At 53.4% G+C, this 124,288-nt stretch overlaps 6 protein-coding genes across 35 annotated transcripts; 3 read left to right on the top strand and 3 right to left on the bottom strand.

Moving 5' to 3' along the window:
• Nucleotides 1-15,769: 15,769 nt before the first annotated feature.
• Nucleotides 15,770-24,240, top strand: LOC125177150 (pepsin A). Its single transcript, XM_047879236.1, has 9 exons — nucleotides 15,770-15,825; nucleotides 16,248-16,407; nucleotides 18,194-18,311; nucleotides 18,851-18,969; nucleotides 19,750-19,949; nucleotides 21,409-21,525; nucleotides 22,578-22,722; nucleotides 22,821-22,919; nucleotides 24,011-24,240. The coding sequence occupies exons 1-9, from the start codon at nucleotides 15,770-15,772 to the stop codon at nucleotides 24,158-24,160; spliced, it is 1,164 nt and encodes a 387-aa protein (XP_047735192.1). The 3' UTR covers nucleotides 24,161-24,240.
• A 6,224-nt stretch (nucleotides 24,241-30,464) lies between these two features.
• On the bottom strand, nucleotides 30,465-57,020 carry VWCE (von Willebrand factor C and EGF domains). The gene is made up of 20 exons (XM_047824056.1): nucleotides 56,894-57,020; nucleotides 54,319-54,413; nucleotides 54,106-54,195; nucleotides 53,672-53,800; nucleotides 51,061-51,177; nucleotides 48,465-48,581; nucleotides 47,440-47,568; nucleotides 46,041-46,453; nucleotides 45,865-45,958; nucleotides 44,552-44,634; nucleotides 42,773-42,860; nucleotides 40,740-40,825; nucleotides 39,392-39,509; nucleotides 38,812-38,897; nucleotides 37,349-37,445; nucleotides 35,887-35,969; nucleotides 34,715-34,805; nucleotides 34,552-34,634; nucleotides 34,160-34,250; nucleotides 30,465-31,457 (listed from the first exon to the last, which is right to left on the bottom strand). The coding sequence occupies exons 1-20, from the start codon at nucleotides 57,001-57,003 to the stop codon at nucleotides 30,862-30,864; spliced, it is 2,796 nt and encodes a 931-aa protein (XP_047680012.1). The 5' UTR covers nucleotides 57,004-57,020; the 3' UTR covers nucleotides 30,465-30,861.
• Nucleotides 57,021-60,830: 3,810 nt separating this feature from the next.
• DDB1 (damage specific DNA binding protein 1) lies at nucleotides 60,831-90,368 on the bottom strand. 2 transcript variants are annotated; one of them, XM_047823682.1, is made up of 27 exons: nucleotides 90,153-90,368; nucleotides 88,755-88,903; nucleotides 87,344-87,460; nucleotides 86,568-86,789; nucleotides 84,418-84,532; nucleotides 83,387-83,484; nucleotides 82,188-82,346; nucleotides 81,521-81,604; nucleotides 80,821-80,937; nucleotides 80,135-80,237; nucleotides 76,549-76,624; nucleotides 76,344-76,452; nucleotides 74,241-74,419; nucleotides 73,980-74,143; nucleotides 73,789-73,896; nucleotides 73,430-73,637; nucleotides 72,360-72,455; nucleotides 72,147-72,258; nucleotides 71,071-71,194; nucleotides 70,548-70,712; nucleotides 69,732-69,826; nucleotides 65,034-65,204; nucleotides 64,568-64,677; nucleotides 64,122-64,291; nucleotides 63,820-63,922; nucleotides 62,261-62,384; nucleotides 60,831-61,670 (listed from the first exon to the last, which is right to left on the bottom strand). In XM_047823682.1, the coding sequence occupies exons 1-27, from the start codon at nucleotides 90,211-90,213 to the stop codon at nucleotides 61,587-61,589; spliced, it is 3,423 nt and encodes a 1,140-aa protein (XP_047679638.1). In that variant the 5' UTR covers nucleotides 90,214-90,368; the 3' UTR covers nucleotides 60,831-61,586. The 2 variants fall into 2 exon arrangements, with proteins under 2 accessions (XP_047679638.1, XP_047679639.1); XM_047823683.1 differs by lacking the exon at nucleotides 90,153-90,368 and adding an exon at nucleotides 89,867-90,052.
• A 71-nt stretch (nucleotides 90,369-90,439) lies between these two features.
• On the top strand, nucleotides 90,440-104,147 carry TKFC (triokinase and FMN cyclase). 8 transcript variants are annotated; one of them, XM_047823690.1, is made up of 19 exons: nucleotides 90,447-90,541; nucleotides 90,925-91,019; nucleotides 91,923-92,038; nucleotides 94,859-95,048; nucleotides 96,168-96,278; nucleotides 96,353-96,534; nucleotides 97,288-97,366; nucleotides 97,697-97,786; nucleotides 98,536-98,570; nucleotides 98,651-98,735; nucleotides 98,827-98,916; nucleotides 99,448-99,564; nucleotides 99,881-100,000; nucleotides 100,141-100,278; nucleotides 102,360-102,466; nucleotides 102,571-102,674; nucleotides 102,812-102,845; nucleotides 102,950-103,039; nucleotides 103,410-104,147. In XM_047823690.1, the coding sequence occupies exons 3-19, from the start codon at nucleotides 92,036-92,038 to the stop codon at nucleotides 103,569-103,571; spliced, it is 1,737 nt and encodes a 578-aa protein (XP_047679646.1). In that variant the 5' UTR covers nucleotides 90,447-90,541; nucleotides 90,925-91,019; nucleotides 91,923-92,035; the 3' UTR covers nucleotides 103,572-104,147. The 8 variants fall into 8 exon arrangements, with proteins under 8 accessions (XP_047679643.1, XP_047679646.1, XP_047679644.1 ...); XM_047823688.1 differs by having other exon boundaries at nucleotides 90,463-90,776; XM_047823687.1 differs by lacking the exon at nucleotides 90,925-91,019 and having other exon boundaries at nucleotides 90,440-90,541.
• A 1,278-nt stretch (nucleotides 104,148-105,425) lies between these two features.
• LOC125146816 (lysosomal membrane ascorbate-dependent ferrireductase CYB561A3) lies at nucleotides 105,426-115,257 on the bottom strand. 21 transcript variants are annotated; one of them, XM_047823706.1, is made up of 9 exons: nucleotides 115,124-115,257; nucleotides 114,596-114,673; nucleotides 112,330-113,164; nucleotides 111,841-111,948; nucleotides 110,549-110,750; nucleotides 109,184-109,392; nucleotides 108,435-108,589; nucleotides 107,548-107,704; nucleotides 105,426-105,654 (listed from the first exon to the last, which is right to left on the bottom strand). In XM_047823706.1, the coding sequence occupies exons 5-9, from the start codon at nucleotides 110,733-110,735 to the stop codon at nucleotides 105,550-105,552; spliced, it is 813 nt and encodes a 270-aa protein (XP_047679662.1). In that variant the 5' UTR covers nucleotides 110,736-110,750; nucleotides 111,841-111,948; nucleotides 112,330-113,164; nucleotides 114,596-114,673; nucleotides 115,124-115,257; the 3' UTR covers nucleotides 105,426-105,549. The 21 variants fall into 21 exon arrangements, with proteins under 21 accessions (XP_047679662.1, XP_047679652.1, XP_047679654.1 ...); XM_047823696.1 differs by lacking the exon at nucleotides 115,124-115,257 and adding an exon at nucleotides 114,824-114,963 and having other exon boundaries at nucleotides 113,451-114,673; XM_047823698.1 differs by lacking the exon at nucleotides 115,124-115,257 and adding an exon at nucleotides 114,824-114,963 and having other exon boundaries at nucleotides 113,073-113,164; nucleotides 113,451-114,673.
• A 30-nt stretch (nucleotides 115,258-115,287) lies between these two features.
• TMEM138 (transmembrane protein 138) lies at nucleotides 115,288-121,333 on the top strand. 2 transcript variants are annotated; one of them, XM_047823714.1, is made up of 5 exons: nucleotides 115,288-115,426; nucleotides 117,683-117,949; nucleotides 119,049-119,220; nucleotides 120,382-120,457; nucleotides 120,730-121,333. In XM_047823714.1, exons 2-5 carry the CDS (start codon nucleotides 117,822-117,824, stop codon nucleotides 120,840-120,842), a joined length of 489 nt encoding a protein of 162 aa, XP_047679670.1. In that variant the 5' UTR covers nucleotides 115,288-115,426; nucleotides 117,683-117,821; the 3' UTR covers nucleotides 120,843-121,333. The 2 variants fall into 2 exon arrangements, with proteins under 2 accessions (XP_047679670.1, XP_047679671.1); XM_047823715.1 differs by lacking the exon at nucleotides 120,382-120,457 and having other exon boundaries at nucleotides 119,122-119,220.
• The last annotated feature ends 2,955 nt before the right edge of the window (nucleotides 121,334-124,288 follow it).

The following is a 124,288-nucleotide window of genomic DNA, read 5'->3' as shown; positions in this document are numbered from 1 at the left end:
AACTTCTCGGTGGGTCAGAAACCACCATTAAGAGTAAGAATATGCTGTCTCGCCGTCTCCCCATGACCCCCTGCAAGGCAGGGAATGTACAGGAAAGGGGGGGGGGGGTCTCTGAGCTTCTGGCTCCAGCTCCCGGTGACAGGCACATAGTAGGCCCTCAAGAAATACACGCTGATGAAATGAAGAGTTGAATTAGTAAGTGCTCCCCACGAGTGCCCACCGCTGCCTCCACGGTGGGGGACATGTGCGGCCTCAGTGGCCAGCGTGGGCTCACTGCCTTCACATCAACCGTAAAGGGCCTTTGCTCCCCTAAGTGAGTCTAAGCTCAAGGCTGGAGCTGGTGTCTTTTAATGAACCAAACTTTCCTGGAGCCTCTGCATGTGGAGCCTGTGCCACCAACACGGGCATAAATCCTGATCTTCAAAACAAAAATCCTCCCCCCTACCCTCCCACCCCCACAGCCCTCCACTTTTAGCCTCTGCAGACTGCACACGGTAAGGGACGCATAGGCTTTGGTGAGAGAGAATATAGAGGAAAAGGGAAAAGCTAGCATTCGAACACTTCTTGTAAGAGGGTCAACTGATACCATCTTTTTAGAGCTTTGTCCTTAAACTAAGATTGGGAGGAAAGCGAAGCATGATTCTATGGAAGAGAAAGGCTTCCAACAGAGGGATGAGACCTGTGCTGGGGTTGCACACTGGCACAAATCCATTCCCGCAGAAAAAAAGCCAACCCGGAACAGACTGTGACGCGCTGACACCTAGTGGCCGAGGGAGGTATTGCACACGCGCTCCGCGTCGTCTTCCCCGCCACCTGCAGCTGGGTTCCAGCTACTTGAATGGCCATTTGGCAACGTGAGACCACTGTCACTTGAACGCTCCCCCCTTTAGACCTGCTATGACTTTGATAAATAGATTCCAACTATATGTATTTAGCTAAAAATTATTAGCTGTAAATATTTTCCCAGGGAAGTTATGTTAATAAAAGTTCGAAACTGGCGCATAAAGAGAGGTACAGCGGGAATCGTGGGTCACGAGTACGCTCACTTCCTCCCTGATCACCTTCAAGTGTGTGCACCAAGGGCCCCTCCTCTGAGGCCTTCACTGGCACCTCCCTCTAAAATGTCAACCCTCAGGGTGCCTGAGGGGCCCAGTGGGTTGAGTGTCAGACTTTGGCTCAGGTCATGATCTCATGGTTCATGAGTTCGATCCCCACATCGGGCTCTGACAGCACAGAGCCTGCTTTGGATCCTCTCTCTCCCTCTCTCTCCGCCCCTCCCCTGCTCACTCTTGCAAAAATAAATAAACATTTAAAAAAATAATAATAAACTATCAACCCTCACCAACACTCTCTGTCCCCTTGTCCCTTCCTTGTTTTCACTTCCCTCTTGCCCCCACTGTGACCATTTCACACATTATACAATTTGTCTATTTCTCCTGGGATTGTCCGTCCCCTTTCCTGCAGCGGAAATTTGTGAGGAAGCGATTTGTTCAAGGCACTGTCTTATTCTTTGATAGATTCCCCAGTGCCTACGTTAGGGCCTGGGACATGACAGATGCTCCATAAGTATTCTGGGGATGAATGTTATGTGAAACCAGTGTTAAGAAAACCCCGCATCGGGGGCTCACACGGCATACAATTCTGCAAACGCCCGAAGTGTGGATGTTGCCAGCTGTGATCAGTTTCCTCGGGCTGCCGTAACAAGTTCCTGGACTGAACCAGCTTATACAATGGAAATTCATTTTCTCCCTGTTCTGGAGGCTGGGAGTCTGAGCTCAAGGTGTCCGCAGGGTGGTTTGTTCTGATGCCTCTGTCTGTGGCTTGTAGGCGGCCGCCTTCTTCTGGTGTCTTCACATGGTCTTTCCTCTGTGTGTGTCTGTGTCCTCATCTCTTCTTATAAGGACACCAGTCAGATTGGATTGGAGCCACCCATATGACCTCATTTTATCTTAATCATATATCTAAGGACCCTGTCTCCAAAGAGTCCCATTCAGAAATTCTGGGGATTAGGACTTCAACATATGAAAAGGGGAGGAGGGGGAGCTAATTCAGCCCGTTACATAGATAAACACACCAAAAAATGCTGGGATGTGTCAAAAGAATACAGGTGTCAGCCGAAAGGGGTTCCCAGTGGCCAAACCCAGGACCAGCGAGGCATGAAACGTAAGAATAATAATAACAGATTATAACTCACCAAATAAAACAAGGATCTGAGTCCATAGCGATCAATAAATACAGGTAAATAAATACGTAGCGTGAAAGGAATGGCTTTTCCTCACCATAGACTGCCCATTGAAAAATGCAAAAGAAAATTACCACTCTGCAGCCCTCGCTTTGGTAATCGATTTGGACACAAATCCTCATGGGAGGCTTCAACCCGGGTGAAGGTCTCATGGAGAACAGCTTATGAACAGAGTCTCAAAACACCTCCCCCACAGAATATTTTAGTAATCCCGACTTGGGAATCGCAATGGAGAATCTGGACAGCGGATGCCCCCCTTTTTTGTTGTTTTTCCATTTATTTTCGGGGAGGGGGGAATGGGCAGAGAGAGAAGAAGAGAGAGAAAGAGAGAGAGAGAGAATCCCAAGCACGGTCTGCCCTGCCAGTGCGGAGCCCGATGTGGGGCCCGAACCCACAAACTGTGAGGTCATGACCTGAGCCGAAACCATGAGTCGGACACTTAACCGACTGAGCCCCACCGGTGCCCCACAGATTAACAGGTTAACCAAGGTCAGCAATGCACATTATGGGACAGATCAACACCCAGTACCTCCTGTGACATTCCTGCTAAAAAGCAAAAACAAAAACAAAACAAAACAAATAACAACAACAACAACAAAACCCATAACCTGAATCTCAAAGTCAGGATACATCAGATAAACCCAAATCCAGGTACATTCTGCAAAAGCGGCCGGTACTCGTCAAAACCGTCAAAGTCACGAACAGCAAAAGTCAGGCTAAGGGGTGTTCCAGACTGAAGGAGAGGGAAGAGACCAGGCAGCCAAAACTAAGGCATGATCCTGGATTGATTCCTGGGTCAGGAAAAAAAAAAAAAATCACTGAAAGGGACAATCTTCGGACAGCTGGTGAAGTTTGAATACGTGCTGTGTATCAGAGAATGGCAGTGTGTCAATGTCAAGTTGCCTGAATATGATCATTGTACTGTGGTTACCTAAGAAAATGTCTTTCCTCTTTGGAGATAGACACTGAAGATTTAGGAGTAAAGGCTCGTGATGTCTGCAGCTGACTCAAATTGTTCAACACCGTAATACTGTGTGTGCGTGTGTGTGTGTGTGTGTGTGCACGCGTGTGTGTAGGGAGAGAGAGGGGAGATAAATATGGCGAGATGTCCGTAAGGGGCGTACCTGGGTGAAGCGTATACGGAAGCTTGTGGCGCTAGTCTGCCAATTTTTCTGTACCTCTGAAATCTTTTCCAAAGACAAAGTTTCAAAATTTAAAAAGGGTTCCGTGCTTGGTGCCGGGGACAAGAGAGCTGCAGGACGGCAGGGGGAGGGATGGGGCCTTACCTGAGCCGGCACAGGACAGGCAGAAGAGACCGGGGCTCCAGTGCCTGTCACACAGGCACGCCTCCGCCTCCGGCTGAGAGGGGCTACTGGTTCTGGGGGTGCACTTCCCAGACCCCAGCCGGCTCCGAGGACGCCTCCTCCTATCCTAGCGATCTAAAGCTCTTTCCAGAGGGTCTGTCAGGGCGCTGAACCATTCACCCCACATCGACTCTGTGCTGGATTCAAATCCCTGTAAAAAGCTGATTCCCCCTGGGCGCCTGCGGTGGGGGGGCTCAGTTGGTTAAATGTCCAACTCCTGATTTCAGCTCAGGTCATGATCTCGAGGTTCATGGGATCGAGCCCCGCATCGGGCTCTGTGCTAACAGCTCAGAGCCTGGAGTCTGCCTCGGATTCTGTGTCTCCTTCTCTCTCTGTACCTTCCCCACTCATGTTCTCTCTCTCTCTCTCTCTCAAAACTAAATAAACATTAAAAAAAAAAAAAAGACAGCTTAAATGCCACCTCCTCCATGACGACCTCCCAGATGTTCCCTGTGACAGCCCCTTTTTCTAAATGACCTATAGCCCCATGTCCCTTTTCAGCATCCTGCTCTAGTTAACTATTACGATCATTTTCTGCCCCTTATTGTAGTGATTTAAGTATGGATCTTATTCCTCCCACTCAGATGTGAATCCAGTGAGGACAAAATTCACAGCTAACTCGTCTCTAGCAGGCCTACTGCCGGGCACGTGGAACGAAGGCGTGAACGAAGAGATGAGCCAGGCAAAGGACTCCCGGGGAATCTCGGTGCTCAGGGAGCAGGCCAAGGTGGGTGTCGCAAAGCCATAAGAGGCTGTAGAAAGATTGGATTCGTGGCCTCACCGCGCACCCCCACCCTCAAGGCAGGACCCCTGCAGTGCCTGCGGCCCGCTGTCCCCCTGCTGCTTCAAGAATGGCTTTTCTCATCTGGAGCCCGAGAGGCCCAGGGCAAGGGTTTTAAATACCTTCCGGCTGTTTCCCCAGCTCCCGCCCCTGTAACCAAACATGATAAAGTCACAGGTCAGAAGCCAGGACCCAGGTCACCGCCAGAAGGAACAGGGCCTCAATCAGGTCAGAAAAGACTCAGAAGATCAGGTCCAGAGGCGGGTCCACCAGGGAGTAATGTGGCATCTGAGGATAAAGGTGCTGGGGCCCTGTGGGGCCGGACTCATTATCAACGACCTTGACCTGTGTTCCCAGCAGGAGTTCGCCCCAGGCCAGCAGCTCCAGTGGGTCTCCGCTGCCCCCTATCAGGCCCAGCTCAGGGGAGGTGGCTGCGGAGGAGCAGGGGCTGTGAAGGGGCAGGGGGCTTTCTGAGACTTCCTTCACCTCTGCTGAGGGACTTCAGGCCAACTCCTTGGTCATGCTCCAGTTCCTGAGAATTTTCCATACCCTGGTTAATATCTCCATCCCCTGCCAGCCCACTCCCCAGGTTCCAAACATTTCCTTGTGGGCTTCTAGTTAACCCTCGCTCTGCCCAGCTCCGAATGTCTGCCTCCCCCAAGCCCTGCCCTTGCATTTTACCCAAAGCTGGGGTGGAAACTCTGGAAGGCGCTTCCTCCTTCCCAGGACTCTGCACGGCGTCCCTAACCCCCCAGGGGCCACTGCCTCCTTCCTGCCTCCTGACTGTCCTCGAAAGCTTGGACCACAGTGTCCAGGGCCCTTGCTGCTCAAAGACCACAAAGTTGGGGCTGTCAGGGTCCCCATGCTCCTGCCCCCAGAAGGCCAGCGGGCTCCTGCTGTCCTGGGGCAACTCCCTCGCTCATTCACGTATTCATTCATGTCATTAATCTGTAGGGAACGCCTATTCTGCACCAGCTGCCGGGGGCATCCCAGCTTCTGCTTGCATACCTCCTGTGGAGGAGAGCTCACTACCTGTATGTTGCCTCATCCATGGTCAACAGCTCCACGTGCCTGAGCAGAAACTCCCCCGCTCTCTGGGCCCCAGGGATGAACCTCGGGAGCTCTGAAGTTGGGTGTGTGCCTGTTGTGTGCGTCTTCCTGGGAAAGTGGTCGTCAATGCTCACTGGCGTGGGCTCCGGATCCAGGCAGCCCGTGTTTGAACCCCAGCTCTGCCCCCCTCCACCTGCTGAGTGACCTGTGTAACCTTGAACAAGTTACTGAACCTCTCCGCATCCTACCGGTAAAAGAGGAATAGGAGGGGTGCGTAAGACATAGGGTTGTTCAAATGAGACGTCATTCCCACAGCCACTTGCCTTTACACCCCTAGCCATCTTCGTGCTCACAGGCATCTGTGCCTTACCGTCCCTGGCACTGATCTGCCTCCTTGTCCCAGGGGCTGGTCTGGGCGGGAGGGGCTTTGTCCCACCTGCCCCCGGGAGATGGACCGTGCTGGGACGAGTGTCCTCTCTCTCTGTCTCTCGTGCTGTTTGCCATCCCTCAGAGGTCTGGAAAACAAACCCAATGAGTGATTCACTTTCCTTAGTGGATAAGGAAGATCCAGAACCAGAATGAAGGGACTATCTGCTTTCTCATTTTCATTTTTTTAAATGTTTATTTATGTATTTTGAGAGAGACACAGAGAGAGAGAGAGAAAGAGAGCACAAAAGGAGGAAGGGCAGAAGGAGAGGAAGAGAGAGAATCCCAAGCAGGCTCCACACTCAGTACGAAGCCCGATGCAGAGCTCGACCCACGACCGTGAGATCATGACCTGAGCCAAAGTCAAGAGCCGGATACTTAACCGACTGAGCCACCCAGGCGCCCCTCATTTTTTTTTTATTGTGAAGCATAACCAACATGTAAATAGGCTTAAAGCACAAATATATGTTTTGGGGCGCCTGGGTGGCTCAGTCAGTTAAGTGTCTGACTTCAGCTCAGGTCACGATCTCATGGTCTATGAGTTCAAGCCCCAAGCCGGGCTCTGTGCTGAGAGCTCGGAGCCTGGAGCCTGCCTCAGATTCTGTGTCTCCTCTCTCTCTGCCCTTCCCCCACTCATGCTCTGTCTCTCTCCCTCTCTCAAAAATAAATATTTAAAAAAAAAAAATTTTTAAAGCATAAATATATGATTTAACACATTATCATAAAAACGCTTGAGTAAACCCCATGTAGGCCGAGAAATAGAACACGCCAGCCCCTAAAAGCTTCTCCTTGGTCTCCATTCAAGAGAATTTGCACGCATGTTATCCCAAGAGTCTCAGGCCCAGCAGGACAGGCACAGTGGGCATCAGAGGTGAGTAGAGGGGTCAAGGACACCAGCTCTGCTTCCACGGCTCTGCACTGTAGGCAGGCTGCTGAACCTCTCTGAGCCTCAGTTTACCAGCTATAAATCTGTGAAATGGGGCCATATAGTCCTGGATCTATCTCACAGGAGGAGACCACAAGGGTACCTGGGTACCTGGCATGACACAGAAAAGTCCTTGACACCTACAGGCAATTGCTTTTACTAATTTGGGTGGGGACAGCTGTAGGGGAGAGATTTCCTAGGGGAGGTTTCTAGGTATCACACCTCTGCCCTCCCAAACTCCAAACCTGCAAATGAGATAGACACCTTAGAGGTAAGGGTGAGAAGAGCATCTATTTCAAGGGTTTTTCAAACTGTGTTCCTTCGATTCCCAGGGGTTCCATAGAAATGTCTTTTAGGGCGACGGGGGCTTCATCCCCTGGCTGCCAAGTGACTCAGCTGTTCCCCTTTTCCTCTAATGGCATCGCACGCACGTAAGATTTTACAAAGGGATTTCATTCCTAGAAAATTAAATTACTGATGTAAAACTCCCACAAATTGTAAAAAGGACAAACAAGTTAACTTTTTAAAGTTTATTTACTTATTTTGAGAGAGAGTGTGCGTGTGAGTGGGGAAGGGGCAGAGAGAGAGGGAGAGAGAGAGAGAGAGAGAATCCCAAGCGGGCTCCGCAAGTGAGTCGCTAAACCGACTGAGCCACCCAGACCCCCCAACCTAAATTGTTTTTTTAATTTTTAATGTTTATTTAATTTTGAGAGAGAGAGAGAGAGCAGGCATGGCAGAGGGGCAGAGAGAGGAGGCACAGAATCCAAAGCAGGCTCCAGGCTCCTAGCTGTCAGCACAGAGCCCGATGTGGGGCTCGAACCCACGAACTGTGAGATCATGACCCGAGCCATGCGTCGGCCGCTCAACCAACTGAGCCACCCAGGCGCCCCCCACCTAAATTTTTTTTAATGAGCAAAAGACTTGAGTAGGCACTTCCTAAAAGAAGACACACAAATGGCCCATAAGCATACGAAAAGGTGCTCAACGCGACTATTCATCAGGAAATGGAAATTAAAACCACAAGAAGCGACCTCCTTACACCCACCAGAGTGGCTAGGATTCAATGACAGACGTACCAAGTGTTGAGCAAGTCACGGAGCAGCTAGAACTCCCACCCGCTGTTGGTGGGAACGCAAAAAGGTACAACCACTTGGAAAACAGTTCGGCAGCTTCTATAAAAGCTGAACATATGTCTACCCTATGATCCAGCACGTCTACTCCTGGGTCTACACCCAACAGAAACGCACACATCTATTCACCAAAAGGCGTGTACTGGGATGTTAATAGCACCACTGTTCCTAAGCACCCCACTGGGGAAGCTACCCCAAATGCCCACCCACCAGAGAAGAGGTCAATAAAATGTGTATTCACACAATGAAATGGCACGCAGCGGTGAAAATAGCCGATTTGTGGGGTGCCTGGGTGGCTCAGTCAGTTAAGCATCCGACTTTGGCTCTGGTCGTGATCTCTCAGTTTTGCGGGTTCGAGCCCCACGTCGGGCTGTGTGCTGACAGCTCAGAGCCTGGAGCCTGCTTCGGATGCTGTGTCTCCCTCTCTCTCTGCCTCTCCCCCACTCACACTCTCTCTCTCTCTCTCTCTCTCAAACATTAAACATTAAAAAAAAATTTTTTTTTTAAGAAAATAGCTGATTTGCACCTGCACACGATACTGGGGTGAATCTCACAAACAAAATGTTGAGCAAAGGGACTAGGCACAGAGGCTGCCTGTTACACGGTGCTGTTTCCCTGAAGTACAAAAACCGGCCCAATTAATCTTTGCCGTTTGAAGTCAGGGCAGTGACTACCCTCAGTTTTGGGGGCGGGTTTGCATCTGGAAGGGAGCCTGAGGGAACTCTGTAGGCGCTTGTAATGTTCTGTTTCTCGGCTCCGGGTCATGGTTACACGGATTTGTTTGGTTTGTGGCGTTTTATCAAGCCCTTCCCTGGGACACACACCTTTCCGTGGGCACCTTATGCTTCCAGAAAAGTTTCTAAGATGATGGTGTAAACTCACAAGAAAGCCCCTGGCAGACACACGAACGTTTAGTTTTCCTTTTAAAAGCAGGTCACAACACACTGTGCTGTACCTTATGGCCCCCTACAGCATATTTTGTAGGAAAGAAATGCATGCATTTGCAACATTAATGGTGGACAATGCTGGGTGGGGTTGAAGCACTTGAAAGTTTTTGCTTACCTCTAAGTAACCTACAAGGGACACGCATTAATTCGTACACTTGGGCCAAAAGAAAATGGGATTATGGATTTAATTTTAAAACCTGTGCCCTTCCCTTGGAGAAACTCCACAGGCCTGGTACTGGGGAGTGGCAGTGTGTGGTCAGTGTTGTCGGAAGATTGAAAGCCCCTAGGGGACCAGCCGTCCCAAAGCCTATCACAACAGCTCGATAACACTTATCACGCTTAAGTGCTCTGTTTCAGTCTTGCCATGATTGGGTTCTTTAGATTTCGTTCCATTGCTTGATTTGATACGTTCGCGGAACATTTGTGAACACCTGTGCCCTTGGCAGGGGCTGCCCCGCGTTGGTGATGGATTTCCCGGTGGCCCTCAAAGCCAAGTGCCAGGCCGGGCTAATGGCAAAGTAAACAGCATTGTCTAATCTTTCTGCCAGGCCAATCTGGCACGCTGAGATTACCCAACTTCCCCCCTGGCAGCCACGGAGGGGCCCTGGCAGATGATCAGACCTCATGGAGAACACAAGGTTCTGGAGTCGGGGGGTCCACTTTCCCTCCCAGGAGTTCCCGTGGGGACTGGGCAGAGTGGCTTTTCTGAGTACCCCGGGGATTGGAGGCTGCGGCCATCACAGAATGTCCACCTTACACTCTAACCAATGGGCAGGAACCACGTGTGTGTGTGTGTGTGTGTGTGTGTGTGTGTGTGTGTGCGCACAGAGCCCAACCCAGAGCAACGGTCTCCCAAGACAAGAGCCTTCTGTGACTCAGGTCCCGGGCTCTAAATAGTGTCACTGTTCGGTTATATGAACCTGTGTTGACCACTCAGACCTTCAGAACTGTGTCAGTAGGGACAATGCAAGGGAGGATAATAATTTTTAAAAGCTCGTGTATCTCAAAGAATGAGAAAAGCATGGAGAACCTTGGAAACACAGGCCTCATTGGATGGATGGAGGTTCGTAGGTAGTCAACTTCCTCCGGTTCAGGGTCTCTCACAAAGCCGCAGCCAGGGTGTCAGCCAGGGACGTGGTCTCATCTGAGTTTCGACCGGAGAAGGGTCCGCTTCCCAGCTCACATGGTTGTTGGCAGGATTCAGTTCCTTGTGGGTTTGGGTGTCAGACTGGGGGCGGGGGGGCGGGGGGGCTCTGTTCCTTGCTGGCTAATGACTGGAGACCACCCCCTGTTCTTCAATGTTTGGGCTTCTCTGCAGGGCAGCTCGCCTCATCAGAGTGAGCAAGGGAGAAAGTCTATACAAAGAATCTACTGGAAAGACAGAATGATGATCTCACCTAATGTCATCACACAAGTGACATCCCATCGGCTTTGCCGTATCCTGGCTTCTCCCCACCACCCCCGGCAGCCACAGAGCGGCCCTGGCTGATGATCAGACTAGAATCAAGTCACAGGTCCTGCACACATTCAAGGGAGGGGTTTACGAGGGGCACAGATACCAGAGGGCAAGGATAACTGGGGGTCATCACAGACTCTGCCATGAGCTGGGAATTGGTGCCATCCATTTCAGCCTCCCCCGGGGTGTTAAAATCTCTAATATAGGAAGACTCAAGGGCACCTGGGTGGCTCAGTCGGTTAAGCATCCGACTTCAGCTCAGGTCATGATCTCAAGGTTTGTGAGTTCGAGCCCCACGTCGGGCTCTGTGCTGACAGCTCGGAGCCCAGGGCCTCCTTCAGATTCTGTGTCTCCCTCTCTCTCTCTGCCTCTCCCCTGTTCATGCTCTGTGTCTCTTTCTCTCAAAAATAAACATTTTTAAAAAGAAAGAAAGAAAGACTCAATTATCTTCCCCAATCCACGAGCTTCCCATTAGTGCAATCCAAAGACCTATCCAGGTGGGAAACGGAGAGCAGCCAGCCCTCCTGGACCCCTGGCCTCTCTTGACTTGACCACAAACCCCTTGAAGGCTTGGCATGTTTCCATTTTGGGCACAGATGTACCCCCAGCCGCTGGAACATGCCAACCCAGCATGTAGCAAGTGCATAAAAATGAGCTGAATGAGGGGCGCCTGGGTGGAGCAGTCGGTTAAGCGTCCGACTTCAGCCAGGTCATGATCTCACAGTCCGTGAGTTCGAGCCCCGCGTCAGGCTCAGGGCTGATGGCTCAGAGCCTGGAGCCTGTTTCCGATTCTGTGTCTCCCTCTCTCTCTGCCCCTCCCCCGTTCATGCTCTGTCTCTCTCTGTCCCCAAAATAAATAAACGTTGAAAAAAAAAATTAAAAAAAAAAATGAGCTGAATGAATACGTAAATGGCTCCTTCGGGTTCCCTCCTAAAGAGCCTTCCTTCTGCTTCGCAAACACATTTCTCCTCTGTCTGAAGTTCCCATGGGGGGGCCCCCAGTCCAGCTGTGCCCCCCAAATTGTGGCCCATCCTCAGACTCTAAACCCTACAACCCTCTCATATGCCCACAGGGGGAGAGCTTGAACACTGTCTACCCCTCCTAGATGGACCCTGGCCACCCCACCCTCACCCCCAGGATGGTGTGAAAGAGCCTGCCAGCCAGGGGCTCTGGAGGAATGTTTGTGGGTCCTCACTCGGCGCTCCTCAAAGCTTTGCCACAGAGGCCCAGCTTTGTCACTGCCACCATTCGATGTGGAGGAGAAAAGCAAATTGTGACAGATTTTACTCATGGTGTCAAAGGACCAAACTGAAATTAGGGATGAGGAAGGGGTCATTCTTCTCTTTTGCATTTCCTTTAATAGTATTACGATATCTTATTTTTTTAAATAGAATCTATTTTGTTTTTAAATTTGTTTAATCTTTATTTATTCTTGAGAGAGAGAGGGAGACCCAGCATCCGAAGCAGGCTCCAGGCTCCGCGCTGTCAGCGCAGAGCCCGACGCGGGGCTTGAACTCGGGAACCGCGAGATCGTGACCGGCGCCGAAGTCGGATGCTTCACCGACTGAGCCACCCAGGCGCCCCTTACAACATCTTATTTGAAATGAATGCCATGTGTCGCCCCCCCTCCAGGGCCCACGTGGGCAGAACCTAGGCACCCAATTTCCTTTCACCCCCCTCCCTCGTGTGGCTGTCACTGGTTGCACACGCCACCTGCTGTGAGGTCAGGTGCATTACGTCTGTGGCCGTGGAGAGAAACGTACCTTTTCAAGTGTACCATCTAGAGAGAGGGTATTTCCATCTCCCCCAAGTCAACCTCTTCCCCGGCCTCTGCCCTGTTTCCTGTCCCCATTATTTTGCCTTTTCCAGAACGTCGTATACATAGAATCGTACGGACGTGGCCTTTTGAGTCTGGCCTCCTTCACTCGGCCTAATGCTTGCTTGTAAGATTTGTCCGGCAGCTCATTTGTTTCTCTTGCTGAACGCTCTCCCGTCGTGTGGCTACACCACCGTTTGCGCATCCAGCGCCCAGCTGAGGGACTTCTGGGTCGTTGCCAGTTTTCGACAGTTACGACAAAAAGCTGTTATAAACATCTGTGTGCAGGTCTTTGTGAGGACACATGGTTCTCATTTCTTTTCAGTAAATACCCAGGAGGGGGATTGCTGGGTCAAATGGTAAGTGCGTGTTTACTCTGTACAGAACTGCTAAGCCATTTTCCAAAGGGGCCACACATTTTGCGTAGCCACCTGCAAGGGGGGGCCAAGCACTGGGGGCTGACCGTGGCTTTCGCCTTAGCCCCTGGAAGGGTGTGGCTGGTTAGCACCCTGCATTCAGTCGTCACTACAGTCCCCTGGAAGTGGCAGGACCATTATCCCCACTTTACAGATGAGGAAACTGAGTCTCAGAGAGACCCGATCACTAGCCCCGGGTCTCACAGACGTTCAGAGGCAGGGCTGGGATTCAAACCCGGACGCTGGACCCAGGAGTCTTCAGAAGATTCCTCCACGGCCTGCGGTAAACCCCAGTCAGGCGATGGGGGCCGAAGGCAGAGGGAACAAGAGAGAGAGGCCTGGGTTCAAACCCCTGCTCTCTCACTGTGTCCCTCAGGCAAGCGGCACAACTCCTCTGAGCCTCGGTTTCCTCATCCATAAAATGGGGGTAATAATATTACTTAACAGAGTGAGCTAAGGGTCAGAGGCCGATAGACCTAAGCTCCCGTCTCCTCTAACGGCCAAGGGAGAGAAACACTTGGGATGATCCCACTCCGGGCAAGTCACCAGAACGAGCAGGCAATGGCAAAAATGCCTAATTATGGAATCGTGCCCCTGTTCTGAGCCGCATCCCCGAGCTGCTCTTAACCAAGCCCAGCTTGCTTGGGGTCAGTCAGGACACCGTCTTGAACACTTCTGTGCACCATAGAATTCACTGAGAAAAGTGAAAGATGAATAAAACACACATCATGATCTTTATGGTCCACTCCCCACATCTCAATCCCAAGGATTCCCTGACTCTCCCCGCTACGACCCACCCACCCACATTTCCAACTTGAAAAGTAGGCGCAAATGATTCGGTTCTTTAAAAAAAAAAGAAAAAAAAAAAGACTCGGTCCTTGTTTCTTTCTTTTTAATTTTTTAATTTTTAATTTTTGAATGTTTATTTATTTTTGAGAGAGAGAGAGAGAGACAGAGCATGAGCGGGGAAGGGGCAGAGGGAGAGGGAGACCCAGAATCCACAGCAGGCTCCAGGCTCCGAGCAGTCAGCACAGAGCCCGAATCGGGGCTCAAACTCACAAGCCATGAGATTGTGACCTGAGCCGAAGTCGGACGCTCAACCCACCGAGCCACCCAGGCGCCCCTTGCTTCCTTCTTTTTTCAGAAATTATTTATGAACGGTTTCAGATACACATAACATATACATAAAGTAGAAAGAATAATGATGAGCACCCCCACCCCTGCACACTCCCCCTCCCACCTTCCCCCCTGCCCAATGGCAGCTTTGAGCCAGGGGTTCTGGTGCTCCCAGAACTTAGACAACCATCCGGAGGACCATCAGCTGCCCCGTAGATGTGCTGAGATCAACCCAAAGGTGAGAGTGAGAAAAGCTGGAGGAGAATTAAAGAGAGAGGAGAGGCAGCAGGTACCAAAAGATGGGACCGTGGAAAATACCGGGCAACGATCCACGTTTGGGCCACCAAGATGTCTTCACGGGTCTTCGCGGGTTAAGTGTGCTTTGTATTTAACCACCACCGGTCCCAACCTTGATCCACACCGCCCACCCCTCCACAGTCACCCAGAGGCACTGGCGGGGGGAACTTGGAGCTTTCATAGAATCTGTGTCTCCTGATGCTGGAAAAACCAAGGGTGGCCCAGGGGATCTGATTTCAAAACAAGACCCATAGATAGGGCTGGCAACCTCTCTCTCACTTATATCCCTCCCCGACAACTTCTGAATCAAAGTTTTCACTCCACTGTGGCCCCTGAACACCCCCTACAAGGTAGAGAATCCGGTGGACTGGTAATCCTGTTCTTTCTTTCTTTCTTTTTTAATTTTTTTTTTTACTTTAGAGAGAGGGAGTGAGAGTGGGGAGGGGCTGAGGGAGAGAAAGAGACAGACAGACGGACAGACAGAATCTTAAGCAGGCTACACACTCAGCCCGGAGCCCAATGTGAGGCTTGATCCCACGACCCTGGGATCATGACCTGAGCCAAAATCAAGAGCCAGTCGCTTAACCAACTGAGCCACCCAGGCGTCCCAGTAGGCATCTTCTAAGAAGAGAATTCTCTTTGAAGCCATTCACATGCTAGTATGAATTTTCCCCAATAGCCTTGCTCTACTGTAGCTGATCTGGCCACGTTTTACGCATGAAGCACCTGGGAGCGTCAGGCCCCGGTGGGATCTCCAAGGCGGAGGCTTCCAGCAACCTGAGAGGGTCAGAGAGGAGCAGTAGGGAGAGAAGGAATGCGGAAAGCGAAGGGCACAGACTCCCGTGACAAACCCAGCCTGTTTCAAGTTCGCTTCCTCCAGGAAAGACAGGCCTTGTTCTTCCACGTGCTCCACTCCCTCCTCTTCCTCTCTGCTGCATGAAAAACAAGAACGTAAGAGGGCCTGAAGGCTAGTTCGAAGCCCGACAAACCCTTATGAGGACATTTCTGGGCAGAAATGTGTCCTGAGGGGCGCCCGGCTGGCTCAGTCAGTTAAGCGTCTGACTTCCGCTCAGGTCATGATCTCACGGCTTGTGGGTTCGAGCCCCGCGTCAGGCTCTGGGCTGACAGCTCGGAGCCTGGAGCCTGCTTCGGATTCTGGGTCTCCCTCTCTCTCTCTGCCCCTCCCCACTCACACTCTGTCTCTGTCTCTGTCTCTCTCTGTCTCTCTCTCTCAAAAACTAAATAAACATTAAAAAAATAAAATAAAAAGAAAGAAATGTGTCCTGAGTCCCAAGCCACCAACCTAGGAATGTGTTTTGGGCTAGCAGCTACAGGAACGCGGCCCATCGCCGGGTGGGGAACCGTCCCCTGAGAACCCCAGCCCCCTGTGCCACGGGGGCAAAGCAGGGGGCGACGAGCTTCCTCCGCATCCGTTCCAGGTTAAGTGCACTTTAGACCCATTCTGTCAAAATATTCAAGTTGTCACATTTTAATGGATTCCATGTAAGAAATAGGCCACCCCTCCATAGCTTGCCGCTCCCCCCCCCCCCCAGGTCCATCCCAACTGTGGGCTCTGGTTACAATGGAAATCTACTTCATTGGAAACTTCTCAGAACAGAGCTCGGGGGCGGGGACCGTCTTATCGGGAACTTTTCTGTTTGGGGTTACGATAAGGGGTGACATTGGGAGGCCGATAAGGCTGATCCCCAAGGACCTGGGCTGTATATAAGCAGCAGCTCCCGTGGACTGCGGTACACTTTCCACCCATCTACCCTCCTCCGGAGATCGGGACCGACGCGAACCATGAAGTGGCTGCTGCTGCTCAGCTTGGTGGCACTCTCTGAGTGTACCATCATCAAGTGAGTCCGGGGCCGCGCTGCCCGAGGAACAGCCATCTCCTCCTGCTGTCTTCCTCCCCGCATCACGATTTCCTTCCTCCCTTCTCCCCCCATCCGATTCCACTCTGTTCCACTGGCTCCAGTCTCCCTTCTTGTCTCTCTCTCTCTCTCTCTCTCTCTCTGCCTTCTTGGGGACGCAGCCCCGCCGACGTGGGGCTCCAGCCTGGCCATGGCTGGGCGCCCGGCGACTTCGGGCAACCGCTTAACCTCTTTGCCTTAGCATGCCAAAAAGAGAAGCGTCTCCCACCCCCCGCCTCGGCCTCCCTTCTTCGTCCTCTCCCGGGCTGGCCTTCCGAGGCTTCCGCGGCACCACACGGGCCGACTCCTCGCCCGATTCCTCTTCCTCCTCCCAACACCCCCCCTTTGCCACTGCTCTGCCACAGGGTTCCCCTCACCAAGAAGAAGACCTTGAGGGAGAACCTGATCGAGCACGGCCTCCTGGATGACTTCCTGAAGAAGTACAGCTTCAACCCAGCCAACAAGTACTTCCACGATGAGTCCGCCACCTTGATAGCCGCCCAGCCCCTGGAAAACTACATGGATGTGAGTGCACGGGCCGGCAACCGGGCAGCTCGGAGGATGGGCCAGCGCTCCGGACCCCCAGGCAGTGACCGCGGGGTCTGCGTCCGGGATCCCAGAGGCCCAGGGAGGGCAGGAAGTCACCGTCAGAGCTGTTGCCATTCATTCACTCTTTCCTCCGGTGTTTATGCATACGGAGCACCTCTTTACGTGTCAGGGACCGTGCTGGGCCCAGGGGCACAGCCCCTGCGCTCAAGGAGCTCACAGTCTTAGGAGGGACACACAGACGGTCCCCAGTGAGCCTCACAACCCCGGCTCAGTGACGGTCTCACACTGTGAGGGTGTGGCCGGGGCAAGCAGGGAAGGAACAACGGGGGGTTTCCAGGGGATAGGAGAGCGTCCCAGAGGGCTGACGGCGTGTGCCAGACCTTGGGACAGCGGGGGACAGAGCGCATGCGAGGAAAGGAGGCTGGTGTTCAGGGACAGCAGAGAGCTAGAGAGAGAGGCACGATGGAGGACTGAGGGGTCGGTGAGCGTAGCCAAATCAGAGTCTGTCTCCTCAACCGCCACTCAGTTGTCTTCACCGGGAGGGTCGACACGATCGGACTGGAGTTTCAGGAAGATCACTCTGACTCTTCCATCTGGGACCCAAGGGCAACACCCTGCCCCTTAGGAGATGTCGTGTCCCCAGTGTACGTGGCACTGGGCCACGGCTATGAAGCAAGCTTGCCGGTCGTTAAGAGCGTAGCCTTTTGTTTGGTTTTGGTTTTTTTTTGTTTGTTTGTTTCTCGTGGGGTTTTGGAGTGCTTAGCACAGGGCCTGGCCTTTGGCAAGAGCTTGGTAAAATTAGCCCACCTACTCACGTAACAAATATTTATGAAGCACCTACTATGTGCCAGAGGCTCGGCGCAAGGAGCTAAGGAAACAATGGTGGATAAACAAAGAGCGTAGGTTCTAGAGGGAAAGGCAAGTAAGAGACAAGTATCTAAGATAATTTCAGGTAATGAGTGGGGTCACAAAGAAGAACTAATCAGAGTAAGGGGAAGGAGAACCATGAGGGAAGGGCAAATTTAGATAAAGCGGTTAGGGAGGGCCTCCTGGCAGAGGTGACAGTCGACTGGAGCACCGAATGAGTGGGGAGAGGGAGCCAGCCGAGGAAAGATCTAGAATAAACATTTGCCCGGCATAAGAAATAGCAAGTGCAAAGGCCCTGGGAGGGGAATGAGCTTGACATCATCATCAAAGAACGGCAAGCCTCACGGGGCTGGAACAGAGCTGGGAAGGGAGAAGGCGCTGCCACTGAGAATAATAATCCTGACTCTGTGCTTTCTTGAACCTGCTACATACACCGAGATTAGGAATCAGACGCCTCGAGGGGTGCCCCATCGTGAGGGGATTTATTTGCCTCCCCGTCGGCAGTTTAATGACAAAGCAGTTGAGCCTAGACTCTGATGGGTGCTGTAAGTTTCTACCCCCTGTCCAAGAACGTGCGAACGTTCTCTAGGACTATGAGACTAAGATATACCAGACAAGAGCTGAATAAAGAGGGGACAGCCGATAATGATCAGGTGTTCATGGTGCTTAGAAGAGAACAGTCAGAGGGTAACAGAGGAGCAATCAGGGAAGACTTCCAGGCGGAGGGGGAGGCCAGGCTGGGCCTTGAAGGATGGATGCATTGGACAGGGAGAGAAAGGCCTGGAGAACGGTGAAGGGAAAGGTGGGAGGTGGGCTGAAGAGCCCACCCCGACATAGTCCCCGGGGAGGCCAGGCTGGGGAGCGGTCACTGAGCTGTGCTGTCCCACCCTGGCAGATGGAGTACTTCGGCACCATCGGCATCGGCACCCCCCCTCAGCAGTTCACCGTCATCTTCGACACCGGCTCCTCTAACCTGTGGGTGCCTTCTGTCTACTGCAAGAGTCCTGCCTGCAGTGAGTGCCTGGCCCTGCCCTGCCCGGGTTCTCGGGGACCAACTGACCTGGAGCCCTGAACACCCAGGGGCTTCCACTAGGGTTGAAGCCTGGGGGGAGTCACTCAGGGATTCACTCGGCAGGCATTTCCTGAGCAGCTACTGGGCGCCAAGCCCTGGACTCGGGGGCCCAGGGAGAACGGCGTGAATCACACGTAGTCCCTGCCCTCACGGAGCCCGGTCCACCGGCAGAAAGGATTTGAAAGGGCTTGGCACCGCGGACAGCCATGAGCCTGCTCTGTTCAGTGTTAGCTTGGGCGACCTTGGGAGACCGTTAGGTCTGCTGGGGACCTGCCCTCAGTGACAGGGTCCCTACTGGCCCAACCAGACACAAGTGGAACCTGGGCATGCTTAGGCTCTGAAACCTGGGGTGAGGGTTACATTTCTCCTGCAAAGCCCCACCCAGAACCAAGGCACCCCCTGCCCCCAAGGAACATGCTCTCAGCCCGTGACTCTCGCTCAGCTTTTCGAACTTGACATCGTGACTTCTTGCCCCGGCAGCCAACCACAAGCGCTTCAACCCTCAGGAGTCCTCCACCTACCAGGCCACCAACAACCCAGTCTCCATCGCCTATGGCACCGGCAGCATGACAGGCATTCTGGGATACGACACCGTCCAGGTGAGCACCTGCCAGCCGGCCGCCTCACCCTGCCCAGCCCTGGAGCCATCTTCCGAGGACCCTGGGGACCACGGTGCACCCCCTCCCCCAGAGCCAGCTTATTCAAGCGACGGGGGGGCTCGGTGATCACAAAAGTAACCTGAGATGGGATGCGGGGGGGGGGGGGGGGTAAGTGGCAGAGATGTCACAGACATTTCTGGGGGGGGGGGGGTAGTAGCAGGTAAGGGAGTGGATTCCCAGAGCCACAGGCCAACCTCAAGCACCCCCAAGTTGAATGGCGGGTAGGGGCCAAGAGCGGAAGGCACAAAGGCTCAGTTCTCTTTCAGCACCTCCTTCCCCTCCTCACCCCCCACTTGCAGCCCCCCTGAGTCACGAGAGCTTCACAAGCACCCCACCCCACCCCAGCCCCTGCAGGTGCAGCGGGGTCAGGGGCCGTGACTTGTCTGGGGCCTCCTTTGCATCCAATCATCAGAAGCTAGAGCGTGCATGCATGCGTGCGCATGCACACACACACACACACACACACACACGGTGGCCATCTGCTCTGCAGCAAATTCTCACTCCACAGACTGTGGCCATCTGGAGATCAGTTGCAATGGTTACTTCCACAGGAATAACAAGCCTTCCCGGGGACAGCCCTCCTCCCTTCCTTCCCGCCTGCCACCCTGGAAGCCAATTCCTACTCAAAATGAACCAGGGACCCTCTGGGCCCAGGGCCGGTGCCCACAGTGCTCAGCCAACCCGTGCTGACCGCAAACATCGTGGTTTCCCCCGACCCAGGTCGGAGGCGTCTCAGACACCAACCAGATCTTCGGCCTGAGTGAGACTGAGCCCGGCTCCTTCCTGTACTATGCTCCCTTCGATGGCATCCTGGGCCTGGCCTACCCCCAGATCTCTGCCTCCGGGGCCACACCCGTCTTTGACAACATGTGGAATGAGGGGCTGGTTTCGCAGGATCTCTTCTCAGTCTACCTGAGCGGGTAAGTTGGGCAGGGGCGGGGGAGGGGGGGCTCACAGCCACCTGGCCCCACAGGGGGCTGTCCAAGTCTGGAAAATAGGGCTTGTGTCTTCAACAAGGGAACTTCTAAATGATGAAAGCAAGTTTCCTCTGTTAGTTAAGCAAATCTAGGTTCCGGTTGTGGCTATGAGTTAATTCCAAGAGTGAATACAGAATACGCCAAGGGTTGGTTCGATTGAGCAGAGGTTTATGCAAGAATATCAGAGAATGTCATCAATTTTCCTGAGACACTCGGCTTTCTTGTGACACATCCTTCTCTTTCGAAGCGATGGGTCGTGGTCAATGTTTTTCTTGAGCAGTTAACTGTCGCCCTATAACCTCCCTGCGTTGCATTGCACGGTCAGAGGTTTGCAGGGAGCTGGGGTGGGGTTAGGTGAGTGGAGACCATTATATCTGGGGCCAGTTCTTTCGTGGTTAATTTCTTGGAGTCACCCACCTTCGCTTCCCTATCTAACCCGAAACTGCAGAGATTTAGAAAGAGAATGTCCCGGTCACAAGGACCCCTGCAATTTACAACAGGAGGAGCCGTTCATCTGTTTTTCCTCCGGGACCCTTAATATTCAAGTCGGCTCTTAAACACAGCCTACCTTTATGGGTGCTACCCATAAGAGAGGTCAGGGTTTCTCAATCACAGCACTATGGACATTTTAGACCCGATAACTCCTTCTGTTGGGGCTCTCCTGGGCATTGTAAGATGTTTAGTGGCTTCCCTGGCCTCTATCTACTAGCTCTCAGTGGCACCCCCTTGCGGCCACTGGATCATGACAATCAAAGCATCCCAGACAGGAGCAAATTAGAAACCGCCCCTGTCTGACAACCTGTGAACTACACTGTCAAATCCTTATGACAGACACGCATCTGCTTCTTTTCTTTCTTTCTTTTTTTTTTTTAATTTTTTAAGCTTATTTATTTATTTTGGGAGCAAGACAGCGCGAGTGGCAGAGAGAGAGAGGGAGAGACAGACCCCCAAGCAGGCCCCGCACTGCCGGCACAGAGCCCAATGCGGGGGTCGATCTCACAGACCGTGAGGTTATGACCTGAGCCGAAAAACCGAGAGTCTGGACGCTTAACCGACTGAGCCGCCCAGGCGCCCCTGCATTCACGGCAGTGAGGGCGAATATGCGGCAGAAACCACACGCGTTGGAACCAGAAAGACCTGGGCTCCGGTCTTGGTCTCGGTTCGGGCACTCGCTGGCTGTGTGGCCTCGGGCAAGTTGCCTCACTTCTTTGAGCCTCGGTTTCCTCGCTGTGAAGCGGAAGTAACAGTAGCGACCACTCAGGGGCCTTGGTGTAAGGATCCCAGCTCCTGGGACTGGCAAGAGCTCAATCGCGGGGGTGGCTCTTAGGACACACACAGCAGATATTCAGGTCAATGAATGAATGGATGAATCCCTATCTCCCCTCCCCCCCGCCCACCACAGCAATGACCAGAGTGGCAGCGTGGTGATGTTCGGTGGCATTGATTCTTCTTACTACACTGGAAATCTGAACTGGATCCCTGTTTCTGTCGAGGGTTATTGGCAGATCTCCGTGGACAGGTGAGAACACTGGTGGCAACATCCTGGCAGGGGCCCTGGATCTCCGTTGCATATAGATCCCTAGTTAACGGAGCTTTCTAGAATCCCCCTGGAACAGCCAAACGGCCAGCCCAGGGAGATGTACCCCAGCGGGAGAAAGCAGAAGCTGGCCAAGCCAGAGAGATCCCAAGAAAGACACCTCACTGGAGGAGGCGAGCTACTGGGGACCCTCCCCACCCGCCTCAAGATGTTCTGCAAGGATGACACAGCCACTTTCCTTCCCGTCGAACAGACAGGACAATCTATCAGCATCCTTGTCCACACACCCCAGCACTGAGGAGACCCTGAACTGGCACTCACTCCTCCCACCCTAGGGCGAGGGGGCTCATTGCAGGGCATTCATTCCCCCCCCCCCCACACTGCCCCCTTTGGAGCCCGCCCCTCCCCCAAGCAGCCTCATTCCCCAGCTGTTTGTCACCCTGCTGGCCTCTTAGGGTGACCACCTACACAGGTTTGCCCAAGAATGAGCAGTTCCCTGGGACGCCAGACTTGCAGTACTAAAACCGGGACTGTCCTGGGCAAACGGGCACGTAGGGTTACCTTGCACCTGCCGCAGCCATGGCTAAAAGTCCCTCACTTCCTCTACCTCCTGCCCCTGCTCCGTATCTCTGTCACTCCCCGCCTGTGATGTCCTCCTCCCGCTCTGTACCTCCCTAGCAACCGCTGGGTGTCCGCTTCCCTGAGAAGCCCTCCCTGATTGCTCGGCACCACCCCCTTTGCCCCCTGGATCATGCTTCTGTTCCCCTGCCACGTGTCCTGCTCCTCCTCGACCGTGAGCTCCCCGCAGCCTGGAACCGTGTGGCTGTCTGGTTTTGCATCCCCCACGCCTAGCACAGAGCAGGCACTCGGTCAATGTTTGTTGAGTAACTGAATGCACGATGGAGAAGCTGGAATTTTATGTGTTGGCCTGTGGAGGGAAGGAGGGGACCCTCTGGGGCCACCTGGCTCCTCCTTGGGGAGATCTACCCCCTGGGGACTCAGGGGACCCTTCCTTGTATCTCATCCCTGTGTAGCATCACCATGAACGGACAGTCCATCGCTTGCAACGGGGGCTGCCAGGCCATCGTGGACACAGGCACCTCTCTGCTGACCGGCCCAAGCAACGCCATTGCCAACATCCAGAGCGACATTGGAGCCAGTCAGAACTCATACGGCCAGGTGAGTCCGGCCCTGACTGCCCTGTTCAGGACCCAAGTGGCGGGTCTGTCCGCCACGCAGAAGAAACCCAAGTCCTCCTAACCCTCAACTCTTTCCAGATGGGGATCAGCTGCTCAGCCATCAACAACCTGCCCGACATCGTCTTCACCATCAACGGCAATGAGTACCCACTGCCTCCCAGTGCCTACATCCTGCAGGTAAGGGGGCTCTGGGCCAGCCACCTAGGTGTGCCTGCAGGGAATGCGGCCACGTACCACACCACGCCCCACACCCCGCCCCCGGCTTTTGCACAAGGGAAAGGGCGCTTCCACAAGAGGAAGCTGAAGGCTGCTCTGGGCAGCCTCCAGAGAAAATAGGATACATTGTAAACAGCTGCATGCATGAAACTGTGGGTGCAGCGCCCCTCCCCCAACAGGGCAAAAGTGAGGCAAAGGCCAGTGGCAGGAAGAGAGGGTTTCTAGCCGCACACCTGAGTCCAAGCTGGGTGCCAATTACTGGCTCGCGGAGTCTGAGCAAGCGGCAGCCGCTCCCGGCCTCAGTTTCCTGGTCTAAAAAATAGAGACACCAGCTTCCCCCATCCTCCGAGGGTGGTGAGGGTGATCAGGTCAGAGCGACCACATCAAAGGCGCGAAAAGGGTTGAGCAAATGGAAATCGCACCTTCCGCAGGGCGGGGGCTTGTGAAGTAACAAATCTTTACTTGGTAGATTACGAGCCACGGTGGGGGTGGGGGGGTGGGTAGTTTTGCCCAGTGACTAGAGGCTATTCAGCAAGAAGTGCTGAGGTCCGAGGGGCGGTCCCCAGGCATGATGATTCATTAGTAGGGGGCGGGGCCTAAACAGTGGGGTTTTCCTAAGCCCCCCAGGTGATTCTAGCGCGCAGCCAAGGTTGTGGCCCGGTTCCCCAGTAAATGAAAAGGACTAACAGCCGATCCCCTTTGCCACTGGAGGGGGTCAGAATAATGAGAAAAGGCTGTGTCACCCCAGCATCCAAAATCCTTCACGGCGGCTGAGTTTTCCCTAAACCCCTCAGCCCCGATGCTGATGTCAGGGTCTGTACAGCTGCCAGAAACACTGGATAATGTCTAGTATTCCCTGGAAACCAATAGTAGAATGAGCAGTTTATACAGGCCGACCCCCGGCCGAGAAGAGCCACGTCCCCGGACGCCAGCCAGGACGCCGCTCCTTGCGCGTGCCTTGCGGCGGCCCGCGCTGCCTGCGGCTTAGTCCCCAGTGCCTTGTCACTGCCGAGCCTGTGTCCCATCTCCAGCTTCCTTCTCCTCTTCTCCAGAGCCAGCAGGGCTGTATCAGCGGCCTCCAGGGCATGAACCTCCCCACCGCCTCCGGAGAGCTCTGGATCCTGGGTGACGTCTTCATCCGCCAGTACTTTGCCGTCTTCGACAGGGCAAACAACCAGGTCGGCCTGGCCCCCGTGGCCTAAGCCTGCGTCTTTCCCGCCACGTCCCCAGGAAGATCCAGCCTTAGTTGTCCACTCTAGATGTATATAATTCTCCTGATTGTTCTTCCTATGGGATCGTGGAGGCGGAATCTTGGCCCTGTTCCCTATCATACCAATAACGTAGAATAAAAACCCAACCTCCTGAAACACGCTCCGTGCAGTCTCTTCTCTTCGTATTTCTCGCCGCACCATCAGGGTTAGAACGCCAGGCCAGGGGGACAAGATGACCACATCCGCCTGGACCGCACCAAGCAGTGACAGCGGTTCACACCCCATAATCGAGTCAGGAAGATGAACAGCCCTCCGCGGGTTTGGCTGGGAGCGTCGTGTAAAGACAGGCACCAGAAATGCCAGGCCTGTTGCCTCCTCGTGGAACAGGGCACCAAGGTTCTTGGTGAGGGAGTCAACTTCTTTCTCCCAAAGGCAGTAAGAGATAGTGAGAAAAAGAAAGAGATCGAGGGCAGGTAGCTTTCCACTGACATTCCTAAGCAGGCCAGGCCAGGCGAGGGTCGGAGGGGTGACCAAAGCTGACACCCCCAAATCTACTGGGCTGCTCTCTGTTGGTCAGCTGCTTGATCCAGACCAACGCCTGAAAACCCCTCGAGCCTCTCACTCTGGGTACAGATCACTGAACGGGTCCATTTTCCCATCAATGAGTTAAACTTATTTTTTATTTATTTTTTTAATGCTTATTTATTTTTGAAAGACGGAGAGGTAGAGCGTGAGTAGGGGAGAGGCAGAGTGAGAGAGAGAGGGAGACGCAGAATCCGAAGGAGACTCCAGGCTCAAGCTGTCAGCACAGAGCCCGACGCGGGGCTCAAACTCACAGACCGTGGGATCATGACCTGAACCGAAGCCGGACGCTTAACCGACTGAGTCACCCAGGCGCCCTGCCCTGTCAGTCATTTAAAGAGGACCGTGTTCCAGGCCCCTGAGCAGAGGGTGTGAGAAGGAAGTGAGCAGGCTCATTAGCAGATATGGCCCTAGCCATGAAAACAGGAAATTCTTAGAGCATTTCTGCCCATGGGTTTGGAAGCACAATGTCCAATGAGGAACAAAGTTACAAAAGAAGCAGGCAACACCTCGCTTTCTAGGTCGTGCTTCCTGGAGGTGCCCAAGGCATGTTTCCCAAAGGCTTGGCGAAGTGCTCCCGCAAAGTGATCTCTTTCATCTTAGCTCAGCGTGATGCCGCTTCCTCCCGGGTTCCTCTCTCGCTGGGGAACCCACTGCAGACCCCAGCTTCTCAGCTGCACCGTGGGAAAAACCCCCACAGCCGGGGGGCAGCTGGATTCCAGGCTGAGGGCTGGCACTAGGCCTCCCTGCGGAGAGGGAGTGACTTTGGGGTACACAGGACAACATGGCTTTGGAAACTCTCTTGTTGCCATCCTCCCCCGATTTGTCATTTGTCACCCATGCAAATATAAGATGTGGGGCTCTAGGATGTCCCGGTCTCCCTACTGTCACTAATCCCCTCCCTACCCCATCTTCCACAGCCGAAAGATCTTTTTGAAACATAAATCTGATCACATCTCTCCCTTGCTTAAAGCCTTCTTTTTTTTTTTTTTTTTTTTTGTTTATTTTTGAGAGAGAGAGAGAGAGAGCACGCTTGCCAGCGGGGTAGGGGCAGAGAGAGAGGGACAGACGATCCGAGGCATGTTCCACGCTGACAGCAGCGAGCCCAAAATGTGGGGCTCGAACTCACGAACCTCGAGATCACGACCTGAGCCAAATCGGACGCTCTGTCAACTGAGCCACCCAGGCACCCCCGTGAAGACCTTTAATTAATGCCTTGGAATTGCACAGTTGAATAAGACAATAAGCCCTCCAAGCCTTGCATGCTCTGGTCCCTAGCTACCTTCCCTGCCTCATTTTAACCCCTCTCACCCTGAGCTCCTGCCACCCTGGCCCTTTGCCATCTCCACAGATGCCCAAACTTCTTCCCTACCTCCGGACCTCTGCACACCCCGTCCCTTTTACCTGGCTTGCTGATCCCTTTCTCCTGACCTGCTAACACCAAGCGTCCTGCAGACCTCAGCTTAAATAGCGCTTCCCTGCGAAGCCTTCCCTGACTACCGTCGCTCGGCTCGAAGCCTGGCTCTCCCACCCGTGAGGGCATTCAGCACAACCTGCCATCGTGCGTTTATGGGACAGCTTGTTTTCGATCCACCGGGGCAGGGACGGCTGAAGCCTCAGCGTCAAGAGCAGGGCCCGGCACACTGTAGGTGCTCAATAAATATGTGTTGACTGAGCAATGAATTCAAGATGAGTTTTTGGAAGGAAACAACAAGGAAGTGGATCTGACTTCACCGAGGGCACGCGTAAGACCCAGATGGGTCCGCTTCCACCCCCTCCAACGTTCTGTTCCAGTCGTACGTGGTCCCGAGACAAACAGGTGGACTTCTTGGGTTTCTGGGGAGGAATTTCACACTGTCCTGTCTCGTCTGCTGTGTTTCCGTTTCTGGCATTTCCGGAGCACCTCCCACGAGCCAGGCGGTGTGCTCGGCTCTGGGGATGCAGGCCCGGCTTCCTGGACCCTTCCCACTCTGCTCCCGGCCCCCGGCAGCTGCAGCCCAGCCCCTCCCTCCCAGCCCCTCTTCCGTTTCCTCACCCTGGGATTCCTGGATCCCGACAGAATCTAAAAAGGCTCCCCTTTAAACAGACCATTTGGACTGAGAAACCCTGAGCTGACGTATCTGATCTGACTCTTCCCATTTCGCCCCACGAGATAAGACAGATTCACATTCCTTTTGTACAGTCTCGGGCTTCTTCGTCTTTCCTCCCCACTCCCCGCAGGCCTTGGGGGTCTGAGCGCAGCTCCCCCTTCACGCTTGTCCAGGGCTGTATTTTCATCTCCTAGGTCTCTGCTCCACTGGTCTGTGGAACCCACAGCGTCGCCGGACACACTCTGCTGGTAAGCACGGAAACTGGTACAGCCCCCAAGGAACGCCATTTGGCAATATCTATCCAAGTTAGAAATGCGTATACCTTCTGGCCCAGTAACGTCACTTCTGGGAATTTCTCTTAAAGATACACTTGCACACGTGCAAAATGATGTAAGTACAAGGTTATTCTTCGTAGCATCTTTTGTAAGAGCAAGATTTGAAACGACCCAAATGTCCACCCGGTGGGGGGCTGGTTTTAAACAACTCGGTGTGCGGGCCGGCAAGGTTTACAATGAGCGTGCTCTCCTAGGTGCTGGGAAAGATCTTGAGAAGAGATGGCTAGGTGAAAACACACATGCAAATGTGACAACAGGCCTGTGTTATGCTGCCTTTGGATTACAAAGGAAGAAACTAAGATTTCCTTGCACTTACATACCTACCGGACCTGAGAAAGGACACCCAGAATCAGAAACCAGAAAAGGAAGAAGAGGGGGAGCCGGGTAGAAGGGGGATGGGGGAGATGTCTCACTGAATACAGTTTTACGTGTTTGTATTTCTAATGATGTGAACGCACTGCACGCTAAAATTCAGGGAAGGTACTCTTAAATCTGAGTTTATCCTAATTCGAAGCCTACTGTGGTTTCTTCTCAAGCCTGTTCATCTAAAAACCTCCAACCCCACAGGGCACCTGGGTGGCTCAGTCGGTGAGGCATCTGACTTCGGCTCAGGTCATGATCTCAGGGTTCGTGGGTTCGAGCCCCGTGTCAGGCTCTGTGCTGACAGCTCGGAGCCTGGAGCCTGCTTTGGATTCTCTCTCTCTCAAAAATAAATAAACTAAAGCGAAACAAAACCTCCAAACCCAGGTCTTTTGAGCAGGGTCTCCTAATGTGGCCCTTTGGGAACTCCCCAGGGAAGTCCAGGGAAACTGACACCACAGACCAGGCTTCCAGCATCCTCTACTGCTCCTCAGACCCCTCCTAAGCACGGAGTCCCAGGGACGGGACACTGCAGGGTGCTTGGCGAGACACCCAACAACAACCGCCCACCCCCGCCCCTGCATGTTGGAGTCAGAGAATTCAGACCAGCTGCTGAGAATTCAGACCGGCTCATCCCATTCATTAAAAGCAGCTCTCACCCATCTGGGGTCCTGAAGGCAGCCATCCAGCCTGCTGGAGCCAGCCAGCCCTGGACAGGGGCCCATGCATCCTGGGGCTTATTTCGGGCAGAACACGGTCTTACCAAGTTGGATTCCACTGGGGCCTCCCAACATGTCACATCAGCACTGCTTGAAGGAGGACAGCCCTGGGCCCCCCAGGGGTCCTGGGAAGGGACGGTGCTGACCACAGTGTGAGGTAATGGCAGTCCCGGCCAGCCGGGAGGCCCTCTGCAGACAGTCCCCTACCTCTTCTCCAAGCGCCTGCTTGTGCCCGGGAGACAGTATAAAGGAGGCAAGCCCCACCCTTGGCCCTGGCCAGTCGGACATGCTGGAGAGCCAACAGCCTGGGATCAAGAGGGGGACAAGAGAGGCACGAGGATGCCTTTGTCCACAGGAGGACAGTTCCGAGGCCTGTGCTACACGGTCTCCCAGAGGGCCTGCAGAAGGGCTAGGTACCAGATGCCCATAGCCGCGACCCACTCTGTAATGCACCGCGATTGGTTTCCTTCCCGTCTCTGTCTCACCGCCCCCTTCCCTTGCCGTGCTCCCCGGGATCACTCCCCAGGGCAGTGACTCTCTCCCAGATATTTATCTCTAAGTCTGCTCTCGGGGGAACCCAAACCAAAACAGGGTAATCACAGCGCCCTACCATATACTGTCTCTAAAACTACAATGGAAGAATCCAACCAAGTGTGATGTGAAGAGACAAAACCCAGACTGGGAGTCAGAGAAACGGGGCTCTCCTCCCAGCTCAGACCTCATACTCTTGCACAACCTTAGGACCCTTCTCCGGGCCTCTGTGGTCCCAGCTGTGAATGGGGAGCGGGGGTCCAGGTAAGCATTATTTATACTTGGACCACCTCGGGGAGGACGTTTACAGCTATCCTCCCGCCCTTTGCTTTTGTTTTTGTTTTTTTTTAAACATTCAAAATAAATACAATTGACTTGAGCTCTGTGGAGGGGGAAACTGGGATTAACACTCAAGTTGCACGCTTTATTGAATAGCCATGAGAAACTTGGCACTGACTTCTAGCCATTACCGATAGCCGGGTTGTTCGAGAAGGGGCAGTGTGGAGGCAGCCAGCCTTCGACACTTTCATCCTGAAATTAGATCCTGGGGGGCGGGGGCGGGGGTGCTTCGTAAAGTGGGTGGGCCGCACCAAGTCACAAGTGCAAACCACAGAGGCCTGAGCCTGCCATTGTCACAGCTCCGAGCGGCGGGAGTGTTACGATTCCCCATTAGACAGACCCAGGAGCCGGACCTAAGGTCCCTGGGCTAGTCACAGCCGAGCAGGGCATCCCAGACCTCACTCCTCACCACACGCCTATGGATCTCTAAATCCTTTGCATCTCTGAGTCTCGGGTTTCCACGCTCCTGGCTAGAAATTCGCGATTCCTGCCACCACACTGGGATTAGGACCTCACTGATACACTCATGTCTAGGTGGGTACCCCAGACGGACGCTCCCCCCCCCACCCCGCCCCGCCCCGGGAAGTGTGCTGGGCAGCAGGTCAGAGGGCAGCTGGGGGTGGGGGTGAGGGCTGGGCAAATGTGATGGGGGCTGCAGAATAAACAGGTTTCAGTGGTGGCAAGCTGGTGACTGGGTCCTCTCCATCTGTCGCACACACTGGGTTGCACCTGCCCAAATCCTCCCCTTCGGGACTGAAGATTTATTCTCCCAGCTGCGGGCTGCCGGGAAGGTTGTTGGCTAATAGCTCTCGGCCATCAGCCCTCCCCGGGCTGAAGGGAGCTGCCTGGCCAAGGTCACACCCCTTTCCTGGGTCAAAACGGGGGTCACAAAGCCCTGGCCCTGGGCCCCAATTCAGGACAACTCTGAAGGGCCATCCTAGCCTCAGAGGGGGTTGGCTGAGGCCTCGGGGCTTCCCCCTCCTGGCTGCCCTCCCTGCCTCCCGCCCCTCAGGTGCCATTGCTCAGAGGGTGCCCTAGGGAAACCAACCCCTGCTCCTGTTTAATTCCAGAGGCTCCCACCCAGGGAAACCAACCTACGAAGTCTCCTCCTCCGTCCGTCTTTTTCCTTTCCAGTATAGGAGCCCTCCCAGCATCGAAGTCAGCAGGTGCTTACACGAGACACCCCCCCCCCCCCCGGTTCAGCTCAGGTTTTTTTTTTCCCAAGCCGGGGCGTGGGGTGGGGTGTTACTTTCCCACCGGTGGGCTCAGAGTGACATTTCCCCACCTTTCCAAAGGCGAGAAGTGAAGGAGCGGGGCAGCCGGCGGCGGAGCGGGGGAAGACGGAGACAGCCTTTAATCGGGAAACCTCAGGGAGGGACGAGGGACGGCTGGAGGCACAATCCCAGGGGACTCCCAGGCCCTCTGACTCTTCTCCTCCAGAGCAGGGAGCTCAGCAGCCCCAGCCTTCCTTCCAAGACAGGCCGCCGTGGTGTCCGAGGAGGATGAGACCATGGAGAATGCCGTTTGCCTCCTCTCACGGCACATTCCAAATGCTTCTTGGGGACAAGGCTGCATTGGACCCTGGGGACGTTCCATCCCCCCCAGGAGCCCTGCAGCAGTGAGCCTCTGGCGTCACCAGCCTCGGTCGCCCCAGAGCCTCCCTGCCAGCGCCCAGGGCCCCTGGCAGTTTTCTGTGTCCGAAGTCTCCCAGGCAGGGCCCTGAAGCCGAGGCCGGCTTACCCGGTGGATTCCTCCCCCTCTGAGGTCCCCGTGCGCCGGGGGCTGGGGCTGGCCATGACTGCCAGGGCTGCAGACAGTCTGGAGGCAGCGGGAGAGAGTCTGCGAGGCCGGAGGAGGGTGGCGGGGGTCTCTGAGGGGCTGGGGGCCGTCGCAGAACGGGCTGACGGTTCAGTCAGGACGATGGCAGGCGGAGAGGGCCGTCTGGTTGCTGTCTGGGCTCCAGATGAGGATTCAGGCTCTGGGGTTACAGGAGGAGGCCCAGGAGCCCCGGGAGCGGCTAGAGGTAGAGTGGAGGCTCTTGGAAGGATCAAAGGCCCTGGGGAGGGCTGGGAGGCCCCCGGCTCCCCTGGGAATGTGCCCCCGGACCCCGAATGGGGTGAGGGTGAGGCCTGGTCTCCTGAGGGGCTCGTGGGTAGAGTCTGCGTGATGGTCACGTTCATTCTGAGGAGGAGCTGGAGAACATGGGGCACTGGCCTCTCAGGCAACGCTGCTGGGGGGCCCGGGCATGAGCTACAGTTCACCGGGGCCTCAGTGTCCCCACGGGGGCTCCGAGCTGCCTTGCCAGACTCCACGGCTCTTCTTTCCAGGGAATCTAGAGAGAAGAGGAGGAATCAAGATGCACATTGGTTCTCCGGACGGCCGAGGCGGCTCTGGGATGAGCTGCCCTGGGGACGGAGGCCTCTCACACCTGGTAAGGACCAGCTGGCCCCTGCCTCCAGGGAGAGACCAAAAGGGAACCTTGAATAGAGGGGGGCAGGGGGCAATCCCCCAAAGTCACTCTGCCAGGCATTGGCTCTGTGACGTTGTATAAGGCACATAACTCCCTTGGGCCTCGGTGTCCTCATCTATAAAATGGGCATCATCACGACGTACAGAGTCACTCTGAGGACTGAATGAATGGTGCATGGGAAATCTCAGCCTAAACCCAGATGTTAAGGACGGACAGACGTTGGGTGATAACCATGTGTCCGTGGAGGTTCGTGGATTGTGGCAAACGGACCATCTGGTACAGGATGTTCGTGACAGGGGAGGCTGTACCGTCTGCTCATTTTTCCGTGAACCTAAAACTGCTCTAAAAAAATAAAGTCTATTAAAAAAAAAACAAAAAACTTTTTGGAGTCTCAGCCTGGAGCCCGGCACGTCATAAGGGCTTGACACATGGGCAGAGAACAAGCAAAGGAAGAGGCTTAGGCCGAGAGAGAGAGGAGTGAAGACGCGTAAGAAGGGAGAGTATTGGAGAAAGGTATGATCAGAAGGAGACAGATGCTGTCAAATCCATAAAACCTGGAATGATTACATTTTACTTTTTAGAATTTAAAAAAAAAAAATTTTTAACGTTTATTTATTTTTGAGACAGAGAGAGACAGAGCATGAACAGGGGAGGGGCACAGAGAGAGGGAGACACAGAATCTGAAGCAGTTCCAGGCTCTGAGCTGTCAGCACAGAGCCTGACGCGGGGCTCGAACTCACAGACTGAGATCATGACCTGAGCCGAAGTCGGACGCTTAACCGACTAAGCCACCCAGGCGCCCCTACTTTTTAGAATTTTTGTAATGTTTTTTTATTTATTTTTGAGGTGGGGGATAGAATGCAAGCAGGGGAGGGACAGAGAGAGCGGGAGATGCAGAATCCGAAGCAGGCTCCAGGCTCCGATCTGTCAGCACAGAGCCCCACGCTGGGCTCGAACTCACGAGCCGTGAAATTGTGACCTGAGCGAAAGTCGGACATTTAACCGACTTCATTCCAGGTGCCCCTGGAATGATTTTAAAAATCATCTGAAAGACGGACACACAACTCTGAATATACCCGAAGGCACGGAACTATATGCTTTGAGTGTGCAAATTAAGTGGCGCATGAATTACATCTCAAGAAAACTTATGTTTATTAAGTAGCAAAAGGAGCAATTCATATTCTATTTCAACAAAAAGTGGCTTCTCCCTAAAGGAGCTATTGTTAGGAAGAGGCGCATGGCGAATGGAGCCAAAGGTGGAGTGTTCCTGGGAGAAGCGGCCAGGCTCTACACCTTACCTCCTTGGGCCTCTGTTTCCCCTTGTGAAGGCAAGACAGCACGGGGCAAGGAATCGGAGAGACCCCGGCTTGAGCCCAACACCAGCAGCTAGAGCTTGAGTGGTGATCTTGAGGTTTGTGGGTTCGAGCCCCGTGCGCCCCAAGCGCGGAGCCTGCTTGGGATTCTCTCCCTCTCTCTGCCCCTCCCTCAGTAGCGCGCGCGCTCTCTCTCTCTCAAAATAAATAAACATTAAAAAAAAAAACATACAATAGCCACACGTAAGGTACTTTACGGGCGTGTTAAATTGGAAAAATTAAATTCAAGGCACATGGTGCAGAGCTGGAGGAGTGTGGGGAGCCGGCCACCCCACGGCAAGTTGCCGCTTGGTCGAGGGGCCCTGTCTGGTGACGTGCTGTCATGCTGCTGTCCCGCCCCCCCACCAGTGCCCCATGGCCCAGGATTCCACCTGCTAACCACAGGGCCCCGACACAACTCACCAAGTGTGAAAAGAACAAAGTTGTCGGACCCGAGATTTTTCACAGCAGGTCCATTATGGATAGACAGAAAAAGAAGAAGCGAGAAACTGTCCAAACGTCAGCTTAAAAGTCAGAGGGTGAGCAAACCGGAGTATCTGGGGGCTTTTTACAACGGCCAGCTCTGGGCCACGTTGGTACTTTAAAGCCATGTGTTAACAGCACTTTGTCTGGGTCCTATCTGTACCTCTGCAGAAAGAGCCACACGGGCGGACCCTCATAATGGAGTGGACAAAAAAAATGAAAATCGTGTTCAGCAGTCAGGACAACGCAGGAGCTAAAAAGCATCAACTCTGGGCTCAAATCCCAGCTCTCCTGCCAGTTACGTGACCTTGAGGGTGCCCCTCCACCCCTCTGCGCCTGTTTCCTCACCAGGAAATTGGAGATGGTAACACCTAGTATTCAGGACATACTGTGGTTACTCTCCTGCCAAGTTGATTCAGTTCCTAAATTGTGGGGTGTTGTTGTTGTTGTTGTTGGAAAAGGGAGAAAGAGGCGAAAAAGACATTAAGGGAGGAGGTAATGAAGGAAAAGGGACACAGGTGTCACGGATGTGGCACAAGGGACGCTGGATGAGGATGAGCGAGCCCAGGCTTGTCCTCGCCGCGTGCTGGCGGTGTGGCCTCGAGCCAGACGCGTTCCCTCGCTGAGCCTGGGTGTCTCACACCCAGCCCTTTACAAGGTCTCCGTTTCTGGCAAGAGCAAAGTGCAGGAAGACAGTGGAGAAGCCCCAGGGCCCAGAGGCCCGCTCACCTGGACAGGAGGGGCAGCAGTCCCCAGGGGGCGCGGAGGGGTCCGAGCAGGCCGGCTGGCAGGGCACCTTCTCACAGCTCACCTCTCCCAGCTGGGGAAGCACAGGGACACACGTGAGGAAGCCCCATCCCGTCCCAGGACAGCACCGCACATGCCTCTTACGCCCACAGAAAGCTCCTGGGACAGAGGCTGAACAGCAGGGCCGCTTTAAGGAGACCACAAACAGGGAGGATACCATCAAATCTGGAGGCATGCTGGCCGGCAATTAAAGCTGGGAAGGCAGGAGGAAGGCGGGCTTATGTTGGCTGAGGGGACTTACAGTTTTGCAAAGGGACAACAGGCCAGACGCAGTGCCTGGCCGGGCAGCCCCTGCGTCCCCAGGCCCAGCTTACCTGGCACGTGCACTGGGTACAAGGCTCATCGTCCAAGGTGAACACCTGGCCGTTCACCACCTTCCTTCCCTCGTAGTTGCAATCTGCGGGGGCAGAGGGACAGGGCCATGAGGGCCAAGGCCCAGCTGGGAGCCACGGACATAGGGGTGCTGGTCCCACTCACCTCTGCAGACCGGGCAGCATTCCCCGTCGGGGTGGAAAGGGTAGGTGCAGGTGATGGGGCAGTCCACCGGGGAGCAGGCCACCGAGCCCAGCTGCGGGACACAGAAAACACACAAGGCCTTTTGCTCCGAGCAGCTGACGGGACACTCGGGAAGGACAGCCGCATAACCACGGAGCGACCATCGGAGCCACCACGGTTGGGGGACAGGTTCGTTCACTCAGTCTGTCTTCTCGACAGAACTCAAGCCCCACAGAGCCAAGGGCCTGGCCTTGACCGTGCCGCTCATCTTTCAACAGGTCCCTGCCGATCAAATCCACAAAATACCCAGGAAAGGTGAGCACCAGAAACCGAGGAGACAGAAGGACCCAGAAGCCTGAAGCTCCCGGAAGCACGTGAACAAATAGGGCCACTCAGAGGCCCGAGAGTTCACCTGAGTTTCTCTGTTTCTGTAGACCTTGTCCCTTTCCACTCGGCGTGCTCACTCGACTGGCCTCGGACGTTTTCAGCATGACAAGGAATAGGACTTTTTCCCCCATTTTCCAAACACTAAATGATGTTAACTATCTCGCATGCTTTTTCAGACCGAGAGGCAGCCTGGCTTAGGGGCAAAGGTTCACCTCCTGGAGCGCAGACTCAGAATACTAGGATTCGATTCTTGGCACTTGAGTGGACCAGCGTGAGAATCTTGAGGGAAGGACTTCGTCTCTCCGTGCCTCAATTTCCTCACCTAGCAGATGGACATGACCCTGGCACCTACCTCAGAGGATTCCCCCGAAGATTAACTGAGCTCATGCAGAGAGAGGGCCGAGAGCTGGATCGGCACACAGAAAGAAGTCGATGATGGGAGTATATCACAGATTCCAGCTCAGAGTCCTGGGCTTGAGGCCTTCACCTGCACCCTCAGCGAGCATGCACGTGTTTACTACTGGGAGCCCCCAGGACTCCCCCTGATCACCCAGAAGCGGAGGGCTTTCGCTGGGCAGGCTTAAAAAATATTTCTCTGGCCCCGAGTAAAGATTCATCCTCGGTAGGGCTGGAGGGAGCCAACTTTCACCGTGACCCAGGATGACTTTTCTCTTGGAAGGTTCTGGATTTTGCCTCCAAGGTTCATGAGCAGGGGTCAGTGTCTGTGGAGTTTCCACAGACGGGGGTCAGGTCTGGGTGGTCCTTACCAGGCAGATGCAGCTCAGACACGGGTCCAGCACGGATGGGAAGGTCTGGTTGTTGTAGAAGATTCTGCCTGTGTAGGTGCAGCCTGCCAGGGAAAGCACGGGGTGAGCGCCAGCCAGGAAGGTGGCTGGTGACCAGGTGCCTGCCAAGGATGAAGGTCCAAGAGTTTTCTGGGGAGCAAAGGTCAGGCCAGCCCCAGGCAGTCAGCGCGGGGTTTGGAGAAGAGACAAAACACAGGTCTGGACTGGGCGCGGACTTTTTTTTTTTGGCACTGGATTTAGCAGAGGGGTCAGAGTGGCTCTTCTTCCAGGGAGGGAAGCGTTTCCTCCCCTGCCCCTCACTGGGCAAGATCAAGCCAGGGGGACTGGGAGACACAACCTGAGAGCCCGGCACCACAGCCATCCTCTCTGCTCCCCCGTCGACCCCCCACCTTCCAGAACATTCCCCCACACGGCCTCCCTCCACTTCCCCAAGCCCGCAGAGGCCAGATCTGAGGGCTGCCACCTCGATGCCATTTATCACATTCTAGTAAGTATAAAAGGAGGTGACAGGACAACAGGAAAGTCTTTTATCATGTATATGTGTTATATATATTATTTGTTACTTATAGATACATGTTATAGATACGTTATAGATAAAGATACTTATGTCTTGAAAAGAGATGAAAAAAACAAAACCATGAGGCTAAAAGTGATAAGGGGCCTTTTAAATTGTTTTTATTTTTGCTCTCTGTATGTTCAATACTTTTGAAATAATGAAACAGGTGAAAATTAATATAAAAAAAATAAGTATTGGGGAGCCTGGCTGGCTGAGTTGCAAGAGCGTGTGACTGTTGAACTTGGGGTTATAAGTTCATGTCCCACGTTGGGTGTAGACATTATGTAAAAATAAAATTTTTTTTTTAAATAAAATTTTAAAAAATGGAAAAAAGTATCATTTTTTTAAGTTTACTTATTTTGAGAGAGAGAGAGAGAGAGAGACCACTCATGCAAACAGGCAGAGAGAGAGAGAGAGAGAGACAGAGAATCCCAAGCAGGCTCCACACTGTCAGCGCAGAGCCTGATGAGGGGCTCAATCCCACAAACTGTGAGATCATGACTTGAAATCAAGAGTCGGACACTCAAGTGACTGAGCCACCCAGGCACTCCCAAAAAGTATCATTTTTATATTCTCTCACTGTTCCCTGTTTCACAGGTGTGAACCTTTGTCACCCCACCTAGGCTACAAACTCAGCATATCTTTCTCTCTGCTTCTAGCACCCAGACCAGGCCTGCCTTGGGCAAACTGCTTTACGAACCACCCCCCTCACTTTCCTCATCTGTAAAATGGGTTTCTCCCACGGGGCTGCTGTGAGGGATGACCGGAGATAAAGCCTGTGTGGTCCTGTCTGGAGAAACCTGGGGCAGGGTGAGCCCAGATGTGGGGGGGAAGGGGTGCTGTGTAGCCCCACAAGCAGGAAATTACCTGCTGAACAATCCGGACAGCACTGTCCAGGGATCCGAATTGGGTGAGGGCAGGAGTCCACGCAGTCTGTCCTCTTGCAGCTCACTGAGCCATCTGCCTGAAGGAAGGAAGAACTTCACCCAGACCCCACCTGACACACCGGGCCCGGCCTCCTTGCCCGACCCCCTTGCCCGACCCCACCCTCCCTCCCACCAGAGAGGGCAATGCCTCAGACTGGCCAAGGCTTGCCTGGAGGGCGCCATGATGCAGCTAGGACGTGGCAGGTACCCCCACACAGAGGACCGGCTCCTTGGGAAAGGGGGTGTGAGCCTTCCGGGAAGGCTTCCCTATCTAAGGAGAAGGAAGGTCAGAGGGGGGTTTTGGTCTCCTCGGCTTCCTGTCCTTCTCTGGCAACAGCCAAAGCTCACCACCACCCCATCCAAATTCTCTCAGCTTTTCCCTGGAACCCTGGCTCACCCCAAACCTATAGAGTACAATAAAATCCTATTTTTATAGAAAACTATTCCACCGGAAATGTCTATTTCAGAAGACAAAAGCACCACATATGGTTTCTTTTCTTCCCTCCGAGAATCTGAACGTTGACAAAGCTTTCTTAGACTACGAGTGCCCTGGGTCAGTCACAAAGGGGAAAGGCAGCGGAGGTACCCTCCTCCCGACTGTAATCCCAAGGAAACGTTCCCAAGTTCTGCAAGGGTCTAAGGCTTTTTAACAAATGGCGCATCCAAGGTACTTGGGGGCTGTGCCTCTCGCACACCAGTGTGCACATGGGTCACCGGGGACTAAAATGCAGATTCTGAGCCCGGAGGTCTGAGCAGCCTGGAGAGTGTGCGTGTCCAACAGGCTCCAGGTGATGCCGAGGACACCGCCGGTGCAGGGACCTCATTTTGAGAAATAAAGCTCTAAGCTCCGAGGCATGAATCAAGAACTCGAAACAAAAGCCGACGTGCGTACTCAACGAGCTGAAACAATAGTGTTTCTTGGTAAGTGGCTATGTTGGCATATCGGGGTCAACCGGACTCTAAAGCTCGAGCACCCCCTCCTTATCCATTTCTGATGAACTGAGGTCACAGATTCACGTTGCCAAAGGAAACACTGCAGCTTCGCAGGAAACGCCTGCACTACTGAGCCGCGGGCTGTTACGCCCCTTCAGTTACCTGTGCCCGGGGAAACCTGCGCTTGGGACCCGAGTCCTCGCAAGCAGCGTGTGGCACCCCATTTAGGCAGGCTGCCAAGCTCCGCTGTTCCAAAAGAGCTACCGAGGACAGAAGAAACTGGGTCCCAGCCCCTCCTGTAAACATGGAACCTGCCAGCATGGGAGGGAGACGAGGGGCGGGCTGAGGCGGCCCGGCTTCTGGAGCAGGGGGTGCCCGGCCCGGAGGGCCCGCGCAGGGCAGAAGGGCTTGCTCGGGGCGAGGCAGGGACCGCCGGGGGAAGCAGCTGAAGGCGTGCACGCTGTCATTCACCTGGCAGATGCATAACTCACAGGGGTCACCGGGAGACCAGATCTGTCCAATAGGAAACTCAACCCCGTTGTCGTCGAGAGAGCAGCCTGGCCGGGGGACAGTGAGGGAGAAAGCTCGGGTGGGCGCGAGCGCCAAGGAGGTGCTGAGCGCCCGCCGGACCTACAGCAACACCCCACCAAGGACAGCCGCCTCTGCTCGCTCACACTGCCCAGGCAGCTCCCCGGGTGTCTGTCCCGCCACCTGCTGGACCCAGGGGCTGCCCGCAGCTGTCTGTGGGCTCCCTCAGTTAGTGACTCTTCCCTCCAAACATGTGCCCGGTTCACACAGGCACCTCGCACAGACATACAGTTAACCTACAAACCCATAAACACACACATTCACACACACACGGGCACACTCGCACAAATACTGCAAACACATACACACACACACACACACACACACACACACTCATAGAGACATACACGCTTACAGAAACACACACCCTAAGTCTTTGCACGCAAAGCTCAGCCTCCCTCCTGGAGGGCATCACCCTGGGCTGGAGGGCATCGCCCTGGGGTGCAGGGCTGGGGGCCCTCACCTGTCATGGGTGTGGGCTCCCGGCAGGTGAAGCAGCACTGTCCAGGGCCCAGCCACCACTCCTCTCGGGGACAATCCAGTTCCGGACATGGTGTGAAGGAACATTCCACCTCCCCGTTCTGGAAGAGAACCAGGCACACGGGCCAGTGAGGGCAGCTCCCCGGCCCTGGGCCATCTGAAAGCTGAAGAGGAGGCTGCCAGGCTGCTGCTGTCATTCTCCTAAAAGTGACAAAGAATCTCCAGGGATGGGGGTGGGGGGTGGCTGGGGGTAGGCCAGGAGCACGTTCTGGGACGTCCCAGCTGTTGGGCTGGGGGTCTCCGCCTGCCCAGGCCATAGCCCCAGCACCCCTTCCCTCCACTTGTGCAACAGCCTCCTGCTCTCACCCCAGTGCACCCTCACTCTGCAGCCACAGAACGTTCTCGAGCACCAATATGATCGCACAGCTCCACCAATTAAAACCGGTCATCAGCTCTGCCAAGTCCAGAGCCCTCAGCCTGGCCAGAAAAGCCCTTCCTGAGTCTGTGGGAGAGGCTGTGAGGCCCCCTCCTCCCCGCGACCCCTTCCTCTAAGGACTGCCTTTGGTTGACAGCCGCCGAGTCCTTCAGGTGCCCGGATGGTTTCTTCACCCCCACTTCCCAGAGAGCAGAGGGAGTGTATACAACTAACTGATGCGAGCTCCCTGATCTCTGTGCACACCTGTCTCTGCCGTGCAACTCCCTCCGGAGCTCCCTGTGGAGTCAGCCTGAGACCCCGTCTTCACCTGGCTCCTTCCTCTGCCCTTGGCTGCCATTCCGAAGATGACTTACACGAGAATCCTGCCCCAGGCCCTGCTTCTCAGACCCCAACTCAAGGACCCTCCCTACGCACAGCTTCCCCTCTGGCCTAGTCTCTTGCACTCTGTGCCCCAGGCAGCAGGGACACGTTCAGGCCTTAGAACGGGCTGTGCGTTCTCGCTTCTGCCGGGCACACCTGCCTCAGGCTCCTCTCCCTCACCCCTCAGGTGTCAACTTAACATCCCTCCTCCAAGAAGCCTTCCCTTCCGGTGAGGAGCCCCAATCACCAGCCCACAGCCCACCTAGGTTGTGGGCTCCCTGAAAGAGGGGACTGGGGCTGTCTCGTGCTTAGCTGTGTCCCCAGCATCTGGCATTGCTCTGGGCACACAGTAGGTGCTCTATAAATAGCTCTGCTGAAGGGTGAACTCCAAGGAGACTGTGGGCAGGCCTTGGTGAACGCGGGTAATGCCCCTGCTGCCTCAGTTTCTCTTCTGCCATGTGGCAGCTCCCAGTCTCCTGGTCGAGGCATGCTGGGAAAGTCCTGCGCCCTGCTCCCCTCCCCCACACCCACCTACCTGGCAGACACAGGTGGTACACTCATCACCTCCCACACTGAACACAGCCCCGTCTGCGTACCACCGGCCGTGGAAATAGCATCTCACTGCAGAGGAGAAAGGGAGAGGCAGCTAAAGAGAAAGGGGAACAGTGGGGAGTGGGGGGCCCTCGGGAAGCTAACACTGCCACCATGCCCTCCAGCATACCCCACACTCAGGGAGCCAACCGCTCCCCTCCAAACCCTTGACAAAAAAAATAAGCTGTTGCTTAAAAACTGATGGAGAGTGAGTCAAGTGCAAACTAAGGTCCTTAACCAAAAAGGGAGGGAATCCCGGAATAACTAAAGAGTAAGAAAAAAAAAAAAGAAGAAGAAATGAAAGGAGACTGGCCCAGACACCCAAGACAAGGTCTGGGACAAATGACATCCCCTGGAGGTAGGGAGGAGTCAGTGAGAGCCTCTCCTCTGAAGACTGCCCCCTTACAGATAAAAACAGCCTAGGGGCGCCTGGGTGGCTCAGTCGGTTGAGCCTCCCCTCTGACTTTGACTCAGGTCATGATCTTGTGGTTTGGGAGTTGAAGCCCCGCGTCGGGCTCTGTGCTGACAGCTCAGAGCCTGGAGCCTGCTTTGAATTCTGTGTCTCCTTCTCTCTCTGCCCCTCCCATGCTCATGCTCTGTCTCTCTCTGTCTCTCAATAATAAATAAACGTTAAAAAAAAATTTTTTTTTAAAAACAGCCTAGGGGCGCCTGGGTGGCACAGTCGGTTAAGCGTCCGACTTCAGCCAGGTCACGATCTCGCGGTCCGTGAGTTCGAGCCCCGCGTCGGGCTCTGGGCTGATGGCTCAGAGCCTGGAGCCTGTTTCCGATTCTGTGTCTCCCTCTCTCTCTGCCCCTCCGCCATTCATGCTCTGTCTCTCTCTGTCCCAAAAATAAATAAACGTTGAAAAAAAAAAATTAAAAAAAAATAAATAAATAAAAACAGCCTAAAAATTGGCCCAGGTCCCCCTGGCTTAGTCAGACTGCCTTCGGTTCAAATCCCAGCTATGCAACCCACTAGGGAGGGATTCAAGGGGACATACTTAATTTGTCTAAGCCACAATCTTTTCATCTGTAGAATGGGGTTGATGAGAACTGATAAAAGCTCCTACTTCATAGGCAGTATATTACCTATTCAGAAATGTCTTAGCTAAAAATAATACTTAAAAGTTAAGAAAATAATTTTTTAGGGGCGCGTGGGTGGCTCAGTTGGTTAGGCATCCGACTTCGGCTCAGGTCATGATTTCACGGTTCGTGGGTGTGAGCCCCACGTCTGGCTCTGTGCTGACAGCTTGCTTGGGATTCTGTCTCTCTCTCTCTCTCTCTCTCTCTCTCTCTGCCCCTCCCCCACTCGCACTCAGTCTTTCTCTCTCTCAAATAAATATTTTTTAAAACGTTAAACAGATTTAAAAATTTAAAAAAAAAAGAATTTTTTTAAAGAACACCAGCTTTGAAATCAGGCAGCCTTGATTTCCAGTTCTGTTCTGATATTAACTGGTCATGATGTCTCTGGGCAGCAATGACTTCCGTGAGCCTCAGTTTCATCATCTATGAAATGGGCCTCTGAATCGTACTCCCTCAAGGCTGTGCCACATGGATTCAATGAGATCAAGGGCTGGCAGGCAGCAGCACAGAGCCGTCGGGGAACATTTGTGATGATGATGAGGTCATCCCAGGAAAAGAGAACCACATTTTCAACAAAGGACCAACTCATTAGTGGGGAAGGGGAGACGCCCTTCCAGTCTCAAGACAGAGCCATGCCAAGGATAGACTCACACCCCTTCCTGGCCGTGCTGAAGGCGCCTCCTAGAGCAGGGGCAGACTGGGCTGTGAGCCCAATCTAGCATCTAAAGCACCATGCACATAGTAGGCGCTCAGTTAAGCTGGCACTTTGAAATGCTTCACTTGATTGGAGTTTCTGAAGCAAAACTCAATCTCCTTCCCCTGCTCTGTTCACCCTGCTCCCAAAAACACACACAAAGGCCAAGTCCCCCACCCGGACCCCAAAGACTCACTTACCTGGAATACAAGTACAACAATCTGACTTCAGGGGGGTCTGACAGGGGCCGGGAGGACACTCAGGGGACATGCAGGACACATTTCCGGCCTGAGGAGGGGAGAGATGGTGGTGGGTGGGGGCAGAGGGGAGGAGGGAAACCAGGCCCCAAGGCCCCTCAAGCTCATTCCGTATCTCACACCACCCCTCAAGCTTCCTGTCCAAGACCAAAGCCTCCAAAAGGAAGCCATCCCAAACCTTTTGAATGCCACCATGGTGACAACAAGGACAGTGTGCAGGGACTTAGTTCCTGGCATTTGCTACGGTGTGGTGAGAACATCCTCCCACGGCACATAGAAGCTTCTGGAAGGATGCCGGGAAGAGGCAAACAGAGGTTCCTCCATCAAAGACACCTTCCTGTACATCTGAGTTTTGAACCATGTGACTCTATTGGCTATTCAAAGAATTAAATTTAAAACTTACTTTTTTATTAAAAAATATTTTTAACATTTATTTATTTTGAGAGAGAGAGAGTGAGAGTGTGTGTGTGTGTGTGTGTGAGCAGGGGAGGATGAGAGCGAGAGGGAGGGCGAGAGAGAATCCCAAGCAGGCTCTGCACTGTCAGCACAGAGCCTGACGTGGGGCTCGAACCCACGAACCGTGAGATCATGACCTGAACCAAGAGTCAGACGCTTAACGGACTGAGCCACCGGGGTGCCCGTTAAAACTTAATTTTAAATTTGAAGTTAAGGCAAAAAAAAAATAAATAAATAAAAATCCCCCGCCTCAAAAAAATAAAAAAATAAAAAATACCCCCCCCCCCCCCCCACCTCTGGAGCAGCAAGAGGTGAGTTGCAGTGTTTGCTCCTCCACGAACGAGTTGTGCGACTCTGGACAATGTCCATCACCTCACTTAGCCTCAGTCTCCCTATCCGTGAGATGGGGTGGAAGAGGTGCCTCCGTCGGGGATCGCTGAGGATACACACAATGACATGATCCACGAAAGCGCTTGGCCACTGCGTGTGTGTGGCACACAGGAAGAGCCCAGGAAAGCGTGGAGGTGGCTGTCTACCTGCCTCACCCCCCATCTCACACTGCAGCCTCTGCGGTCACCGCCAGGCCAGTGATGGTCAGAGGCTGGTAGTGAGGGTTGGCGATCAGAGCCCGGGCCTTGGATACAGACAGACCTCTTGCCACCTCCCGGCCTCGGTCTTTTTATCTGTGGAACAGGGACAGTAAAGCCGACCCAGACGAGCTGCCAGGAGCCTCGGGTAAGGCAACAGATGAAAGGCCCCGAGCCCCGTGCCTGGTGTACGCTGCGTGCTCATAATCAAATCTGTGTGACGGCACCTGGCGTCACAGTAGGAACACAGTAGGTGCTTCATAACCATTCTTACAGAAGTGAATTTGCCTAAAGCGAAATAATACTCTTAACAAGCAGCGTCTGGTAATAAGCCTCCTCCCTCCCAGATGTGGATACCTTTATTGTGCTGGCAAATATTTTGCCTGGAGAGAAAAACAGCCTCCCTGGTGGGAAGTTTCCGAGGGAGTTTCATCCCCTCCCCTTCCTAGACAGATGGACCCTGTTTGCCTGTTGGCTCTTTCCTGCTCAGCAGAAGCCTCCCTGACTCCACAGACCCCCACGCCTTTAAATTCGACAGATTCCAACCAAAATCCACAACCTGGGAACTCTCCTTCCATTTGACAAGCTCACTTTTAACACCCGATCTTTCCCTCTTCCTCTAAAACCCCCAAAGGTTAGGAAAACACCCGCGAGGCTTCAGGGCTCTTGTGAGGCTCACCATGCAGACGCAGACGGTGCAGTTCTCATTGGCAGGTGAAAACACGTCCCCTTCGGCTCGGATGACGCCACTGTGAAAACAGCCTTTGAAAGACAAACAAGAGTGGAGGCATCAGACCTCTTCAAAGTGGTGGAAGCTTGAGATCTCATTACTTTTCCAGGCATAATGTACCTGGAACATTCTCTCACTAGCCAGGATGTCCTGAGAGTGGCAGATCCAGGCACCCAGAACTGTGCAGTCCTAGGACCCCCCCCCCCCCCCCGAGGGGTAAGCAAGAAACACCCACATCAGATGGCCCAGGAGGGCTCCATTCGTGTCTGTAAACCTAGAACTATATGCAGGACCTGGGATATTTTCCCCATAAGGCAGGAAACGCAGCCAGACAGCCCTGGGTTCAAAATCTGGCCTGTCCATTCAGGAACCCGGGTGACCTTGGACATGTCACTTAGCCTCTCTGGACTCAGTTGTCTTTATCGTAAAATGGGAACACCACCGTGGGCAGGGACTTGGAGGGATCCACAGCCATTCGCAATCAGGGCTCAGTATAGAGCAGGAACGTGGTAAGAGGCCACGAACATCCTGAAGACACCACTAAGTCTATGCTCATTCTAACCCTTAGGAAGATGTCTTCACTGCTGTTCCACTCGCAGTGGCCTCAGCATCTTATCACCGGGGCTTCAGAGAATGCAGCAGTTCTGCCCCCCCCCGGTCTACTGAAGGAGAAGCTGCATTGTAACGAGATCCCAGGGATTCGTGTGCAGAGTGAGTTTTGCTGAGCTCTGTTTGAAGGACTCGTTAAGATTCAGGGTCGTTATCCTTGCAGGAATGGGAAGCCGATGAAAAACTGTAAACAGATCATGGGAGGGAATTGGAAAGAGGACAGGATTGATGAAGGATCCCTCCTCTGGCTGTGGGAGGGGAGTTGGGACAGCGAAGGGGACATCTGGAGAAGGGAGATGTGGAGGAACTCACTGAATGAATGAATGAATGAATGAGGCTCAAAAAGGATCCCCAAAAGATGGAAAGTTCCCCTTGAGGGATACCACAGCGTGGACCAGTGGGTCTCAAAGTGTGGTCCTTGGACCAGCAACTTCAGCATCACCTGGGAACTTGCTGGAAACGCAAATCCACAGGCCCTACCCCATGCCTAATAAATCAGAAGCTCTGGGGGTGAGGCCCCCAGATTCTAATGATTCAGGTGATTCTAACGTACCCCAAAGTTAGAGAACAGCCTTTCAGCTGCAGAAGGGCTGGGGAAGAAGAGAAGCAGGATCATGAGGGGGACTCTTAGCCTCCCCCAGACCAGCTCCCACCTGTGCACGATGGGCAGCAGCCTCCGTCTTCGGAGGGAATCGGGTGGGAACAAGCAGCTTCACACATCACCTTTTCACAGCTCACCTCCCCGTTCTGGAAGCAGAAGCAGGACTTCCAGCCATCACGAGGCCCCGGACACTGGACCAGGGCAGCCCCCAGGATCCCTCCCACCTACCTGGCACCGGCACTGGGAACACCCAGCCTCTGTCCAGCGGCTTCCGGACTCATACGTGGCTCCCAGGTGCCAACAGGCAGAGGACCCTGGTGCCAACCACGTGGCCTCTGGGCCCCTGGGCAAGTAAGGAGTCACCTCCTGTAGTTGCGAGGGAGGTCCCAGGGTTCCCAGGAGGGAGGCACTAGGCACAGGAGTGGCCACCAGGGTGGCTGGCGGCCAAGTGTGTGGTGCAGGGGTGGGAGACGGCAGGCTGGTGGTCCTGACGCCAGCTGGGGGCCCCGGGGCTCCAGAAGGAGGGCTGTGTCCAGGGGAGAGGGCAGGCCGGCCCGCCTCCGGGAGCAGCAGTAGCATTTTGGGCGGGTGCTGCAGGGGCTGCAGGATGGCAGAGGGGGCCAGCACGGCTTTGGGGAAAGCTGAAATGGAAGGACGGGGGTCCTTGAGGGAGGCAGCAGCAGTGGCAGGAGGCGAGACTGCAGCCCACCGCCAGTCACTGAATGTCCGTGGACCAGTTTTTATTCATCAGCGTAAGAGTCTAATACCCCCAGTTCACCCTAGACCAAGGGGGGCTACAGTGACCATCACACAAGGCTGAGGGGAAAGCACTACAGGAGCAGGCCCAAGTGACAAGTTGGGAGTGGGTCCCCTGCTGCCCCGCCCAGACGTGGCTTCCCAAGAGGGGATGCTGAGGCTCGGGATGAAGGAACAGCCCGGGGAAAGCTTGCCATGGCTAGAAAGAGCATCTTCGGCATTTAGATGATCGGAAACGCATGTTTATAGGCGCACTGTCAAAGTATGGCAGAGCGAACTGATGCCACATCGTCCAAAGTGTCCCTGGGAGCCCAGGTTACTGCGACTCCTGTCACATGCTCCTCTCCCCGCTCCCCCCCCCCCACCTTTTACCATTTGGGGGAAAACAAAAGGGTTAGGGAAACAGTAAAATGACAAGGGAGGACGAATGGGTAAAGAAGTAGAAGGAAGAAGTGAGAAAGAAAGTGAGTTGGAAATAACAAAATGAATTGAAAAAGAATGGGTAGAAAAGGAAAAAGGCCCAGCTCTGGGAGGGCAGGGCCAGGGCAGGGGCGTGGCTTGGGTGGGACAGGGGGCGTGGCCTGGGGAAACAGGCCTAAGGCTGGAGCTGGAGGGCGGGGCCTGGTTGGGACGGGACCGGGGCCTGGGGGGACGGGCCTAATGTTGGGGCGGCGCCTTGGAGCTGTAGGGCGGGGCCTGGGGAAACTGGCCAAAGGTTGGGGCTGGAGGGCGTGGCCTGGGTGGGAAGGGGCGGGGCCTGGGGGCTGGAGGGAGGGGGGGCTGGGTGGGACGGGGGCGGGGCCTGGTAAAAGCCGGCCCAAGGTTGGGACGGAGCTGGGGCCTAGGAGGGTAGGTGTGAAAGGTCGCTCACCTTCACAGGACACGCGGTCAGCTCGGAGCCTGAAACCAGGTCGGCATGTGCACAGGAAGCTGCCCACGGTATTATGGCAGGAATGGTGACAGACTCGCCTCTCCAGAGGCCTCCGACACTCGTTTACATCTGCAGGAGAGCCTCGCTGCCAACAGCTGCCTTGTTGAGGCTACTGCTTCCTCCATCCCTGAGCCCAGAAGAGACTGGGAGACTCTCCCAGCCATGTTCTCATTGGGTCCATCCCTACCTCAGAGTGTGGGAGGTGACTCAGATGTCTAGGAGTGGGGCCACAATCTACTGCTAGTCCCTTTGGAAGGTTCATACATCCAGTTGGCGTTTAATGGATGCACCGGTGACTCATCCCCCAGCACCACGCAGCAGTGGTTACACGCTGGCTGGTGGGGACGAGCCCTGCTGGGAATGTCATCTCCAAACCTTCCACCATCCCACGGGCCAGGTTTGAGATGGTGCAGCCCCTTCTGAAAAGAGTCTCGAAAATCACGGCACTGCTTCAAGGTAGGCTTCAGGACAAATACCAAACTCTGCCAGAACAAGGTCTGTTTTCAGGCCCACGGGACCCCACCTTCAACCCATGAGCCAAGCTTGAGCCAAACATGCCAATCCCTTTCTGGAAATATCTGCTAATGGGCTGAGAAAACAGGGGTCTCCTTCTAAACCAGAGGAACCAAGACTAACATGCTTTATTTACCAAGGGGAGCAAAGGCAGCCAAGAAAATGGGTGAGCAGAGAGGAATCCTTGGGGTGTATCTGGGAGAGGGGTGGAAGAGGAACGTAACAGGATGAAAGTTGCATGTGGCCAGGAAAAGACCAAGACAGGGTCTTCCGTGAGGAGCCATGCCAACCCCAGGAAAAGGCAGGCTCTGAGCAGACGCTCAAGTGCTTACGGGCTCCAGGCAGCCAGGAGGTCCAGACTGCTGGCCCGTCCCCGTCCCTGGGCTCGCCCTGTCCAGGTGACCGGTGGCTGGCAGCCTAACCATGAAGACAACAGGGTCCCCCCACCTTACCTACACAGGAGTGCCGGTTGCCATGGAGATGGAAACCCGGTCTACAGGAACACCTGTAGCTGCCGATGCTGTTTCTACACCTCTGCTGACAGGGGGTCCCGAGGCATTCGTCAGTGTCTGGAAGGGACCAGGGCAAGCCTGAAGGTCATTTCCCCCCCACGGAGTATCGGAATGGTGCGCTCCCCCGTCTTCCTCTCCTGTTTCCATCCTCAGGGCCGTGAAGGACCATCTTAAACCCTCTCTTTCTCACCACCCACATTCAGCCCATCAGTGACACTCTCCCTGGACCAGCCCTCCTCTCTCCATCCTCACTGCCCTACCATAGCCTGGGCTGCCTTTGCGTCTAGTCTGGAGAAGAGTAATGGTCTCACGCAGCTCCCCTGTGCCCCTCCTAAGCCATCTGCTACCTGGCCTCCAGGCCGTTCTGTGCAAAGGGCACCTCTGATCAGGCCACTCTCTGCTCCCACAGGCACCACTGTGGTACCAATGCTCCACCATAGCTCTCGACCCCCCGGGCGGCCTTTCCTACCTCCTTCCCTGCCCCTCACCTTTGTTCTGCCATCGTCTAAATGCACCATGTTCTTGGGGGCCTCCCTCTTGGCCCATGTTCTTTTGTCTGCCCGGCATGCCTGTGCATCTTGACTGGGGGCAAACTCCTACTCATACCTCAAAACTCAGCTTCTATAGCACCTCCTCTGTCAACGCTTCCCCAGACCATCGTTTGAAATCATGAAAAGCTGGAAATAATCCACGTTCATCAATAAAAGAAGAGCTGGTAAACTAGGGGGTGTTTGCGCTGCAGAGCAGCAGGAAGCAGTTAAAAAGAACAAGGCAGGGGCGCCTGGGTGGCGCAGTCGGTTAAGCGTCCGACTTCAGCCAGGTCACGATCTCGCGGTCCGCGAGTTCGAGCCCCGCATCGGGCTCTGGGCTGATGGCTCAGAGCCTGGAGCCTGTTTCCGATTCTGTGTGTCCCTCTCTCTCTGCCCCTCCCCCGTTCATGCTCTGTCTCTCTCTGTCCCAAAAATAAATAAACGTTGAAAAAAAAAATTAAAAAAAAAAAAAGAACAAGGCAGTGGGGCGCCTGGGTGGCTCAGTCGGTTGAGCATCCGACTTCAGCTCAGGTCATGATCTCACAGTTTGTGGGTTCGAGCCCCGCGTCGGGCTCTATGCTGACGGCTCAGAGCCTGGAGCCTGCTTCAGATTCTATGTCTCCCTCTCTCTCTGCTCCTCCCCTGCTCATGTTCTGTCTCTCTCTCCTTCAAAAATAAATAAAAACATTAAAAAAAAAAAAAAAAAAAAAAGGAACAAGGCAGGTTTGTTTGCCCGGATGTGGAGACACCTTCACGACAGGTTGCTGAGAGGAGAAAAAGCAAGGAGAGGAACAACTGGGTTCAAATCCCAGCCGTAACACGATCTTGGGCAAGTTACTTAATTTCTTCAATTTCTCAGTGGTCCTATCAGGAAAACGGAAGTAAACAGTATCAACCTCACAGGATCAGTTTGAAATGGGAATGAAATGCCAAAAGGCACGCAAAGTGTGAGCACGGTGCCAGAATCCAGTTCTGCAATTGTCTGCTGCTCGTCTCTTGTCCTTAATTAGGTTTAGATGAGCTCTTGAGGCGGCTGGGGGGTGGGGGGGACCCTCGTGACGGGATCGTGCCCTTAGAGCTTGCTATCTCTACTTGTAAGAACCAGCAAGAAGTGACTGGCTACAAGCCAGGAAGGGCCTTCACCCGAAAGTGAATGGGCTGGCACCTTGACCTCGGACTTCCCGGCCTCCAGACCCGTGAGAACAAATTTCTGTTGTTAAAGCGGCCCACGCGGTGGGATTTTGTTACAGCAGCCGGAGAGGGCTAAGACACCAGGGTTATTCCCCAGGCAGAGTAGAGAGAAGGAGGGGCAGAGAACGTCTGGAACTAGCAACTTTTAAAACTTATTTTCCCATTTATGACCATTTCAAACAATAGAAAATAATAGCGCAGGTTCATGGGCCAGCTTTCCCCTCATCTGCCTCGTTTAAGAGAGAATGCTTCCTTGTGTAAGTCATCTTAAAGGCAAGGGTGACTATGTTCGAAGATCTCCCTCATCCTACCCACTCAGGAGCAAAGACTCCTTCCTCTCCCCAGGGCTCCCCCAGCACTGACCCCTCACCCCAACCTTGTTCTGCCTCTCCCCACCAGACTGGGGGCAGGTGGAGCTAATGAATGCAGGGGGTGAACGACTGCAGCAGGCACGGTGTCCCATGTCCCACGTCCCACGTCCCACGAGGCCCTCCCGCACCTCGGTGGCCTCCTCCGCCCAGCCCCTAGGCCTCTCCAGCCCCCTCCCTCCACCCTGTTGTGCCGGGTCAGAGCAAGGGCCCTAGAGTCGACATGCCAGGATTCAAGCTGACTCCCAGTGTTTACTGACAGAACGGCCTTGGGTGAGCCTCAGTTTTCCCATCAGCAAAATGGGGGTGATACAATATCTCCCTCAGGGGACCATGGGAAGGTAAGACGCAGTAATGCACGGACAAAGTGCACATGTTGGGCTGGGGAGGGCCGCGCCTTCAACTCAGAGCCCAGCAGCGGTGGTCACCTGTCCCTGGGCCTCTCACCTCGGCAGCTGTGGCGGTCGGCAGACAGCTGCATGCCGGGCCCACACTCACACACAAATCCGCCTTCTGTGTTCACGCACTGGCCCTCGCAGGAGGAGCTTAAGCATTCGTCAATGTCTGGGAAGAGAGAAAACATCTTTGCACGGACCACTCTGAACGTGGCTGCGTGCAGGGAAAAACTCTACCCCACAGGGACCCTGTCCGCGCAAGAAGCCCGCCTTCAGCCGGGTGGAACCCCCACCCGAGACAGAAAGACCAGGCCCCAGGAAGGTCATCGGCCATGAGGGAACCTCCAGGAAGCAGAGGCCGAGAGGCCAGGCTCCTGCTCTGTGACCCATGCAGACCAGATGACAGAGAGCATGGCTGAGACAGAATGATTTTCAATGGCCCCACCGCAGGGCGACCCTAGCAGGGCAGAGGAGACTGAACGGGGAGGCTGACTAAAGTCCACTAAGTGTTTATTGAGCACCACCTGTACGCAGCCGATCTGGAGGGGGTGGCCATTGAGGACACAAATGTGACCAAGACATGGCACAGACTCTCCGGCTGGTTACGGTCTGATAACATTTAAGAGCCACGACACATGCCTGTGAGGCCAGCGCACGGCCGGGTGATACGTGCCCCCCCAGGTGACGCCCGGCCCCAGCAGCCGCTGGAGGAGCACTGGGCGGAGGACCAGGAGGCAGCAGGAGGAGGGGCCAGGCACAGAGACAGGGGCAGCGGGAGACAGGGCTGGAGCAGTGGGTTAAGGCTCGGCTGCAGAGTGCCGATGAGGTTCTGAGGCTTCTGCCCAGGGTGGGGTGACTGGATCCAAGTATCCTCTGGGCGGGGCAGGGGGGGGGGGGCAGTTCACACCTGCAGGGTGAGAGGCACCAGGGGACAGAACTCCCCACCCCCGCTTCATGGCATCCCTTCCTCTAAGAACTGTGGTCCATGGTGGCTCTCAAGGACCCACAGCATCTGCAACCGCCCACTGCAGTCTGCATCCGAGTCTCCCACCCCCTGGCCCCGTGCCTGCAGGGCACCTGCATTCTCTCTACTTGCTCTCCCCACAGCGGGCCCCTTGGGACCACAACCGCCGCCTCTAGGAAGCCCACCTTGACTAGCCCCATCCCACCGGGATCCCTCGTGGTGGCGGCCAGTGCTGCCCTGCTCGGTGCTAGCTCTGACACTCTTCTCTGGCTTTTCCTTGACCCAGTCCCCTGGGCAACAAGAAGTGTAGACAGGAAGTACTCCCCATGAAAAACATTCAGGGGAGGATGAATTGCTTCAGCCTGCCTGAAGAGGATGTTGCAATGGGCCCCGAGCACCAAAACTCCTTAGTGAGACCCTTGGCCCAATGGTTCTCCTTCTGGGAATACTGAGAGAGGCCGATGAGAAGCCTCCTTCCTGCAGCATTACTGACAGCGAAACACTGCAGGCGACCTAAATGAGGGACAGCAGTGACAGCAGCCACAGGCGTGGCTGGTAAAAATTATGTTGTAAGGACTGTTCCCCACTCACCATATAAAGTGAGCAAAATAAGGAGCAAAAACTATGGATAAGGCATGACTGATGCCAATTTATAAAACACACAGATGTGCATCACGCGCACACACACACACACACACACACACACGTCCAGGGAAAAGGGAAGAAAAAACAAGTTCATTTTAGGAACAAATATCCAGGGACATCGGGGACATGTTTGTTTTCATCTTCTACTCTCCTTTTACTTTCCAAATGTTCCAAAATAAGTTGTTTTTCACTTTTATATTTGGGGAAGAGACCTTATTTTTACAAAGTCCAAATTCAAAAAAAGGCTTTCTTTCAACTCTCTGGAAAGATATGCAAGAAACTGGTCCCAGAGGCTGCCTCTGAGGAAGGTAACAGACTTGGCCTGTAAGAACTTGTTTAAAATCACAGGGGCGCGTGGGGGGCTCAGTCGGGTAAGCTTAGGACTTCGGCTCAGGTCAGGATCTGGTGGTTCGTGAGTTCGAGCCCCGCCTCGGGCTCTGTGCTGGCAGCTCGGAGCCTGGAGCCTGCTTCGGATTCTGTGTCTCCCTCTCTCTCTCTCTGCCCCTTCCCCACTTACTCTCTTGTTTCTGTCTCTCAAAAATGAATAAACATTAACCAAAAATTTTTTTCATTAAAAAAAAAAGAACTGTTTGAAATCACAAACGAATCACACTTTTACACAGTAATTATTGAGGTTTGCTTCCCTCAGTGACTCAAACATCACGTGCCCAAGGGAGCCTTCCGTGGTCAACCCTGACTCCAGTCCTGGTTATCTGTCCCCCTGTGGGTCCGCCTCCAGGCACTTCACCACTTAGGGTCCCGTCGCACGGGGCTGCGGTTACCCTTACTTGTCTCCCCTCCTCTGATTACGAAGCGGGGGCCAACCCACGACTCGTCACCGCAGCCCCTCGCTCAAGTTCCTGGCCGCGAGCTGCCCAGATATCTGTCAGATGGATATTTGGGCATCTGGAGGGCCGGCACCTCCCTGCCCACTCTCAAACCAGAGCTCTCCCCGGCTCAGCCTTGCCCTGCATCTCTCTGCAGACTGTTCTGGAAGGACAGCAGAGACAGAATCCCCTCCCGCCCCGTCCCCGCCAGCTCCCAGGTCTCTCACCCGTACACCTGATGCCGACAGCCGTCTCTGTCATGGTGAAGCCCACGGGGCACACCCGGGCCACCTCCTGACAGCCGCCATGGTTACAGGTAAGGTCACAGCCATACTCTCCACAGGGTCCGTGGGCTTCTGAAACAGGCAGCACACGGGTGAGCACACACCATGCCCCACTCCCGGCCGTCCCCACCTCAATTCTGCTGGGAAGGGGCTGGGGAGGCAGAAAGGCCCGATCGTAAATCCAGCACTGCCACTTACTAGCCATGAAACCCTGGGCGAGCCACTAACTTCTGTGCCTCAGTTTCCTCATCTATAAAACGGGGATGAGAACGCCCACCTAGGTGGTTGTCGGAAGATGATACTCTAAGACCAAACCCCGTGCCTGGCACATAGTCTCAGCCATGCCCCACCCCCCACCCCCCACGCCACCCCGTTACCTGGGCAGGTGGCCCCTTGCTCTCCGTCCTGGCAGGAGCAGACGTTGGGAGCAATGCAGATACCCCTCCCGCAGCCAAAGGAGCAGAGGGCTGAGAGGAGAAATGCAGGTGAGGTAGTGGGGGCTGGGGCCCCCAATCTGCCCTATTTAGGCCAGCCCAGGGAGTGAGCGCCCTGCTGTGGAGGATGTTTGGGGCACAGGGACAGGCACTTACGAAGGGTGCAGTGCCCACTGCCCATGGATGGTGCCCAGCCAGGGCAGCAGCCACTCCCGAAGCCCGAGAGGCAGACGTGGGGGCCCAGCCGGCGTCTGGAAGAGAGGAGAGAACGCTTTTCCACATTTCCGCACTGGGCAAGGGACTGGTCTACCAGGCCGTGAAAGTCTCCCGGCCAGTCAACAAATAGTTCTCGAAACCTGCCAGAGGGGCGGTGGGAAGTCCCCAAAGAAAAACGACCCAGACAGTCTCTCCCGGAGGCAGGACAAAGATAAAGGGGTGAGAGAACAGACATCAGCCTCCTACAGCTACCTGCCACATGAACAGAGGCAGAGTGGCCGGGAGAGAGGGGCCTCAGCACTGACGGGGAAAGATGGCAATGGCTGAAGAGCCCCAGGCGTGGCTGCCGCAGGACCTTTGCACCTGCAGCTCTCTCCGTCAGGAAGGTTCTTCCTCAGAAATGCACCCAACTCTCTTCTGCCTTTACCCAGGTCTCTCGGCTCATGTACCTTCTCAGAGAGATCCTTCTTGCCCACTCTTATCTTGCTTTATTCTTCTTCATAACACGTACTTTCTGGGGCATTCGGTTACTTATCAATTTGTTGATTCGTTCATTGTCTGTCGCCCCTCTCATTCTCTGAGGACCAGGGCTTCATCTTTTTTGTTCACCTCAGTGTCAAAAGCGATGCCCGCCCGGCACATAGTATGTGCTCAATAACTGGCAGTTGAGGGAAAGGTTGAGAAAGGAAGCCAGCAGAAGAGACAAAGGAGGAGGCCAGCCCCAGAGAAGCCAGAGAGAGGTCATTCCCCAGGTGATATCAATGTGGTGGTGGTGGGGGGGGGGGGTGCCAGCAAGCTGCCCAAAACAGCAAAGGGAAGCGTGTGCCTGACCCTGGGCGAGGCATAGCAGTACAGCCAGGAACAAGTCACTTTCCCCACCTTCAAGGGGCTCTGGGCAGACAAACAACCAGGCGGAAACGAAATAGTGTGACAAGTGCCACAATGGGACAGGCTTTGGAGTCCCAAGGAGGGTCAGGGGAGGCTTCGTGGAAGGACAGAATCTAGGCTGAGGCAGGAAAAAGTAGAGTAGGGGCAGGCTGTGAGAGCGGAGGGGGGTGGGGGTGCTCCAGGCAGAGGGAACAGCAGGTGCACAGTCCGGGAGGGGGATGGAGGTGGTGAGGGGAACTGGTCCTGTGGTGGCTAGGCGCCGAGATGAGGCCCAGCCTGCTTAGAACTGGGAATCCCGGCACCGCAGGAGAGGGACAAGAAAGCCCTGCCCTACGGAGGCTGCTGGGAATGCTGCCACTCAGGCAGTCTACGGAGCACCCAGAACACGCGCCACGTGCCAGGTGCCGCAGCAGGCACTGGCCACATGGGAAAGGCAGACTCACTCCACGCCTGAGAGTATCTGTCAAAAGCGACAAGTGCTCCGGAAAGGGGAACTTTCGGCACACGGCGGTCCAGAAACATCTGCAGCAGACGGTCCCTGGAGCCTCAAAGACTCTCCCCTCTCTGAAGTTATCACAGAAGAAGCAAAGAAGCGCGGGGCTGGGGGGCTGGGGGGCTGGGGGTGGGAGGTGCTGGCAGTGATGCCCCACCCGCTACCCCTTGCTAGAGCGATTTCGTCGGCAGCCTGGGAAAGAGGAGCCAGCGGCTCCGGCTCCTCAGACGGGGCTCTGAAAGGGGCTGGGGTGCCACCAGAGCGGCGGACGGAAGGATGCTCGCGAGGCTGGTGGAGCCGCGCCCTCAGGTGGGCGGCGGCCGAGCGCCCCAAGGAGCCTCCTAGGGCTGGCGGTGACGGGGAGACAGGTGGCTGGAAGGCTGTGAAACGCCGCGGGGGCCCGGCCCATCTGGGCAGGAACTGGCGGTGGCTGCGGAGCACACGTGCGAGCTGCGAGCCTGGCGGGGCCGCCCCCCTGCGCGCCCCCCGAGGCGGTGGCCGCGGGCCAGGCCGCCCGCTGACACCGTGTTCCCTCGCTCGGAGCATCACGCACACGCGGCGGCCCGGCCTCCGCCGGGAGGGGACTCGAGGGGAGGGTGGCATCAACCGGGAAAGAGCAAAGGGGCAAACACCCCACCCCCGCCCGCGCGCGCGCACAGGCGGAAACCGAAACGTGACCCAGGGAGAGCCCGGCGGTTCCAAGGTCCAGGGGCGTGCGTGCAGCCTGGACGCAGAGGAAGCCCCCAGCCCCGGCGCGGCCGGCGCGGCCGGGAGGCCCGTTCGCCAGCGACGACCAGCCGCTCCGGAGACCAGGTGGCACGTCCCGGGCTGCCCTCGCCAGGGGTCCGCGCGCCAGGGCAGACTCAGAGGGGCTCACTCAGCGCCTGGATCTCCATCCCCCCAGGTTCTTGTCAGGACAGCCCCTCCAGGGGCGCAGAACGGGTTCCCGCCCGGAGCACAGGCTGCTGTCTCTTTGTCCGGACCCCCCCCCCCCCTCCCCGGGCTGCGCCCGCGCACGGACAGCGCCCGGGAGGGGAGCCCCGAGGCGCTGCTGCCGGCGGCTCCGGGGCGCCCTTCTGCCCCACGCCGGGAGCGCCCCTGCGGCGGGGCAGGGGAGGGGCTCGAGGCGCTTACCTCTCGGCCGCGAAATGCCCGGGCGGCTTCCTCCCGGTGTAGCCGCGGGCCGGGGCCCCCGGCAGCAGGAGCGCGACGCAGGCGGCCCGGAGGAGCAGTCCGGCCCACATGACCGGCGGCGGCGGGTCCCCCCGGCTCGGCTGGGCTCCGGCGCCGCGCGCGGGGGAGGGGGCTGCCGGCCCTCGCCCCTCCTCCTGGCGCCGCGGGGAGCGAACCAGCGAGCCCCGAGCTGGCACGCAGAGCCGAGCAGGGGGGCTGGGGACTCCGAGAGGAGGGGCCGGGGGCCGCGAGGGGACGCGGCGGACGGCTGTGGCGGGAGTGGGGGGGTGGGGGTGGGGGGTCTCTGGCACCTCGGAGCGAAACGCACAAAAGGCAGCGCCGCCGGCCGGCCGGTGGCCTCTAGGGGAGGCGCGGAGCCCGGGGCGGGGGCAAAGATCAGGGACCCCTGGGGGCGGGGTTTCGGCCTCGGCCCACACCCCCTGCCCGGGTTTGGGAGTCAGCTTCCTGAGAAGGGCTGTGGGCGTCAGACTGAGGCCCTGGGAGGAAAGAGACTCCCGGAGCAAGGCTGGCGCGGGAGGCTGTGCGCCGGGGCATTGCCGGTCTCCGTGGAGCGGGAGTTGCCTGTGTTGTCACGAGAAGGTGGGACGCTGGGTCACTGCGCTGCTGGGCAGTTCTAGGCCGGCTCCCAGCCTGCCAGCAGATCAGCACGCGAACCCTGGGTGCGCGGGGTCAGTGGATCCACCTGCGCCCCGGCCAGGGGGCACTAGCGGGTCTTGAACCCACAGGCTGCTGCTCTTTGCCCATTTCTGCAACTGCCCCAGGCCAACAAACGGAGACTGGTAGGCAGGGGGGTGGATGAAAATCGGGATCGTCCAGCTGGGAGGAAGCTGGAAGGATGACCAGATTGTGTGCCCTCTGCCCTGTGCAGGAATCTTCCCTAGCGGCCCCGTTCCGGTGAGTCAAGCGTTTGCTCAAACACTTCCAGGGATAAGGAACTCCCTGTCAATAGGCAGCCCAATTCAGTTTTGATGAACTACATTGGTTAGGAAGTGTGAAGAATCCCAGCTCCTTTGGTTCTGCCTCTACAGCTGCCCTCCTACAGGCCACCTCAGGCTGTCACTGAGACCCATAATAACACCCGCGACCACAGACGAACATGGTGTGCCACCAACGGTCTGGACTCTTGTCTCCTTCCAGACACCATCCTTTTGTCAACACAGCCCAATAGGTCTTGGCTTTCCCGGCATCCACATGAACCTAAGTTTCCAGTAGAGGTGTTCTTGGCTGTCATGTTTTTATGTTGTTACTGTTGTTCATTGAACGCAAGTTACTAAGCCAATCTCCCTCCCTGAACCTGTGAGGTCGACTTTTCGAAGACGTTCAAAGATAGGCCCGTTGTCTCACCTTGTCACGCTTGATCCACCTTCCAGTCGAAGCAACAAATTCTCAGCGAGTAGGTCACCAAAATTCTGCATCGTACGATGAGTGTGACTTTCCTATTTCTACCCGTTCTTCCTCTTACTTTCAAAAAAGTGTTCTGGTGTCCACAGAGTCGAGAACCCAGCCCTGAATTATTCAAGAGTAAGAATAAACCAAAACCCTTCCTTCACTTGAGCCCCCCCAAATCTAGTACACCGCTGCCCTGAATCGTTCCTACTTGGCCACCACTCACACAGGTGCTCCTTTTTCCTGGTCTCAGGAGCTACCCACAAGTTCTCAACACATTTACACAAGACAAAAATTCCCTTGCACACACCTGTCCCACCTCGTGCCAGCCTCTCCCGCGCTCCAGCGCGACTCAGCTGCCTCCTCCCTACACTCCGCTACTCTCTGTCCCCTCCGCCACCGGCTCACCCCTGGAACTACAGCAGGGTTTGCTCCGTATTGGTCACTGAGCAGCTGGACAGTTGACCTGCAGCTTTGTGCTTGAAGCAAATCCTCATTTTCCCCTCAAGAGGAGCCCAGGATGTTTAAGACATGGTAAATTCCAAAATTTACTCATTCCTCGGTGAGTTCCAAAAGAAACCACTTTCTCAACAGCCCCGGGCATTTCTTTCCTCTCCCCCAGTTCCTTTTGGGCCTTAGGGCATTCACCTTGCTCCTCTTATCATCAGTTCGCTTCTTTCCTTTGGTGTTTTGCTACTTTCTTTTGTCTTTTGGTTTGTTAGACCTCGAGGCTTCTCAGAGTTTGGACTCTGAGAGCCTCGAATTTAATATTGTTCGTCTCCAAGGACTAGTTTAGGCATACCCCTTCGTCACAGCTCCTCCGTGTTTCCTCCCCACTTCTGTGGCCTGTGGCTTCTCCGTAACAAAAGGGACCCTCCACTGAGGGCGGAGGATCCAAGTTGTTGTTGGCTGCAGAAAGGCGGCCTCTGGCTTGTGACCCTTCCAAATGGTCATGTGATGAGTCAGTGTTTCTAGTATTCTCCCAAAGGTCCCTTCGTGCAGAGGCCTGGGGTGAGTAGCTCATCAGCGCCTACATGGAAAGGAGCCACTCCAGCTGGCTGTAGCAAAGCTCCAAGGGCAACCTTTCACCCCTCGAGAGGTGATTAATCGTTTTTAAGAGGGGTTGTGGGAGTGTGGCGGGAGAACGTCAGTTTCCAAAGGATTGCTGGAATTCAATCCAGAGTGAATATACCCAAGATTATAGCAAACAAAACAAAACTGCAAGGACTCCACAGCTCCCAAAGTCAAGACTGAAGCCACTGATACGGAAGAACCTCCTTACTCAAGGTAGCAGGTCTCCGCGGCTGCAGGTCAGACCACGAAAAAGGACCGGAATAATCCTCCCACCACAGTCTCTTTCTCACCTCCGCACCTTAGAGTCAATCCTCCATCTAGGATTAAATTTTTAAAATAATCACAATCTGGAGACCGTTGCTTGCCTGCCTCATTAAAGCTGGTCTCTGGCATGGGGGCAGGCCTTTTCAATTCAAACCATGACTTGAAGAATTCAAATCACAGTGTTGAGTTTCAAGTTCAAACTGTGGTTTTTTTTGAGAGATGCTGATTATTTTTTCCCTTAAGACCCTTACTCCCCACCCTCAGAAATCCCAGAAGAGGAAGGGGAATAGAACAGTAAAGAAACACACGGAATGCCTCCTAGGAAAGGAGACTTACTCCCGAAGACCCCCAAAGCGGAGATGCTTCCTTGCCCTTTCTCTTTTAAGCTAGAATCTCCCGAAACCACAGTTTGAACTTGAAACCACAATTTTCCTGACACTGTATCAAAGGCTGGTCTTAAAGGAGCCTGCCAATATGCCCAGGATCAACCCTCCTCTCCACTGTTGGGACAGAGCAGCCTTTATTCCCACTGGGTCACTGGTGGAAATGTGGGCCCAGACACTGTGACCCACTGAGCCAAAAGAAGACAGGCTCTGTTTGCTGGACAGAAGGGTGAACCCCAAACGTGTCCTACTCCTGTATTCTCAAACCCAAGGCGCCAAAGGTTTACCTGATTAAACCAGAGGAAATAAAATCAGACTCCAAAGGGCACGTGGCAACAGGAAGCTGGGAGGTGCATGAGGAGCTCCTCGCCCTGGCCAAGGAGCAGCGCCTGGGGGCTGCTTGGCCGGACGCTGTACACGTGTCTAAAATGACACCAGGAAAGGGAGCCCAAGCAACCCCCAGGCCCAGCAGGTTACTAACAGAGGCGACTGGGAATCAAATGGTGACTACAGGGTCAAGAGCAATCAAGGCCACTGAATTTTGAAGACCTGACTCCCGTTATCCTTGGGATCCCACCAAAAACGATCACGTGGCAAAGAAGACGCAGCTGTCGTTTCTCTCCTTGGGAACCGCTGTTGCAGCAGCAAAGGCAAGTGACTACAGCAGCTGCCGTAAAGGAGGGAAAGGACTTTACACTGAACCGCTGCAGTGTGACCGGGTTGATGCTGGGGAGCTGGGCAGCAGGAAGGAAAGCGGAAGCAAATGGATCTTTCTTCTTAGATTCTACTTTATTTGGTAAAACTCGGAAACTAACAACCAATTCACGGCCCCCGACCTTCTTCCCTCTGAAGAAGGCCGTTCCCCAGAGACAAAAAAGGCTGTGGCTTGGGTAACACCCACCACCTCCAGGTTTCAGACTCAGAGCAGCTCATGGCCTGGTGGTCAGGCCTCCAGACCCAAAGCTCTCAGGCAATAGAGAAAGCAAAAGGAAGCTCTCACTTCAGAGACAATGACCCGTCCCACCCCCTTCCCCCCTACCCACAACCTCCCCACACCCCAACCTAAATAAAAAGATAGCAGAGGACAATGCATGAGTGTGATACACACACACACACATACACACACACACACACACACACACACACACACACACACACACACACACGCGCGCGCGCGCGCGCACACACAGAGCTTCTTTTCAGCCCAAGAGCTGCAAACTCCCTCCCTGGAAGGACAACCGGTAACACCAATCAAGGCTTGGTGGTCCAAAGCGATGGCTGGAATCATCTGAGACTGGTAAACATTCAGGGAGAAAATACTTCACCTTCACCCCGTTCCCAGGTCTCCAGTGAACTGGTTTTAGTTCAAAGAAATCCCCATTTCCACACAGGTAGACTGTGGCCTCTGGGACAGCTGGCTTAGGGGAAGGTTTCCCCTGGCCGAGAAGACAGTGGTGGGGGAGGGGAGCAGGGCAGGAGAGCAAAGCCTTCAGGGAGGGTCTGGGAAGGGGGACCCCAGCCCTTGGCTAATGGATCCGCGTCAGCTCCTCCACAACCTTGATCAGGTCGTCGGCGGTGGCCTCTCGCTTCATCCCGCTGCCATCATCGTACTGCAATGGGGACAGGGGAGGACTGTGAGGGCCACTGGGGTGCTCTCTCACCCCCGGGAGGGGCGAAGGGACAGTCACAGCGAGAAGCACCTGTCGGCAGTACTGCCGTGGCAGGGAAGGCGGTCTCATCAGAAACCCACACCTTTCCTTAAAGGTACAAGTCAGCAAGGTCTCCTGACAGCAAAGCTGGTTCGAAGGCCACCACCTGGCATACACTTCTCTCCCTTCCAGAATGTCCCCCAGAGGCACCATCTCCAGTGAACAACACCCCAAAACTCTGCACTGTGGCAAGGTCTCTTCCCTATAGGATCCTGACCCTGCCTCCCATCTGTGGGTTGCCAGAGATCTGCACATGCCCGAATATGCCCTCACTCCTGGAGGTCACACAGGTGAAGTTCCTAGTACAGTGCCGTGACCCTCAGCCACATCCCCTTGCCCTCAGACTCGACCTTCCCACATGGGTAGGAAACTACTTAGAAAGGGCTGCTGGTACTTGGGGGTGGAGGCAGGAGACACCGGCACTCTGGTGTCTCCAGCACGCCTGGCCCCGCCATGGACTTGGGTCACAGTCCAAACACCGCACAGCTCACCTGCAGGTTTGCCACGACCTCCTGCATCTTGGGCCGGCTGATGTCTAGGAAACTCTCAATCAAGTCTCCATCAATGAAGCCTGTGGCCGGTTCTGTCTTTCGCTCAGTATGAAAGGATCTCCAGGTGGACAAGTGAGTTAAGGAACATGCAATTATCTGCAAACAGCCTTACTCTCAGTCATCCCCGCCTCTGCCCAACACCACAATCTAAAGCGATCACCAGGATGAGAACAAGAAATGTTTGCTCTTTAGACAGTTTTGGAACTGAAAGGCCTTAGGTAAAATTATCACCTGATCCAAATATTCTCTAGTAGAGTGATCTTCAAAATGTTTTTAAAACATATCAGGGGCAGCTGGGTGGCTCAATCAGTTAAGCATCCAACTCTTGATTTCAGCTTAGGTCATGTTGTCACAGTTCATGAGATCGAGCCCCGTGTCGGGCTCTGTGCAGACAGTGCGGACCCTGCTTGGGATTATGTCTCTCATTCTGTCTGTCTGTCTGTCTGTCTCTCAAAATAAATGAACATTAAAAAAATACTTTAAGGAAACTACAGATCAGACCGTCTCCTTAGCACAGAGCCTGGCCACATACGGATGTTTTCCACAAGCACTCCAGGTAGTCCGACGTGCACACCCGGGAAGAACCACGCTTCTAAGTGTAACCTTGATCTACACAGATGAATAAACTGAGGCTTAGTGGGAGAAGAAGCATGCCAAAAGCCCTGCTGGGTAGCAAAAGCTGACCCACCAGCCCATCGCCTCTATCGCAGGCAAGAGCTGGGCCGTCCTGCCTTGGAATGGCCCAGAGCCCTCCCGCCCTCCTGCCTGGGGAGGACTCTATCTCCAGGAATAAGCAAATGTCCAGCAGTACTTGGATCCTGGGTGTCACAGGGGCCTGATCCCTGGGCTTCTGGAGCTTTCGGCTTCTTCACTTTTCCCCTCTTCTCCCACCAGCCTCTCTCACAAGAGTTCTCAGACCCTGCTGTCCCCAACAAGATCTCTGAAAGCACATTCCTACGTGGTCATCTAAATTTCCTGCTTGACATGTAAGGTCAGAAAGACCAGAGGCATATTTCAAGGACACAAATAATACATTTCTAAAATGAACCAGGTAAGCTGGGTGATAAGTACATGGGGAGTCACTATACTATCCTCTCTGCTACTGTGTGTTTGAATTTTTCCAGAAGTATATTAAGCACACACACACACACACACACACACACACACACACACTGGGGTGCCTGGGTGGCTCAGTCTGCTAAGCATCTGACTCGATTTTGGCTCAGGTCATACTCTCACGAACATCTGAGATCAAGCCCCGCATCAGGCTCCGTGCTGACAGTGGGGAGCCTGCTCAGCTCTCTCTCTGCCCCCTCCCCATGCTTGCTCGCTCAAAACAAACAGACATTCAAAACAAAACAAAACGAAACAAAACCCACAAAAGTCCATTCCCCATGGGAAGCTAGTCAAGACCGTTCCTAAACAGCAGCAGTTTCCAGAAGCAGCCTAGGGTAATGCAGCTGTCTACCTGTGCTGGGACACGCCCCTGGAAAGGATATAAAGAGTGCTCGATCTTGCCCACACTTTTGATGACTTTATTGAGTCGATTCTGCATGTCCAACAGCAGGTTGTACCAGCTCTCGGACAGCGAGGTCACCAGCCCTGGAGAAGCAAAGGGAGCCGTGAGCCGCAGAGCCCGCGGCACACTTCCTCCTCCGAGGGCAGCCCGGGGGAGCCACGCGAGGAGAGCCGAGCTCGCGGCGGCCTCTGCTAGCGGACGCCTTGGCAGCGGCCCACCGCCGTCCGCGTCCCTCCGAACGGGGGTCTGTGCCGCAGCATGCCCTGCAGGCGCCCGCCTTACCAATCATGCCGTTGACTGTGCCGAAGAGCACCGAGCCCTGTGTGGGCGTGGAAGTCTCGCCCAGGTTCTGCATGACCAGAGAGCCGTGGCAGAAGACGTTGACGAACTCGCCCAGGTGGAAGAGACCGACCTCCTGGAGGTGCTGGCGCTCCTCGTCGGTAGTGGCAGCGCTGAAAGGCAGTGTGAGAAACTCGCTCCCTGCACCTCCCGTCCCCGCCACGGACCACACGCACGGGACACCATGTGCTCCGCGTCCCTGGTGAGCCCACGCACGCCCCAGCGGAGGAGGCGGCCTGGAGACACCGACTGCTGTGGCTCTGACTCCCTCGTGGAAGAACTCTACCTCAGCGAGGAGGCGTGCTGACACCGAGAAAGGACCCGACGTCCTCATCCACCACTCGGGGGCCCTGCCCCCCGCCCCGCCGTCCCCAAAGCTGGTCACTCACCTATCCTTCTGACACACAAACAAGTTAAAAGCATTTTCAGCCCCTAGGAAATTGTCGTCATCCAAGATTTCGACAGCACTCATCCAGTTAGGATTGAAGTCTCGAGCAATCTTCAAATAGGTAAGGTACAACAAGAAAATATAATCAGCAGTGTGTAACGGAAGCGAGTTCTCCGACTGGTCTTTTGGCCAGAGGCCAAGAGCCCGCACCACGGAAGAGACGGCCCTGTGTTTAACGACTGCCGCTCTACAGAGACGCTACCCCCCATCTCCGGCCAGTGCATCCCAGCTGGTTGCAGCTGAATGGTGAGATTCAAGTGCCGGGGGAGGGTCCTCCGAAAACACCTAACCAAAGCAGAAAGGATGCCCCGGGAAAAACCTGCCCCCGCTGGGCTTGATTACCCCTCCCCACCGCAGAAACACTCGCGGAGGCCACATCGTGAGAAGTCTGCCCCCACCCCAACTACCTCTTCAAAGTTCCCCTCCATGGGCTTGTAGGCAAGCAGCAGCACTGAGCGCATCAGGTCGCCCACCAGGATGAAGTCGCCCTTGGTCTTCAGGTAGAGGGCCATGATGTTGTTGTAGTGATTGCACTCGGTGCGAAGCTCCTTCTCTGTTGTCCACTCATAAAGCCGCACCTGGGAAGGACATCCCGTTTCTCTCAACCCGAGGGGCCCCAAACCTCTCGGAACGGCCCCCGTCCCCCTCTTCAAGCCTCCATGTGCAGCACCATTTACCGGAGTGCAGTGTGGGAGGAGAGCCGGCTTGCTGCGGAACTTGCGTGAATATTTTATTTTGGTATCACACACTTACGAGATACGAAAATAGAGTGAGCACGTCAAACTGGTAATAAAAAGTTTTCCTTTACATAAAAAAAAATGAGTCCAGTGTCAAGAAAGATACCAAGTAAACAGCAACGCAAGCAATACTAAAGACACAACAAAAGATGGTCTTCTCGTGACTGACAGTTGAGAACTGACCTACAGAAGTATTTCTGGAGAAAGAAGATCCATCTTGATCAGGAAGGAACAAGATCACCTCCCAAAGAACCGTCTTTTCTGAACCCTTCTCAGAACATATGTTCTTAGAATATTCTGACGTGAACCCAATGAGCAGAGAAAATGGAACAGAAAGTCCAACAGAAACATGGTCAAATAACTCAAGGACTCTTTCAAATAACTGAAGGCTCAGGTCTTTATCCCAGGGTCGTGGGATCAAGCCCTGCATTGGCCTCTACACTGAGCGTGGAGCCTGCTTAAGATTCTCTCTCCCTCTCTCCGCCCTCTTCCACTTGCACGAGTGTGTGCGCTCAAGAAAGAAAGAGAGAAAGAAGAGAGAGGAAAGGAAGGAAGGGCCCAAAGAACTAGATCTGTGGCCACCCCTCCACCCAAAGAGTTTTCCCCCTTTTTTCTTCTCCACTGCTATGTTTTTTCAGTTACAACCACACCTCCAAACTGATGAAGATGCTTTACAATCCAGCAGACAAACAGATACATATTCGGCACAACCCAGTCAGAGGACTCCACTCCCTGGAGAAGCCTGCCCTGGCAGACCCCCAGGATCCAGGTGGTCCCGCCCAAGGCTTCGGCACATACAGGAACTGCTGGACAGAATATACTAGGCCATGATTTCTCAGGGTATGTGTAAAGAAACCGGATTCCAAAGAGGTGCCTGCCCTCCAAGAGTCACATGTGACAATTACAATGGCTACCACACCTCCATCGGCAGGGTCATGGGTACCCAGAGCCCCCTATCTTTGGGTAAGCCCACTCCAAGAGTGGAGTAAAAATGGGGCCAAACACTCAACATGCTCCCGGCAACACCCCCCACCCCCTTCACTCTCCATTCACAGTCTGTCTGCTCTGGAGACAGTCAAAACCAAGGTCAGACACCACCAAAAATCCAGGATGTCCACTCTTTAACCCAGCAGGTTCTGTCTAATATGGTAGCCACTAGCCACAGGTAGCTACAAAACACCTCAAATGTGGCTAGCCCAAACTGAGATGTGCTTTAAGAGTAAAAACACAAAGCAGGTTTTGAAGTCTCTGTATGAATAACTCACAAAATATCTCCCTAATAATTTTTGCATTGACTACGTGTTGAAATGGTAGTTTGTACCTATTGGGTTAAACACATTCCTCAAGTCAATTTCATGTACCCTTCACTTTTACTCACATGACAACAAGAAAGTCTAAAATTACACCTGCGACTCCTATGGGAGCTCCGTTAGACAGCAATGGTCTAGCCACCTCCTCCCTAACCTCGCATCCCCCCTCCCCCGCCCCCCACGTCCCGCGCACGGGCTCTGCACCCGCTTGCTGGAGCACAGTCCCTGGGCAGCCTCCTCTCTGGCCAATCCCCTTTCTCTCAGACGTGGCTCTTTTCACAAGGACTCCAAGCCCTCTCAACTTCTCCCTGCCCCTGTCCCCTGTACTGCCGAGGCTGGAGGAAAGACAGGCTTCCGAGCACTCCCAGCCGGCCCTTTCTCACCTCCATCCTGCCTCCTCCCTGACGTGCCATCCAGAAGCCCAGCCCCTCAGACTCTGCCAGCCCCAGAGCAGCCATGCACACCCCCACCCCACCACACTCCCCCACACAGCCTTCCTGGGATCCTTGGTGACTTTCACATTCATAGAAAAGGCCCAATACCGACTCCTTTCCTCTCCTCACCCCCCTCTCCTCACGTATCTTGTCCATCCAACAGTCACCCTCAGAACCTGCCACTACACGGTTCCAGAATCTTGTGTCCTTGGTCTCACCGCCTCTCAGGCCGCTCACAGACAGCGAGCTCCTTCTACTTCCCAGTAACCGGATACTCTCCTGGTCCGCGGCCCTCCAGGTCCTGAGGCTACGAGCCATACCTCCTGAACCCTCTACTCCCTCCGTTTCCACCCTTTCTCTCAGCTCCTTCGGAGGGTAGACACAACCAAGCGGACCGGTGCTTCCGACATCTGGGGCCCACACGGACAATGCGTCCCACCTCCCACCGGTCTACTCAAAAACACAGCTCCGGCACCTCGTGTCTCATGGACCGTTCTCGTCCACACAGAAGCGTGGAGCCGTGTTTCCAAGCTTGAAAAGCTAACAACTCTCTTGTCCTGCCACCCCTGCAGTCACCCCATTACTCTTTTCTCCCTTCAACACCAACTCCCTGAAAGCGGTTCTAACGCCAGCAGCCCTCTCCTCCCAGTCCCGGTCGAACGCTCCTCTCCCAGCTTTCCACCCCACTGCCCACCCAGAGTTGCTCTGGCCGAGGGCAGCAATACCTTCCACGGTGGCAAAACCAGAGGCCAACTCGTAACCCTTACGTTACCTGACTTCTGACAGCACCTGTAGTTTATCAATTCGCCCCCACCCGAAATTCTTTCTGTGGCTTCCAGAACAGTTTTCTCTCTTGGTTCCTCTCCTGCTTCATTCCTCACCCTTTCTGCGTTTGGCTCGTTCTTCCCCATCACCCCAACTTATGGGCCGGAGGATCCCAGGGCTCGGCCTTCTGGTCCCTCCTCCACCCACTCTCAGCATGTGGATGATCTTGGGTGACCTCATCCACGCTGCTGGCTTATTTATTTATTTTAGTGTTCATTTATTTTTAAGACCGAGAGAGACAGAGCATGAGCGGGGGAGGGGCAGAGAGAGCGAGACACAGAATCCAAAGCAGGCTCCAGGCTCTGAGCTGTCAGCACAGAGCCCAACACAGGGCTCAAACCCACAAACCGCAAGATCATGACCTGAGCGAAGTTGGACCTTAACCGACTGAGCCACCCGCGCACCCAACACACTGCCGGCTTTAAGTGCCGTGTCATAACCGCTGCCCTGCCATCTCTAGCCCATCCGGCAACCATCGTGACATCTTCACTAACGTGACTACTGAGACCCATGAGGTCCAAAACCAGGAAACCTCTGGTTTCCTCACTGGGACATAGAAAAATACCTTTGGTCTCTGCCTCCGGTTCCTGACCTAGCATGCTAAAACCCTTGTAACTAAAACCCTTGTAACTTCCTAAATGAGAGCAGCATTTTACACTGAGCTCCTAAATCCCCCGGAATTTCCCGGGTGACAAGAGTCCTTGGTTCTAATGAGGTGCCTCTTGGTGGTTCCTGGATAGTTCAGGATGTGGGCCGGTGCCCATGATTAGGAGCCTGGACCTGTGGGCCCCCTCCCCCATCCTCTGGGGAAGGGAGAGACTGGAGATTCAGTTAATGATCGATCGTGCCTGTGTGCCGGAGCCCTCTCTACCTTCTCCAGCGCCCCTGCTCCCAGAAACCAGCCGCTGCTGTCTGCATCAGCACTACAGCCTGACAGATCTCACCGCTGCTGCCCTTGGGCTCCTCCGGCCTTTCCTAAGATGTGAAGTGATCTTTCCAAGACAGAAGTCCAACCACATCCAAGCATTTGCTCAAACCCTCTAGAAGTCTCCATCATCCTCACGGTAAAACCCCAAAGTCCTTAAACAGCCTATCAGGCCCCTGGCTGCCCCTCTGACCCCCCTGCCTGCCCCAGCTCGCTCCCACGCAGACAGCAGGACCGCTCCTACCTCCTACTCCTCGCACTGGGCTTCTCCGAGACACAGGCATGGCTTCTCCGTCCCTCAGGAACCTGCCCGGATGTCACTTTCTCAGCAAGAACCGCCCCCACCCCCAACCATGTGATGAAATAGCAGTCCCCACCCCATGCTCCTTCTGGCACTTCCTCAGTCCCTGCCCCACTTTTATCTCTCATCGTCTCAAGAACAGATACGTGTACTAGCTGCTCGTAGGTCCCAGAACCAGCTCTTTGTCCACTGCTACATCTCACACCTACAGTGGACTGTTTCACGGAACCAGTGCTTCCGGGACGTACCGAGGATAACAACACGGCTTGGCTCACCTTGTTCCGTACAGGTGGAACAGTTCCCCGCCATGGCCCACTCGCAAGCACGGGGACTGCAGCCCGCACCCTGTTCTCAATACCCACAGCGCTCAGGATCTGATAGGCACGGGGGGCTCCCGTAGCCAAGGCCAAGAGCTGGGCCAACCCGAGCTCCCCAGATGCCCAGCTGTGCCCTCCATCCCCCGCACCCTGTCATCCTTAGCATCTGACACATAGGCAGCCTCGGGGAACGTGAGAGAGACGTGCTCTGTAGACGATGGGGTGCAACCCAGGGCGTGACACCAAGCGGCCTCACCGTGCTATTGATGCTGGCTAACAGCTTCCCGTTGAATTCCACCATGGAGTACACGGCCCCTTTCACCTCCTTCTCAGCCACAGTCTGTAGTTTTCCTGAGGGGAGAGAGAAGAGACTCTGAGTCTCCTTTAGGAGCCCACACTTTAACTCATCAAAAGAACCCTGATTCCCCCTCTGGCTCTAATTCCTGCTCCCAAACCACGCATCTGAATGCAGGAAGCAGAGTCAGTGTCTCCTGGGGTTAACCACCACCACAGCTATGAGCCCCAACAGAATGTGCAGCGACTCCACGCTGTGTCCAAGATCTGCCGCCCCCAAAATTGCAGCTCCGACTCCCAAGATGGAGACCACATTCCATCTCAGCCATCTGAGCTGAGATTTTGGGGTTGATAGTGAGTCCTGAGAACCCTCTTGGGTAGGGGAGATGAGAAGAGACAGATGTGCACACGAAGCACTAAAGCTGCAACAGGACCCACACGGCTGAGCAACCAAGTGCAAAGCAAACCTAGGATTCCTCTCCTTCTGGCTGCTCGATTCTCTTACCCGTACTTCACCTCCCCCGCCCCTGCCCCCACCCGTCTTCCCTTCAAAGAGTAGAAAAGGAAGAAACGCAAGCTAGATTTTACTTGTGGGTCTGCCGCCCCCCTCTGTGAAAACTGATTCAGATCAGCAGCAGCTTGAGTGGCAGAACACAAAGTCTCGTGGCACAGCAATCGATCCAGGCTCTCCCGCCGTTTCACCAAGGCCCTGAACCCAAACGGTCTCACTTTCCCGGGATGTCAGATCTCTCAAAGGCTGGGGACAGTGCCCACTTACCGTCGGAATACTGAAAGACCACGATCCGACCCTGCTTGGGCTCCGCCTCTTCGGGATACACCATGGCCGTGCCCACGATGAAGTACGTGTTGGGGTCTTTGCCCAGCTTGCAGGAGACCAGGCTGAGGGCATACTCGTTCTGCAGAAACTGGTGGGCATGAAGCACTGGAAGGAGACCGGGAGGCGTGACTGGTTGCTGAGCCCCACACACAGGTACCCCTGTGCTCCAGGGAGGCCCCCAGCCGGGCTCCAAGCACGGTGCGGGTGGTGCCGGGACGCCGCCTCCAGCTGCTCCTGTCCCCTCAGCCTGTCTCCGCCCCTCACCAGCCTGTGCTGACGGGAGGCGGCCCGGCACCCTGGACTCCGGGCCAACCCAGAGGTCCCACCCCTCCTTGCTTCTCCTCCTCCTCCTCAGATGGTCTGCCACGAGGTTTACCCAACTTCGGAACCTATGAGAGCCCAGAATCGGCTAGCTGAGGGAGGAGGACGTGGGCAGCAAATGACAGAAAGAGCTCATCTGCACCTTCGAAGGTGTGCTGGTCGATGATGAGGAGGTTGTGCACCTCCACCTCTTCTCCAAAGGAGGTCTCGTGAGGCGCTGTGCTGCTGGAGAACAGCTTGCTGGAGCTGACACTGCTGGACAGGGCCTGAGAACACACAACGCACGCGCCCTCTCAAAAGGAGAACAGGAGGGGGCCTGCCAGGACCAGGGGACAGAAGTGGATCTGAATGAGGAAATCTCAAGGTTGGCAGCTCGAGGGGAGCCAGAAGAACAGAGAGCTTCGGAGAGGACACGGGGACCGAGGATAAGGAGCCAAATCCCGTATAAAATTGCCACAGCAGTCCAACACAGAAGAGCCTGAGGGTCGCTAACGGCCATTAAGACAGTGATGGCAAGTCACTCGAACAAAGCGAATGAAGAACTAAGGCAACCTAGCGAGGCGAGAGACTCCAGCTCCGTCGATGGGAAGCGCAGGAAGCAGGTGAAATAAAGACAGGTGTAAAGACCTTATGCTCTGGGTTAAGGAGAGATGGTTCCAGCACAGACATCTGGGAGCAAGAAAAGCAGAGAACACACGGAACTAAAGTGTCAGCTAACACCGCCACTGAGTCTATCACGTGGGGCCGCAGACTGGCACCCGTATTTCACAGATGAGAAATCTGAACTTTAGGCTTGCCCAAGGTCACACAGCTAGCAGTAAACCCTGAAGACAGTTCTGCCAGACTCCAGACCCCACCTCTTACCTGTTATGCTAACGCTGCCCCCCGTTACTCATACCTACGAAGCCCTCAAATTGATGAACCAAGAGAATTACTCATCCAGCAAGGCTACGGACTAGCAAAATCACGGACTTCCACACTTATCCCAAATTCTTCTCAACCCTCTGATGAGGGTGCCAAATCCAGCTTGCTGCCTGTATTCATAACACGGTGTTACTGGAACCCAGCTATCCTACCTGTGTCGACGGCTGCTTCCGTAACGGCCGACTGGAGGAGTCGTTCCCACAGGGCCGACAAAGCCGCACCCATTATGTGACCCCTTACTGAAGAGTTTGCCAGCCCTGCTGTGATGCCATCTTTCTGTGTCCATGCCCTCACCTGGGTGCTGGCACTGGGCCTCAGAGCCGTTGTGCCCCCACTCGTGTCCTGGACTTCAATCCGGCTAGAAAGGACCCCGAAGCACTGGGACACTTCCTGATAGCAGATCTTCCTGGAGAACAGGTGTGGACAGTGCCTCTCAGAACAGGTCTGAAGCGCCCACACCAACGCCCAGATGGCTGAGCTCCGCGGCCCTCCTCCCCTGGCCCTCACCTGGGGGATTCGTAGAGGGGGACCGTGCGAATGTGCAGCTTCTGGATCTCGTCGATGGTGCCAATGGTGAGGGTGCTATTGTTGGCCAGTGCCAGGCTGGAAAGAAGGGTCTGGGTTTAGATTGAGTAGACCCAAGGAAGGAAAGGATTCTACGAGGCAACTCCGTAAGGGGAAGAAAAACAAGGCAGAATTACACTAGCTTACTCGTTAGTGGTTCTCAACTTTGACTCTATGCTAAAAATCATGAGGGGGTGGAGAAGGGGGCGATCTTGAAACATTCAGATCCCTGGTCTCACTGCCACCCCCCATCTCACTAATAAGTCTGGTTGGGCCTAGGCTGAGATTTTTTTTTTTTTTTAAACGTTTATTTACTTTTGAGAGACAGAGTGCAAGCAAGGGAGGGGCAGAGAGAGAGGAAGACAGAGGATCTAAAGTGGGATCAGTGCTGACAGCAGAGAGCCTGATGAAACTCACAAAACTGTGAGATCAGGACCTGAGCCACTCAACTGACTGACCCACCCAGGGTTGAGATTTTTAACTACTTTCCATTTAATGCTAAAAATGTAGCTACAGAATCTACAACTAGGATCCTCAAAATCTCATTTGCATCAGAATGAGCGAGAGTGCTGGGCCCCACCCCCAGGGTTTCTGATTCAGTGGAGTTTACTGGAGCTGCTGGGGGGGGGGGGGGGGGGGGGGGCGTGGGGAGGATCATACTATGAGAAACCCAGCTCTAGAAGAATACACAATCATTTCTAAATCAGGGGTTCAAAAACCAACTAACCATCTGAATCACTAGGGAGGTTTCCTGAAAATATAGATTCTAGGGCTGAACCCCAGATCTACTGAATCAGAATCTGAAAAGGAGTCAAAAGAAATCTGTACTTTTTATAAAGCATCCCACGGATTTCTAATGGGCAGCCAGAGCTGAGAACCTCTGTTCTACATTTCTCACCTTAGCTATTTACACAGATTCAACTTTGGGAAAAGGCTAGAGGAAAAGGGTTTGAGGAAAACATCATGATGCCCTCCATCAACGGCATCTGTTGAAGAAAGAAAAAGAGGCTCACCTGTCAGGATAGCCATCAGAGTTGAGGGGACACATGTAGTTGACTTCCTTGAGGTTGACATTGGAGAAGACCAATTTGTGGTTGCTGCTGTAGATGACAGTGGGGCGGTCAGAGCAAGCAAAGACGTTGGTGGTAGAGAGAGAACGGAAAGTCCTCAATACCGTGGGCTGGGTGCCCAGAGTCACCTTCTTCCGATCGCTCAACAGGCCTACAGAAAGAACGGCATCAGGACAGAGAAGGACAGGACACGGGACAAACAGCTGAGCCGTGGAGGTTCAAGAGCAGTGGGCCGAGGCTAAGGCCACTAACTGCTCACTCCTGATTTCTCAAAGACTCCCCGTCCAAAGTGTTCTGCTCACCCGTCTCAATGTTGAGCCCGAAGTAGAAAAGTGCCCCGTCTCCCAAGGCACAAAGGAGGTAGTGGCTGCTCTCAAAAGTGGTCATCAGGATGGAACGAGGAATGATCTCTGTGGGAGAGGGGCACGTCAAGATCTTGCTCCACATTCTGACTTGGATCCCAACCCCTAAAGGGTCCTCAGGAGACACCTACCTCCACCCAGCATCTCTTTGTGCAGTAGCTCAAAAGAGGGCAGCTTCAAGATACGTGCAGAGATGTCTGTCCACAGGCCAATGGCACAAAGAGGGGACAGCCCGTTGCTGTCCCCCAGTGGGGTGATGTCCAAGCAGGCCACTTCATGTTCCATCTCTGTGTGGCTGAACAAAGAGGAAGATGGCAGAGGAAGGACTCCGAGGATGAACGAAGACCCAGAGAACAGGAGGGGAAAGGCAGAGCAGACCGACCAGCACACACCTGATCTGCCGGAGCTCCTGAGGGTGGATCTGCAGGTAGTAGAGGGCCCTTCCCACGGCCACCACCACCTGGCTGCTGTTGCAGGAGGCCACGCTGATGTTCTTGCCCTGAGGCTCCTTCCACTCACTGACCAGAGCTTTGGGTTCTTGAGAGACCAACCTCACAGATGCTGACGTGATCTAGGAAAAAAAAGAGCAGTGTCTCCAAGCACCTGCCGGGATCCATCCACAAGGAGGAAGGTGGTAAAGGCTGCCCTAGTGGAGCCCTAAAAGTAAACTAGGGAAGTCCTCTCTGCCATGTATTTTTCTTCCCCAAACACCTAAAACGATTAGTTCCGGTAGATGCCATCTGTCGCTGAAGCCCTGAAGAAGGCTGGCTTAAAACCACTTCCAGCTGACATACCGGGAAAAAAAGGTAACCTGATTCATTCTGATGAAGTCTTGGGAAAACTATCAACAGAGGAAGACCCTGTGACTACCGGCCTAGCAGTTTTTCTCAAACCAAAAATCAGTCTTCTAAAATAGTCAAGTTCTTTACTATACACGAACCATTAAAATGCTTTAAAATTTGGAGGCTCCGGGCTGGCTCGGTCGGTGGAAGAGTGCGACTCTTGATCTCAGGGTCATGAGTTCAAGCCCCATATTGGGTGTGGAGATTACTTAAAACTAAGATCTTAAGGGGAGGGGTGCCTGGGTGGCTCAGTCGGTTGAGCGTTTGACTTCGACTCGGGTCATTAACTACTGGTTTGTGAGTTCGTGCCCCGCATCAGGCTCTGTGTGGACAAGCTCAGAGCCTGGAGTTTGCTTCGGATTCTGTGTCTCCCTTTTTCTGTTCCTCCCCCACTTACACTCTCTCTCTCTCTCTCAAAAATAAACATTAAAAAAAAAAATTAAAAAAAAAAGTCTTAAGGGGAGCCTGGATGGCTCAGTTGGTTAAGCATCTGACTCTTGGTTTCGGCTCTGGTCACGATCTCACGGTTCGTGAGATTGAGCCCCACGTTGGGATCTGTGCTGACAGAACAGAGCCTGCTTAGGATTCTCTCTCTCCACCCCTCCTCCATCCTCTCAAAATAAATGTTAAAAAAATAAAACCCTTTACAAAAGGCTACGAAATTATGTTGAACTAAGTTTAATGAATCTATTTTATCACTGAAATAAAATAAAAAGCAAGTTGATGACAGTGTAATGTCATTGATTCATCTCACCTATCAAAACTGACTTCCTATTTAAAGAGTAAAGCCCTTTAATAACAGACACACGAGCTGGTGCCAGTCTTCAGGCCACTAGTTAGAAAACACTGACAAAGCAATGAATCAGTATCTGGGCATCTCCCACACTTGGTCCAGAAACCAACAGAACCTTCTCTCTGGCTTTTACCAAATCCACCACTGCCTGCTGACTAACAGGAAGACCCAAGTGGATAAAAAGATGGAGACAAGTTCATTAATCCTCGGGCACACAAATGCCATGCCCGACACTGGCAAACACTGACAGTTAAGGAAAGTGCAAAAGGTTGAGAGGGATGTGCAAAAAGTGAAGAGAGCCAGGGGTCACTCCAAACTGAAAACAACGAAGGCGTGGGAAGGCGCTCAGAAATCAGGCTCCCGGGGCTAACAAGCGCAAAAAGGACACCTGACCCCCGTGTCACATATATATTTAAAACAAAATCAGAACACAGTAAGTTCTGGTTCTAACAACGTGGAGAGTGTTGCTGACAATCATATATGGACGGGAGCATTAGAACTAAATAGGTGTGTATTACTATTAGAACGAGAGAAAAAAATACGTCTCATAAAATAAGCATAATTAGCGGTTTGCCCAAATATGGCACCCCAAGCCATAAAAATGTTACGATCCCAGTCTATAAAAGAGAATGTGAATAAATACGATATACATACATTTCAGAAAAAAACAAAGTTAAAAGGAACAACTCCAAAATTAACCCACCACTGGGTGGTAGGTCATCGAGTAATTTTAATTTTCTTTCCCTAGGATTCCTGTTACTTTTAGAGTCATAACAATGACTGTCTTAAAATCCTGTGGTGCTCTAGACTGCACTGTAGGTCAAATTCAAGTAAACAGCGCTTGCCCCTTTCTCAGTTACCTGGATAAGTTGCTGATGAGCCACGTTGCCACAGAAGAAAGTCTGCTGATCATCCACGAAACCCATCAGTTCGGTTTCCTCCACCTCCTCTCCGTTCAACATGAGAACTCTGCGGCAGAAGGGAAGGCCCAGGTCAGCCGGCCTGGCTTCCCCACCTTGCACCCTTCACAGGAGCACCTGGAGCTGGCATCAGACTCACCCTTACCTTGTCTGGCCCACAAAAGAGAGCACCAGAGTGTCATCAGTCTCCCGGTTAGGATCAGACCGCAGTGGCCACAGACCTGGAACAAAGATCAAGGAGTAAGACACAGAACACAGCCCAACACTCGGCTCCCCACATCTAAGGAAGGGCAGCCTGGCCCCAAGGAGCAGGAACTTTGTGGAGTCCGTCCTAAAGCTGAAATACCCACTCTGTTCTTTCCTGGCTTTAAGACCCTGAAGAAGTAATTTTTAAAACTGTTTTGAGCCTAATATTTTTAAGTTTTTCCTTTAATTTGGAAGAGGAGAATACATTTCCATGACTCAAAATCAAAATCTGTTCTTAAAATGTGTACACAGAGGTTCCATTCCTATACCTCTCCCTGAAACCTATCCGCCAAATAAGTCATCAATAGTCTCTTGCTTATTCTTCAAAAAGAATTTATAAGGAAATTGGCAGTATTTTACAAGCAAATACAAATACAAGAGATGTCTGGCTGTCTCACTCCGTGGAGCATGCAGCTTCTTGATCTCAGGGTTGTGGGTTCGAGCCCCATATTGGGTGTCGAGATTACTTAAAAATAAAACCTTAAGAAATATGTACGTACATACATATGCACATACACACATACGTATACACACATAAGTATACATACATATACACATATATACACATACACACACACACACACACACGTATACACACACACACACACACACACACACAAAACAGCCTAACGTACACTGTTTGGCACCATACTTTTCCGCTTTGTATTAAGCCCTTATCAAAACTGAACAGTACTTTGTCTTTAACAGATGCACAGCATTATACAGACACAGCAGTTTATTATTAAGTCTTATCTGATGGACACTTTTTCAGTATTTTGCACACAATCCCACAACAAATGATCTTGTATTTATGTCATTCCATACATACGAAGGTCTATGGGCTAGATTCCCAGAAACAGGATTGTCTATAAATCATTAAATGCGTGTGTAGTTTTGGCAATATTACCAATTAACATGCTAATTTCCTCACAGCCTCACCAACAGTGTTGTCAAACTTTTGGATTCTGGTCACCTGGTGAAGAATGGTATTGCTACTCAGTTCGGATTTGTACTTCCCTTATTACAAGTAAGGTCCATTACCCGTCTATGCGTGTTCTCCTACAATTTGGGGACAGGAATTTTGGGGGATCCCCTTTATAGAAATGTTTGGATAAATGAGGGAGGGTAGGCCTTTATCTATAAGGTGAAGTACAAACATTTTTATCTGGTGTGCCATTTCTCATGACTTAACCTTACAGAGTTTGGTTTCTGCCATGCAGAAGTGTTTTACTTTTATGTTGCTGAATTAACCAATCATTCCCTTTGCTTCTGTACTGGAGTCATATTTTAAAAGACCTTCCCCACTAAATTATAAAGGGGGGGTACCTAGGTGGCTCAGTCGGTTAAGGGTCTGACCCTTGACTTCGGCTCAGGTCACGATTTCGCGGTTCCTGAATTCAAGCCCCACGTCAGCTCTGCACGGACAGAGTGGAGCCTGTTTGGGATTTTGTCTCCCGCTTGCTACCTCTCTTTCAAAACAAATAAAAATTTTTTAAAAATAATAAAACAAATAAAATTATAAAGGGATCCAACTTTTTCTTTTAACTTTTCTATAGCCGTTTTTTAAAAAAGAAATTTTTATGTTTATTTTTGTACAGTCTCCTTTTTACATGAAGTCTGATCCATGTGGATTCTAGTAAGGTATACAAAGTACAGCACAGATCCAAACTCATCTTTCCCCAGTTGATGACTGGGAACACCATTTATTAAAAACCATTCATAAAAGAATCATCTTGGGGCATGTGGGTGGCTCAGCTGGTTGAGTGTCCGACTTGGACTCCGATCATGATCTCATAGCTCGCGGGGCTCACTGCTGTCAGCACACGGCCCACTTAGGATCCCCCATCCTCCTCTCTCTCTGCCCCTCCCCTGCCGGTGCTATCTCCAACATAAATAAACATAAGAAATCATCTTTGAGGCCCGTGGGTGCCTCAGCTGGTTGAGTGTCCAACTCTTGATTTCGGCTCAGGTCATGGTCTTACAGGTGGTGAGATTGAGCCCCTGGTCAGGCTCTGTGCCGACAGCACAGCACCTGCTTGGGATTGTCTCCCTCTCTCTTTGTCCCTCCCCAACGCATGTGTGATCTCTCTCTCTCTCTCTCAAAATAAATAAACTTAAAAAAAAAAATCATCTCTAGCTCACTGAACTGAGACACCACCATTGTATACTTAATTCCCACATGTAACTGTGTCTATTTCTGGACTTTTTAAAAATTTCTGGATGTTTGAGTTTTTTTAATTTCGGGAGTTTTGCTCAAGGAACGCTGCCTGTTAGTGCACCGAAACCACACTTTTATTCACTGAGGTTTAATGGCACATTTTAGTATCTGGTAGGGCTAGTCCCATCTCCTGGCTTTTCTTGCTTCTCCCTTTTCCCATTTGGACCTTGGGTTATCTAGGTCAAGAAAAAAAAAAACAAAACCTGATATTTTTATTGAGATACATGAAATATAAAAATAGGTCAAAGACTACTTTACAATTTCATTTATAGCATGTTGGCATGTCTTTTTTTCATCTGACCAATCTATCCTTTGAACCTTTAAGGAGTCTTTTAAAGTTTTCCCTGTAGAAGTTTTGCACACTTTTTATAAAGTTTATTCCTTGGTATTTTGCCTTTTTACTGCTATTGTAAATTGGCTCCTTCCCTCCACTATACCTTCGAATGGACTGTGTTTTCACATGAAAGCTATCAACTTTAGTACGTTAATTTTATATCCTACTACCTTAATGAATTGTTGTGTAGTTTTCCACTCAATTCTCTTGGGTTTTGTAGTTTTATGATCTCTTCCTTTCTAACTCATAAACCTCTATTTCTTTATTTATCCGTTTCCATCCTCTTATTTAACAGTCTAAACTTTTTTCTGATGTGTCTCTCTATGTATGTATCTTTGGTTTTGCTTTATGATTCAATCTGATCGTCTTTCTCCTTTAATAGGTGAGTTTTAACCAATTCACATTTACTTAACATATCAGATTTTTCAGACACCCATGCAGATGTATAGCTGTTCTGTCATATTACCCTGGGTCACTATAGGTCATCTACTACCTACGTATCATAAAAGCCTTTCACTATATAGTCTTTCTTTGATCTTGATTATTATAGTTCTCCCGGAATTTAGGTTTTTACTTTTGTTCTAGAAGTTCCCTTTACACTATTTACACTTGTATGTGATATTCTCAGTCTCCTCTTTTTTCAGGGATTCTATTAGTTCCCTTGTAGAAACGTTCAATTTAACTTAGAAACTTTTCCATTTCTCTACTCCATTATCCAGTTTTGGTCAATAATATATATTTCCAAGTTTACTTTGGCACTTATAAATACGTTTAAGCTTCTACCACTGATTTGTCTTTTCCATTTTTTTTTTTAATTCTTCATCTGACCTGCTTTCCTCTAGCTCCCACCCAAGTGCCTTCACAACTCGTAATGAGACCAAAGATCAAGGTCACTCAAGTAAGATTTGCACCCTACATCCACCAAAAGGTTACCTTTGATGCCTGGTAAGTCAATGCTGGCATGCTCGTGGATTCCAATTCCATTTCGGATGATCCGCAAGGAACCTTCCTTGAAAGCCCCAGAGCAAGTAACCAGCTGCAAATAGAGAAAGTGTTTCTAAATACCTCCTCGCAAGCCTGGGGCCATCATACTGATGCCCGGAAAGTAAACCCAATGACCCTTCCAGTGGAGCTAAGTTTGAGGATGCAGACTTGGCAGAGGCTGATGTCCAAGTCCCTCAAATTTTCCAAGCAGACAGGACATTCTAGTCCAAGAAGCAAAAAGCAACCACCACTGCTCCTAGCAAGGTGGCTTCCATCATTGGAACCTAGAGTGTACTAGAAAGAACACAGGATCTAGACTCAGACACACCTGCCATTTGGGGGTTATGGGACCTTGGACAAGTTCCTTGATCTTTCTCAGTCCCAAGTCTCCTCACTTCTGAAACAGCCAAGAATTCCTATCTAATAGGGTGCTCGTGTGATCACAGATAATGTAGATCTGTATCACCGACCTAGCGATGCACTCAATAAATGGTAGTTATCCTTGCGTCGTCGTTAGTGAGCAAGGCTCTTAAAACTTATCTTCAGTGGGCACACCGCAGTCCGGATAGGCAAGTCTAGAAGAGCACAGTTTGAGCGAACATATCAACCATCCATTTCTAGGATGACCCTCTTACCTGTCCCTGCCCCTGTCTCTCCAGGTCCACCACACACATGTCCACAATGGGTCCCAAATTAGTAAAGGTTTCCATGGCCACTACATAGGAGCCTTGTTCGTTGCTGTCAACATTGAGCTAACAAGAAAAAACAAGGTTAGTCCTGGAATGCCGCTAAGAGATCCACCCTAAAGAGACGGTTATCATCCAAGAGAAACTCTGAATCCTACAAGATCTGCCCTTCTTGTTCTCCACTGGATGCTTCTAGAAGGGGATTATTGACTAAGGAACGTGGTTAGCTTCTAGAAGACCCACGAACCAGTGAGGGATTTCTAATCTGTGAGTCCCATGGATGGATTTCAAAGAAGCAGTTTGGAAATTAATGTAAAACGTTTGCATGTATTTCTCTGCAGAGAAATCCAAAGTTTTCACACTCCAGAGGTGGTCTGGCACAATACACTATGACCTCTTTGAAGGTAGGAGCTGGGTCTTGTTTCATCATTGTATCCACTGTGCCCAGCACCTTGCCTGGCACATCTGTTGAATGAACCTTTAAGACAAAGAGCTAGTCAGGGTAGGAAGGGAAATCGACCGAGGAGACAGCTGCATAGTATGGAAACAGATGAAATGAAGAAATTCAGAGGTTCCAAACACAGGAGAAACGTGACAAAGAAGCAGTGAAGATGGCGAAAAAGCCAGAAAGAAGAAAGTATCTTCTCACCTTCACAAGCTGGGAGTCACCGAGGCGAGACCCAACGAACACAACACCATTATCGAGGTATGTCAAGCATTCGGCGATAGAGGTCTAGAAGAAAGTCAGTGGCATGAAAGGCATCAGAATGGACACTCCCTGGGAGCCCGACACTGTCCTACCACTGTCCTCTCACCTCTCAGAGGTCTGCTAAGAAAACAAACAGCTGCAGCCACGAGTCCCGAAACAATTCTCCATTTCAAATCCCCAGACCCCACTAAACAAATGTTCCTAAGTCTCTGAAGTTTGTGACTCCATGTATCATATCCTTACAGTCAGAAAAATCTATTCTTTCTCTTGCTGGTGCCTCCTCCGAATGATCATCTTAATCCCAATGGCTCCAGTCTGCTCCTTAACTTTTTTGGGACCCTCCCCCTGGAATGGAGTATTAGCGTTAGGTTAATCTTCCATTCTGAATGGTATCCTTTCCATTTCTCTCCCTTTGTGTGCTTGACGTAGAGCACGGCTGCCTGCGAGATTCTCCAACATCTAACTCATTTGAAAACCAACTTCCGCAGCAGGACTGACCACGTGTCGCTAGGTGGTACGTAACACAGTTCCCAGTCACAGTGTGAGACCACACATCTGGGGTCACTAGGGCGCTAGCAGAAGACACCAGAGCAGGGACCAGCCCGACCTCTCCAAGGAGCTCCACGCGGAGATCTTTGAGGGTGACGGTGCCGTCCATCTGCTCCTCCTTCTCCAAGAGCAGCATAAAGAGCCGTCCTTCCATGTCTCCCAGCAGATAGCGGGAACCATTGGGGTCCACACGATTGTGACACACGATCGTGCTTTGCTGCCAAGAGGGAAGACATGGTCGTTAGAGATTAAGTGTCTCCCATAACCAGAGAGCAAACCCTCGTGAACCACTCCCTTTACCAAGCCCAGCCATTTCACAGGCAAGGAATCCACTTAGCAAACGCTACGTGTGTAATTAAAAATGGGGACATTTTTAGGGGCGCCTGGGTGGCACAGTCGGTTAAGCGTCCGACTTCAGCCAGGTCACGATCTCGCGGTCCGCGAGTTCGAGCCCCGCGTCAGGCTCTGGGCTGATGGCTCGGAGCCTGGAGCCTGTTTCCGATTTTGTGTCTCCCTCTCTCTCTGCCCCTGCCCCGTTCATGTTCTGTCTCTCTCTGTCCCAAAAATAAATAAAAACGTTGAAAAATAAATTAAAAAAAAAAATAAAAATGGGGACATTTTTATTCTGAAGACGATTTTCTGAGGAACTCAATATACCTGAAATGTTCACAGATTATCCTATTGGGAAATAGAAATACATAGAAAATAGGAAGCAGCTGTAAGTATTCACTGGACTATGAACACTATCACAGATTTTGTTACTTACCGTCACGACTACGAATTCCTCCCACTGCTAACGCTACCATGGACTATGTCATTTGCCCTTTAACTTAATATTCTAATTCTTATGACTTGAAACACTGAGATTTGAAACTTTTGTGACCAATTTTTTTAAGTCTGTACAACTGATCACTCTATGACCCTCACATGACTTGAGCTCTGAGAACATTTAATCAAATCTGCAAAATCTTTCCCTTCATAAAGTTGCCCCAGTAGACGGGAAGAGTAAGCCTCCTTCGATTACTACTTCTTTCTCTCAGCTAGTGGGCAAGCTCTCCGTAAGCAAAACCAGGCCAGTCTCTCTTTGTATTCCCAATGCCCCGCACAGTTATCTTATGCACATAGTAAGCGCTAGGACAGACATCTAGAAATTTCTCTTTACAAATGGGGAGAAACAAAGGAGCAGGGTAAGAACAAGGGCAAAAAAAAAAAAAAAAAAAACAGAGAAGGAAGGAAAAGTAAAAGAGTGCTGCTTACCTTGATGATAGGAGGGGCAATCGCCAGGTATTTGTCACCGTTGTGATAGGTGATCGACTCCTGTCCAATGATGATGGCCCCTCCAAAGGGCTCCGGGACTGCAGGGGAAAGGACAACATTAGAACGCTCAGTACTCCAGACCTGCCAAGCCCTGTAGCGTCAAGGGCACTGATCCAGTCACCTCTGGGGCAAACCTTCAGGAAATCATTATTTTTAAAAAGACAACCAAGTCCAAGGAACGTGGTGGCCTTTAACTGGCGCTGCTGTCTGGGAAATGTCAGGCTGGCATCACCTAACCCTGTATTTTTATCGTCACTCTTCCGGTGTTTCCGAGCCCCTACGGGTGGGGCGTCTTCTCCGTGCTCTTCCACCTGCACCCTCCCCCTTTGTCTCCTCAACTTCGATCTCTCGAATTCAAAACGGTTATTCTTTCTCCTGTTCCTTAGCTTACTTTCCCCCGTTATCAGGGCCACCATTTAGAAAAACCAATTCTCACTTGAGAGTTCTAAAATTTCTCTCCTAAGCGAGACACATAACGTGATGTTGAGGGCAGGATATGGGACAAGGAGCACAGAGGCCTGGAGTCAGGCCGAGACTTTGTCAGCGAGGCACAGGCACGGGCAAGCCCCGTGGCCCAGGCATCCCCATCTGTGAAAGACTCAGATTAGATAAGCTCCACAGGCCACCCCGCCTCGGTTTTTCAACGTTATGCCCAGCAATGAAATAATGAGAGTAATTTCTACACGCCACTCTGCAAATCAATCTCAGTACTTAACCCCGCCACCCCAAATAAAGGAAAGCTGTACTTTCTGGGAGGAGTAAAAAACAGACAATCCCAAAAACAAAAATGGGAAAAGCAAAGGAAAGCACATTTAGAAAACAGAGGAGACGTCAGGGCTGCTGAGTAATGCACGTGCATAATAGCATCTGAGCCCGGAAATGAAGGTGCAGAGAAGGTGAGGAAGGAGCAAGAGGAGGGAACAGACCCAGACCTGGGGGGCAGGGGACACATTTCCAAAACCCCAACCAACCTGCAATCACCATGGAAGCCTCAGCTTCTACGTTTTCCTGTTTCCAAGGGCCCTTATTGAACTCCTTCTCTCGGAGAGACACCTCATAGGTTTTCACATGCCGCCCCTGAGGGTCCTAGGTGGGGGAAAGGTGGAGTGGTTAGCCCCAACGAAGGGTGAACCCTGGACTGGCCAGGAGTCCTGAAAGGGACAGGCCATACCCACCCAGCATCTGACCATCCTATCACGTTGGCCTTACTACCCTGACCCATCCATATGCTGACAGCCACCAACTAAGCCTGTGACTGGGTAGGCTGAGACCCAGACCTGTTTCTAACAACTCAACCAACCAAGACAGGCTTCAGAATTAGAAAAATCAATGTGGCACGCTATACCGATCACCATAAGAAATACAACATACACGTGTATATTCACGGGTGTGTCTAAGACATACGTTACGTCCTAGAGTCCTTGGTCTCAAGGAACTTACTATATTGAGAAGCTAAATACGTCTAAGAGATTAAAAAATTTATCTGAGGGGCGCCTGGCTGGCTCAGTCCGTGGAGCATGCAATTCTTGACATCGGGGTCGTGAGTTTGAGCCCCAAACTGGGTGTAGAGATCACTTAAAAAAAAAAAAAAAAAAAAAGATACAATTCTTAAGCACATTCTGCAGGGGTGATGGGAGTGAGAACAGAACACAACACTACTCTACAAGGAGGTTTTAGCTAAGACCTCCAGTCCTGCCTTTGTCAACACCTTCCCCTGCTTCTCCTGAATCCTGACTCACATCAGTCCTAGGGCCATCAAAGTCACCTTTGAGACTAGAAGAGCAGGAACAGGGAGGCTACAATCAGCCAGTGGGAGATGGCATCAACAAAGGCCAGATGGAAGTCTAAGAAGTTATGGAAAGAATTCCACAATGTGTTTCGGGGCAGGGGCCACATCTTAATCGCTGCTAATAGCTCCTGACACACTTAGAATGACTACCTTTCACCGTGCAAGTCCCTAAATGTTTCCCAAGTTGAATTTTTGGCACAAAACAGGAGATAGTGGTTTTTAGTTGAGGAAAGCTCTTCCCATCAATGACCGGGGTAAGACTGAACTTCATGAAAAGTTCAAGCTGGGGTTTGCATTTGGACCCCTAAGACATATACAGAAACGAAGATCTTTCACAACTGGCAGCCCTGAGGCTAGGAACAGACAGAATCAGCCTTGAATAACCAACATCAATGTTTTAATGACCTGGTAATTTACAAAACTGTACACGAGAGAGAAATTCTTAAGTTTTTATTTCAGCTTCAGTAGTGAACTGTGAGCAAGATCAAACAAAATCTCCTAAAGTCGTTTCAACCTCATTCAACTGAACTTCATTCCGACCAGCCTCTGAACTCTAGCACTTAGGGGGACACTAAAGAATACGCAAAAACAATCAGTGTTTCTGAAGCTTAACACAGCTATCGAACGTGCCCACGCGTCTCACTAGGGACTCAGACTAGGTTTCCCTCCACCATTGATTCAACCACATGCAAGCGAAATGACCTCATGCTATCTGGCTCTTTGTTAAAAGGCGGAGATTTTTCTAAGATACGGGCAAGTGAGCCTGGTGTTCTGCCACCCCGCCCCCACTTAACAAATCTGGCTCAGAGAACAGCTGCCCAGGATCAGCGCGGCTAAAGTTTGAGGCACAGACCAAAATAGAAGTCAACAGCCAACAAGTCACCAGAAAGTGAGGGCTGGACAAAATGCAAACCTCTTCTTAGAAGACGTAGATAAGACATCGCCAAGACGATTTTTCTTTTGCTTATAGGGGCAATTTCTAGATCACTGCTCTACAGCTAAGTTTTAATAATCCCCTAGCATGCCGGTAAGAGACTCAGACAAAGTATAAACTGGGTCACCCTATAAAATCTCCAAGGTCCACAGGAATGTAATCTCAGGATTAAAACCTGCTACCAGCCCCAGAGAGCTTCCTGCCTCATTAAGTACTACTGCGCTCAAGACGCAATCAAATTCTGACCCATATTAATCATATCATTCAAAACATTTAAGGACAAATACGTTCAACTCTCTGCCTGCCCTACTGCCAAATCCAGACATTCCAATTAGCGGAAAGCAACTCCCACTGTGCAAAACCACGCCGCTTCCCCCTCTCTCCTCCAGCTCCAGTACCTGGTAGACAAAGCAGATGGTAGGTGCTTGGCAACCATATAAGAACTTGACGTCGATGACATGCAACTCCTCGAGGCGGATGTTAAAGGCCTTGAGCTCTTTATTGTCCCGGTCTAGCGGAATAACCTTGAAAAGGCCATCATAGAGTCGCAGGCCAATCATGCGGCACTCGGGGTCAATAATGCCAATGATGCCAGTCTCTGAGGGGCGGCCAATACGGTCCTAAGAAGTAAAACTGGGGTCAGGAGGGGCGCCTGGGTGGCTCAGTCGGTTAAGCCTCTGACTTCCGCTCAGGTCACGATCTCACAGTTCGTGGGTTCGAGCCCCGTGTCGGGCTCTGGGCTGACAGCTCAGAGCCTGGAGCCTGCTTCAGATCCTGCACCTCCCTCTCTCTCTGCCCCTCCCCTGCTCACGCTCTCTCTCTCAAAAAAATAAAATTAAAAAAACTGAGGTTAGGGAAGAACCTCAACACTCAGGGTAACAGAGGATACCAGGCACCTCCTCCCCAAGGTGACTTTAGGGGTAGCAGTAAAACCAGCGGCGTCTACTGGCCATGCCAGCGAGCCCACGTCAGTGCGTGCCTTTTCGCAGAACACCGAATCTCAATGAATCAGTACCCTTGGACTCTTCCTTTCTTCATAGAAGCTCAAACCCTTAGGATGTTCTCTTTGTTTCTCTGATCACAGAGAGAGCTGCCCCCAGCAGCTCAATTTTCTCCATCAAATCATGACAGCTCTACCCAAAAAACCCTCATCAGCCTAAAGCAGCCACCTCACCTGGACGTTGCCATGGGCTCGTGTTATGATATCAATGCTCTCGCCGCTCTGCTTGTACTCCAGGATGCAGGCATTGTACTTAGCTGTCAGGATAAACAGGAGGTCCTTGCTCTCCCCCTGGAAACCAACATGATACCATTAAAAGAGGTTCTTTAAAAAAAAATTTATTTTTAATTTTTTTTAGTTTATTTTTGACAGAGAGAGCGAGCGAGCGAGACAGTGCGCGAGAGTGAGCATGAGCAGGAAAGGGGCAGAGAGAGACGGAAACGCAGAATCTGAAGCAGACTCCAGGCTCTCAGCACAGAGCCCAAACATGGGGCTCAAACTCATGAACCACAAGATCATAACCTGAGCCAAAGTCGGCCACTTAACCGACTGAGCCACCCAGGCGCCCCTAAAAGAGGTTCCTGTTAAAACAAAAACAGCTGTCCAGCCTTTAAGCCTCTTTCTTCAAGCATGCTAAGTTCTTGAAGAACTTTCTTTTCTCCCTGAAGAGAAAAATCCCAGTGAATAGGTAACACACATCAGGTACACACACCCTAAGGGTGTGTGCAACAGGCCAGAACTAAAGCAGGTAAACATCTGGGCTTCACTTTGATGACTGTACTTGTCTCTGCCCTACCCACAGTAATGTCTTGTCTATTTCCATCTCAAGCTAATCTCTCATTCCATTCAAATTCTCCAAGATGAATGCAATGCCTCCTCTAATCCTCTCCCAACTATTCGAAGAGGGAAAAACATGTGAATAACGATGAGAGCTAAAATGGATCTACAAAGTCTTACTTACTTATTAACAGAGACCCCAAAAGACTGAATATTTTGTTCCAAGGATTACAGTTGAAATTTTGAACCCACTGCTTTCTTGTCAGAGTCAGTTAGGATACAATGAAGCAACACAGATGAAAGCATTTGAGTTACAATGATGACGATAATACTATGATAATTGTTAGTGTAACAGTAAATGCTTGCCATGTAATAGCTCCTATTATTATAACATTTCCTCTTCACAGTAACCCAGGAGATTTCATGTCGTTATCCCCACTCTGCACACAAGCCAATAAGGCTCTGAGGCTCTCAAAGGTTAGGTGACATCCAAAGTTAGAATCAATAAGGAATAAAACCAGGATGGCCCTCATCAAGAGCCTACTCTCTGAATCAGTATGGTGACCCACATTTCAAACCACTGTAGTCTCCCCTTCTAGAGAAGTCAACCTGACTTTTTTCCTAGTGACCCTGTTCTATATCTAGGAAGCTTGTTCAATAATATAAATTGAAACGTGCCATCCAAAAAAAAAAGAGAGAGAGAGAGAGAGAGAGACTTCTCTCCTAAACCCCATTCCACCCATCCCAAGCCAAAGTGAAACCATCCACACGACAGTTCTTGTTGCTGGGCCCAACCCAGAGCACTTACCTTGGGCCTGAAAAGCTCCATGACAGCAATCTTCCCATACATGCCCACCTCTTTGACGGGCCGAAGCCCCTCAGCAGTGACCACATAGATCTCTAATCTCGTGTTTTTGGCAATCAACAGGTTCAGGTCTTCGGCTGATGTAAAGTGTCCTGAAAGGAACAGATCCTCTAACTTTTGACTCCGGAGCAGTATCTAAATAATCCTATCACTTGTCCTTAAGTACCCCCAGAATTCACATTTATTTCAGAGTTCTCTGGCTCCCTCCATTCACTTCCTTCTTGCCAAATCCAGCACCTCAGAGAGTCTCACTTCATACATTCAAGAGAGCTACTTCCCTAATCAGACTAAGAAAACTGGCCTGGGCCTAAGAGCAGCATGTCCTTCAACTGACAATGACTGTGAAAACCTTTCAGATGGCTCTGTGCCCTCAAATTTTACTTTTCCTACTGCAGTGGCAGACTTATCTTCTCGGTAAAGGATGCTGGAGAAAGCGTTCACCTGCATTCAGTCCTTACCTACATTCTCACAAAATCTTGACCAAACAGACCGGATGGAATGCAAATTCTCAGAGCTTTATATCAAGACACTGTTTTGTCCACACCTCTTGCCTTCCCAGCAGTCGACCAAATACCCCCCCCCCCCCCCCCCCCCCCCCCCCCCCGGTCCACACTCCCTCACAGCTTCCAACTCTCCCAACAACAAGAGTTTTGTTTTGGAATCGTGATTAGGATGTACACAAACATACAACTTTGAGGCCTTCATATTCTGCTGTGAACGTGGTTCAAGACGATTACTCCCAGGGTTCTGGACATCTGTGTCCTTTGTGATCCTTGTCTAGTCAACAAGGCAAACCCAACACAGGGCCGGGCCATCCGAACCCTCGGCTCTAGCAGCTCCCTCGAGTAAACAACAGCCCCAGGCAGAAGACTCCTCTCCTTCGGGTGAGAGCGTACATTCCTCACATCCTTCCACCTCCTGCACCTTCCAGGCTCTCCCACTGGAAAATTCTGACCCTAAGAAAGTCGCCATCGCCACCGCCCCTTCCCCTGACCACACGAGGCCAATCTCGGCCCCCCTCCCCCGCCCCCGGCAACACCGTACAATCCACTCACACTTCGCTCTCTGTCCCGGTGGGGCCCGTCCCTGTCCCCGAGGCCAAGTGACCTCCCAGGACGAAAAGGGGACCCCCAAGCGCAGTTTTTACTCCCCAAAAGACGCGTGCTTCTTTTAAGGACACCTTCTTTAAAGCCGTGGGCTGGCGGAGCTCGGTCGGCCGCCAGCACCTTCCATTCCCGGGACTCGGTCCCGCCCGGCCGCCCCAGGGGCCGCGGGCCTCCCTAGGCCTCGGTGCCCCCCCAGCTCCCTCCCTCGCGGGGTCCCCTGCCCCGGCAGCCTCACCGGTCACGCAGCCGTTCACGGCGGTGGGCTTCTGTGCCGTTACCACGTAGTTGTACGACATGTCGAGGTCTGGGGCGGCCCGTCGGCACTCGAGCGCAACGATAGAGAAATGGACACAGGCGAAGAGACAGGGGCCCCCACCCGCGCGCGGCGAACTCCAATGCCGCTGCCTCCGCCCCAGAGACACGTTGCAGGCCAGAGCGGCCGGGGCGCGGGGCATCACGGGACGGCCTCACCTGGCCTCTTGGAGGACTCACGGCGCCCTAGGCGGCCAACCAAAAGAGGCCCCGCCCCTAGAGGCCCCGCCCCGTCTCTTACCGCCGGAGCCCGGAGTACCCGGATGAGGGCGAGCTGTCGGGGGTCCTTAGGAAGCGGCTGCGGTTTTGGAGGTGGCTGCTGCGGGCGTGAGCGGGTGGGGGCCCCTTCCTCCGCCCTCGGAACCGACCCGCTGCCCTCATCCCCCGTCCGCGTCTTTCGCCCAACCGAAGACCCCCGTCCTCTCCCTCTTCCATTGCTCGGAGAGTTCTCGGGGCTGATCTCCCTTTTGGAACCGGAAGTACTGCAGAGGTCTAAGAGGGTCAGGGAGGGGACAGCGATTTGTGCACCTCCCAGACTGGAACCAAGGTCCGGACCTCTCTCTCCTTAGCACCCCCAGTTCCTCCAAACTCAGCCGGTACCCTCACCTGGCCCTAGGATGATCGATCACTCTGCCTTACCCCGAGGACACCAGGAGCCTCACCTTTCCTCTTTTAAACTGTGTTTTATTTTTCAGATACGGGAGGGCCCGCTAGGCCACTTGCCCTCATTATTAGTGCCCCCGTTGCTGTAGAAATTCTGACCTCAAACACAAAACCGGAATTTCCCCGGGTGAGACCCTTAATGGCCCAGGAAAGCAGTCAGTCCTGCAATTTCCAGGCCACTCCACCTCAGAGAGGCTTTGCAAGGAAGGAGGAGGAGGAGGACCACGTGGCTTGGAGCACCTACAGCATGCCACAGAGAAGGCAACCCCCATTTTACAGATGAGGAAGCTGAGGCTCAGGGGAATTGGTTTACCTGAGATCGCCCCAGTAAGTCGGGCAGAGCTAGGTGGGGACCCTGGGTGCAGATTCTTTCTATTGCATATGCAGAGTAAGCATGAGACCTTGGATGACTCCAAGATACCTCTGAACAAGGCTGCACTGAGAGAAGCTAAAATGTCATTGCTGTTTACCTACGTAAACAAGGACTCTGCCTGACTTAGGAAGCACTGAATAGCCAGTAAAAAGAACACCGGCTTTGTAGAAAAATTAGGCCTGAGTTTGAGTCCTGAGTCTTACCGGTATGACCTTGGACAAGTCATTAGAGCTCTCTGCCTGTTTCCCAGAAGTAAAATGGGGTCACAGACTCAGCTGCTCCCTTCCTGGTGTGGTGCCAAGACCAACTGCATGAAGATCTTTATAAATGAATTCACTGCATGCGATGCCCATATAGGAGTTGAAGTTACTCCGTGGGTAAACGCCCCTTGGTGATGAGGTGGGTGCTGTTCTTGGGCATAAAAGCAGCCCTGTGCCCAGCATGGATCAGTCTGTCTTCTGGCAGCCAAGTGCAGGTGTGAACCTTGGTCAACCCCATGCTCTTCTCCATTCGCAGCCCACGTACTAGAGTTTGGACTTGGATCAAAGTCTGGGGCAGCTCCCTCATTACTAGGGCCCTGGGTGCATGATTGTGCCAGCAGGGTGCCAGTAGGCTGCCAGTGCCTCCAGCGGCTCATACTGTTACCCTCTCCTACAGGTGCTCCTACGAGCTTTGCTGTGCTTAGACCCAGGTAGTACCCACGGGATCGCCCAGCCTCTGGCAGCTCAACGTGAAGGCGTGAACTCAGCTTGCTTCAGAGCCTCCCCACCATGGTGAGTCCCATGAGGGCCAGGGCAGAGGAAGGATACCGTGGCCTTAGAGCAGCGGGGGTGCCAGCCCTAGGCATGCTGGAGTTCCTTACACCCTGACAAAAAGATGCTGCTGCCTCCTGAGGTTCACAGAAGTTATGAGAGGAGAGGGGGTCATCCTCCCTCTCAGGGCCGGATCTCTGCTTCCGTCCATTTCCCAGCTGGTCCCACCCGGGCCCGGGGCTGCAGCCTCTCAGTCCCTCCAAGGCCCATCTGCCCCTGGTCTCGGTCATACGTTTAGATTAAAACATTCCTAGGGGGGCGCCTGGGTGGCGCAGTCGGTTAAGCGTCCGACTTCAGCCAGGTCACGATCTCGCGGTCCGTGAGTTCGAGCCCCGCGTCAGGCTCTGGGCTGATGGCTCAGAGCCTGGAGCCTGTTTCCAATTCTGTGTCTCCCTCTCTCTCTGCCCCTCCCCCATTCATGCTCTGTCTCTCTCTGTCCCAAAAATAAATAAACGTTAAAAAAAAAAAAAAAATTTTTAAAACATTCCTAGGTGCCTATTCTGTAATAGACACTGTAGCAGTCACAGGAGGAGTCACGAAGGGTCTGGTGCCTGTTCCTGAACCTGAGGCAAGTGTGGGCTGGTCCCAGAGGTGTTCCTTACACCCTGTGGGTGGTACACCTCTGGTACACTGTGGGTGGCCCAGCATGCCCCTGGGCCTTACTCCAGGTCCACTCTAGAACTAGATCTGAACCAAAGTAGGCCTTGGAGAGACGTGGGTTCACATTTCAGCCTGTCACCAACCAGCTGTGTGACCTTCTTATAAAAGACTTGATCTCTCTGAGGCTGTTTTTTGTTTTCCTCACCTGCCGTGCAAGGCATATTAGGGCCCACCTCCAAGTGGCCGTGAGGTGTTAATCAGACCCGAATCCGGGAGTCCTCACTCAGTGCCTAATCAACTTCCTTTACTTTTACTTTTCTAACCTCTCAGGCCACTGGGAACCAGGGTTGGCACGGTTGCCCGAGCCCCCCCTTCTGCCTCTGGTTGCAAATCCCAGGCAAGACTGACTGTCAGGAATGGCAGGGGGACAGATTCTTGGAGGCTGGTGGCTCTGGAGGCTGGGCTTGAAGTTGAGACCAACTCAGAATTTCTTTGCGTGTTCCAGTCCCTAGAGGGCTCTGAGAGCCACAAGCCCATGCCCTTACTAGGGCAAGACTTCTGTCACTCTCCGCCTCCCTTCAGCCCCTCGGGAAAGCAGCATGATAAGGCTAAAATGGGACTATCTTTGGAGCCAAGCAGACCTGGACAATCACTGGCTGTGTGACCCTGGGCAAAGTCACTAAACTATGCCTCGGTTTCCTCTTCCAAGCTAATCTTTCCTGCATAGTGTGGTTGGGAATATTAAATGAAGCATGCCCAGAAGCACTTAGACCCAGACCTCGCTCTCAGTCACTACTTGGGAACAGAGCCAGTCTTATTATTCTGCTCGCTTCCTGCTGACCTGGGCTGCTCTCCTAATCCCAGAGCAGGTGGCTCGGCTTTGGCCCCTGCCAGAGTTTGCACAAAGGAACCGGATGCCCGTAGGTTTAGGGAAGGAGCCTCAGGGAGATGCACCTTGACAGGACCTGGCTCAAAGCCGCCCTGGGCCACCAGGCGGCGCTGGGATCCTGCCCTCTGGGTCCGTATTAGGCTCTAGTCTCTCTTTGGGACAAAGGCAGAACCCACACCCTAGTCTGCAAACCTTGTTCAGCTAGCAAGGGAGAAAAAGGGAGTAGCTGCCTTTTATTCAGTTCTGACCCTACAGCAGGTATATACTCTAGTTTATTAAGTCCCCAATTTGCCAAGGAAGACAGAGGTCAGAACGGTGAGGTGTCTTCCCTGAGCCTTCACAGCTGATGAGAGGCAGACGTGGGCTTTGAGCCCAAGTGCTCGTGACTGCAGAACCCAAATTCTCTTCCACTCCAGTCCTCGCTCTGGCCGCCTCTGCCTGCACCCTGTGTCAGCTCGGCTCTCCCCTCAGGCAAGCTGCCCCAGACCCTCCAAGCGAGGTGTCCCATGGCCAGGTCCCACCTTCTACTTGTGAGGACCTTCCCACCTCTTCCTGACAGTCACTGGTTGCTCAGGTCATTCTAACTTGCTTCCTGGCCCGGCCACCATGTGCTTTCACACCTCCAGACCCTGGCGTGGACTCTCCCCCCCCCCCGCGACCTGGAATATCCTTATCCTTTTTCCCTACCCCGGGCCTCTCGTGCCCTTTCCCTTCCTAACTCCTACCTGTCCTCACAAAGATTCTCGGGATCCACCGAGGACACGGTGCATTCCTCTCGTGCTGCACTTCCCACAGCACGTGCAAATGATCTCTCTGCACTTCCATCAAGGGCAGGACCAGCGTTCTGTTAACTCTTTGCGCGCAGTGCCTAGCACCGGGCACACCAAGAGGCTCAGGAAATGTTTGTCCTGCACCAGAGGCCCGGCGGGAACAGGGTGCCTCCTCCAGGCACAGGAGCCTCGGTCTAGGGCTTCTCCTCCTTAAAAGAAGACTGTTGGGCCCTAATGTTATTGCATTCGTTAATACTCAGGATTCTAGGTCCCCTCTTTTATTTCTGCTGAAGCCATTCTCCCAGCCAAATTTGACCCATAGTCCAAAGCGCTTCATAAATTTTGCCCTGAATAAATGATCCCAAATTAAGAGAACTCCCAGAAGCAGCCACCTAAGAAAGGCATGCCCAGTTCGAGGAACTGCTGGGCCTTTGGGGTCTCCCTACGGTTAAGGGGTCCTAGCCGCAGCAGCGTGTCCCTGCCAACCACACCTGGAGCCTCCTCCCTGCTCTTCTCTCGCAGACATCCAAGAAGCTGGTGAACACGGTGGCAGGCTGTGCCGACGATGCCCTTGCTGGCCTGGTGGCCTGCAACCCCAACCTGCATCTCTTGCAGGGCCACCGTGTGGCCCTCCGTTCTGACCTGGACAGCCTCAAGGGCCGCGTGGCACTGCTGTCAGGTGGGGGCTCCGGCCACGAGCCTGCCCATGCCGGTGAGTAGTCTGGGCAGAGTGCACGGGCTCCTGGGAGATCCTCGGGGCTCCTGGGTGTGGAGGACAAAGCCCCGGTCGGGTCCCGGTTCCTCCTCTCCCAGTCCCTCAGGCTGAGATCTGGGGCCAGTCGTGGCCTTTCTCTGGGCCTCGGTCTCTGTGTCTCTGAAGCACAAGGTTGGACCAGATGACCTCTGAGGCCCTTCCAGCTCTGCGAGTCAGTGATTCTGTGAATCCTGGCCTTCCAGGCCCACGTGACCCTTCCCCTCCTCCATGAAGCCTTCCTGACTTTTCCAGCCTAGAACCGTATACTTTTTCTGAATTCCCACCCTGCATTTTCGCATATAACGTGGACAGTCCTAGGTTGTTTCCTGTTCAGTGCCAGACATGGGAGTTTTCATTGAGCAATCCTGGGGGGCAGGGACCGGGCTTTGTATCGTCTGTACCTTTCCTGTCTCCCTTGGCAAAGCCATCCATCCACTGAGCACTATTCACGAGAACCTGTTGTTGCCTGGTACTGCTTTGGGCGCTAGGCATGCACCAGTGAGTCAGAAAGATAAGGTACCTGCCCTCACAGAGCTTCTGTTCTCCTTTGGAGATGCGGTAACCAGCTAAACACACAGTGAAAGAGCATTCCAGGGGCATCTGGGTGGCTCGGTCAGTTAAGCATCCGACTTTGGCTCAGGTCGTGATCTCACCGTTTGTGGGTTCGAACCCTACATTGGGCTCTATGCTGTCAGTACAAACCCGCTTCGGATCCTCTGTCCCCCACCTCTACTGCCTCTCTGCTGCTGGTTCTCTCTCCCTCTCTCCAAATAAGTAAACTTTTTTTTCTTTTTAAAGAAGAGTGTTCCAGAGCGTGTAAGTCAAGTAGCAGAGACAGGAGAGCAGGGTAAAGGAACAGGGAGTCACTGGGGATGGGGCAGGGACTTGCCTCCGTTGGGAGGTCAGGGAAGGCCCTCCGAGGAGACAGCCCCTGAGGAAAGGTCTGTGGAGGGTGACCCAGGTGTTCTTTCAGCACTGAGCACACAGTAGGCCTTGCCAAACCGTGAAGCCCAGGAGCACGGGAAACCCTGGGGACTGCAGGCCCAGGTCCCCAGTGAGCACCCGCTCTGTCTCCAGGTTTCGTAGGGAAGGGGATGCTGACAGGGGTCATCGCAGGAGCCGTGTTCACCTCCCCGGCGGTGGGCAGCATCCTGGCAGCCATCAGGGCAGTGGCCCAGGCAGGCACAGGTAAGCCTGGCGTGCAGGAGGGGCTGCTGCGGGGAGGCCAGGCACTGAGGGGGCCCTGCCGGCTGCCTCTGCAGTGGGGACCCTCCTCATCGTGAAGAACTACACTGGGGATCGGCTCAACTTCGGCCTGGCCCGGGAGCAGGCCCGGGCTGAGGGCATCCCCGTGGAGATGGTGGTCATCGGGGATGACAGCGCCTTCACCGTCCTGAAGAAGGCAGGCAGGCGGGGACTCTGCGGCACAGTGCTCATACACAAGGTGAGATTTCCCACCCGGGACACTGGCTGGCCGGCACCCCCCACCCCCAGCCTGCTCTTTCCAGCCAGCCCACCTCCCAAGAAGCCACTCCTTCCCCAGTGCGCCCTGATCCAGGAAGCCCTTCAACTACCTAAGCAGAGAATAGAAGCATTCTCCCGGACCTTTCCCTCTCCTTTCCCCACACCCACCCAGTTGCCCTGTCCTAGTGATCCGACTCCCGAATGCCCCTATGACGCACGTGCCCCAGAGCCCTGCCCTTCCTGTCCCAGCCTTGGTTCAGGCGCCCATGTGCTCGTGCCCGGGTGGTGGTCGCTGCTCCTCCCTGGGTTCCCTGCCAGCTTCCTGCCTACCCCTCCAGTATGTTCCCCACTCTGCCCCAGAGGTTTTGAAAATGTGTATCTGACCAGCTTGTTCACCTGCTGAAAGCCCCCCAGGCTTCTGAGAGTCAACCAGGGTTCCTTGGCCAGGCGTCCACTGACTAGCTGTGTGACACTGGACCAATCACCTCCCTTCTTTGGGTCCATTTCTCTGTTTGCAAAGTCTCTTCTGGCTCCCAACACATTGGGGCTCTTGAAGATTCCTGGCAAGTGCACTGTGAACGCAGGAGGGTGCACTCTTCTGCCCTAAATATGGTGGGCCGGGTTGAGGTGACGGTACTGAAATGCCCTCTTCCCAACTAGAAACTCAGCCCCAGCCGGTCGTCTACCCCCAAGTGGTACGGTGACCCCTTCCCCTCATTCTGTGCGGGTGCAGGTGGCAGGTGCCCTGGCTGAGGCAGGTGTAGGGCTGGAGGAAATCACAAATCGGGTGAGCGTGGTTGCCAAGGCCATGGGTGAGTGCCGGCCCAGGGATTTGGGAGGGGCCGGTGGGAGGTTGAGGCTGACCTTGGGACTGACTAGGAGCAGATTCCCTGCAGCTGCATAGGAGGGCTTTCCAGGCTACTCCCCAGGGGCTGAGGGAACGTCTCCTGGGGGAGCTCCAGGGGACAGGTAGCTTGGGTCCCCAAGCTGGGTTTCTCTTCCACCACTGAGGTGAAGAGTCTGGTGGCCTGTGTCAGCCAAGAGGCTGCCGTGGGCAGGGCTCCCAAGGTGTCTCTGCTGCCTGGCCCGATGCCCGGTGCCGAGAGCAGGATCTTTCTCACGCCTTGTCCTCGTTCCTGCAGGAACCCTGGGAGTGAGCTTGTCCTCCTGCAGCGTCCCTGGCTCCAGACCCACCTTTGAGCTCTCACCAGACGAGGTGGAGCTAGGCCTGGGTGAGTTTGGGGCCACCCCTGTCCTGGCCGTGCCTGCGCCTGGGTCTCGCCCACGTCTTATGCCCTGGGAGCTTTCCTCCCTGCTCACCTGGAGCAGGCGCCAAAGTAGTCTTTGTTGTTGGGGTTTTTTTAAGTTTATTTAAGTAATCTCTACACCCAACATGGGGCTTGAACTCGCAACCCCAAGATCGAGACTTGCATGCTCTTCCGACAGAGACAGCCGGGCACCCGGGTCTTACTATTTTTATGTGGGCACTTGAGGCCCTTCTGGCCCGGCCTGCCTGGTCTCTTTACCTGCTTTACCGTCCACGCCCAGGGCTCTGGCCATGGGGGCTCTGTGCACCACCCACCTCCTTGTCTTTGTTCACACCACTTCTGGGCCCCTCTACCTCTGCCGGAAATCAGCCCTTCTTTCAAAGGGGGTCAGAGGCCACCCAGCTCCCTTCTTCCTCCCCCAACGCTTCCGAAGTGATAGGCAGAGGCCTCAGGTGGCCTTGCCGTGATTGCCTCTAGTTAGAGCTAACTAAAGTTAAAAGTTAAGTAGTTAGGTTCTAGCTGTCTCCACTACCCAGCCATAAGCTCCCAGAGAGCGGACCGTGTAGCTTTCATTATTCTGTCCATTGCCCCCGACACTCCTCACATACACGGTGCCTAGCCTCGTGCTGAGTACTTAGTAAATCCTTGAGCAAAACATGAGGAGCAAATCCGCAGGCCCTGAGTGGGTCCACGGTGACCAAGTCTATCCACAGGGATCCACGGGGAAGCTGGCGTGCGCCGGATAAAGGTGAGAGGACTCCGTGGCCCAGGCTGGTGTAAGACCAAGGCCTCCCAACGCAGCTCACCCCTGACTCTTCCTTCTGACAGATGGCATCCGCCGACGAGATCGTGACACTCATGCTCGACCACATGACGAACTCCTCCAACGTGTCCCATGTGCCCGTGCAGTCTGGTGAGGGGCTGTCACGCTGCCTCCCAGCCTTTCCTCCCACTCTGGGCAGGGGGCCTGGAGAGTCTCACCTAGGTGTCATGTCTGCCCACAGGCTCCTCAGTGGTGCTGATGGTCAACAACCTGGGTGGCTTGTCATTCCTAGAACTGGGCATCATGGCCGACGCGGCTGTCCGCTCTCTGGGTGAGCCCTGCATCGGAAGGGGACCTCCCCGACCCCTGGAGCTGCTTTCCCTGCAGCCCTTTGAAGCCAGACGTGAGAAAAGCAGCCAAGATGGGGTCTTGAGATGGCCCAGAGCAGGGGCGTACAGGCAGACGAGCCCAAGTCAGGCCATCACTCTGCCAGCTGATGACTGGATGCCTTGAGCCTGTCTCCTTGTCAGCTAGGAAGTGGCAACAATAGTACCTGCTTTATAGGGTCGTTACGAGAATCACACGAGATTAAACAAACATAACGCACTTAGCATACGGCTTGGCACCTGCTGAGAACTCAGTAAAGGAGACTTGTAATTACCTCTCTTCCTTATAGAGGGGGCACCTCCAGGGAATGTGGTAATTCGGGGCATCCCTGAGGGAATCTGGCCCTCTCCCTACTAACCTCAGGACCCTAGCTTCCAAAGTCCTTGTTTCTCTCCGTTTCTTTCTCTGACACTCTGAGGACAAGTGCCCACCTTCCTCTCCTTCCCTCATGGACCTCCACACTCTGCTATTGCAGAGGGCCGCGGGGTGAAGATCGCCCGTGCCCTAGTGGGCACCTTCATGTCCGCCCTGGAGATGCCTGGCATTTCTCTCACCCTTCTGCTGGTGGATGAGCCTCTCCTGAAACTGATCGGTGAGACCTGGAAGCTGGGGTCATCCAAGCCTGGCCTCCTTGTGGCCAGGAGGAGCCATGGGGACTTGGAGACACCCCCTCAGGGACCATGACCTCTGTGGAGAGGCCCTTTGTGGCTTCTCCAGCCTTCAGCTCTCACTTGAGGCGTTGGTAGTAGGATCCTCCCCAGGGACCCTTCACACTTCCCTTGTACACAGCAGGCACTCAGTACTTGCTTGTTGAGATGGAGGGAACCAGGCACAGGTGGGGAGTCCATGTCCCATTTAATCCCTGACCGGCTGACCTGTGTCTACAAGAGTCCTCCTGCTCTTCCTAGATGCTGAAACCACGGCATCAGCCTGGCCCAACGTGGCCAAGGTCTCTGTGACCGGGCGGAAGCGGAGCCGGGCAGCCCCTGCCGAGCCTCTGGAGGTCCCCGATTCCACTGCCACAGGAGGTACTGAGCTGTGCTGTTAGGGAAGTGGCCCAGGGATTTGGCCTGAGCCCCGAGGGGTGTGGGGTAGACAAGGGATCTCCTACCCATGCCTCCCCACACGGGTCAAGTTCAGCCTCTTCCCCGCTGGCCTCCCTCTCCAGGCTTAGCCTCGAGGCAGACGGTGCTTGTGCTGGAACGGGTGTGCGCCACCCTCCTGGGCCTGGAGGAACATCTGAATGCCCTGGATCGAGCTGCCGGCGACGGGGATTGTGGCACCACCCATAGCCGTGCTGCCAGAGGTTGGTGCCAGGGTCCCTCTAGGGTTAAGAGAGGAGCTGGTGTAGAACATTGGTTCTGAGATTTTGGCATTTCACGAACCAGAACAATTTTTTTTTTAATTTTTTTTGGCGTTTATTTATTTTTGAGACCGAGAGAGACAGAGCATGAATGGGGGAGGGTCAGAGAGAGAGGGAGACACAGAATCTGAAACAGGCTCCAGGCTCTGAGCGGTCAGCACAGAGCCCAACGTGGGGCTGAAACTCACAGATCGTGAGATCGTGACCTGAGCTGAAGTCGGACGCTTAACTGACTGAGCCACCCAGGTGCCCCGAACCAGAACAATTTCAAAAGTACTGGGAGTGTTCACATGGGATGGACAACTTTTATTTTTCCCTGAGGTCATTCATAGGACCTGGCATCCCTTTCACCTGTTTTCATAAGAAAAGGTTCTTCTAGGGGCACCTGGATGGTTCAGTCATTTGAGCATCTGACTTCAGCTCAGGTCATGATCTCGCAGTTCGTGAGTTCAAGCCCCGTGTTGGGCTCTGTGCTGACAGCTCAGAACCTGGAGCCTGCTTTAGATTCTGTGTCTCCTTCTCTCTCTGCCCCTCCCTGTCATGCTCTCTCTTTCTCTCTCTTAAACATTAAAAAAATTTTTTAAGGAGCACCTGGGTGGCTCAGTCAGTTGAGTGTCCAACTTCGGCTCAGGTCATGATCTCACAGCTCGTGAGTTCGAGCCCCGCGTCGGGCTCTGATGCTGACAGCTCGGAGCCTGGAGCCTGCTTCGGATTCTGTGTCTCCCTTTCTCTGCCCCTAACCCACTCGCGTTCCATCTGTCTCTCTCAAAAATAAACATTAAAAAATATTTTTTTTAGAAGTTTTTTCTAACACTATAAATGTAGAAATGTTGTTATTGTAAAATAAAATATTTTTTTAATAAAATTACATATGTACATATGTATGTATATACGTAAGCTCTAGGCCCAACATGGGGCTTGAACTCACAGCCCCAAGATCAAGAGTCGCATGTTCTACTGAGCCAGCCCGGTGCCCCAGTGTGTAATCTTTTATAGTGAATAATAACTTTCAGATTCAAGGAAAACTCATATAATTGTCCTTATGTTTCTCAGCTTACCCAGACTAATGAAAGGCTCTTAATTATCCAGCCACCATGGGCTGGATTCCATCAAGAATTAGGCCCACCCCGGGCCTGGCACTGCTCTGCGGCTCTGAATACAATAGTGAGCCAAGCAGATAAAACTCCCTGCCCTCGTGGCTTATGTACGGGTGGGGGAGGCAAATAGCCGACGAGGAGTATCCAGGAAGGAGGACGCAGGGCAAAGGGCCGAGAAGTGAAGCAAGGGCTTGAGGCAGGGAACGCCAGGCCGAGGGTGTCCGGGGCATGCCTCAGCGTCTGGGTGACAGGTGCCAAGGTCCCTGTCAGTCCTGGTTTCCCACCGCTCTGCAGACTGCCCAGAGGGTGTAGAAAAGGAGCTTTGGGGGGGGGGGGGGGGCGCCTGGGTGGCTCAGTCGGTTAAGCGGCTGACTTCGGCTCAGGTCATGATCTCACGGTCCGTGAGTTCGAGCCCCGCGTCGGGCTCTGTGCTGACAGCTCAGAGCCTGGAGCCTGTTTCAGATTCTGTGTCTCCCTCTCTCTGACCCTCCCCCGTTCATGCTCTGTCTCTCTCTGTCTCAAAAATAAATAAACATTAAAAAAAAAAAAAGGGGGGGCGCCTGGGTGGCTCAGTCGGTTAAGCGTCCGACTTCGGCTCAGGTCATGATCTCGCGGTCTGTGAGTTCGAGCCCCGCGTCGGGCTCTGTGCTGACAGCTCAGAGCCTGGAGCCTGTTTCAGATTCTGTGTCTCCCTCTCTCTGACCCTCCCCCATTCATGCTCTGTCTCTCTCTGTCTCAAAAATAAATAAACGTTAAAAAAAATTTAAAAAAAAAAAAAAAAAAAAGGAGCTTTGGGAATCTCCCGAGGTTGGATTCCTCAGCCTCTTCCTGTGGCCATTACTTCAGCCTGGCAGCGAGGCCTGGGTGCTTGGTTGGGGTCCAGGCAGATGGGAGAGTCTGAATTCTTCGATGATTTTCTGTCTGCAGCAATCCAAGGGTGGCTGAAGGAGGGTCCACCCCCTGCCAGCCCTGCCCAGCTACTCTCCAAACTGTCTTTCCTGTTGCTGGAGAAGATGGGAGGCTCCTCTGGGGCGGTGAGTGCCGGCAGCCCCTGGGACCGGAGGGCTGACAGAGGGATCCCCCCGGTTGGCTAAGGCCCAGGCCAGCCCCGTGTGCTCAGCGTTTTGGTCCTTCCCAGCTCTATGGCCTGTTCCTGACTGCGGCGGCCCAGCCACTCAAGGCCAAGACAGACCTGCCAGCCTGGTCTGCTGCCATGGAGGCCGGCCTGGAGGCCATGCAGAAGTGAGCCATAGCCCCGGGCCTGAGACCAAGGGTGGGCTGGGGGCAGTGGATGATGTCACCCACTCCCAGCCAGGCCCGATCCCCACTCCTAAAGTGACTCCCTGCAGGGAGTCCCACACATTGTCTTTCCCTGCCAGGTACGGGAAGGCTGCTCCAGGGGACAGGACTATGGTGTGTATACAGCCCAGCCCTTCCCTCTTTTGAGTATAGAAGCCCTGAAGGCCCCACTCTGTGGCAGGGCCTCTCCTTAGTCCCCTTTCCCTCACCTTGTCCAGCTGGATTCCCTGTGGGCAGCAGGACAGGAGCTCCAAGCCTGGAAGAGCCCAGGGGCCAATCTGTTCCATGTTTTGACGAAAGCAGTCCAGGTGAGTGAGGCTGGGACCCAGCCACCCAGGAAGACAGGCTTGGAGCCACTAGGCTCCCATCTCTATGTGACCCTGAACAAGTTAATATCCTTCATGTACCTGTTTCCTCCTCTGAACAGGGAGAGGAGTACCTATCTCAGGGGTACTGTGAGGCTAAGAGAGATGTGCAGCCCCAGCACAGTGTCTAGGACATAGCAAACCCTCAGGAGATTCTAATTCTTGCCCTGCCAGATGTATGTGAGAGGTGACCTCTCCACCCTGGTGACAGTACTCAGGGCATTGATAGGGCTGGGGCAGAGGGGTGCAGGGTCCATGGGAGGAAGGAGGCCTGGTGGCTTGTCTTTGAGCCTGCTCCCATGTTCCCACTCAGAGTGCGGAGGCTGCAGCCGAGGCCACCAAGACTATGGAAGCGGGAGCCGGGAGAGCCAGTTACATCAGCTCTGCGCGGCTGGATCAGCCGGACCCTGGGGCAGTGGCCACGGCCGCCATTCTCCGGGCCATCCTGGAGGCCCTGCAGCAGGAGGGTGTGTGAGCGCCTCCTGGGCCTCTGTGCCCCTCTCACCGCGGCTCAGCGGTGGCCACTGGCAGTTCCTCCTGTCTTCCAGCTGTGACCCTCCCTGTCCCCTTGCCCCCAGGGCCTGTCCTGAGTTTGGCAGGGAACCCTCTACCAACCTCCAGAATTCCTACAGAAACTGCAGGCCCAGAGTGGGTCATGTACCACCTTAGTGCTGCCCTTTCCCTCTTCAGGGAGGTGGAATTCTGGGGTCATGCTGCTCTGCCCCAGCCACCTCGAGGCCTCAGTGATAGGCATTTTCCTTGGGTGGCAACATGGCCTTTAACTGGCCATGCTAATTTGGTTTTAAGGCTTCCTGTGAAAGGCCTTCCGACCTTGACCCTGAGCCAATGTGAAAAACAAGCAAATAAACCACATGGAAGCAAGAGCTCCGGCTTCTGCTGAGGGAGCTTTTTCCCACCAATACGCCAGGCATTAAGGCCTCAACCTCTGGTTGAAATGATCATGACCCGGGGTGCCTGGGTGGCTCAGTGGGTTAAGCATCCCAACTTTGGCTCAGGTCATGATCTCAGAGTTCGTGAGTTCGAGCCCTGCGTTGGGCTCTGTGCTCACAGCTCTGAGCCTGGAGCCTACTTCAGAGTGTCTCCTCTCTCTGCCCCTCCCGTGCTCACATTCTGTCTCTTTCTCTCAATAAATAAACATTAAAAAAAAAAAAGAGAGATGATCACGACCCATACCCTACTACCTGACACCCAAAGGTAGGGTCTACGCAGCTGGGCTGGCTCCACTGGGATCCCATTCCCGTTCTCCCTCCAGTACACACACCACACCTCCTAGGTGTGCTTTTCTCAGCACTACGATAACCTTTAGGAACCCAGTGGGCAAACAGGACACCAGAAGAAATCACCGTATTTTATATATAATTTTTTTTGAAATCACCATATTCTAAAGCTCAGTGGTAGGACAGAAGCTGCACCCAAGCCAAACCCCAGGTCCCTAGGGCAATCGCTGATAGCACCTGGGCAAGCAGGAGGGGCTGCTGCGTCCGGTGCCCGGTAGAGACGATACACACACCTGGCCCGTGCTCGGTGCAAGGGAGCAGTTAAATAAAGGCACTGGTGTGGACTCAGACACAACTAAATCCCGATTTGGCTTCAAACCGGCTACGTAAACTCAGGCCCACTATTTAGCCTCTTGGAATCTGTAAAATCAGAACAGTACCCGTCTCACAGGAACAAGGACAGGGACTGACATGAACTGAAGGCAAAGCCCCCAGCACAGCCCAGGTGCTCACTCGCTGAGTTCTCGCTGAGTGTCTGCACCCGACTCCTGCCGGGTCATCTGATCCACCAGCAGGAGGTATCTACAGCTGGTCACAGAGGGAAGGGGGCCCTCCATCACTTACTTTACCCAAAGTTGGCCGCAGGCTCCCTCAGTCCCTGGGCTTCTCTATCCAGGGTCCCCTGTCTATCATGAGTCTGCACCTCGGGTCCCTTGTCACTAGGTATGGTTTTCAGTGCCTAGGTGCGCACACCCAGCAGCTGGGAAGGAGACTGGCATAAACACCTGGCCTGTGGATCCCAACTCTACCACTTCCTGGCTCAGTGATCTCAGCTACCAGTGACCAAGTCACTACCCGGTTTCTGAGTTCCAGTTGTAAAAACAGGAAACATTTCCTTCCTTGTGAGATAACCAAGTACTCAGAAGCTTTTCGTTATTAAGGACGTCCAGACATACCATGAGTCACATACCATTCCAGGAGGGCAGCCTGGAGCTCTCTGGCGCCTTTTGGTGTGTTTCTCCCCAGTCTGAAGGTCACAGCTGTCCCAAGGCTTTAACAAGTTTCCCAGAGCTCAATTAACCACAATGTGATCACAGTAGAGAAGGCTTTGATTCTTTAAAACACGATTAAAGGAAACCAAGCTGCGTGAACAAGTTATAGCTCCACCCATACGGAAAGAGGGGGCGCGGGGCACGTGACTGAGGTGCCTGGAAGTCATCCCAGTGGCTTCAAAGGCTCCATCCCCTCAGGAAGTCCAGTCACAGTCCTGCCGACATCGGGCCACATGGGGTTGGGGTGGACGGTCCGCCTCCTCACCACCTGCCAGGGGTAAGTGCACTGGTGCTGCTGGTCACTGAGCACGGCAGTATGGAGCTGGGTCCCAGCAGGGCTCATTTGGAGAGGGCGGGAAAAGCCACGGCCCCATCCCTTGAGAGAGGAGCAGATTCCCCCGTCCCATCCCCCACTACTCCCCCCCCCCCCCCGCAGCTCGCCCTCAGGCATAACACGAGACTGGGTTTGGCCAAGCAAGTAGCCACTGAGGGGGCAAATGAGGCACTCCAGTACTCAGCAGGGAGCACCTTGGAAAGCCGCCCACGGGGCACAATGCACCACAACTTTGGCTTGTTGCATGGGGAGCTAGAGAGTGAAAATCAGCTGGGCAGGGGCTCTGCCAAGAGATCGAGGCTGAGCCTGCCCGGGGCCAGGTGGGGAGGCCCTGATCTGGGCAGGGGCAGGAACGGAAGTCCAAGGCGTCCCTGGGGCTCATCCCTTGTGGGGCAGCTGGGGACACGCGGTTCTTGGGAGAGCAGGTCATCAGGGTTCCTCGGGCTGCCTGACATTGACGGGCACGTAAGTCACAGGGAAAGGCCAGGATCTAGGCCAGGGCTGTGGCAGCAGCGAGAGGTGGGGGCACGTGGTCACAGTGCAGGTGGACGAGGAACGCAGCGACACGAAACAGAACAGCAAAGAGCAGTCAGCTCCTCAGCTTCTCTGCGGAAGCCCCTCTGCTGCCCTTCTCCTTCCATCACCTTCCATCACCTTCCACCTTCTCCATTCCAGCCTCACGTCTGGGCAGGCTGGATGGAGGGCACGGCGGATGCTGGCCGCCCGACGGTCAGGGCGGCCCAAATATAACGCACGCCTTCCGGGGAAAGCTGCCGGACACCGTTACCTCCCTCACTTTCCACGTACAAGTTGCACCTGCGTCCTGGCTTATCTGAGCTGGAGAGAGTCTCTACCAGATCCTTAGGGGCCGAGAGGGGAAATCAGCTTGACTTCACACAGGGAGCAGGGAGCACACAGCGTGAGCAGCTGGGGCGGCGTGTGTGGAGAACCCGAGAAGTCGATGCCAGGAAGGGGTAGAGAAGCCACCAAGCAGAGCGGGTGGGCAGGAGATTGGTGGGGAGAGCAGACCCCACACGGAGGCCAGAAGAGGTTCGGGCCCAGAGCGCAAAGCTAGTCTGTTGCTGAAACCAGAGAGGAGCCCCTGGCAGAGAAGAGCTGGGGGGAAACACCTCCACCTGCTCGTGGGTGCCCTTCCCGCTTCACTCCCCGTCACGCAACAGGGGCTGGAAAGACAGGCAGAGGCACAGGCATTAATGGCAGGACACCACAACTGCCCCTGACTGGCAGGAGTCACACCTGGCCTGAGCTGTTCAGACAGACCCCCGACCCGCAGGGCGGTCCCCGCCCAAGCCACCACATCTCTCAGGGAAGCCCCAAAGTCCCTCAGTCCGATGCACCCCCCGTCTCACCACATCCCTCAGGGGGAAACCTACCCACACACCGAACCCACACCGAACCCCTCAGCCAGCACCTGCTGGATAAGCTCTGCCCCCAAGACCAGCCCCAAAGCTGGGAGAATGGGAATTCCGACACCCTCTCGTCATGCTCAAGCCCTTCCTTGGAGGACAGGAGGCCACACTTTCCCCTCATGAAGCCACAGGAATTTGGAGAAGGGCGTAACCATCTGTCCTCTCCCAAGGGACAGGCCCCGGGAGCCTCTGAACAGCTCCATTTGCCACCATGGCTGGGATGAGCCGCTTTGACACAGTGCCCCCCCATCAGCCAACCTAATTCCACCATCAGTCGACCCAGTTTCCCACCATGTTACTGAGCGGGCTTCCCAGCAAGGCCCGAACCCTTCCTGGGTGACCCTTCTCTAGGCCTGGCCCTATCCCAACCTGGAATGAAAGACCCAAGACCCCGTACCTGTCCTTCGCTCAGGATCCCTGGCTCTGGGCGTTTCCAAGACGAAACCAGGAGGATATAGAGCACCAGTAGCCCAAAGACCACGACCAGCATCCCAGTGCTGTTGGCAAAGACAGCTTCACTGGGCAGACTGGAGTATGGCTGGGTGTTGTTGTTCCTGAAGATGACAAAACACCGTGGGCCCTCGAGAGATTTTTGCCACCTGTTTTTGCCCAGTGATAGACCCAACACCCTTAACAGATGGCGAGAAAAGCTTCCAAGGACCATCTGTGACCTGGAATGTTAAGATAGTTTCTGGTCCCTGCCACCACCACAAGTATCTGCAGGATGCTTTCACCTATGAGGAAACTAAAGCTCAAAAATATGAGCTTGCCCACAGTCGTACAACTAGTAAACGGCATAGCCCAGACTTAAACCCAAGTCTGACCTCATATCTTCCTTGCTTTTCACTACCCACCCCCCATGCCTTAAAATAATGGGGGATGATAGTGGTTAGGCATGAGGTGGTCATCTTAACCCCCAGCTCTGCCACTTTCGGGCCGTGTGCCCTTAGGGAAGTTACTTAACTTCTCTGTGCCTCAGCTCCCTTATTTGTAAGCGGCAATGACAACAGTATCCATGTTGTAAAATGATCAGAGGATTAAATTTAAGGCGCTTAGAATAGCTTCTGACACACAGTAGGTACTAAGTCAATCGGATGGTAGATAAATTTTTTGCTGACCAATTTACCAATCCCAACCTAAAGATTCCATGACCTTCCAGATCAAGAACAAGCCCATCTCCAAAGGCTCCCCACCCCTGGATAGGCCCTGTGATCACAGGGTGCATCTTTGGAAGACGCTATGCCTTCCCCTCGACATTAGAGCTGGGGGCCCCATCCCACTCACAAACTGAAGAAGAGCTTCTCATTAATGCCGGAAATGACAGACGCAACGGACAGAAAGAGGATGACAGCTCCAAAGAAGACGTGGATGGGTTTAAGGAGGCTGCGCAGCCACACGGACACCCACGGCAGCAGGAAGACAACAAAGCCCAGGAACCACTGTGAACACAGGGAGGTGCCTGACTGCACCGCGCTGTTCCCGAAGGTGTAGGAGGCCATCCCGCCCCCCTGGGCCCCCGACCCCACAGTGGCCTCTCGCCCTTCTTTCCCAGCTCAAACCTCCCACCAGCTCCCGCACTGTGGTCGATTTCTTAGCCGAACCAGAATGTTCCACGAAATGCTCAGCTACAAGCCCAGTCTCCCGAAAGCCCAGCCACCCTTGTAATGTCTCTGCTGCCTTCCAGTCCCGGCCCATAAAACACGCCTGTGCAGGGCTGACGTCAGTGTGCAGAAACCACTTCCAGAATTGCTTCTGGTTCACAGAAAGGTGGGGACGGGGAAGGTGGAAAAGACCACAGACCGCATCAGCGTGGTATGTGCTATGATAAAGCTAGGACAACGGAGGGGCAGGGGGACGGGCGTGGGAACTACCAGTCTCCTGCGGCCACTTAAGCTGCCGATTCTATGGGATGCGCCCTGCAGGGCCATCTCTGGGGAATAACCGGAGGGAGTATTTGGTGCGGATGCCAGCAAAGTCCCAACCGGAGCCCACGGCCGCCGTCTGGGAGCGGGAACCCGAAGGAGAGGACCCACCTGGCAGGCAAAAAGGAAGACGGTGACGATGCCCAGCCAGCTGTGCAGGGAGTAGAGGCTGACGGTGTTTTCGTGGTTGTGAAACTGAAAGACGACGACCAGCCCCAGCACGGTCAGGATGAAGGCCAGCAGGTGCAGGACTGCGTGGCCAATCTTCCATGGCAGCTTGGGCCCCACCCACGACTGCGGCAGGCGGTACACCAGCGATGCTGCGGGAGAGAACGTCCCAGGGCCCGGCCTCTTCCCGTCGGCAACCCCAGCACGTTAGGGGGAATTAACCTGACGCGGTCCCACACCGCCTCCCAACCAGAGAGGAAGGAAATGCCAGCACGCGGCCACCCACTCCCCGGCATCTCCTCTCCTCACATCGTTTCAGCCGTGAAGGGCGCAGAGGGAGACAAAACAGTGACAAAAAGGGAGAAGCGGGTTTCTTGGACCCACCGGTCTGTCATTACATAATGATGTGTACATATGTCATTACATAACAAATGCACTCAAGCACAGCTCTGCGGGTGAGAAAGCAGTGTCGCTTTCGTTATTTCTTCCGCCTTCTTACAAGCGCAGTTAGCTGCCACAAACCCGGGCTCTTAATCGGGTTACACAGACCGAGGTCCACAGCCCGGCTCTGCCTCTCAGCTCTGTGGCCTCTTGTTTCTAAATCTCAGTTTCCCCATCTGTAAAATGGAGAGAGCGGCAGAGCCCATCTCACAGGCTTCTCGTAGGAACAAAATGGGCTGAGGTATCTGAAGTGCACAGGATAAGCAGCTACGACCAATGTCATCACCGTTCCCATTTTACAGGTGGGGAAAGTGAGGCTCACTTGGGCCCAAGGCCCAGCTCTGGATGCACGGGGCAAACACGGGCCTGGCACGGGTAAGCAGCTTCCTCATGGAAGGACCCGTGTCATGAGACGCTTCAACCTCCTGCTCCCTAAAGCAGAAGTTGGCAAACTACAGCCCATGGGCCAAGTCCAGCCTGCCATGCATTTTTGTGAGTAGTTTTACTGGAACACAGTCACGGGTGTGTTTTCATGTCATCTATGGCTGCTCACGATACAAGAATAAGGATGGGTAGCTGCAACACAGATCGTAGAGCCTGCAAAGCCTGGAACGTTTACTATCTGGCCCTTTACAGAAAAAGCGTGCCAACCCCCCGCCCCAGAGTGTCCGTGAAGCTCTGCTTCTCAGATGGCCCCCCTCCTCACTACTACCTTCCTGTAAATGACACCCGGGGCCACAGACAGCCCGGCCTCCCCCCACTCTCGTAGCCGCAAACCCAGCAGTGACAAAGGCCAGCTGTGGAGAGGGAGAGCTCTGCCCCGGCCGGGTCTGGGTCACAGCACGTCTCCCAGGGCCTCTTACTCACCAGCACTGTAGACCACCACTGAGCCAGCGACCATGAACACGGGGTGATAGTTGAACATGAGGCGGCTGGTGCCATCCCAGGCGAAGCCACCATGCCACAGCTGCATCCAGTAGACAGTGAGGATGACGCACATCAGGCCCAGCAGCGACAGTGCATAGAAGGACAAGTAGAACCACCCGACAGCCATTCTGACCAGGCGCCCCTGGAAGCAGCAGAGGTCACACGTCCCCGCCGGCTCTGCTGGCTGGAGCGCACCCCACACGCCAGCTAAAGGAGGGAACACTGAGCTCGCTCTTGCCCAAGGGGTGGGTGCTTTTCACTTCAGATCTCCTGCCACCAGCCCGGGCACTGCCCCGTGAGGCCTGATCTCTGGTTATGGACAGTGAGGCTGGCCCCACCCCAGCACCCAACGGTACACAGTACGGCCAGCTTGGGCCTGCGGCCGGCTCTGGAGGGGGCCCTCCTCTGCCGGGGCCGGACGTCAAGGCTCTGGGCCCAAAGCCCTGCGATTAGTCTCCCTTCACAGGGCCAAAAGGTAAAGAATCCACCCCACCCTTTCCCCACGGAAAATTAGGGATAGGAATCAAAATCCAGGCTAGAGTCATAGAAACGCCTCAGCCCTCAGTTCTAACAGAAGGAGGCAAACCCATAATCTGCAATGAGCAAACACACCATCATTAGGAAGAAGGAAGAGAGGAAGTCCTATGATCTCCCACTTCTACAAAAAAGTTCTTCCCCAGACGGTGAACTCCGTGGGGCTAAACCTCCCACTGAGGAAGTAAGATCAGGCTGTTGCTCTAGAACCTCCCACATTCCACACTTGCAATTGGACAACAGCCCTCAGGTGTCCCCAGGCCTGACACTTCTGCTTTCTCTTCCTCCGTGGAAAGTTCAGAGGAGAAAGGAGGAAGCAAGAACTCATGGTCTAGAAAGCAAGAGTTTATTTTTAGCTTTCCCTGTGTACCTGATAAACTCAGAAACCAACTCTGGTTTCAGACAAATGCCTCGGGCCCTAAGCAGTTGCACTTTAACACCAGGCAGGTGGGCGTGAGGTTTGGCGGGCAAACACACAAAGCCACAGGGCCGTCTCGGCTTTTCCGCTAACTACACCTGCAGGCAGCACGGGCCCAGCTCTCAAGGCGGTCACCCTGTCACGCAGACTCACACCGAGAAGGGGACACTGCGGCAGGCTGCAGTTCAGATCCCTTAATCTGAGGCCGCTAACAGAGAGGAAAGGAAGTCCCTGAAACCGGCCAGAACTCCCAAGGAGGTAACACATTGGATTCCCTCACCTTTAGAATTAGTGGTAGGCTGACAGAGTGAGGGCCTAGGCTCCGATCCTTATGAAATGAGGCATCTGGAGGAAATCACTTAGCATGTGTAGGACTCAGTCTTCTCATCTGCAAAAAGGCACGGTAACAGGAATAGAACTTACTGAGTAGAACCCATGAACACAGGATCCCATTTGCTCCTCTTGACAACCCTGTGAGAGGTCCTCAACCCCACTTTACAGAGGAAACCAAGGGTCAGAAAGATTTGGGGCACCTGAGCGGTTCGGTCGGTTAGGCATCTGACTTGATTTCGGCTCAGGTCATGATCTCACGGTTTCGTGAGTTCAGGCCCCACGTGGGGCCCTGTGCCGACAGTGTGGAGCCTGCTTGGGATTCACCAAGTCTCTCTGCCCCTCCCCTGCTCGTGCTGTCTTAGTCTCTCTCAAAATAAATAAATAAAACTTAAAAAAAAAAAACAACTTAAAAAAAAAAAAAAGAAAGATTAAATACCAGCATTAGGACCCAGTAAAGGGGTAGGAAGTTTCAAATCCTTGTCCGTTTGGCTTCAAGTCCCCTGTTTTTTTACCTTGACCATAGGTTGTCAGAAGGTCAAGTGAGGGGCGCCTGGGTGGCTCAGTTGGTTAAGCGTCCAACTTCGGCTCAGCTCATGATCTCACAGTTTGTGAGTTCGAGCCCCACATCAGGCTCTGTGCTGAGAGCACGGAGCCTGGAGCCTGTTTCAGATTCTGGGTCTCCCTCTCTCTCTGCCCCTCCCCTGCTTGTGCCTTCTCTCTCAAAAATAAATAAACATTAAAAAAAAAGGTTTTTTTAAAAAAAAAGGTCAAGTGAGAAAATGTCCGTTAAGGATGCTGTGAGAGCTAAATATTCTGCTTTTCTCGATGTTGTCACAGCAGTTCATCCTAGCTACCAACTAAAGCCTGAAGCTCGTGGTCCCCGTGGCTGCCCAGGCCTCTCAGTGGCCCCAACAGCATGTCACGCCAGTTCTCTCCATGACAGGTGTCCACCTAATCAGAAAAAGACACTGAGCTCTCACAATGTGATCCAAGCTAGCAGTCACCACAGAGAAAGTTAGATCCGAGGGCTGGGGGAAAACCAAGCTTCCATAAGGCTAGAAGGAGAAAATAATGTCTTCCTAGAAGCTTCCTGATTCAACTCCTGAGCTCAGAGATTTGCTGCCCAGCCTCAGAGGCGTCCCCTTAGTCCCCGTAAGAGCAGAGGAAGTTTCGGGTCACCAGATGTTCAGTCACCCCCCAGTGAAGTCAGCATGAAGCACTTGGTCAGCAGGCTCCATCCATCAGACAGTATCTCTCATGACTTTCTTTTCCTTTGGAGGAGAAAAAAACAAAAGTAAATATAATCCAAAAGAGACTGTCTCCACCCTCCTGGATTACTACTCTGGGACAGACTTAGAATATTCAACGGGGACACTTTCCTGAACGAGGGCCGCAATATTACACTGCTCACAGTACACAGAAGAGCCCTTCCTCTGCCCGAGTGTGCAAAAACAGAGAAAAAAAGAATACAGTGAAAACTGCAACCCAAACGCTGAGAACAGTCTTTCATTTATTCCAAGAAAGTAGGTTTGTGCTATGATTTCAGGGTGTGCTCACCATTGTTTGGTCTCTGATTCTGCCCATTCCAAAGCAGAAATCCCCATACGCTTCTACAAAGGCCCAGAATGGTAAATATCTTAGGCTTTGTAGGACAGACAGTCTCTGTCACAACTATGCCATCGACTCTTCTGATGTAGTGCGAAAGCAGGCACAGACAACACCTTCACAAATCAACACGGCTACGTTCCCCCAAAAACTTTATTTGCGGGCAAATTTCAGGTTCATGTTGCCTTTACGTATCACAAATATTATCCTTTTCGTTTCTGTTAGTTATCTAAAAATGGAAAAACCTTGGAGCGCCGGAGTGGCTCAGTTGGTTAAGCGTCCTGACTCTTGATTTCAGCTCAGGTCATGATCTCACAGTTGCGTGAGCTCGGGCTCCACGTCCAGCTCTGCGCTGACAGCACAGAGTCTGCTTGGGACTCTCTCTCTCTCAAAATAAATAAACATTTTTTTTAATCAAAAAAAAAAATGCAAGTGTGCCAGATTTGGCCTGGAAGTTACACAAGTTTTGTCAACTGTGATCTAAGAAACATACTCCCCAACCTAATACTTTCCTCGGTCCCTTGACAAAAAGGATTCTCCCTGGCTGCATCAGGCCCTGGGGTAGGAAATGGGTAAGTTTCCATTCAGCTCTTAATCTTAGGAAAAGGCTCTATTCCAAGCTCTTATAACTTTTATAATTTAGAACTACAAGCAGATGAAGGGATAGAAAGTCAATTTGTTGTTCCTGCTTCCGGATGAATGGTGGGGGATTTAGGAATCCTGAGAATCATACTTCGGGTTCAAGTCCTAAACGCTTCTCTGACAGATCAAAATCACCGGGACCCAAAGAGAGAAAGCGACTTGGCCATGGTGAGTGGCAGAGCTGGTACAGGAACCCAGGTTCACTTCCCCTCAGCTCCAAGAACGCCTCACTTCCAAACGTAGCTTCTGTAAAATCAGGGCTCAGGAGTGAGGACCCCTGAACTCCAGCCAGGAGGTAGGTAAGCAAGGTGCTCCTTAGCACCACAGTGATTACAGACCCGCCCTTCCGGACTGCTCCCGTTTGGCTCCGGTGTCGGGAGAACCGCTCCAGGAATCCGGAGCCCGATCCCTGACTCTTCTGCGGGGACGGAGGGCGGCTGTCGGTCCTAGCTAACCTTCGGTGAAAACTACGGCGAGGAGCTCCGCCTGCTGACTGCGACTTCCGAAGAGCTTTCGTGCCTGTGCAACCACACCTGTAGAAGGAAGGACACGGACAGCGGTGTCCATTTCCTACAAAAGAAAGCTGAGCCCGAGCGAGGGGTAGCGACAGCACGAGGGGAAATAGCAGCGGAGCCAGCACTCGAACCCAGGTCCGTGAACTCCCCACCCGAGCTCTTTCTCACCCCCGAACCACAGAGGGTCGCAGGGGTCTCTCGGACCCGCCTCTCGCCACCCGGCGCCGCGGCTACTAGGACTCCGGGAAGTTGGAATCGGGGACTTTCGGAGACAGACCCACCCGCCGGGCACCGCCACCCAGTGCCAAAAGAGCCGGGCCGCCGCCCTCTCTTATAGGCTCATAGCACTTCCGGCCGCGCGCGCGGCCGCCTGGGAAATGAAGTCTGGAGTTGTGGACTCCAACATCAGTCCTTCCGCTGGTGTTTCTTCCCTAGGGAGTACCGCCCCGCCTCCGCCCTGCCTCTCACCCCGTCCCCCATCTCGCGTTCGGGCGGACGCGAAGCTGGGTCTCAGCAAGGCCGCGGGACAGCGACTGGGAGGGACAGGAGCTGGACGCGGCGACGCCGGGAAGGCACCAGACGACCGAGCCCAGGGAAGCGGGGGCCCAAACATGGCGGCCGGGCTGGCCACAGAGCGCGGAGGGAAAGCCGAGGACCCGCGGACAGCCCGGCACGGACGGCGCCCGCGTCCGCCATCTACTTCCGGGATTTAAAACCTCTTCCCGGAAGCCAGGCCGGCGTCCCCATGACAACCGACGTTGGGTCTCCGAGGTGAGCGTGCTTGAGGAGTGGGGAAAAGGGACCGGGGTCGGAGTTTTCGTTGTCGCTCTTTGGGTTTGGGTGTTTCGCCAAGACAGCCCCGTGTTGAGGTGAATTGGGAAGGGTGAGGAAAACTGCCCTGGGGACAGAGGGAACGCGGCACCGAACGGTGGGACGGACCGAAGACGGCTTCGTTCTGTCGCGCATCACTGCTGCCCTAAAGCAGAGGTCATCCTTCCCGTAGATTTGGCGGTGGGCGCTTCTGGGTCACGGTTCCTCACGACAGCTCTCCGTGGTGGCCCGTGAAGTCCCAGCTTAGAGCGCGGGCTTTGGTGTCACCCCCTGTTGTGAACCCTGGCTCTGTTCACCAGCTACCTGGAGGAATGACTTGAACCCTGACCCTGTATTCTTGTCTTTAGAACGGGGGATCATTCTTAACTACCTTGCAGAGCAGTTGCGAGGATTAAAGGAAGTTATACCTGGTTGAGGTTAACGTGGTGCTGGTAGGGGGTGATAGCTATCAATATTATTTGACGAATGAGTGAAATTGCCATCATGCAGCCACTCAAGGCCGGGGTGGGGTGGGGGGTACTTCTTCACCAGGTGAGGTGGATGCGGTTCGCTAACCTCTCAGAGCCACTGTATAATATGGGGATTATATTCGTAATAACGGTCTCCTTCTCAAGATGGGTGTAGGTAGGAGTAAATAATGTAATGAATATAAAGAGTTTGTAAATTGTAAAACATTTTATAGATGTTAATTAAAACTTTTTAAATATATATTTATTTTTGAGAGCGAGAAAGAGAGAGAGGGAGACAGAGAATCCGAAGCAGACTCCAGGCTCCCAAGATGTCAGCACAGAGCCCCCACGGGGGTGGGGCTCGAACCCAGAACTGTGAGATCATGACCGGAGCTGAAGTCGGACACTCGACCGACTGAGCCATCCATGTGCCCCGATTTACAGATGTTAATTTAATTTCACTCTCTTACACTTCACAGGATTTTGAAATTTGTTTGTAGATTTCACCCGGCTGGAGGGGTCACCGGACACCTTGGGCCTTGGAATGTACCTTCCCCGGTGCCACTATGTGGCTGCCACCTTAAACATAAAAGTTTTGCAGGAGACCACGATTTCCTCCCAGCCTTTTCTGCCTGCACCTCTTCCCACTTCTCCTGTGCCAACGTCTTTCCCACCCAGTGACATATCAGCCTGTTACATAACAGGCAGCTTTGGGCAGTAGTTAAGAGCACAGACTCTGGACCCAGGCTGCCTGATTCTGAATCCCAGCTCTGCCACTGCTACTGGCAATGTGATCTTGGACAAATAATTTTTCCTCTCTGAGCCTCAAGTGTCCTGTCTGTAAAATGGGTAGCGTAATGATAGTGTGTCTTCTACTTCATGGGGTTATTATGAAATTTAAATAATGTGAGTGCTGAGGATAGTCCCTGGCAGGGATGCCTGGCTGGCCCAGTTGGTGGAGCAGGTGACTCTTGATATTGGGGTCATGAGTTTGAGCCCTCCCCCCCAAAAAAAGTCCCTGGCAGGGGCGCCTGGGTGGGTCAGTCGGTTAGGCGTCCAACTTCGGCTCAGGTCATGATCTCACGGTCCGTGAGTTCAAGCCCCGCATCGGGCTCTGTGCTGACAGCTCGGAGCCTGGAGCCTGTTTCGGATTCTGTGTCTCCCTCTCTCTCTGACCCTCCCCCGTTCATGCTCTGTCTCTCTCTGTCTCAAAAATAAATAAACGTTAAAAAGAATTTTTTTTTTTTAAAAAGTCCCTGGCATATTGTGATATATAAAGGTTTGCCGCTTCTATTAGTATTAGAATTAATATTACTACATGGCAAGACAGTCACTCTTTGTAGTACTCCTGGATTCCTTTGAACTCAAAAGTAGTTAGAAAGAGTTCTGCGTTGGGGCGCCTGGCTGGCTCAGTCAGAGGAGCATGTGACTCTTGGTTTTGGAGCTGTGAATTCAAGCCCCGTGTTGGGTGTAGAGATTACTTACAGCAATCAAGTAAATTAAAATGAAGAAAGGAAAGGAAGGAAGGACAAAATGAGCTCTGCACTTAGAAGCTTCCAGGAATGGAGAAAGTTGGAGGGTGAGAGTCCCTGGAAGGAGTGACTAGTGGGTTTTTTGGTGGCGGTCGTGGCTTGGTCATTGGTGTGTCCCAAGCACATAGAATGCTGCCTGGGACGTAGTAGGTCCTCAGTGAATGTTGTATTAATGACTTTCTAACGACCTTTTTGTTTTGTTTTGTCCTCAACAGGCCCTTGTCTTAGAGCAAGGGGAATAGCTCTGATTCTGAGGAACTAGTGCTTCTCCCTCAGTGCTGGGGAGAAAGCCACGAGCAGTTTTCTGGGTAACTGTGGAATGTGCCCCGCTGGGCCCACCAAAGCAGCAGCAGGATGCTCCAGACCAGTAACTACAGCCTGGTACTCTCCCTGCAGTTCCTGCTGCTGTCCTATGACCTCTTCGTCAATTCCTTCTCGGAGCTACTCCGAATGGCTCCCGTCGTCCAGTTGGTGCTCTTCATGTGAGTTCAGGGGGTGGGACTGGACAGCTGAACCCAAGCAGTTAGAAGGCCCCGACGATTATGATTTAGCGTTTTAAAGTAGCTGATGGAAAAACCTCAGGGAAAATCAAATTTCACCCATGTTGGGTACTCCACGGTACGGAGACATGTCAGAGGTCCTGTGTTTCTATACTTCTAGCAGGGGCCTGGGATACAGGGAGCAGTCAGAGGGTCAGACTGCTCACCGTGTCATTCTCTTCCTCTGTGAGTAGAAATCTTGGCTTACACTGCCGTGAAAGGGGGTTGCAAAATGGCAGGTTAAAAGGGTACTCGTATCAGTTCTCTATATGGTATGGAAGCGGTTGGCATTTTTCCTGCACAAAGATTCAGAGACTCCATGAGGCAAGTTCTCGACAGAAGACTAGTTTTCGGCACCGTCTTCCTTCCTTCGGCACACGCATGAATACATGTGACGGGTATTCATTGGCCTGCCGAACCGTGTTCTAGTTGCAGTGGCAAACCTGATAATTTCGTGCTCTCCATGGCTTCCATTCTAGAAGCCCTCATTGACCCCTCCCATTGAGAGGGACAATGAACCCATTTTTTTCAAGATAATTTTATAGGGTAATAAATGTTTACAGTGGATGTGAAGTAGGTGGGGGTGGGGAGGGGAGGGCTACCCTAGGCGTAGGGTTAAAGAAGAGTCTTTCTGAAGAGGGGACACTTGAACTGAGACCTGAATGGCACTGAGGCACCGTCTGTGCAAAGATGGGGGGAAAGGTGTTGCTGTCTTGCTAGATGAAAATGTCTGACGGGACCAGGTTATGCGACAGGCGGGGCCGGCTTTGGACAGAAGAAACCGTCTTCTCACCAGTGTCTAGAAGTTAAGAGTGTCAGAGCAGGAAAGCCTTGTCTGTGGACTGCGGCTCAAGTGATGGGGCCAGCCGGTAGTTTTAGTCTCGTGTCATTTGGGACCCAAAGCCCAGGCTATCTCTGGGGAGTTTCCGGAGGTCTAGATCACAGGGAAGGCCAGACTTCATAGTGTCCCTTAGGACCCAGGGCCAGCTCTTGGGTCGTCCCACAGACCTCCATTTGGCTGTGCTTTGTTTTATGTTTGCAGCATCCAGGATATCGCAATCCTTTTCAACATCATCATCATTTTCCTCATGTTCTTCAACACCTTCGTCTTCCAGGCTGGCTTGGTCAACCTCCTATTCCATAAGTTCAAAGGGACCATCATCCTCACAGCTGTGTACTTCGCCCTCAGCATCTCCTTTCATGTCTGGGTCATGGTAAGAGCAGAGCTCTGAATTCCTGAACCCTTAAGGGACTAGGAGTAGCTTTTTCTCGAGGAAGCCACGAGGAAGCCAGCATCATTCTTTTACATCTCAAAGAATCCTTGATGGGAAACCGGTGAAATGAGTGTGGTCCCGCCTGGGGTTGGGCATGTGAGAGCTCCATGAGGCACCTCTGCCCAACCTTTTGTGTTAAAGAACTGCCTTATCCAAGAGTCAGGGGCCATTTCTGGAATATTCAGCTCACCTTTGCCCCCAACAGTCCAGCCAGAGCTAAAACAGGAGGTCGAATCCGTTTTATCATTAGCTATTTGGGCAGGTGGGTGTTGAGACAGGGAATTCTTAGGCATCCGTGTCCCATGGGAAATGGCCAGGCCAGGGGTGCCCCTTGCCCTTTAGTGCTTCGTGCCCTCTGCTCTGTCCCCGTCACTTATACTGGAAGAACCCTTCTCCAGTGTGCCTCAGAGCAAATGCCAGGTTTCGTGGTTCCAGATTTCTCCTGCTTCACGAATGGTTCTGTCTGTTTGGGTATGGCCTGTGTTTCTCGCGTACTCATTTTGATGGAACACAGTAAAACCTCAGGGTTCTCTAGTCGTTCCTCTACTAACGCCACCTTAGACTGAGCCGTCTGTTAAGTTGCCCTTGTTATCCCACGGAGGGAAGTAGAGCTCACAGGAAAGAAAGAGCAGTGCCAACGTCTCTAGGTGCTTCCTGAAGAAGATTGTCTCTGCTCTCCCTCCTGGGGCCAAAATAGGTCCTGGCTTTGTACTGTAAAGCTGTTAATCTGATTAAACCTTGAGGGCACTAAGCCTTTATCTGACAGGAACCGAGCCTGAGATCTTCAAGGCAAGACAGTGACCACACCGAACTCCTTCCTGAGATAATGTATAGCACTTCTCCTTGGAAAAGGCTGTGGAATGGAAGGAAATAAATAGCTTAGTTCAAACTTCCTCCTTCAGGGTTAAAAGGATATTTCCTTTGCAGCAGAAAAGGGAGTTTGAAGCTCCTTTGAGAAACACCACTTGGGGTTGTGGGAAGAAAGGAGGGGGAGATTAGCCTGATTTAAAACCACGTGGCATGTCTGCAGCTAACCAAGGTAGAGATGCTAGGGCCTCATCTGGTGGCTAAGCTTTCCCTGTCTCCTCATGTCTCCTGCAGAACTTACGCTGGAAAAATTCCAGCCGCTTTGTCTGGACAGATGGACTTCAAACGCTGTTTGTATTCCAGAGATTAGGTAAGGACCAGAGCAACCTCAGGCCTCACTTCGGTGCCACCATTGGCTCGGGCTACTAAGGCCCTTGATCCTGCCTTCCCCGTCCATCACGGCCAGCATGGGATGAGTGGATCAGCCGTGGCAAGAACAGGAGAGATTATGGCCCACTGCCCTTGCTGGGAGTCACTGGGAGATCCTGAGGCAGGGCGGCCCTCCGCCTTGGTAGGTTTGGTTCTTAGCCTGAAACGAATACTCAGGAGCGTCCCTGAAGCTTCTTCTCTACTTATCCACAGCGGCAGTGTTATACTGTTACTTCTACAAACGGACAGCCGTGAGACTGGGCGATCCTCGCTTCTACCAGGACTCGTTATGGCTGCGCAGGGAGTTCACACAAGTCCGGAGGTGACCGCTTCTCGTCACACTGATGGAGGCCTTTCCTTCCTGACAGATGCTACGCTTGTGGTCCTGTGGGGTGGGGGTTGGCCCTGTGCACAGGAAGCAGCTTGACTTTCCTAGGACAGGCTCAGGCCACTTGTGTTCTGCAGTCAAGAAGGAAGATCTTCCCTCTTGCAAGTTAAAGTGTTTCCCAATACAGATTTCAGTACACACCCCTCCCCGGCCTCCTGCCTCAGGTCCCTTTTCCTTTTCTGCCCTCTACTCCTCTTCCTCACGGAAGGCGGTGAGGCTTTATCCTTGGCGAGCTATCACTTAGCCTGTCCAGGAGGGGCTCCTGGCACCTACCTTCTTTGCACCAAACACTAATTAATGACTGAAGGATGCAAAGAGTGTCATTTCTGAGCTCCTGACTGATGACACCGTAGACCTGTAGATTTTATACCCAAGGCGCTTTTTTTACATTTTATAGATAGGAAATAAATTGAATTCTTTTTCCAGAAATGGTGGAGTCTGTCTGTCTAGCTACATCTCTTTGCAGATAAGAGGCATGTCAAGTCCTAACCTAGCGTCTTCTTGAGCCACAGAACAAATACAGATATTTATTGAGTGCCATTATGAGTATAAGCTGTTTTTATAGGAATTCGGGATGTAATCTGACGCCCCACCCCGACCCTTGGAGTTCCAAACTTCGGTGCTTTATCCAGACTCTCCCTGCCATTAGGACCCTAAACTGCCCTCAGAAGAATAAAAATGTTCCTTAGCCTGCTTTGGCAAAAGAAAATTTTAAAGTGCATGTGCCCGTAGTATCCGTTTTCTGTTGTCAGAATAGTGTGTAACACTACCACGAAACTTCACTGGCGCGTAACAACGAACAGTTACGTGGCTCTGGAGTCTCGGGGTTCAGCTGGTCGGGCTGGTTCAGGTGATATCTGCCGGGCTTGCTCATGTGTCCGTGGTCAGCTGTGGGTCAGCCAGGCGGCTGTGATGATCTTGGGATTTGGGCTCTTGGCTAACCTGGGCCGGCCTCAGCTGGAATGACTGGGCTGTTCTGGTTCTCATGACTCATCCTTCAGAAGACTAGCCTGGGTCTCTTCACATGACAGCGGCTGAGGAGCAGAAGAATGAGCCCCATTGTGTAATCTTCCTTCAGCCCTCTGCTTTTATCGTGTCCCTTAGACCCCCATTGGTCAAAGCAAGTCATATGACTGAGCCTGGGGTCCAAGTGGGAAAGCACTACAAAGCTTCCTGGGAAAAGGCACGGATACGGGGAGGGCCACTGATTCAGTCTACCCCACCGGAAAGTTGTTCTATGGAACTCATTGTTCAGAGGTACTTTAGCACGGAGGTTGGCAACCTTTTTCTGTGAGGCACCAGATAGTAATTATTTTAGATTTCAAGGGCCACATATATGGTCTTTGTTGCAACCATAAGCACACCTTCCTTTACTGTACTTCACAGGTGCTGTGGTGTTTCGTATAAATACAAGGTTGGTGGCAACCCCGTGTCGAGCCAGTCTGTTGGCGCCATTTTTTCCAACAGCATTTGCTCACTTCATGTCTCTGGGTCAATTTTGGTCATTCTCAAAGTATTCCAAGCTCTTGCGTTGTTAATGTATTTGCTGTGGTGCTGTGTGCTCAGTGATGTTGTCGTTGTTACTATTGTAATCGTTGGGGGCACTGCGGACCGCGCCCACGGTAGACAGCAAATATAGGCCGTAAGTGTGCGGCATGTCGTGACCACTCCACCGACTGGCTGTCCCCGTCTCTCTCCCTCTCCTCGGGCCTCCCTGTTCCCTGAGACACAACATTATAGGAGTTAGGCCACCGAATAAGCCTAAATGGCTTCTGAGTGTTCGAGTGAAAGGAAGAGGTGTACATCTGTCACTGAAAATCCAAAGCCAGCGTGACTGAGCTCAGTGAGGACGGTGGGCTTCAAAAGCCAAGATGGGCCGAAAGCGAGGCCTCTTCGGCCGAGCGGTGAGCCAAGTTGTGAACGCAAAGGGAAGTTCCTAAAGGAAATGAAAAGTGCCACTCTGGCGTTCGTACACACGAAGCAAAGCCACCTGGTTGCTGGTTCCCAGAGAGTCTGAGCGGTCTGGAGAGAAGACCAAACCAGCCTCAACAGTCCTATAAGCCGGCGCCTAACCTGGAGCAAGGCCTGAACGCTCCTTAATTCTGTGAGGGCTGAGAGAGGTGAGGAGGCTTCGGAAGGAAAGTCCGAAACTAGTGGAGGTGGGTTCAGGAGGCTTAAGGAAAGAAGGCATCTCCAGAACATCAATCAGAGTGCGGGGGGAGCAGCTGCAGGTACACAGGCAGGACCCTCCCTCCAGCAAAACGATTACAACTCACTGGAAGCTCGAGTGACGGTTCGCAATTTTTAGCAATTTTGTAATTAAGGTACATGCGTAGTTTTTTTAGACATGATGCTAGTTAACACTGGCTTGACCGCAGTGTAGAGTGAGCACAACTTAGATATACACCAGGAAGCCAAAGCATTCACTGGACTCGCTCTATTGCGATGTTTTTCTTGTGGCGGTCTGGAACATTCTGAGGGCTGCCTGGGCGCAACCTCAGCGCCGTAGCGTGAGAGCAGCATGGTGATAGGTCAGCGAGTGCCTGTGGCTGTGTCCCCATAGAACTATGGACACTGAAATCTGAATTTCATATCATGTTCATGTATCACAAAGTATTTTTCTTTAGACTTTTTTGTAGCCACGTAAAAAATGTAAAGCTACTCTTAGCTCAAGGGCTGTGCAAAAACAGGCTAGATTTGCCCCGGGGCCAAAGTATGTTGAGCCCTGGTTTAGAAGCCTAGAATCAAGTTCTGGGGAAAGAGAGACTATAGGTAATCTGCTGTGCTGTCGAGACTTTAACAGATAATCAGGGGCGCCTGGGGGACTCAGTCGGTTGAGTGTCCGACTCTTGATTTCAGCTCAGGTCATGATCTCACAGGTTCGTGGGTTTGAGCCCTGCGTTGGGCTCTGTGCTGACACCACAGTCTGCTTGGGATTCTCTTTCTCTCTCAAAAAAAAAAAATTTTTTTAACAGTTATTGAAAAAGTACAATGTTCAAATAAACCGTGTAAGGGGTGTGTGTGTGCGTGTGTGTGTGCGCGCGCGCGCGCACTTAATATGTTCATGTGGTACAAAATTCAAGTTCTAAAAAGGTCTATGCAATTAATCTTTCCATTGCTGTATCTCAGCCACTGAGTTCCTTCCTCCCCCGCCCCTCCCTGACAATCTACACTTACTTATATGCTTCTTATAAACACTGTAACATGTCAGAAACATTTTTACAAAAAAAATATACAAAAGACAAGAACAAAACAGTTGTCATCATCCAATCCCAGCCATTTATTTCAAATCTTGGATGATATGTGTATATATTTTCAATGCAGGTGTGATTATGGGGAATATGCCATAAACCAGTTTACTCCCCACCTCCCCCCACCCCCCCA

The sequence above is a fragment of the Prionailurus viverrinus genome, chromosome D1, assembly GCF_022837055.1.
Source record: "Prionailurus viverrinus isolate Anna chromosome D1, UM_Priviv_1.0, whole genome shotgun sequence".
Lineage (NCBI taxonomy): Eukaryota > Metazoa > Chordata > Mammalia > Carnivora > Felidae > Prionailurus > Prionailurus viverrinus.
This window is presented reverse-complemented; position numbering and strand designations above follow the sequence as displayed.

Bases quoted from the DNA above. Each gene is read 5' to 3' on its own strand.
- LOC125177150 (XM_047879236.1), top strand. From the start codon at position 15,770: ATGAAGTGGCTGCTGCTGCTCAGCTTGGTGGCACTCTCTGAGTGTACC. The intron at 16,408-18,193 runs GTGAGTGCACGG...CCACCCTGGCAG, and splicing joins CCCTGGAAAACTACATGGAT to ATGGAGTACTTCGGCACCAT. The intron at 22,920-24,010 runs GTAAGGGGGCTC...CCTCTTCTCCAG, and splicing joins CCAGTGCCTACATCCTGCAG to AGCCAGCAGGGCTGTATCAG.
- VWCE (XM_047824056.1), bottom strand. From the start codon at position 57,003: ATGTGGGCCGGACTGCTCCTCCGGGCCGCCTGCGTCGCGCTCCTGCTG. The intron at 54,414-56,893 runs GTAAGCGCCTCG...CCTCTCTTCCAG, and splicing joins GGGCATTTCGCGGCCGAGAG to ACGCCGGCTGGGCCCCCACG. The intron at 35,970-37,348 runs GTAATTTCCTGC...TTTCCCTGGCAG, and splicing joins CTGTCCGGATTGTTCAGCAG to GCTGCACCTACACAGGCAGA.
- DDB1 (XM_047823682.1), bottom strand. From the start codon at position 90,213: ATGTCGTACAACTACGTGGTAACGGCACAGAAGCCCACCGCCGTGAAC. The intron at 80,238-80,820 runs GTAAGAGGGTCA...CTCTATTTGCAG, and splicing joins AGAGACAGGGGCAGGGACAG to CTGGTTACTTGCTCTGGGGC. The intron at 64,678-65,033 runs GTAGTTGGGGTG...ACCTATTTGAAG, and splicing joins TGGAGGGGAACTTTGAAGAG to ATTGCTCGAGACTTCAATCC.
- TKFC (XM_047823687.1), top strand. The intron at 96,535-97,287 runs GTGAGATTTCCC...GTGCGGGTGCAG, and splicing joins GCACAGTGCTCATACACAAG to GTGGCAGGTGCCCTGGCTGA. The intron at 103,040-103,409 runs GTGAGTGAGGCT...GTTCCCACTCAG, and splicing joins TTTTGACGAAAGCAGTCCAG to AGTGCGGAGGCTGCAGCCGA.
- LOC125146816 (XM_047823699.1), bottom strand. From the start codon at position 110,735: ATGGCTGTCGGGTGGTTCTACTTGTCCTTCTATGCACTGTCGCTGCTG. The intron at 109,393-110,548 runs GTGAGTAAGAGG...TCTCTCCCGCAG, and splicing joins AGTGGTGGTCTACAGTGCTG to CATCGCTGGTGTACCGCCTG. The intron at 105,655-107,547 runs GTACGGGGTCTT...TACCCCTGGCAG, and splicing joins GGATCCTGAGCGAAGGACAG to GTGGTGAGGAGGCGGACCGT.
- TMEM138 (XM_047823714.1), top strand. From the start codon at position 117,822: ATGCTCCAGACCAGTAACTACAGCCTGGTACTCTCCCTGCAGTTCCTG. The intron at 117,950-119,048 runs GTGAGTTCAGGG...TTATGTTTGCAG, and splicing joins GTCCAGTTGGTGCTCTTCAT to CATCCAGGATATCGCAATCC. The intron at 120,458-120,729 runs GTAAGGACCAGA...ACTTATCCACAG, and splicing joins GTTTGTATTCCAGAGATTAG to CGGCAGTGTTATACTGTTAC.